The sequence below is a fragment of the Zootoca vivipara genome, chromosome 1 (genome assembly GCF_965207765.1).
Source record: "Zootoca vivipara chromosome 1, rZooViv2.hap1.1, whole genome shotgun sequence".
Lineage (NCBI taxonomy): Eukaryota > Metazoa > Chordata > Lepidosauria > Squamata > Lacertidae > Zootoca > Zootoca vivipara.
In genome coordinates this window covers 123167390-123310420 of record NC_142582.1, presented here as the reverse complement: position 1 = coordinate 123310420, position 143031 = coordinate 123167390, and the positions used below count along the sequence as shown (strand labels likewise).

At 45.5% G+C, this 143031-nt stretch overlaps 2 protein-coding genes across 6 annotated transcripts; one reads left to right on the top strand and one right to left on the bottom strand.

Moving 5' to 3' along the window:
• Positions 1 to 85905: 85905 nt before the first annotated feature.
• TMEM179 (transmembrane protein 179) lies at positions 85906 to 97401 on the top strand. Its single transcript, XM_035116858.3, has 4 exons — positions 85906 to 86927; positions 92959 to 93096; positions 96152 to 96230; positions 97131 to 97401. The coding sequence occupies exons 1-4, from the start codon at positions 86626 to 86628 to the stop codon at positions 97308 to 97310; spliced, it is 699 nt and encodes a 232-aa protein (XP_034972749.1). The 5' UTR covers positions 85906 to 86625; the 3' UTR covers positions 97311 to 97401.
• Positions 97360 to 136005, bottom strand: C1H14orf180 (chromosome 1 C14orf180 homolog). 5 transcript variants are annotated; one of them, XR_009557130.2, is made up of 8 exons: positions 135873 to 136005; positions 132697 to 132875; positions 128691 to 128769; positions 127695 to 127802; positions 125128 to 125260; positions 116117 to 116143; positions 106385 to 107214; positions 101915 to 102037 (listed from the first exon to the last, which is right to left on the bottom strand). XR_009557130.2 is itself a non-coding variant. In XM_088673528.1 (7 exons), exons 4-7 carry the CDS (start codon positions 127710 to 127712, stop codon positions 107012 to 107014), a joined length of 381 nt encoding a protein of 126 aa, XP_088529654.1. In that variant the 5' UTR covers positions 127713 to 127802; positions 128691 to 128769; positions 132697 to 132875; positions 135873 to 136005; the 3' UTR covers positions 97360 to 107011. The 5 variants fall into 5 exon arrangements, 4 of the variants coding, with proteins under 4 accessions (XP_088529654.1, XP_088529667.1, XP_088529670.1 ...); XM_088673528.1 differs by having other exon boundaries at positions 97360 to 107214; XM_088673541.1 differs by having other exon boundaries at positions 97360 to 107214; positions 132697 to 132825.
• Between the last annotated feature and the right edge of the window lie 7026 nt (positions 136006 to 143031).

The window sequence follows — 143031 nt, the reverse complement described above, 5'->3', positions numbered from 1 at the left end:
ACACAACCATAAAGCCTACCATGCTGTTGGCATCTGTATGTCTTGAAGGGTGTACCTCCAGGCGTGAAGTCAAACCACTGTGCAAGCAGCACTGAAGTGATCTTCCTGCGGTGCAAATCTGGGCAGTGTTTATGGAGGTCCTGGGCTGCCCAGACGACAGGACCCCCCCCCCTCGTCCTGGCTGATATGGTCCAAAGGAAAGCAGAGCAATATGTTTGGCACCAGCTTGGCTGCCTGCAGGAGTTGCCGGAGGGAGGCGTACAAGGCACCAGCCAACCACCTTAGGGCCCCCACTCCAGATTTTTGTAGGGTTGACTCCTTAGCATTTTCTTCTCCCAAAGATTAGGGTTAGGGACTCATCCACTCAATCTGCTGCAGCCTGTCTTCGCACGTAGGGAAAGTCCCTAACCCACCAAGGGTTTGAGACCCATCGGCTGTCCTCACCTGGTTCAGCCAGCCAGTCAAAGCTGTTTCCTGGGGTGTAGCTGCCCGCTGTCGCATGCTGACGCTGTATTATTATCACCACACAACATTGTTTGATTTGGTGGGAGCACTGTTTTACTGCTTGTTTACTGTGAGGGTTGCCATTGGGACTGGAGGTTTCCATTCCGGGATTTCATTAGGATTCAGCCCTGGAAAATGTTTTTGGGTAAATGCAAGGGCTTGGGTGAGGTTTGGGGTGGGAAACCTGTTGCCCTTCAGATCTTGCGGGACTCCAACTCCCATTAGCTGGCATGGCCAGAGGTCAGGGGTGATGGAGGCCATAGTCCAATAAGATCGAGGGGGCCGCAAATCTCCATTCTCTCCCCCCCCCAGTGGAGATGCTGCAAGCATTTCTGTACTCCTGGAGTTCCTTTATTGTTCCCCTGAATGAGCCTAAATGGCTTTTAACCACAGAACAATGGATTGTAGGAGAAAATCATAGAATCGTAGACTTGTAGAGTTGGAAGGGGCCGAAAGGGTCATCTAGTCCAAACTCCTTCAGCACAGGGAAAGTAAGAAAGTTTAGAGGTGCTGCATAGGAGTTTTGAACCACACATGATCGGGGAGAGGGGAGAATGAAAGCCCGTCCAGTTCCTGCACAGCATAACCACCCCACTGCCAGTGATGCCCTTTGCACCACTACAGAATAAGGCCGTCTTAGCTGAACCTATATCAGGCTCTCTGCCTTGCCTTGCCATTCTTCCTCCTATGGAACTCTCTGCCACTAGATATGTCCTTAAAAGGGGACTGGACCAATTTGTGGTCTACATGGGAGAACATTTCACAATAGTACTTCTCACCTCCTTTCCGAATTGTCTGCAGTCTACTGCGTGTCTGCGAAGTGTCTGCAGTTTGACTTTACCATCCAAGTCACGTCATCTTCTTCCCTTGTTATCTGATTCAGAGATACACCATTTCTCCCTGCTCCCTCTAATTAGCCGAACGTGGCCGAACCCTTTTTGTTGGCATTCTTAAAGCTGCATGCAGCTGCACCATCCCACACCCTGTCCCCGTGTCTGCAACAAAACTCCTGCCCAAAAGGAAGCACATTTAAACTTGCTTGGCTTTCCTTTCCAGCGTGTCCATGGTGGCGGTCCATGATATGTCAACAGGCCAGGCGCGTGTTTGAATACACCGCACGTGGTTGTCAAATCCAGTTTGAGTCTAGGATGAGTCATCATTGCGTCCTTTAAATGTGGGGTACTGTGCCTTGAATGCTAATTGTAGCTGCCCCCTTGGCGTTCTTCTGCTTGAGGCAGCCCTGTGAACGAAGGGGGTGGGGTGGGGGAGGAATAAGACATATGAAACTCAGGAAAGCTGAAGGGAGAGGGAGAATTGTGCTCTGCTGGTGATTTCCTTTAGAAGCCTCCAGCCCTGTCCTTCGTGTGGGCAGACACACACCTCCCCTTTACGTTCTTGATGCTTTTCAAGGCTCCTGTCTTCTAATCCACAATTGAAATCTGGCAAAAAAGAGAGAAAAGGCAATAATAAAGGGGCCAGGAACTATTCAGAGTCACCATGCTCCCCAGGCATTCTTAATAAGAACAAGCAGGAGCCTAATTTACAATAATAATCAATGCTATGGAGCTCCATCTATCATTTTATATGCACAACTTCAAGTTCCCTTTTTTAAAAAAAGCGTTAAACTGAACATCTGCCTCCATGACTTAGGAACCTAATGATTAAGCCTTCTTTTCAAGTAGTAAAGAAGCTGAGGTATTAAAGTGGATTAATCCGTTCCAGTCAGGTCCACGGAGTACTTAAACTGAAAATACTCAAACCGAGGCGTACTTAAACCAAGGTATGACCGTACTGAATATGGATGAAATAGGTTTGGCCTGGGCATGGGAACAATCTAAATTGACGCATGGTCAATCCAGGCAGGGGTTCCGAAGACTTACATCAAATAGGGTGACCCAAGCAGGAACCGCTGTCTGGGGTGTGTGTGTGCCTTCAGCCCTGCCCCCCCCCGGGCATGTGGACATGGCCACTCCCTTTTAACGGGATACCCTAGTGTTTGGAGGGGCAAGCGGAGACTACAACCTCCTCTCCCTCCAAAACAAAGGATTGCCCCAATGCCCAACCAGTTGTGACGATTGCTATGAGGTAGGCAAAACTACCGGGTCAGTGCCAGTTAGCCCGGTGGGCAAATTCCTACCCGGCCCCATAAAGAACAGTGACCACTGTAGCCACAGCAAAGTCAATGACTATCAGTGTAAACGGTGGGCGGGCGGGCGGGGAAACCTGGCGTAGAAATAAACAGGCTGTGCCCCAGGTGTAGGCTGCTTAAATGGGCAAGGGGTGAATCCGAGGGAAGCCCACCGTCGGCGGCATCGGCCCTGCCCCCTGGCACAGCCCAAGCCGCAGCCTGGAGCCCCATTTGCCAAAGCAGGGTGGAGGCTAGGATCTGGTTCCTGATAGGCACTAAGGCAACCAGTGTTTGCATGAATACTCAGAGTTCCCCTGAGTCATTGCCTTTGAAAGGGTGAGGAATCACCATAGCTTCTCCCAGGGTATTTTTTTCCCCAGCAGGAATAGCTGAAGTGAGACTCCAAAAAGGCGATGTTACAGACTTCATCTGTAATGCAACGCATGATGAGTTCTGTGGCTAACCAAACCTTTTGACATTAGATGGAGGTCACACAATCCGCATTAACAGGGGTCAGAAGTGTGCTGTTCCTGTGATGCTGCAAAACCCTTTTGTGGGGTAATTTGATCAACTTGGCTCTGCATTTTAAGAGCATAAGGAGAGGTGGATCGGACCAAAGGTCCTTCCAGTCCAGCATCGTTTTTCCGACAGCGGCTACTGAGATGCTTCTGGGAATCTCATAAGCAGAAAATGAAGGCAGCACCTCATCTCTATTAGCTGTTATGGCCAATAGATCTGGCTTCCTTGGGAACTGGCGTGGCCTAATGGCCAAGGCACTGAGCTGTGAATCAAAAAGTCCTTGGTTCAAATCACACCTCTGCCACAAATTCATTAGCTCAGAGGGTGAGAAATTATTTTTCTCACAACAACCACATTCTCTCCAGGACAACCTTATTTATAGGAACCATATGTCTGTGATGGGTGGGAGCTGAGGCATAAGTGGACAGAACAAGCAAGTAATTTTACCTTTATACCATAAGCTGGTTTCTACATGCATAAGAAGAACTTTTTGACAGTAGGAGGTGTTTGACAGTGGAACAGACTTCCGCAGGAGGTGGGGGACTGTCTTTCTTTCCTTGGAGGTTTTTAAGCAGAGCTTGGATGGCCATCTGTCACGTTTGATATAGTCAAGAGATTCCTGCATTGTAGGGGGTGGGACTAGATGACCCTTGGGTCCCCTCCAACTCTACAGTTCTCTGATTCTACTGCTCCCTAGCTTCCATCCAGGCAAGCAAGCAAGTGCCCTTATCAGGCTCCAAGGACACATTCCATACAGGCAAAAAACACGCGGGGAGGATGCAGGGGTGCAGTTGCAGAGGGTGTTGTCAGGGGCTGGATGGAGGAGGAATGGTGGAGGAGAAGGAGAAGGAGAAGGAGGAGGAGGAGGAGGAGGAGGAGGAGGAGGAGGAGGAGGAGGAGGAGGAGAAGAAGAAGAAGAAGAAGAAGAAGAAGAAGAAGAAGAAGAAGAAGAAGAAGAAGAAGAAGAAGAAGAAGAAGAAGAAGAGTTGTTTGGACTTGATATCCCGCTGTCAGGGGATTGTTGCAGCTACTCTCAAGTAAAGACGCTCCAGTCTGATCTGTCTTTTAAGGTTTTATTGTGCATTCTATTTACAGTGCAGAGATAGCAGAATCCGGCAATGGCGCCCTTCTGCTTCAGGGCCAGCATAATAGCTTGGGGACCCCGAAACACCGTCCCTAAACCTGTGTTTGGGCGTGCGCCTCAATTCAGGCGCCAGAAGCGGCTGCGCTCCCTCTTCCACCTGTTGGCTAGGGCAGTGCAAGGGCTCGGATGCCTCACTGAGCCCTGCCTCCCTCCACTCCATTCCTCATTCCCCCCCGCCTGACCCGCTGCTACCGCTGTCGCTGGGCGAAGTGCTGGTCAGGATGACAGGGGAAGGCTCCCTGTTGGGAGTCTCCCTGACACCCGCCTTTCACTCCCCTTCAGGAATCTCAAAGCGGCTAACAATCTCCTTTCCCTTCCTCCCCCACAACAAACACTCTGTGAGGTGAGTGAGGCTGAGAGACATTAGAGAAGTATGACTAGCCCAAGGTCACCCAGCAGCTGCATGTGGAGGAGCGGGGAAGCGAACCTGGTTCACCAGATTATGAGTCCACCGCTCTTAACCACTACACTCTCTGTTGCCCCTTCAGTTTCCGACACTTCCTCCCCCCAGTCTGCTCCCTCTTCTCCCTCTGACCATTCATCGTCGCCCCACCACCAATCCCCAGGCTCTGAACCCTCTTCCCTCCTCTACTCTCTCTAAGCCTCAGTTTCCCCATTCCCAATACGGCGGTGGGTAACAATAGTGACTTACCTGACAGGGTTGCTGTAAAAACTACAGCTAGATAATGGCTGTGAAGAGATACTTATTGTGAATTTGTCTGAATCCTTTTAAAGTCATTTGGACATTCAAAAGATGCCCAGAGGGCTAGGGTGACCAGTTACCAAACTGGGTCTCTAACAGTATATGTCCCTATCAGAGTAAAGTCTCATGGAGTTCATTGAGTTTAGGTAAACAGGTATAGAATATCAGCTTGAATTTTCCTTTGTATTTTTCATTGTATTTCATTCCAGAAACAACCAGGACTTTGTTTTTCTTTAAATTTAGCTCTCCTCCCATGCCTCTGGTTACCAAGAGGGTGTGTGGACTCTGCAGTAATTTTCCATGCAGTTGTTTATGATGTATGTACATATTCTAAATCTCAGATTGGCGGAGCCATTTGAGTACAGGGTGTGTTGCCTCCCATCAGCCTTTTGCTGCTGCCCGCTCACAGAAAATATCAAAGGTGAATTGTACGGCATTGTTCCCGTACAATGTACAGTGAGATTGTAAGGTGCTCCAGCTGCTGACTATGGACCATGGGGAAAACTAACATGAAGCAGGAAAGGGCCACGGGCTACTGAGAGCCAGTGTGGTGCAGTGTTGGATGTGTTGGATGAGGACCTGGGAGACTTGGGTTCGAATCCCCACTCAACCATGAAGCTTGCTGGCTGATCATGGCCAGATGGTCTATTCCAAGAATCCCCAAACTTCGGCCCTCCAGATGTTTTGGACGGCAATTCCCATCTTCCCCAACCATTGGTCCTGTTAGCTAGGGATCATGGGAGTTGTAGGCCAAAACATCTGGAGGGCCGCAGTTTGGGGATGCCTATTCAGAACCTTCATATGGAGAAGTGTTCAGCTGCAGGAGTCCCCACCTGCATTGTAAAATGGTACAGCTAGTGGTGGACCTACATTTTGGGGGGTCTTGATGCTTAAACTGTCATAGGGGCCGCTTCACAACCAGCAACCAGGTCTGGGTCACCACTGCTATCTTCTTCATTGCGGTTGTTTCACGACAGATCACCAAATCTTTACGTCTGTGCTACGGACTCTCAAACTTTGGGATTGTTGAAATATATTGTTGAAATTAATCAGTTTGAGTTGGGCCACTCATATTGGGTCTACTAGACCCCAATATTTTAAGCAATGTGGACTAAAGTTGATTCTGGAGCCCCTCCAGGATTTGGGGTCCTGAAGCTTAAGCTCCATTAGTTTCACAGGAGATCTGCCCCTGGGTACACCCCAAACCCAGTTTTTCCTACTTCAATGAGAGGTAGGCCTTGTCCTTACTAAAAGGCTGCGCATTTTAGGGGCATTTTTACCATAACAGTGGCCAAATGTCCTATTCCACAGAGGACAGTCCTCTATTTCAAGCAATCCTCTGTTGGTAGGGCTGCCTGGTCTAAGACCAGTTTAAAGATACATAAGAAGAGAATTTGAAGTTGTCCGTCAACAGCATCTAGACATCTTGTATTGCAGAGGGTTGGACACAATGGCCCTTGGGGTTTCCACCACTCTATGATTCTATGAGACTGAGGCCCCATCTGTGTTGTATATTCAAAGAAGTATCATGGTGCTTTAAAACAGTCATGACTCCCCCACAAGGAACCCTGGGAAATGTAGTTTGTTAAAGTTTGTTTGGTGAGAGTCATTATGCGACCCCTGTTCCTCTCATGGAGGTACAGTTTCCAGACTTCCTAGGGAAAGGGAAAGGGATTGACTGTTAAACCCCTCTGGAATTTTTTGCTCCTTGAGGGAGATAGGGATAGGGATGCGGGTGGCGCTGTGGGTTAAACCACAGAGCCTAGGGCTTGCCGATCAGAAGGTTGGCGGTTCGAATCCCCGCAACGGGGGGAGCTCCTGTTGCTTGGTCCCAGCTCCTGCCAACCTAGCAGTTTGAAAGCACATCAAAGTGCAAGTAGATAAATAGGTACCACTCCGGCAGGAAGGTAAATGGCATTTCCGTGTGCTGCTCTGGTTCGCCAGAAGCGGCTTTGTCATGCTGGCCACATGACCTGGAAGCTGTACGCCGGCTCCCTCGGCCAATAACACGAGATGAGTGCCGCAACGCCAGAGTCAGTCACGACTGGACCTAATGGTCAGGGGTCCCTTTACCTTTAACAACTCTCAACACCATGAAGAAGATACAGTTCCCAAAATTCTTTGGGGGAAGCCATGACTTTTTAAAGTGGTATGATCCTGCTTTAAATGTATAGTGCAAATGGAATTTGAGCAGGCACACGGCAAATCACCTAGTCACAGTCTTCTCCATTGTGATGTATGGTATTTCTAACTGAATGATCGTTGATGTTCCCCAAAGCCTGCAGACAAATAAATTACATGCACACCAAATCGGAATGGGGGAGGCAGAAAAAAATAATCAGCGAGATTTTTGCATTTCTAGTAATGGACGTCTGTGCATCTGTGAAGCCCCCTGAGCCACAGGGCTCACATATGATCTAAACCAACCTTCCTCAACCTGGTGTCCTCCTGATGTTGCTGGACTGCAACTCCCATAATCTCTGACCCTTGGCTGCCTGGGACTACAGTAGAACAACTGAGCCTGGGTTGGTTAGAATGTGGTGCTGATAATTAGAGCCAGTTAGTTAGAATGTGGTGCTGATAATGCCAAGGTTGCAGGTTCAATCCCCATATGGGACAACTGCATATTCATGCATTGCAGAGGGTTGGACTACATCAGTGTTTCCCAACCTTGGTCTCCAGCTGGTTTCAGACTACAACTCCCATCATCCCTAGCTAGCAGGACCAGTGGTGACCAGGACCAGATGGGAATTGTAGTCCAAAACTGGCTGGAGACCCAAGTTTGGGAAACACTGGACTAGATGATCCCCAGGGTCCTTTCCAACTCTATGAAACTTTGGAGGGCTGATGCTGGAACGAGTCTGTGGGTATAGCAATACTGGTTCAAAATCCTTGCTAATATATAAGCCCTGAACAAGTTTATAGGGAAACTGTAGGGAGGAGGGTATGTGGGACCCAGCATAACCATTCTGTTTTACAAATCAGCTTTGTTCAAAAATAATACCATCAGTAGTGTTTGGTTATGCACTTCAAACTTGAAGGCAGATCAAAAGGCAAAATCTTGGAGAGCCTTTGACTCTTGGGACTTCGTTAATTAGTTTGCATTCGGAGGAAGTTCGGAGTCTCCACACCACACTTGGCTCCGCGAATTGGGTTTTTCTAGCGCTTGTTGGATGACTCATGTTTTATGTCCCTTTCCCTATAATATTACGGTGTGCTCATCAAGCCCAGGTTCCGTCTGAAGTGAAGAGCTGAGTAATCGTACAATAGCACTTCTGAAACGCAGATTTATAGCATAATCCACTTGTAAATGTTCTTTGGCACAAAGGCCAGGAGGCTGGGAGCAAATGCTTCTTAGCTTGGAGATGCGAAGCTCTTGCCAAGATTTCATTTCCTGTAACAGAGAATCTAAAGGTGACAGACAGAGATTCAGATACAGCTTCCTTCCGGTTATTAGGGCTTCTTCCTCTTTATGCGCCATCTGCACTCCCACAGGATTAAATAACATCTGCTGGGCATAATTAATAAACCTGCATTTTAAGATGCTGATGCTACCAGTAGCGTAGAGCAGTACCCTCTATTTTATGAGGGTTTTTTGGGGGTGGTGGTGGTTTGCAAGCAGGTGAAGGCACACCAGCAGATGAAAAATGAGTACTCCATGCTCCTTGTGCTGGGATGGCCTGTGTATACAAATACAATTCTACACCTGGAAGAAGTTGCGAATATACCGGTAGGATGTAATCAGTGCTTTAGCTGGGGAAGAAGACAAAAAGGAGTTCTCCAGGCCTCTCTGCTGGCCCTTGCAACTGTTCCTTGGCCGCCACCCCCCTCTTTAGCCACCCCCTCTCTTTCCAGGCCACCCCCTTCACTGGCCTTGCATCACATCCTCTTTAAGTGTTTTTGCCTGCCTGCAATGTGTCCTTGACCTCTGATAATGCTTCTCCACCCCATTCCATCGCATTCACATGCCACTAATATTGCTTTAAAAGAGTAAGCAAAACACACACAGGTCCCATCGGTTTTTTTTAAAAAAAGGTTCTTTACAGTTGTACTTTGGATCCCGAACACCTTGCGAGTCAAACGTTTTGGCTCCCGAACACCGCAAGTGAGTGTTCCTGTTTGCAAGCGTTCTTTGGAACCTGAACGTCTGACACAGATTCTGATTGGCTGCAGAAGCCATGCTTTGGTTTCCAAACGTTTTGGAAGTCGAACGGGCTTCCGGAACGGATTCTGTTCGACTTCCGAGGTACCACTGTCCTTCCAATTTCTATGCATATGCAAAGATGTCTTTGGAATCAAACCTACATGGTGGAGCTAGTTTCTTATGATTGCCCCTGCAGGAGAGAGGGAGGGAGAGGGAGAGCAGGAAAAGAAGGGGAAGAGCTTGACGGTTTTGGGGAAACCACAAAGTGTGTTTTCCCTGATAATCTGTTAGTTTCAGCCTTGCCCTTTGCTGATTGGAGGCATGCGATATACCTTATACCCAATATCTCCTGGCAGGGGCCTAGCGAGGCGCTTCAACACCCGGAGCAGCAAATTACCATGCCCCCGGGGGGTGCTACGTAACGACGTATGCATCACTACGTAGAGGGGGACCGCACCCCCCGTGATTTCAAAATGGAGCCTAAACGGAGCGCCCAGGCTCCAGGTAGATAGCCCACTGGCGCGGTGCACCCGCCGCACCAGTGGACTATCTGCCTGGAGTCTGGGTGCTCCGTTTAGGCTCCATTTTGAAGTCGCGGGGGGTGCGATCCCCTCTACATTGTACACATGTGCAGCACCACGCTGCGAGTGCCACCCGAGTGCCACCCCCCCTCCAGCAGGCAACCGCGCGGCGCCCAATCGCTCGGCCGGCGCACCTGCAGCTTCTCTCCCCCCCCGAGGCTGCTGTGCAGAGGTGACGGGTGGGGGTGCGGCCCCGAGTGACACCCCCTCCAGGGTGGTACCCGGGGCGGAGCACCCCCCACCCCCGCTTGCTCCACCCGTCTCCTGGATGCAGTGGCAAGGGTGGGGGGGTGGGGATAGATCGTATAGCAAGTGTGGCTTGTCATACAAACTACGCCCACAGAAATTCCCTGCTCCCTTTTCCACCCGTGCAGCTGAGATGCCCAGATTTCTTCTTTCTTGCCTGATGTGATTGCAGAAACATGGAATAAAACACCCGGCCTGCTACAGAATTACATGCCGGGAGGAGCTGCAGCTCGGCCTTCGCCTCCACAGTACCAAGAGCTTTTGCCAAACATTCCTGTTTGATGCCCATTTGTGAATAAATGGTGCTGAAAACATGGACCTGATGGCTGGGAATTCTCTCTTCAGAAAAGTTCCGTTGTCATTCAGATGACTGGGGGAGGCGGGTTAGTTTACAAGGAAAATGCAATTCTGCTGTGTTTGCATAAAAAGAAAAGAAAGAAACTCTAGGTTGGATGCAGTATCAAATTATGCCTCAATGGCATTTGTGCAGTGTCTCCTGCACATAAGTTTCAAAGTGCACTCTTATACATAAGGTACCTAATAAAAAGTATGCCCCAATGTGTTTGATGTCACTTGCTCCCAGTTAAGTGCCATATTTCCACAATGGACTGCATTTTTTAAAAAGCATCTTGAAAATTAACCAGTGTATTAATGTTCATTTCTCACAATTTACATATTTTTGTCTGCAATTCTGCCCAATGTAGTAGTAGTAGTAGCAGTAGTAGTAGTAGTAGAACAACAACAACAACAACAACAACAACAACAACAACAACAACAACAACAACAACAACAACAACAACAACATCATTTATACTCTGCCCATCTCGCTGGGTTTTCCCATCCACTCTGTACACATTTTTAGAAGCAGCTTTCCTTAGAACAATGTATTTTTGTATGTTATTTACACTAAGATTTATCAATCGGCTTCCACACATGTCTCCAGGCGATGTACAGAATGCAATAAAAACATCTAAAAACCCCCACTAGTTTAAAACAAGACAGAAAATAGCAGCAGATAAAAACAAACCAATGCCAAGTATATATCCATGATAGCGACACTTGGGAAGGTCTGTCAGAGCAGAAACACCTTGTGTTGTTTCCAGAAACTATAGTGCCTGTCATAACAGCTTGACGGAACAAGGGAAGTGGCACCAAAAAACCTTACTCCACATTAGTGGTGGCTCCAAGATATTTGGAATTTGCAGAAGAAGCTCTCCCGCAGACAGCAGTGAACTCCTGATAAATGCAATGACAGCAAAGCTGCACACTCACATGATTACCCCTCTGATGATTTCTGAGCATTTTCTACATCCAGGAAAGGACGTTTGTTCATGACACTGAATGAGGGTCTGTTGCATGCCAAGGCACACAGTTCCCTGTTGATTCATTGTTGTTGTTGTTTAGTCGTTTAGTCGTGTCCGACTCTTCGTGACCCCATGGACCAGAGCACGCCAGGCACTCCTGTCTTGCACTGCCTCCCACAGTTTGGTCGAACTCATGTTCGTAGCTTCAAGAACACTGTCCAACCATCTCATCCTCTGTCGTCCCCTTCTCCTAGTGCCCTCAATCTTTCCCAACATCAGGGTCTTTTCCAGGGAGTCTTCTCTTCTCATGAGGTGGCCAAAGTACTGGAGCCTCAGCTTCACGATCTGTCCTTCCAGTGAGCACTCAGGGCTGATTTCCTTAAGAATGGATAGGTTTGATCTTCTTGCAGTCCATGGGACTCTCAAGAGTCTCCTCCAGCACCATAATTCAAAAGCATCAATTCTTCAGCGATCAGCCTTCTTTATGGTCCAGCTCTCACTTCCATACATCACTACTGGGAAAACCAAAGCTTTAACTATACAGACCTTTGTCGGCAAGGTGATGTCTCTGCTTTTTAAGATGCTGTCTAGGTTTGTCATCGCTTTTCTCCCAAGAAGCAGGTGTCTTTTAATTTCGTGACTGCTGTCACCATCTGCAGTGATCAAGGAGCCCAAGAAAGTAAAATCTCTCACTGCCTCCATTTCTTCCCCTTCTATTTGCCAGGAGGTGATGGGACCAGTGGCCATGATCTTGGTTTTTTGGATGTTGAGCTTCAGACCATATTTTGCGCTCTCCTCTTTCACCCTCATTAAAAGGTTCTTTAATTCCTCCTCACTTTCTGCCATCAAGGTTGTGTCATCTGCATATCTGAGGTTGTTGATATTTCTTCCGGAAATCTTAATTCCGGTTTGGGATTCATCTAGTCCAGCCTTTCGCATGATGAATTCTGCATATAAGTTAAATAAGCAGGGAGACAATATACAACCTTGTCGTACTCCTTTCCCAATTTGTTGATTCATAAATACAGTCAAACCTCGGATCCTGAATGCCTCCGTTTTGGAATGTTTCGGCTCCCAAATGTCGAAAGCCCAGAAGTAAATGGCCTGGTTTTCGAATGTTTTTCGGAAGCTGAACGTCCGAAGCTCCTGCAACCAATTGGACGCTGCGCCTCGGTTGCCGAACATTTCGGAAGGCGAACAGGCTTCTGGAATGGATTACGTTTGACGACCGAGGTTTGACTGTACACAGACATGAGTATTTAGATTTATAGGCTAAAACTGGCCACAACTTTATTGATTACAGATGTGAGCAGTTTGGCTTAGGCACTGGGTGAAGCTGGGCTATATCTTGACTCCTGCCTGTCTGCAGAGAGTAAGGGTAAACCACCAAAGTTGGGAGCCCTATGACTTACATCCAATAGGGGCACCCAAGGGGTCCCTGTTGGGGTCATGGCATGGCCCTAGCCCACGTTCGGGCTTTGGACAGGATCCACACCCCAGGATCCCTTTAACAGGATACCCTTATCAAGGGGGGCAGGCAGAGGCTACAACCTCCCCTCCCTTAAACAAAGGTTTACCCAATGCCTAACCTTACAAAGTTGTGACGATTGCTACAAGGTAGGCAGAAACCAAATGGCAGGGGCCAATTTGCCAAGTGGAAAAATTCCAACCCAGCCCCAACAATAAGGTGGCTGACATTTGCCCATAGCCAGGTGAAGTCATACCAAAGCTTTAAAAGAGGGTGAGTGGGTTGGGAGATCCAGCAAGGAGGCGAGAGAGGAAAGCCCCCTGGCCAGCATTGATTGGCCAGGTGGGTGTGACATGCCCGGGGGTTGGTGTGAAGGGGACATCAATCCCCCACCCCCGAGCCAGATCACCGCAAGGGCCCAAATGCCCGGCTGCAATGCCACCCACCATGAAAGATGAGCGGTCTTCCCAAACTCTCCAGGCAGAGTCTGGGTGTCTGATATCCTCTCGTCCCCAAGGCCCAGCCTGCTTTCATTTCCTCTATGCTTCTATCCCTTCTCACCAATCTCTCTCTTTCTGCCCGAACTGGAGTAGAGGCAACTGGCCCTGAACTCTAGGCTGCCAATCCTTTGCGTCACTTTGTCCCTTTGCCAGCTTTTCCTAAAAGAAGCCAGCGTTTGGTGTAAGCACACCAGACAGTTCTCCTTTGTGAGTGGGATTCAAACCGAATGTGTGGCTTCCAGGGAGGGGTTACACAGCGGGGCAGGGGTGGGGGAAAGAGAGAGAGAGAGGTGGGTGTGTCAAAAGGTCTTCAGTGTTAGGCGGGAGCAGATGTACACAACAGGCCTCTTCTGTAGACAAGGCAAGCCTTTTAATGCGCTGGGCCCTCCGTTTGCCCAAGGGCTGCCTCTGCTTGTCAGCTGGAAAGTCAACAAAAGGGCAGAAGGCTTATGAATTATGCCTGTTCTGGAAAGAGAGAGAGAGAGACGTCATGTTTGATTGTAAACAAAAAGGGTGACGTCTGAGCAGCTAAGATGAGCTTATTAGCCTTCTCAAAAAAGGAAGATGCTCTGTGCTTCGTTATCGAGGCTTTATTTGCTATCCAAACATAATAAGAAAAGATGCAGAAATGGGTGCCGTCTGACTCTGGAAAGTGACCGTGTGGCTCAATCATCGTGGACCACAGTTTGTGCTCTGCAGAGATTTATAATCGGGAGCTTTCTCAGATGCTTTTCAAAGGTTATCATAGAATCATAGAACTATAGAATGGGAAGGGACCTAGGGATCATCTAGTCCAACCCCCTGCAAAGCTGGAATATGTGGGTGGCCCGTAAGGGGATCGAACCCGCGACCTTGGTGTTAGCAGCACTGTGCTCTAGCCCACTGAGCTAACTGGAAAGAGTCATCGTGGCCATTTCCTTGGAGAAGGGCCGTAGCTCAGCGGAAGAGCATCTGCTTTGTATGCAGAAAGTCACAGGTTTAAGCCTCATCATCTCTAAGTAGGGCTGGGAAAGAGGCCCCTGTCTATAACCTTGGAGAGCAGCTGCCAGTAAGTGTAGAGAGTACAAAATATTTTTGAATATTTTTTGAATATTTAATAAAATATCAAAGTTGTTCTGTTTGGTGTTTAAAATATTTATTTCTTAATTTTGGGCTCAAAAAATAGGGGTTGACTTATACAGTCATACCTCGGTTTAAGTACGCTTCGGTTTGAGTACTTTCAGTTTAAGTACTCCACGGACCTGTCTGGAACGGATTAATCCACTTTCCATTACTTTCAATGGGAAAGTTCGCTTCAGGTTAAGTATGGACTTCCAGAACCAATTACACTCATACTTCGGGTTAAGTATGCTTCAGGTTGAGTACTCTGCGGACCCGTCTGGAACGGATTAATCCACTTTCCATTACTTTCAATGGGAAAGTTCGCTTCAGGTTAAGTACAGACTTTCGGAACCAATTGTGTACTTAAACTGAGGTACCACTGTACATGGGGACATCTTCTAAACAAAAATACGGTATTTTAAGATTCTGCTGTCTTTCAGTGAATTTAACAGCAACAGCAACAGCAATAGCAATAGCAATAGCAGTAACCCCCAGTTCACTTGCCTGTGTATTGTTCTCACTACTACCGGTAGGCCCAGCCTATGGGGTGTATCTTAATCCCTCCCCACAGTGCTTTAAGAATGAAAATGTGGGCACACTTTTTATCATGTGAAAGTTTGATTGGGCATCCGGTGGCCAAATGAAACAGAACTATCTATCTGCCCAATTTCTTTTTGGTTGTGGAGGTGGGGGAGAGAGAGAAAAAAGGGAAATGAGAACAAATAGTTTTAGTGACTAAACATGTAAGTTTATGTGGAAATGATGATCTCACTGCTTAGCTGGGATTAGGCAAGACTCGTGCAGTAAGTGCGACAGCTGTTGGCACGGGTGCGAGAATCCTGTGACTCATGGCTTCCACCCAACTTGAGGGCAATTTCTTCATCCACGAGTTGAGGAAAGAGAAGGGGCTGAAAAAAACTACTATTATTGTTACAAGAAATTTTATAAGGAGGTATTTACAAATTATTGTGAAAAGGACTAAGATTAGTTAATGTAAGGTTGGATTTATAGCAATAAGCATAGTAATAAAATGAAAAACCAGAAAGAAATTTAGAAAACCATTAGAAGGGGTTGAAGGAAGTCTTAGGCTGTGGTAGCCAAAGATTTGTTATGTTGCTTTGGAGTCTTTATGTTGGAAAAATTGTGCAAAAATAAATAAAAATTATATTAAAAGGAAAGGAAAGGAAAAACTGCTACAGTGGAACTGTGGTGTTAGAGACATGGGAAAATGCATTATATGGAGCCCAACAGTATAAATGCAGATTGGCATTGGCTATATACAGGTGAAACTCAGAAAATTAGAATATCGTCGAAAAGTGCATTTATTTCAGTAATGCAACTTATTATTTTTTCTTTTTCTTTAAATTTTTACAAATGCTTTCTTTTGGAAATTCCACAGTAATAAAACAAATAGTTACAATAATACAAAAATAAACAAAAATAAACATCGCTATTACATTTCATTATTGACATTCCATTTATAATTGACCTGCCTAACGACAAATAATTACAATTACAACAAATAAAGGCTTGACATGTCTTCCTTTGCATGCCATGCATCTATCTCATAGATTGGTTTCATCTTTTAAGCTGCATTACCGAAATAAATGCACTTTTCGACGATATTCTAATTTTCTGAGTTTCACTTGTACATGCACATGCATGCCTACCCACACATGGTTGAAGGGCAGGGGTGGTGGTGAGTAGTAGGGTTGGAGAAATGAAGTGTAGAAATAACAGACTGTGATAAATATGTGAAAGAAGTTGTTTTTTGCAACTCACACCAACTCCAGGAACCCAGCTAACAGCATTTTAACAAGTATCCCAAAACGAAAAAAAACCCATAGATTTAGGTACAAATAGGGGCATCATTTAGCAGGGATACAGGGGACCAAATGGCTGCTGTCAAACTTGGGTCCTCGACTGCTGTTGGACTACAACTCCCACCATCCCTGACCACTGGCCCTGCTAGTTAGGGATGATGGGAGTTGTAGTCCAACAACAGTTAGGGAACCAAGCTTGAGAAACACTGCTGTGCATGCTTACCTGGGTGTGAGCCCCATCAGCAAGCCCTAGGCTCTGTGGTTTAGACCACAGCGCCACCCGTGCCCCTATCTTTACCTTTAGTACCTGCCAATAGATGGTAAGGGTAGGTAGAATGCAGGGCCTCCAATCCACACACAGTGAACCGGCCCCAGGAAATCCTGTTTGCTCCCCTGCTTTCCGATTCCATGAGACCTTGGGTGTTTATGCTGCAAAAGACTAACATGGCTACTCCTCTGGAAGTAAATTAATGGTGACCTTAAGGTTGCCAGCTTTAACCCACTCTCCCGCCAACCTCCGACACGGCTGCTGTGCCTTTGACAACAGGGACGCAAGTAGCAGCTGGACATATACCTTGTACAAGCAAAGCTTCATGAAAAGGGCAGAAACATCATTAACCAAAGTACGTTACACTGAATGTACCCGGGGAGGGGAGAGGGGGTTTGCAGCAATCAGGGCCGGTGCTAGGGTTTTTTGCGCCTTAGGAGAGATCATCTTCTGGCGGCCCCCTAGGGGGTGAGAGGGAAATAGAGAGAGAGAGAGAGAGAGAGAGAGAAAGGGAGGGAGGGAGAGAAGAGAGAGAGAAGGAAGGAAGGAAGGAAGGGGTGGGTAAGAGAGAGAGAGAGAGAGAGAGAGAGAGGGAGGGAGAGAAAGAAAGAAAGAAAGAAGGGAGAGAGAAAAAGAGAGGGGGGGGGAGGAAGCCTGCTTTTGCGAGAGGCGGCGGTGGGATGAGTGCCCAGAAAGGAGCGCTTTCGGGGCGCTGATCCTGTTGCCACCTCTCGTAGGGGCGGCCGCGTCTCCCTTCTCCCCGGCTCACTGTGGGGCGGAGGGAGGGAAAGTGGCCCAGATGGAGCCCTCCCTCGCCGCCCGCTTGCTTTGGGGCAAGAGCAGGCTTCCTTCTCCTCCCCCCGGCAGGCTGGCCAGCACCCCCTCCATTTCGGCACCCTAGGCAACTGCCTAGTTCGCCTAAATGGACGCACCGGCCCTGGCAGCAATCCTCCTCAGTCCCACTGATTTGTCAAAGAGGCTGTGCCTGTGCAGAACTTCAGCATCCCTTCTGCTTTACTGAGCTAATGGCAACTTATGGGGGAGGCAGGGAGAGGGATTTAGAGCTGGAAAAATGCAAAGCAAGAACATTTTAAACACCCTCTCCCACAACGCCTCTCCTGCAACCTTCGAAGCAGCCCTGTGAGTCTGCAAACGGCTATTGAACTGAAAACCTGCAGAGCTCCTGATCTCTAACCTCCAGCCCTGCATCTAAGTTTGCTCTGAATAGGGGCACCCCAGGCCTATCAGCCTGTCTGGCGGCCCCAGCCCAGGCAAACAAATCCTTTATGGGTTGGGACAAAGAGATAAGGCATGTGAAATATACTCGGAGTCGAGAGTGAATTTCATGCTCTTTATTCAGCTCATAGTCATCAAGGAGGAGAAGAGAAGACGAATGGCTCTTTTCCCAAAACCATCTGCTTATATACATTATTTACACAATGGGCCTTGCGTGATTGGCTACTTCAGGGCTACACCTGTGGGCCAATTATATTGTGGATTGACTTCTGCCTGCAGCCTGATTGGCTGCTCCTACAGGCCAATCAGGTAGCAGATTCACTTCTGCCAGCCACCTGATTGGCTGCTCCAGCAGGCCAATCAGGTTGCGGATTCACTTCCACCTGGAGTTGGATTGGGTAGCTCCCGCTGATTCTGAATCCTATTGTTCTAGGATTCAGCTCAGTACATAACACCATGGAAATGACACATTCCAGTACAGAGCAAAGAGAGCTGGAAACAAGAGCTGGGATTGTGAATTTGGGTGCAAACAGAGATGCGTCAGTGGCACCACCCCAGGATCAGGCCGGCTATGACGGTGACTCAGCAAGGATGCTTGAGTCATGGTTCCTGTTTGGTGTGGGGAACTAGAAAAGCAGTAGGTAAGCGGTTCGCGGAAAAATTCGTTGCATTAGAGGGGTTCCCCCCCCCTCCTCTTTGGTTTAATTTCAAACTGGGGTCTCCTCCAGATTGTCAAGTCTTTTGCAGGAGGGATCCAGTCGCATACAGGAAATATAGGCTTGCACAGTGAAAGTGGATTAAAGCACTCAGGCGCAACAAACCCGCTTCAAAAGATGGTAAAAACCATGATACGTTTTGCAGAGTGAAAAGGAAATGCACTAAAAAGTGTGGGATTAACCCAGGGGTAGGCAACCGCAGAAGGAATGTAGTTGGTCAAGGGAGGCGTGGACTCAAAAAGGTTGAAAACTTCTGCATTGTGTGGTAAGGTTCTAAGTCAAATACAGCTTTAAAAAAATCATCTTTTTGCCTGTGCCGAGGAGAGTGGGTGGCGTTTACCTTATTGTGCTGAAGATTAACCAGAATAATCTGTGTAGTAGAAACAGCAGCATTTGCGTGTGGAGACCTTTTAACCACCCCCCGAAATGAATTCAGACGACTCAAATTTTTGGTTTGGTTTTTGGCAGAATTTAGGCCACACCTTTATTGATTACAATCAAGTGGGTGGTTGCATAGGCTATGGTTCGACTAGCGCCCTAGTTCCGATGCTCTGAGCCCCAAAGAGGAAGCTCAGGGACATGCTTGTTGTTGTTTAGTCGTTTAGTCGTGTCCGACTCTTCGTGACCCCATGGACCAGAGCACGCCAGGCACTCCTGTCTTGCACTGCCTCCCGCAGTTTGGTCAAACTCATGTTCGTAGCTTCGAGAACACTGTCCAACCACCTTGTCCTCTGACGTCCCCTTCTCCTAGTGCCCTCAATCTTTCCCAACATCAGGGTCTTTTCCAAGGATTCTTCTCTTCTCATGAGGTGGCCAAAGTATTGGAGCCTCAGCTTCACGATCTGTCCTTCCAGGGAGCACTCAGGGCTGATTTCCTTAAGAATGGATAGGTTTGATCTTCTTGCAGTCCATGCACATGGGCTTAAATAGGGGTCCCTTGATCACTTTGACTGGCGTCCCTCTGGCCCAATTGCACCCAGGATCGAGGGTGTTGTGACTATCCAAACATTCCCACCCACAACACAGGGTCTGGTTGCCAGGTCCCACCACAACATGTGCCCTCTTGTTAGGGAGGACCCGATTTGCCATCTTACTTTCTGACTGAACTGCAAAATAGAATCACCCTTCAGGGAGACATTTCTTGTTGTGCCCCAAGATGTCTTGCATGAGGTTTCATAAGGACATGGTTTTCGTAATGAGATGTGAACCTACGCACACATGCTCTGAGCAAAGATCCACAAAGCAAACAGCTCAACGAGGCCCGTCTCGTTCTGCTGCTCCAGTTATTCTTAGCTCGCGGGGTCACTGGAATCTAAAACTAAACAAAAAAGGTTGTGCTCATTTCCTAGGGGAAACCACACGGAGATGACAGCCTCTCTTATCCTCCTTGAGTAAGTGATAGAGGAGCTGCAGTTACCAGGAATAATAAATTCACAGGAAGCAATTCTAGGCTGTTTCCCAGGACTCTCAACTGATCTGCCTGCCTGGTTTGGGTAGGGATAGGGAGAAATCCAATTCAAATTGGCTGTAAAGGCAAAATGATCAAACTGAAAGCTGTCATTCAAAATTTTCACTTTTCTGAATTCATTCTGCAATGCAATTCCCTAGCCGTGTAATGTGTACAAAAATGACTATACCGGGGTAAAGCATACCTAAAAGTTCGTATATTCATGTAAATAGCACCCGAAACATGGGTATGTTAGGCAAAACTGCACACAAACCTGTGTATGTTGGGTTGAAATCAAAACCAATATGTTTAAGTCAGGGGAGGGTAGATTTTGGTTGAATATTAGGAGAAACCAAATATTAGTAGAATTTCCTCTTGCAGCTGATATTCTGTGAAACCCTTTACAGTGGTACCTTGGGTTACAAACGCTTCAGGTTACAAACTCCACTCACCCAGAAATCGTACCTCGGGTTAAGAACTTTGCTTCTGGATGAGAACAGAAATCGTGCTCCGGCAGCAGGAGGCCCCATTAGCTAAAGTGGTGCTTCAGGTTAAGAACAGTTTCAGGTTAAGAACGGACCTCCGTAACGAATTAAGTTCTTAACCAGAGGTACCACTGTATCAGTGAGGCCAGTGTCCCTGTGTAAGAGTGAGACCTGGTAGAGTGAGAAAGGTGCAAGGAGGTCTCTGCATGCATGGAAAAAATCTGGGTTGAGTAAGTGCCTTCAAGGACTATGGTTAGATGAGAGATGGTGAGGTATTGGGCTGACAGATGGTTGTAGAAAGTGGTTGGCTAAATATTGGCTAAGTATATTTCCTACTTTGGCCACCTCATGAGAAGAGAAGAATCCTTGGAAAAAACCCTGATGTTGGGAAAGATTGAGGGCACTAGGAGAAGGGGACGTCAGAGGACAAGGTGGTTGGACAGTGTTCTTGAAGCTACGAACATGAGTTTGACCAAACTGCGGGAGGCAGTGCAAGACAGGAGTGCCTGGCATGCTATGGTCCATGGGGTCACGAAGAGTCGGACACGACTAAACGACTAAACAACAACAACATGTATATTTCCTATAGAGGGTGTGTTCTAATGGAAATGCTCTCACAAACATAATAATAATAATAATAATAATAATTTATTATTTATACCCCGCCCATCTGGCCGGGTTCCCCCAGCCACTCTGGGCGGCTTCCAACAAAACAGAAATTCTAAAATACAGAGATCCATCAAACATTAAAATACAGAAATCCATCAAACATTAAAAGCTTCCCTAAACAGGGCTGCCTTGAGATGCCTTCTAAAGGTCTGGTAATTGTTGTTCTCTTTGACCTCTAGTGGGAGGGCATTCCACAGGGTGGGTGCCACTACCGAGAAGGCCCTCTGCCTGGTTCCCTGTAACTTGGCTTCTCGTAGTGAGGGAACCGCCAGAAGGCCCTCGGAGCTGGACCTCAGTGTCCGGGCAGAACGATGGGGGTGGAGACGCTCCTTCAGGTATACCGGACCGAGGCCGTTTAGGGCTTTAAAGGTCAACACCAACACTTTGAATTGTGCTCGGAAACGTACTGGGAGCCAATGTAGGTCTTTCAGGACCGGTGTTATGTGGTCTCGGCGGCCGCTCCCAGTCACCAGTCTAGCTGCCGCATTCTGGATTAGTTGTAGTTTCCGGGTCACCTTCAAAGGTAGCCCCACGTAGAGCGCATTGCAGTAGTCCAAGCGAGAGATAACTAGAGCATGCACCACTCTGGAGAGACAGTCAGTGGGCAGGTAGGGACTCAGCCTGCGTACCAGATGGAGCTGATAAACAGCTGTCTTGGACACAGAGTTGACCTGTGCCTCCATGGACAGCTGTGAGTCTAAGATGACTCCCAGGCTGCGCACCTGGTCTTTCAGGGGCACAGTTACCCCATTCAGGACCAGGGAGTCCTCCACACCCGCCCGCCTCCTGTCCCCCACAAACAGTACTTCTGTCTTGTCAGGATTCAATCTCAATCTGTTAGCCGCCATCCATCCTCCAACCGCCTCCAAGCACTCACACAGGACCTTCACCGCCTTCACTGGTTCTGATTTAAAAGAGAGGTAGAGCTGGGTATCATCAGCATACTGATGGACACCCAGCCCAAACCCCCTGATGATCTCTCCCAGCGGCTGCATATAGATGTTAAAAAGCATGGGGGAGAGGACAGAACCCTGAGGCACCCCACAAGTGAGAGCCCAGGGGTCTGAACACTCATCCCCCACCACCACTTTCTGAACACGGCCCAGGAGGAAGGAGCGGAACCACTGCATGACAGTGCCCCCAGCTCCCAAACCCTCTAGACGATCCAGAAGGATGTTATGGTCGATGGTGTCAAAAGCCGCTGAGAGATCCAGCAGAACAAGGAAACAGCTCTTACCTTTGTCCCTAGCCCGCCGGAGATCATCGACCAGTGCGACCAAGGCAGTTTCAGTCCCATGGTGAGGCCTGAATCCTGACTGGAAGGGATCCAAATGGTCCGCTTCTTCCAGGCGTGCCTGAAGTTGTTCAGCAACCACTCGCTCAATCACCTTGCCCAAGAATGGAAGATTTGAGACTGGGCGATAGTTGGCCATATTGGCCGGATCTAAAGATGGTTTTTTAAGAAGCGGTTTAATAACCGCCTCTTTCAGCGGGTCTGGGAAGGCTCCTTCATGGAGAGAAGCATTTACCAACCCGCGAAGCCCATCGCCCAGCCCTTCCTGGCTAGCTTTTATAAGCCAGGATGGGCAAGGATCAAGGAGACAGGTGGTTGGTTTCACTCGTCGAAGCAGCCTGTCCACATCCTCGGAGGTAACAGATTGAAATTGATCCCACAAAACTTGACTAGACAGGACTCTAGCACTCCCCCGCCCCGGCCCTGCTCCCACGGTGGAGTCTACCTCTTCCCGAATCTGAGCGACTTTATCTGCAAAAAACTTTGCAAAATCATTGCAGGAGATCATGTGGCCCGTACTGGGCCCGGATGGAGCAGGTGGTTCCGCTAAATTGCGAACCACCTGGAAGAGTCTCCTGCTGCTGTTTTCTGCAGATGCGATGGAGACTGTGAAGAAGGTCCTCTTCGCTGTCGCCATTGCCACTTGGTAGGCTCGAAGTTGAGCTCTAGCCCGTGTCCGGTCTGATTCAAAATGAGTTTTCCGCCACCGGCGCTCTAGCCGTCTCAACGACTGTTTCATCGCCCTCAGCGCCGGGGAAAACCACGGGGCTGTCCGGGCTCCATGCAATCTGAGAGGGCGCTTCGGAGCCAGACAGTCAATAGCGCTGGTTAACTCCGCATTCCAGCGGGCCACCAGGGAATCAGCTGAAAGGCCATCGACATGGGATAAAACATCCCCTACCACTCTCTGGAAGCCAATTGGATCCATTAAGTAGCGGGGGCGGACCATCCGAATCGGTCCCACCTCCCTGCAGAGGGGAAGGGTTGAGGAGAAGTCCAGTTGCACCAGAAAGTGATCTGACCATGGCACTTCTTTTGTTTCGCTTTTACTTAATGTCAGATCACCAACATCCATAGAGGTGAACACCAAGTCCAAGGCATGTCCGCGGCTATGAGTTGGGCCAGACTTATTCAGGGACAGCCCCATGGTGGCCATGCTTTCCACGAAGTCCCGAGCGGCTCCTTGTAAGGTCGTGTCGGCATGGATGTTAAAATCCCCTAAGACAACCAAGCTAGGTGTCTCCAGGAGCACATCCGACACGACCTGAAGCAGCTCGGGCAGGGAATCCTTGGTGCAGCGGGGAGGTCGGTACACCAAAAGGAATCCTGTACTGCCCCTATTGCCCAACTTCCAGAACATGCACTCAGAAAACTCCGTCTTACCAATAGGACGCCTGGTGCAAACTAATGACTTCCTAAAAATCACTGCAACCCCCCCTCCCCGCCCAGATGGCCTGGGTTGCTGTGCATAAGAGAAACCTGGTGGACAAGCAGCGCCAAGAACGGGCCCATCGGCTTCATCCAACCAGGTCTCTGTCACACATGCCAGGTCAAATCCTCCATCCACAATCAGGTCGTGAATGGCAGTGGTCTTATTCATCATCGACCTGGCATTGCACAGCAGCACCTTCAGGTCATGTGGGTATCCCTTGCTGATTCCAATATCCGTCCGGTCAGGACCAGACCCGGTCTGGAATCATAGAATCATAGAAGGGAACATGAGGGTCACGTAGTCCAGCCCTCTGCAACACTGGAATCTTTTTGCAGTGGGACTTTCCCCTCCGTTTACTTATGTTGCAATAAAGTAAGGTTGGGTTTGAAGGCTCAGCAATGTGTTGTTTTCTCCCCGTCCTCCACCCAGCACAAGAAAGTGGCCACCCCGGGGAGAAGGAACTGGGAACCGGGAAACAATGTCAAGCGTTGTTCGTCATGAATTTGTTTCCTCGTTCAGAGTTCCTTCAAAGTAGCCTGAATAAGCAATTGAAGGCTACATCCCCTGGCGCCAGCAAATGATTATGCCCCTCTGTGGCTGCCCCATTCGAACCATCCCAGAATTCTCTCCGGCCGCAGGTATTGCGTTTCTGGTTAAAATGTTAAAATTCTCTGGTTCAAAAGTTAAGCCTGTCCATTGAGCTGACAACATCCATTAAGCTTAAGGTCCATGAATAACCATAGTTTAGAGGTCCCCGGGCCCTAAGGAAGTCAGACTATCCTCCCCCAGGGCCCAGGGCCTTTTCAGTGATGGCTCCGACCTGGTGGAATGCTCTGTCCCATGAGACTAGGGCCCTATAGGATTTAACCCCCTTCCGCAGGGCCTGTAAGACAGAGCTATTCCACCTGGCCTTCAGTTTGAATTTAGCCTGATCTTTTATTCCCCTTCTCTTCCCTCCCCCTCCCCTCTTTATGAAGATTACCTGCTCTGGGACCCCACAGCTAACTCTCCTCTGGCCTCCTCACTGGCCCAAGTAGGACTAATTTAGCCAGCTAGCCCTGGTGACCATCTAATGATTCTTGGATGGATTTCCCCCAAATTGATTTTTGATCTTTGAATTTTATTGTTATTCATGTGTTTATACTGTATTTTGTTGGGAAAGATTGAGGGCACTAGGAGAAGAGGACGACAGAGGACGAGATGGTTGGACAGTGTTCTCGAAGCTACGAACATGAGTTTGACCAAACTGCGGGAGGCAGTGGAAGACAGGAGTGCCTGGCGTGCTCTGGTCCATGGGGTCACGAAGAGTTGGACACGACTAAACGACTAAACAACAACACTGTATTTTATACTGTTTTTATGTTTTATCATAATTAAGTGTTTTAAATTTGTTAGCCGCCCTGAGCCTGAGTTTCTGAACCGGGAAGGGTGAGGTATAAATAAAATTTTATTATTATATTTATTATTTATTATTACCTATTAATTATATACAGTGGTACCTTGGGTTGAGTACCCAATCCGTTCCGGGGTGCCATTTGCACCCCGAAAAGTACTAAACCCGAGCGGTGCTTTAGCGCATGCGCGAAGCACGCAAAATGCTTTTGCGCATGCGCGCGTAGCGGAACCCGGAAGTAAACACTTCCGGGTCCGCCAAGTACGCAACCCACAGCGTACTCAACCCAAGGTATGACTGTAATAAAATTTATATCCTGCCCATCTGGCTGCTTAGGGAAGATGAAGTGTCAATGGTCTGCCAGACTAGGCAGTGTCTGAGGGCCACAGCAGCATTGAAGAACCCCTTGCCAGTAGTAGAATCATAGAATCAAAGAACTGTAGAGTTGGAAGGGACCCCAAGGGTCATCCAGTCCAACCCCCTGCGCTTCAAGAATCCTGCCCACAACCAACTGGTTAACAGCCAGATGCACTGACCTCTTGTGCCACAAGCTTGAGAGCAATTTGTCCAAAAGAATCACTTGGAAGGGAGACAATGCGGGAGACATCTCATGGGGCACAACCTCCCAATGACGTGGGTCTGTGATCTGAGGTGACCCAAAGCTTATTTTAGGTTACAAATGCACAGTTCCTTATTTCTAAGTGCAACCTGGGGGCAACATGTGTGAATGCCTGCTGCACAAAAAGAATAATTTGGGCTGAAGAGACCGCGGACGTCATGGAGGGTGTATGACCTGGAGTAGCCCACAGGTTGCTTTGTGGTTCAGGCATAGGTGCCAAGTTCCGGATTGAAAAATCCGGGATCAGCAGCACAGTGGCACCGGGAGTCGCTTCTACACACTTCCGGACATGCGTAGAAGTGACTTCCGATGCCGCTGTGCCCATTTCCAAAATGTCCGCAGTGCCAGAAGTCGCTTCTACGCATGTCCGGAAGTGCATAGAAGTGACTTCCAGTGCCGGCGTGGCACCAGAAGAACATGGCTGCCGGCAGGAGCTCCGTAATCCGGGGGAATACGGGGTATTTTGCCATTTGGGACACCTGCGGGAAATGGTAAGAGAATACGGGGGTTTCCCGGGGGAAACGGGGTTCTTGGCAGCTATGGGTTCAGGGCATGCAAACTTCACCTCTGTGTTGAAGAAGGAACCAGCATCTAGGAATAAGGAAGTGGGATCTAGAAACCAGACACTGCAGCAACTTGGGTTTGTTTGCCGCCTCTGCATCTCACTGCCAACTGTTCGGCAGCCAATTGGACTCACAGGTGTAGTTTCATTGTTATGTTGGGGGGCGGTCGGGACAAACACCCTTTGGTCACAAGACGTGTGGAAGCAGCACGTGACTGAGGCAAGGCCCCCCTCAAAGACTGACCACAGAAGGCAGCCTTCTCCAACCTGAGATGGAATTTCATTATGTATATTGATCAGGGGCACCAACTTGAATAAGTTATTCGGGGGTGGGTGGGCAGGTAAGCCCCACCCCACATAATCAATCAAATGACGCGGTGCACACACACTATTTGAATGGCAATGCCCATCAACTTAAGGGGTGCCCGGCTCCCTCAAATATTATATTGGGGGAGCTGAAGGGACGTCGGTCCCTAGGAGATGGCTCCTATGGTTTTAAACAGCTGATCTTACATCTATTTTCTTTTGATGTTTGATATACGGCCCATCATCTCACATCACATCATCCAACATCACAATGACATTAGGGGGCTTGCAATGTGAATCCCTTTGGCCTCGCTGTGTCTTCACGTGCCCTACACCTGACATGGGCATGGTTTGACCGAAACTGGGTCCCCTGGTTGACCTCATTAGGCCCCCGGGCCAGAGTTTTGCCTCCGCAGTATAATAAAGAAAAGCCAAGCAGATGGGCAGAAGCAAGGGAAGAATGAATGCCTATGCAACTTTGCCTCATCTATGAAATTGCGTAGTTTGCTAGTTTTGCATAAATCACTGTCACAGCCCAGCAAACAGCATGTTGAATGAATGTGAGGCATCTGGGTTCAAATCCTATCATTAGTAACGTGACACAAAGGCCTATCTTCCCCCCATCTTTCCGTTTCGCTTGTGAGATCTAGAAATTATTATATTGGCTGGCCAGCTATTACCATCACAGCTGGGTCTTAAAGATAGCACTTGGGAGGGGAAAAACTTTTGTACACTCAAAACCAGGCATACCCAAACTGCTGCCCTCCAGATGTTTTGGCCTACAACTCCCATGATCCCTAGCTAACAGGACCAGTGGTCGGGGAAGATGGGTCGGGGAAGATGGGAATTGTAGTCCAAAACATCTGGAGGGCCGAGGTTTGGGGACATACCTACCAAGTTCCTGTGGGAGAAATAAGGGACCGGACCGGAAGTAGCAGACCGGAAGTAGCACTGCCGCCATTTTGGAACTGGGCGGAGCATGCTCAGAAGCGACTTTTGATGCTGCTTTGCCCAGTTCCAAAATGGCCTCCGCGCCAGAATAAACCGGGAAAAAACAAAAATCCGTTTTTTCCAGCTGAGAACAGCTAGAAAAACGGGGGTTTCCCGGGGAATACGGGAGACTTGGCAGCTATGTTTGGGGATGCGTGCTCAAAACGCTCTCTATAGATGACTCATCGCCACAATTCTGGTGGCTCTGCCAGCCTCTCTCATTGATGAGCACTGCCTTGATTTAAAAAGTTTTTCCTCTAGGCTAATACTTCGTCAGCCACCTGGGATCTCAGCTGTGCGCTGCTGCATCAAATACATCTGGGATCCAGGGTTTTCTGAACGGATTAATCCCCACTTACACAGTACAGATGACAGCTGAGCTAGGCACTTTCCCATCCCGCGGTGTAAATTAGAGGCCAATTTGCAACGCACAAGCCAGCAGTTTCACAGCTGCAGCTGGTAAGCCCTTTCCAGGATCAGAATCTGGCCTCTTGACACGAGGCAGCTGTCGGTTGCCATTTTCTGGTTCCGCCAACCAGATTTGGACATAATTGAATCATTCCACAGAATAAAAAATGTTAATGGGGAACAGCTTTTGAATTTCCTTTGCCGGTTGGCAGATTCCCAGGGACACTATACACAAATACCAATGTTCCAGACACAACCTGTTTCTACCCCCAGAAAAGATAGCATTTATTCTTTCTTTCTTTTTTAACGGACTCCCACTTTGCGAGAGTTAGAACAATGTCGTCCTTAAGAAAGGCTGGCCGGGGCCAGCCCAAGATATTTTGGCGACTGAGGCGAACCACAAAATGGCGCCCCTTCCCAGCCAGGGAAGAAGGGGTGGTACAAGATCTACATCAGGAACAAGGGAGGGAATAAACATTGTAAGGATGAAATGGGAAGGAGGAGAACCATGGGAAACCACTTTGAGCTCCTTGGAAGGAAAGGTGGTACATAAATGTGATTAAAAATAAAATAAATAGTGGGAAGTGAGCAAAACCAACACACACAACACACACAAACATTTAAACACACACAACACACACAAACATTTAAACACACACAAACACATACACACAGTCATACATTTAAAGGGCTATGAGAGCACTTCAGTCATGGCTTCCCCCAAAGAATTCTGGGAGATGTAGTTTGTCAAGGTTGCTGAGAGGTGTTAAAGGTAAAGGTACCCCTGACCATTAGGTCCAGTCGTGGACGACTCTGGGGTTGTGGCACTCATCTTGCTCTATAGGCCAAGGGAGCTGGTGTTTGTCCGCAGACAGCTTCCGGGTCATGTGGCCAGCATGACTAAGCTGCTTCTGGCAAACCAGACCAGCGCACGGAAACGCCGTTTACCTTCCTGCTGTAGGTATCTACTTGCACATTGATGTGTTTTCGAACTGCTAGGTGGGCAGGAGCCGGGACCGAGCAACGGGAGCTCATCCCGTCATGGGGATTCAAACTGCCCTAGGCCAGGCATCCCCAAACTGTGGCCCTCCAGATGTTTTGGCCTACAACTCCCATGATCCCTAGCTAACAGGACCAGTTGTTGGGGAAGATGGGAATTGTAGTCCCAAAACATCTGGAGGGCCAAAGTTTGGGGATGCCTGCCCTAGGCTCTGTGGTTTAGACCACAGTGCCACCTGCTGAGAGGTGTTAGGAGGCCGCTATTCCCCTCCCGCTATTCCCGTGATATTTCCACAGCTGCTTAACCATAATTCCCTCTTCCCAGAAAACATTGGAATCATAGCTCTGGGAGGGGAATAGGGGTCTCCCCACAGCTCCCACCAGCAGACTCACAAGTCTGTTCTTCAGTGTCTGGCTCCTACTCCAGCAAAGATTATTTTAAGGACCCTGTGAATTTTGTTTCCTTCTGGTGCTACCTAGTGGCTACTGCAATGTATAGCATTTGGCTTTCTTCAAATTTCACTCGTATAAAGCCCGTGCTGCTGCTGCTACCGCCTTCCAAAAGTCCAAAACACTGCTCTTGGGATATATGAAAGATTAAGTTGCAAATAATAATAATAATAATAATAATAATAATAATAATAATAATAATAATAATTTATTATTTATACCCCGCCCATCTGGCTGGGTTTCCCCAGCCACTCTGGGCGGCTTCCAACAGAAAAATAAAACACAGTGATCTATTAAACATTAAAAGCCTCCCTAAACAGGACTGCCTTCAGATGTCTTCTAAAAGTCTGGTAGTTGTTTTTCTCTTTGACATCTGATGGGAGGGCGTTCCACAGGGCAGGCGCCACCACCGAGAAGGCCCTCTGTCTAGTTCCCTGCAACTTGGCTTCTCGCAATGAGGGAACCGCCAGAAGGCCCTCGGTACTGGACCTCAGTGTCCGGGCAGAACGATGGAGGTGGAGATGCTCCTTCAGGTATATTGGACCGAGGCCATTTAGGGCTTTAAAGGTTAGCACCAACACTTTGAACTGTGCTCGGAAACGTACTGGGAGCCAATGTAGATCTTTCAAGACCGGTGTTATGTGGTCTCGGCGTCCTCTCCCAGTCACCAGTCTAGCTGCCGCATTCTGGATTAGTTGTAGTTTCCGAGTCACCTTCAAAGGTAGCCCCACGTAGAGTGCATTGCAGTAGTCCAAGCGAGAGATAACTAGAGCATGTAGCACTCTGGCGAGACAGTCTGCAGGCAGGTAGGGTCTCAGCCTGCGTACCAGATGGAGCTGATGGACAGCTGCCCTGGACACAGAATTGACCTGCGCCTCCATGGACAGCTGTGAGTCCAGAATGACTCCCAGGCTGCGCACCTGGTCCTTCAGGGGCACAGTTACCCCATTCAGGACCAGGGAGTCCTCCACACCTGCCCGCCTCCTGACAATAACCACCCAAACCCATTGTATTTAAGAGCACTTGTTAAGAGTACAGTCATACCTCGGTTTACATACGCCTCGGTTTGAGTATTTTCAGTTTAAGTACTCTGCGGACTCACCTGGAACGGATTAATCCACTTTCCATTACTTTCAATGGGAAAGTTCGCTTCAGGTTAAGTACGCTTCAGGTTAAGTACGGACTATTGGAACCAATTACACTCATACCTCGGGTTAAGTACGCTTCCGGTTGAGTACTCTGCAGACCCATCTGGAATGGATTAATTCACTTTCCATTACTTTCAATGGGAAAGTTTGCTTCAGGTTAAGTACGCTTCAGGTTAAGTACAGACTCCCGGAACCAATTGTGTTTGTAAACCGAGGTACCACTGTACTTGATAGGGCCACATTCACACCCTACATTTAAAGCACTTTAAACAGTTACGGCTTCCCCCAAAGAGTTCTGGGAGCTGTAGTTTCTCGAGGGTGCTGAGAAATGTTAGGAGATACCTATTGCCCCAACAGAGCTGTACTTTACAGAGTTCCCAGTAAAAAGAAGTTTTCTGTTACGACTGTTATATCCAGTGCTTTTTTCCGGGGGTACGCATATCCCTAAACATTTTGTGAATCTAAGTTTGGCCTCATCAAGGGGAAGTGATCTCACAGAGTTCTCTCTAGCAAATTTTATAGGAAAGCTCTGTGAGCCTCAGCACCTTCATGTGCATATCTGGCAAAATAATGAATTGTTGGTTTAACTGTAATAATGTCTCACATGATCATAGTTCAAGGACACATTCCTGCAAGGTAAAAGCACTCAAGGAGCAGGTGGAGCAGGACCAAAGATGGGCTGCAGCCTGGGGTCCACCCTGGGGAGTCTTCCAAGGGCCAGGTAGGGAGACTTGGAGGACCAACTACAATCGGTCCATAGACTTGATGGTTCCAGATTCCTGGTCTAGCTAGACCACAATCAACGAGTTAACATATGAATCTAAACATGAGTTAAACATGTAGTTATTTGCAGGTAGGTAGCTGTGTTGCTCTGAGTCGAAGCAAAATAAAAAACTTCCTTCAGTAGCACCTTAAAGACCAACTAAGTTTTTATTTTGGTATGAGCTTTCATGTGCGTGCACACTTCTTCAGATACACTTGAAACAGAAGAGTCAGACCCTTATGTATATACAGAGGGCGGTGGGGGTGGGTGGGAATGGGTGATGGGCTGATGGGAGTGGTAAACCTGTTGATGGCTGTTGACAACTGCTGATGACTGCAATTGGTCCTGCGGGGGAAAAGCAAGGGCTGAGGTGCTAAAGAAAGCTTGATCATGCATAATGAGATAAGAATCCAATGTCTTTGTTCATCCCAGGTGGCTCAGTCATCAGCAGTCATCAACAGCCATCAACAGGTTTACCACTCCTATCAGCCCATCACCCATTCCCACCCACCCCCACCACCCTCTGTATATACATAAGGGTCTGACTCTTCTGTTTCAAGTGTATCTGAAGAAGTGTGCATGCACATGAAAGCTCATACCAAAATAAAAACTTAGTTGGTCTTTAAGGTGCTACTGAAGGAATTGTTTAATGTAGTCAGTTGGACAATCAGCAGTGGAACAGGGAGAAAGCCGGCCCTCTTGAATTACCTTTTTAGAAGCTGCATATATATATATATATATATATATATATATATATATATATATATATATATAACCTTTAGCAGTCAGTACACTTTAAAGTAGTCGCGGAATGGGTGTCTTATGTTATGACTATATATACCTTGAATATGTGGGAGGAGAAACTGAAAGGTCCTCTTCTTTGATGATAGTTATGGGGGACATGGTTAGGGTGATAAATTAGGTATACAGAGCAGCTAATGATGGAATTAAATGGCATAATGAATATGGATTAGGCATCTCTCCCAAGGTCAGAGATATGTTATAATAGCAGATAGCTGCCACTCATTGACATTCAGGGCTGCCTGCTACAGGGGAAGCAGAAAGGACGTTGTAGTGTGACTGAGAGAAGATGTTAGGAAAATGGAAAAGTTGTGGGTTCTAAAACTTCCATTCCTTTGGCCCAGTTCCATCCATGGTTGCAGCCAGGGTGAGGAACCTAAGCACATGCATCCCTCAGGTTAATTTCATGCAGCCTTGGTGTTATTTCATGTGGAGAGAGGGGGGGGGCATTGAATTAAGTGACAGACAGAAAAAAATGACAGCCCACACCCACTTTTGGCTCTTGTCCTGCCCACTGCTGGCTCCTGTTCCACCCACTGCCAGCGTAGGGTTGCAATAAATTACCTAAAAAGGTAATGCAACCTTCTATAGGGAAAAAAGGTCACCTATAGAGTTGCCAGACTCAATAGAGGACAGGACTTCTGTGCCTTTAATTGCCCTGCTCTCTTTTGAGTCTGGAAACCTTAAAGAGAAACCAGCAGACCCTTTGCTTGGAAATTAAACAAAGGTTCTGCTGGTTTCTCTTTAAGGTTTCCAGACTCAAAAGAGAGTAGGGCAATTAAAGGCACAGAAGTCCTGTCCTCTATTGAGTCTGGCAACCCTTGTCACCTATCCCATCATTTGTAGGAATGCTATGTTTGTACTATGAATCCAAACTGCATAAGTAGAGAATGAGGTGAGAATCAGGCCACTATGCAGCTTTTAAAGAGCACTAAGCACTGGGCCACGGGTGGCGCTGTGGGTTAAACCACTGAGCCTAGGGCTTGCCGGTCAGAAGGTCGGCGGTTCGAATCCCCGCGACGGGGTGAGCTCCCGTTGCTCGGTCCTTGCTCCTGCCAACCTAGCAGTTCGAAAGCACGTCAAAGTGCAAGTAGATAAATAGGTACTGCTCTGGCGGGAAGGTAAACAGCGTTTCCATGTGCTGCTCTGGTTCGCCAGAAGCGGCTTAGTCATGCTGGCCACATGACCCGGAAGCTGTACGCCGGCTCCCTCGGCCAGTAAAGTGAGATGAACGCCACAACCCCAGAGTCTTCCAGGACTGGACCTAATGGTCAGGCGTCCCTTTACCTTTAAGCACTGGGATGGGCTCAGAGGTTGGCATTGCCAGACTTCTTCCAAGGTTTGCTTGTCAGCAGGGGCCCCACTGTCCCCCTGGAATCTCCTGGTCTTGATTTCCATCCTTGCTGTCACTCATGTGCCCCAACTCCATGGAGCTGAGGCCTCTACAACCCCCCAATGTCCTCTGGGACAGGGCTCAGTCCTCCCCCCCCATCTTGAGGGGGCAGAGGAGGCCTGGCAGGATGTTGGCATGGGCCGTGCAGGACTGGTGGGCCTGGTGGGCAAAGGTTACATTGGGAAGAGGCCTCGTCAGCTTCCCCCAATGCGGCAGTCATTACCACGCAACGCATGAAGTTACAGGTAGGTAGCCGTGTTGGTCTGACGTAGTCGAAACAAAAAATAATTTTAAAAAATTCCTTCCAGTAGCACCTTAGAGACCAACTAAGTTCATTGGTATGAGCTTTCATGTGCATGCACACTTCTGAAGAAGTATCTGAAGAAGTGTGCATGCACACGAAAGCTCATACCAATGACAAACTTAGTTGGTCTCTAAGATGCTACTGGAAGGAATTTTTTAAAATTATTTTTTGTTTCAGCAACACATGAAGTGCATGATGTACTTGACATCATGCGCATCGCGCGTGACAACAGCTCCCGCCCCCATGTCGGGCGCAACTCAGCACCTGTACTGTCAATTGTCTGTTTGACCCCTCTAAGCCAGTCGGATGTGACAGAAGAAGGGAGAAAGACCAGAGATGCATGTCTGACCGAGCAGCAGCATGACTTGAGCTGTTCAACAGTGGAACGGGCTCCCTCAGGAGTTTGTGGACTCTCCTTCCTTGGAGGGTTTTAAGCAGAAGTTGGATGGCTCTCTGCTATGGCTGCTTTAGTTGTGATTCCTGCACTGCAGGGGGGTCTGAGTTGATGGTCCCTTCCAACTCTACAATTCTATGACTTCTGTTCCGCTGAAAAGGATTGTACTGCTGCCTATCTGACGCAAGAGGGAGACAAAGACCCACCCACGAACTTACCAGTGGAAACCTCAGCAGAAAAGGGACATGTTACTGTATTTGGGAAATTCCACAGAAAGGAAACCTTAAATATTGAAAAGAAGTGATTGATGAAGTGGAGCTCGCTGTCTTTAGAGGGCTGGAGAACTTGGCTTCGTATGTCGTTGCCTGAAGTTTCATCCATGAATCAAAAGGCTGCTCTCTCACATTCTATTATTGGACGCACTGCGTGCTTTTTAGAGTGAAATTTGGGTAGAAATACTCTCCGTTGCAAAGTTTCCACCTTTGGAAGGTGGATACAGCTTGATGGAACAGCCCTTGCTGTTCCATGTAGAAGGTTCAATCCTCTACATTTCCAAGCAGGTGAAAGGCTCTTGCCTGAAATTCTGAAGAGCCTTGACCAATCAGAGTACAGTGGTGCCTCGCTAGATGAATTTAATTCGTTCCACAGGTCTTTTCTTATAACGAAAAATTCGTCTAGCGAATCCCATAGGAATGCATTGAATTTTTTTTTGAATTTTTTTTTGCCCATAGGAACGCATTAATTGAATTTCAATGCATTCCTATGGGAAACCGCGATTCACTAGACGAATTTTTCGTAAAACGCATTTGTCTAGGGAGGCAACCTCCGCTAGAAAAAACCTTTCGTTAAGCAGAAATTTCGTTAAGCAGGGCATTCGTTAAGCGAGGCACCACTGTAGACAATACACTTAGTTAGAAGAAAAGACAAGCAGAACCATCAACAGGATGGAGCAACTCCCCTATAGCGAAAGGTAACAACATTTAGCGCTTCTGCATTTATGGCAAGAAAGGGGAATATGATGAACATGTGTAAAATGATGCACAGTGCTGAAAAAATAGGTAGCGCCATCTCATAATGCGGAAACTACAACTAATCCAGAATGCGGCAACTAGACTGGTGACTGGGAGTGGCCGCCCAGACCATATAACACAGTTCCGAAAGGATCTTCACTGGCTCCCGGTACGCTTCTCAGCACAATTCAAAATGTTGGTGCTGAGCTTTAAAGCCCTAAACGGCCTTGTCCCAGTATACCTGAAGGAGCGTCTCCACCCCCATCGTTCAGCACACACATGGATGTCCAGCTCCAAGGGCCTTCTGGCGGTCCCCTCACTGCAAGAAGTGAAGTTACAGGGAACCAGGCAGAGGGCTTTCTTGGCAGTGGTGACCACATTGTGAAACACCCTCCCATCAGATGTCAAGAAAATAAACAACTATCTGATTTTTAGAAGACATCTGAAGGCAGCCCTGTTTAGGGACGTTTTAATGTTTGATGATTTATTGTGCTTTTAATTCTGTTGGGAGCCACCCAGAGTGGCTGGGGAAACCCAGCCAGATGGGTGGGCTATAAATAATAAATTATTATTATTATTATTATTATTATTATTATTATTATTATTATTATTATTACTATCGTGGACACCTGATGAAGCTGAATGTTGGAGGACTCAGGACCAATGAAGAAATCACTTCATCACACAGTGCAGAGTTAAAGTACAGTGGTACCTTGGTTCTCAAACGCTTTGGTATTCAAACAACTTGGTACCCAAACACTCCAAACCCGAAAGTAAGTGTTCTAGTTTGAGAACTTTTTTCAGAGGCCGAATGTGCTCCGTTTTGAGAGTTACACTTTAGTTTCGAGTGCCACACTTCCGTTTTGAGTGTTACGCTGAGGTCTGTCTGTTTTTGCTATTTATTTTGCATCTTTTTTTGTTTTTGCGGCCCTTTTTGTTTTGTTTTTATAACTGCGTGGAACCCAGTTCAGCTACTGATTGAATGACTGTGTGAGTGCAGTACATTGTTCATTGCTTTCATTTTATGGACCCATGGTCTCATTAGATAGTAAAAATCATGTTAAATTGCTGTTTGAGGGGTTGTTTTTAGAAGTCTGGAACGGATTCATCCATTTTGCATTAGTTTTGATGGGAAAGCACGCCTTGGTTTTGGAACGCTTTGGTTTTGGAACGGACTTCTGGAACAGATTAAGTTTGAGAACCAAGGTAAAAACAACAAAGACAAAAACAAAGAATAACCACATATGGTTCATCTGTAGCCCTGTTTGACAAACGCCTCATGCCCTATTCTGGGTCAGGCCATTGGCCTGTCTAGCTCAGTATCGTCCACACTGACCGGCACAGGTTAGGACAGGGAGCATTCCCAGCCCTACCTAAAGATGCTGGAGATTGAACTTGCATTCAAAGCAGGAGCTCTATCCCTGAGCTGCAGCCCTTCTTAAAGACACTGGAATGGGTTCCCTAGCCTGTCCTCTCCTGTGTGCACAGAATGCAGAAAATAGTGTAATTGGCATGCAAGAGTGTGGCTCAACCTTGCTAGACTGGGGATTCAGAGCTTTATATTTTATGTCATATGTTCCTCCATAAATTACAATTCCTTATAACAGCTGAATTTTTTAGCCCCCCCTCCCCTTAAAATACCCACCCACTATGGTTTATGTCTCTGTGAATAAGGCATTGTGAAGAATATTGTACATTATCTCCTGGAATGTCTCTATTTATAGGAGATAAGAACTAAATGGATTTCTCCTTTGTGCTCAGGCAAACAATACCTGCACTTTTTCTTCCCTTAATGCCTAGATTCCCCTCCGTCCAACTCGGAATAAAAATAGAGAAAACATTATTTATGCTGTCATGCCGTTTTCTTGCTGGTCCCACAGAAGCTCATGCGTTTATTGGTATTCTGTAGACTGCAAAACAATTAAAGGCTTTTTTGCTAGCAGTGAATGGTGTTGACTGTATACAAAACGCTTTTGTTTTCTGGGATTTGCATGCTGCTCATTCGATATACTTGCTTGGGATCTGTTGCAGCGGGCAAAAATTCTGCCCTTTTGCGGACATGCTTTATTCTTATACAGTCGTACTTGGGTTGTCGAATGCCCTGGAACTCTTAAGTTTTGTCTCCCGAATGTTCCAGTTAGCGAACGTTCTTTAGGAACCTGAATGTCCGACAGGGCTTCTGTGGCTTCTGATTGGCTGCAGGAGCTTCCTGTAGCCAATCAGAAGCTGCAATTTGGTTTTGGAAGTTGAATGGACTTCCGGAACGGATTCCGTTCGACTTCCAAGGTCCGACCGTATTGAAATCAGTGCAAGTGAAAAATGCCCAACTATGGTTGGCTTTGTATTATTATGAACATAATAAGAGCCTGCTAGATCCAGCCAATGGGCTTTCTAGTCCTGCCTCCTCTTCTTACAGTGGCCAACCAGATGCCCATGGGAAGCTTGCAAGCAAGACCTAAGTACATCAGCACTATGCCAAATTCAAAGCCCAGCAGCTGGTTTACAGAGGCATAATTGCTCTGGTAGGCATTTTCGGAGCCGAAATTCAGGGCATCATCTTCCCAGATGCCATCTTCCCATTTTTTTATTGCGAGAGCGCGGCACAAAATACTACATGAACCGCTGCTGTCATTGCTCACAAAGAGCATACTCGTCGAATGTATTCTGCTCTGGTCAGACCTCACCTGGAGTACTGTGTCCAGTTCTGGGCACCACAGTTCAAGAAGGATACTGACAAGCTGGAACGTGTCCAGAAGAGGGCAACCAAAATGGTCAAAGGCCTGGGAACGATGCCTTATGAGGAACGGCTTAGGGAGCTGGGTATGTTTAGCCTGGAGAAGAGAAGGTTAAGGGGTGATATGATAGCCATGTTCAAATATATTAAAGGATGTCATATAGAGGAGGGAGAAAGGTTGTTTTCTGCTGCTCCAGAGAAGCGGACACGGAGCAATGGATTCAAGCTACAAGAAAGAAAATTCCACCTAAACATTAGGAAGAACTTCCTGACAGTAAGAGCTGTTCGACAGTGAAATTTGCTGCCAAGGAGTGTGGTGGAGTCTCCTTCTTTGGAGGTCTTTAAGCAGAGGCTTGACAGCCATATGTCAAGAATGCTTTGATGGTGTTTCCTGCTTGGCAGGGGGTTGGACTGGATGGCCCTTGTGGTCTCTTCCAACTCTAAGATTCTATGATTCTACTGACATCCATTGGTACCATTTTAGGCACCCGTGCACAACAACTCTGAAAGGTTAGTTGGGCTGAGAGACAGCATTGTGCCGAAAGGGACCCAGGGAATGACACGGCTGAGAGGATATTTCATCTCATTGCTCACAGGCCCACTCAAGATCCTACATATGAGCTCTAAATTGAACTTTCATGCAGACTCTCTCTCTCTTTATTGATGTTCAATATTGGGGAAACTTTGCAAACACCCCACCTTTAACCTCCCCGCATCTGTACACGCATATTTCTCTATAGGTTTTAGATATTTCCTCTGACATCTCTCTCTGATGCTGTTGTTTGAAAGCCCGTTTGCATTTTTATCTCGGCGCAGCTTTGATCTAGCTGTCTGAGAGGTATGTGGAATACAAAGTAAATAGCTTAGTCCTATCAGTGAAGTTCAGGTAGGGCAAGAGGAAAATGGAACGGCTGAGAACTGTTTCCCATGCATCGCTGCTCCTAATGAAATAGGATGGAATGTATGTGTATATATATATATATATATATATATATATATATATATATATATATATATATTAAAAGACCCCTTTACATGGACTATTTATGACATCACTCCTTTACCTACTTACCTGGCAGTAAGCCCCACGGAATCCAAGGAAGTCTGCTTTCATGTAGATATATATAGTCTGCTTAGTCTGGTTGTAAGTTGAAGTGTAGGTGGGTTCCCACAAGGCAGGACACAGTGATAACAACAAGAACTTTATTGAACTAATGGAACTGGACAACAGAGACAAAGCAATTGCTTATACAGTCATACCTTGGTTTAAGTACGCCTCGGTTTGAGTATTTTCAGTTTAAGTACTCCATGGACCTGTCTGGAACAGATTAATCCACTTTCCATTACTTTCAATGGGAAAGTTCGCTTCAGGTTAAGTACAGACTTCCAGAACCAATTGTGTTTGTAAACCGAGGTACCACTGTACACATTTCTGGAGGCCTGGGCCACTCCCAACATGATTGGCTGTCTGAACTTCCAAGCTGCGAATCGTGACTCAGAGTTTAAGGGCCAATGGCAGAGGCCCAAATCCTGAAATGTTTTGTGATTGGATAGCATGTATCAAATCAGAACACAGGGGCTCAGAATCCTTAGTCCAGACTCAAGCTCAGGCAAACATAGAACACAGAATACATATCATAAGTCACTTTGTGTTGCCTTGGGCAAGATAAAAAAAGGTAAAGGTAAAGGACCCCTGACAATTACTTTCAGTCACAGACAACTCTGGGGTTGCGGCGCTCATCTCGCTTTACAGGCTGAGGGAGCTGACGTTTGTCTGCAGACAGTTTTTCCGGGTCATGTGGCCAGCATGACTAAGCTGCTTCTGGCGCAACGGAACACAGAAACCAGAGCAGTGCAAGGAAACGCCGTTTACCTTCCCGCCGGAGCGGTACCTATTTATCTACTTGCACTTTGACATGCTTTCAAACTGCTAGGTGGGTAGGAGCTGGGACCGAGCAATGGGAGCTCACCCCGTCACAGGGGTTCGAACCGCCGACCTTCTGATTGGCAAGATCTAGGCTCTGTGGTTTAACCCACAGCGCCACCCATGTCCCACCAGAACAAGATAAAGCAACTAACAAATTATTTATGTATTCAATTTATATTCCACCCCATACCCAGAGGTCTCTGGGCAGCTCACAAAACAATATTCATCCTAATAATATAGTGTTGCACTATAAGATCATAGAAGCAAAGAATCATAGAGTTGGAAGGGACCCCAAGTGTCATCAATCAAACCCCCTGCAATGCAGGAATCACAGCTACAGAATTCCTGGCAGATGGCCATCCAACCTCTGTTTAAAACCTCTGCATTAAAAGAGCTAGCAGTGCAACCCTATGTCTACTCAGAAGTGAGTCCTACTGAATCCAGTGGGGCTTACTCCCAGGTAAGTAGGGTTAGAATTGCAATCCAAAACAACAATGGTCCAGTTCTGTGCATATATCTACTCAGAAACAAGTCCCACTGAGCTCAACGTATTTCCCTAACACAATGCATGTTATTTTCACCAGTTGTTTGGTTGGAGAACGGCAGTGCAAGATTCAGAGAAAGGCGGATTTGAAAGATAGCTCCTTTTCAGCTTGGATTTTGGTCAGAGAAGTGCAAATTAGGTAGTTTCTCATTAAAATGCAAACAAAAGTGAATTTCTCCCCCAACCCCCAACTGTGAATTAACGCTAAAGGGATTCGTTTCTGGAGAATTCTCCACTGTGGGCTCTGTTGGAGAGCTTTTATTCGACAGGTTTCATTGATAGCAAAGTAAATGGTGTTGCCCGCCTGGAAGGATATAAATATCCTGGAAGTTTATGTGTGATTTTTTCAGGCTGCTGAGCTGGCGAGAAATGAATTGATAGTACACAAGAGAAGAGGGGAAAAACAGATAATGAATGGTAATGGAATGTGGTCTGCATTTATGGATTATGTCATGAACTAAATAGAAATGAGAATTTTATGTATGTAAGGTTTATATATTATTAAATTGGGATATGCATGTTGGGGGATGCATTCAGCAGCAATGATTAGTATTATGGGGTTTTGGTTTGGATTTTATGGAGTTACAGTGTTGACAAGTGGACTCCGTATGAGAGTTTTGAAATAAAATTAAAAATGACAGCAGTAGCAAAGCCCTTTGACATTGCTCCCACGATAATGGAGGGAAATAATGCCAGGAATGTGCCTGTTATTTAAAATTTAAACTCCACAGTTATCTTCAGGATTGATAAAGAGGGCACAAATTTTGGGTTTCTACAGCTGCAGTTTCCCGAAACTTCTCCTCCTGCTACCTTTATACCAGAACTGGGTGATCTATCTCAGTCCAAGGCCCACTTTGTCTCATGGGCAACTTTCCAGGGGCCACATACCAATACTGGCCAGGGCCAGTGGAAAAGTAGTTGGAGAAGCAGGTGTGGCTTGGGCTATTGTTCAATAGTTCACATTCCAGCCACTGTCCTCCATCCCGGCAAGGAGGAAGCACTTCACTTCCACAGTCCAAGGAACACATTTCAGCTCGGCAAAAGCACTTGAAGAGGATGAAGAACAACTGTGGAGGTGAGGGGCTTGGGGAGAATCCTGGCGGTTTGGCAGACAGGCCTGGAGGGTTATATTTAGTTTCTGGGCCCGAGGTTCCTCATATCTGATTTGCAGGTTCAAAGCAGGGAGAGCAGAAATGTGCTTCTGCCAGCATAGACAATAAATAATGTTGGGAGTTGGGAGTCCTACAGCGTCTGGTTCAAGCTTGGTTCAAAGCCTGTCAGATAAATGATGTCATAGCATACAACCCTACAAGTTAGGTTTGTATTTTTTTTAATCTGTCCTGAATCTTCCAATGTTTGGCTTTGTTGTATGTCCCTGAGATGTACTCCTATGAGAGAGGAAGAACAATTTCCGTCTATCCACTTTCTCTATGCAATGCATAAACTAATGAGAACTGGAGTCCCAACAGCATCATGGGATAGCTCATTCAGTAGAACACAATACTTTTAATCTCAGGGTCATGGGTTCGTGTCCAACGTTGGACAAAATTTTTCTGTAGTGCAGAGGGTTGGAATAGATGACCCTCGGGGTCTCTTCCAACTCTACCATTCTACGATTTATCTATGGATGGCCAAAGGTTCTTTGCCCTGCCTTGAGGTGAGGGATCATAGCCCACTGGCTGAGCACACACAGGAGGGCTCAGGTGTGGTCTCTAGCTTGGACAGGTAGGGTCAGGGAGCTAATGATGGGGGAAATATTTCTCTCTGCCTGAGATGCCATCAGAGCTGAGAATGCTGAACTTGATGGACAGATAGTCATATATGACAGCTTCCCACATCCCATTTCTGTGGCCTGGTGGACCTAAGTTGCACACCTGGCTCGTGATCGCTTTAGAACTTTGAAAAACACGTTTATTTCATTGATAGAAAATGAAGCAAGAACAACAATTATGGCTGGGGTATCAATCCCAAGCGACGTCTCCATGCATCCTCTGTCTGGAATAAAGAGGAACGAGAAATTATACATGAATAGATGAATAATAGATAGTTCTTACCAAAATTTATTAAGATGTATTTCCATCCGCCCAGATTATTTTTGGGTGGGTGGGTGATATTTTATACTTAAATATATGGCAAACCCATACAAGTGCTTCATCAATATGAATGACTAATTAAACCTTAATTCAAAGTCAAGTCTTGTCTTTATTTGCTTTGGGGGAGATGATACATAAGAAAAATTGTTTTCATTTCATGCAGTGGTGACGGATAGCACGAGATAGGATGATTAGTGCTTTAGAATGGGATTATTTTGGAAGAGCCTTGATTTAGAGTAGCCTTCCCCATCTTGTTGCCTTGGTAAGGCAGTGGAACGGTCTCCCACAGAGAGTGGTGGACTCTCCATTGGAGGTTTCCAAGCAGAGGTTGGATGGCCACCTGTGGTGGGTGTTTTAGTTGAGATTCCTGCATTAAAGGGGTTTGGACTAGACAAGTTTCGGGGTCCCATCTAACTCTACAGTTCTATGATTCTGTAAGTCCCATCAGCCCCAGTCAGCATGTTCAGTCATTGGGGATGATGGGAGTTTGGTCCCAAAGATCTGGAAGGTACTAAGTTGTGGAAGGCTGGTTCAGAAGAGCGGCTATCTTCCTGAAACTGTTGGGTACTGAGAAAGGAACCCTGCCCACCTGACTGATCCTTTTATTTTTTGAGCCCTAATTTGCTGGCAATTTGGTACATGGGAGGGTGTTAATTATGGTGCAGGCACGATGGGGCAGTGCCAACGAGGTGTCACCTTGATGGAGTGGCACCAAAGGGATTTTATCCTCTGTTGTCTCCCCTTCTGGGTTTCCACGGGGTGATGAAGAACTGCACTCACATGAACGCTGCAGGCAGATGGAGGAAAGAAGCTCGAATGAGAGACAGGGAAGTGGAAATTTCCCAGGGTGAAATACTAGGAGAAGAAAGAAAATCTCCCAGACGAGAGCTAGGAAGGTCTGTCATTTTCTGGGCTGCTGGTGGTTAAGAGCTACTTTTGCACAGAGAGAAGATTATTCAGTTTCCATACTTCAGATTCGCTGATTTCTCCCTCCTTATTTCTTTTTTCGATTCTGGCTATTACATATGTTTTACAGTTGTACCTGACATAAGTAGGTAATCACTTACATTACGAGACTCTGTGTTTTATTATGCATTTCTTATTATTATAGTTTTATGTATATACTAGTATCATGAAGCCCGTTAAAATAACAGGTGCTAGAGCAGACCTGTTGCTCTAGCAACCTCGGGGACATGCGCAGAGCTGATGAAGCGGTGTGTCTGCGCTCCAAGTCCCAACGGATAGAACTGACCCGATGGGGTAGGAGTTAGGAGAAGGCCTCGCTTTCTTTCCTCCTCCACCGAGGCCAGCAAGCGGCCCTACGAATTCCCTTCCCGGACCTCCTACCTCAGCCCGACTCGAGCGCTGCAGCGGCCTGCCTACCTCATTCTCTCTCCCGCCGGTGTCGCTCCTCGCGTGGATGAGCCGGGCCCGCCTCTCCCGTCAGGGCCTACAAAGAAGCAGCAGCAGCGCCCGGCAAAAGGGAGTGGGCGGTCCTCGTGCCCGCCTCGCCGCCTCAGCCTGGCTTGTCTCCCTGCCGGGCCGAGTGGGCTCCAAGCTCCCCTCTCCGAAGTGTCTCTGCGCTCCAAGTTCCAACAGCTGTCCGTGGGGCACATGCGCAGTAGCGCAATCCCACGGACACAGGGACTGGACGCAGAGACACTTGGATATTATTATATAGGATCTGCTTTATTTTTATTTTTATTTTGCATTGCATCTATTGCTGATTATGTTCCATGTCGTAAACCGCCTGGTGGTCTTTTTTTTATATATATAAAGGGCTGTCTATAAACTGTTTAAAACATTCAATAAATACTTAATATAACTGATAAGCTAAAAACCAGATTAAAAAACACATGTCAACATTTTACATGTCTGGATAGGCTCGCCTGAGCAAAATTGTTTTTTAGCAGGTGCTGCAAAGAGTACAGGGAAGTTGCCTGCCTGATATTAATCAGCAGGGAGTTCCAAACGGTGGAAGTAAAATTGAAGGGGAAGTTCTTAGAATGCCAGTTTTCCTAGTATAGGATTGGATGAAACACTTTTTTTGGGGGGGGAGGGCACCCTAAATGGCTTTTCTGTGCGCTCTGGTTTCCATCACGGTGTTCTGTTGCACCAGAAGCGGTTTTCTCATGCTGGCCACATGACCTAGAAAGCTGTCTGTGGACAAACGCCGGCTCCCTTGGCCTGAAAGCGAGATGAGTGCCTCAACCTCATAGTTGCCTTTGACCAGTGCTTTTTTTGTGGGAGGACGCAGGGCTACGCATACCCCTAAACATTTTGTGAATCTAACGGGAGAAGAAACTAAAAATGTTAAAAAAATTAGTTTCTTCTCTAGCACAGTGAATTGTCAGTTCCGTTGCTACCCCCAATGGTGGCCTCATTTCCTGTCATGGTGTTTCCTGAGCTTCAGACGGAAGCGAGCATTTAATGAGAGTACCCCTAAACATTTTTTTAAAAAGAAAAAAAAGCATTGTGTTTGACTAGACTTAACCGTCCCAGGGGTCCTTTACCTTTACGCATAGCTGCCAAGTCTCCTGTTTTTCGCGGGAACCCCCCGGATTTTAATCCATTTCCCGCTGTTCTCCCGAATGGAAAAAAACCCCGGAAATCCCCCTGGATTTCCTACCTGCCAGAGGCTCCATTTTGGGTGCCGGCGCCGCCCGATTTCTGGTGCCCAGACATGGGTAGTGCAGCACCGGAAGTCGCTTCTACATGCGTAGAAGCGACTTCCGGTGCCGCGCTACCCATGTCTGGGCACCGGAAATCAGGCGGTGCCGGCACCGGAAGTTGCTTCTATGCAATTCTGGTGCCATGCCGCTGCTGATCCCGGATTTTTAAGCAGGAGATTTGGCAGCTATGCCTTTACGTTTTTTACCTTGCAATGCCCATGGGTTCAGTGGTGTTTTTGAGGTCTTCCTTTTGTTGCCCATGAAACATCTGGGCAAAAAGTCCATGACATAATGAAGTTAGTTACATTTTTTTCTTCCTTGAAAAGTACATAGAGCTAGAGGAGGAAGTTGGATGAGTGGCTAGAGGGGATGGTGGGCATTTGCTCAAAAATCCAAATGTGCCCACAGGCTCAAAATGGTTTGTTATTAAGGATTGTTGCACAAGACTTCCCAATCGACTTTAGTTGTGCAGCCGGAATTTGTTGCTATGTGATTGAATCCCCCAAACAGTGACAGCCTGAAAGTACCAGTGCGAGACAAATTTTTTGGTTCCAGTCTCCACAGTTTAGTCTTACTGATGAAAAGGGTTGGTGGATTGATAAGACTGTTTAATTATTCAGTGATTTAAATGAGATAGGCAAAAGGATCTTTTTTATTGATTTCCATATAAAAGTTATGAAACCCAATATAATATAGGAACACAGACAAATTAGTAGGCTGTTAAAAAACATGAGTGAATCATGGTTTTATTAAAGCGGCAAGATAACAGGCTGCACCCCATCTGAAAATAAAAGGTCAAAGGAAAAAAAAATCAGCCTACAGCGCATTAATGGACTAGGGAATGGGGCTTCGCTAATAACTCCCAAGCATAAAAATTTATATTTTTCAACATAGCAATCATTTCTTTTACCCTATTGGGTGTTTTAAAAGTGCTCTTGTGTATATAATATTAATTTCGCCATAAAATAAGGGGCAGTAATTCAGTAGAGCAGCCCATGTGAGCTATTAAGTTTAAAAGAACCATGCGAAGTATTTGTGGTTATGGTCTTTCTGCAATTCAGGGTATGGCGAAAATGCAATCCACTTAGGGCACATCCAGAAATGTTTGTCTTTTCAAAAAGAGGGCCTCCTGCAGCTACTATCACATCAGAAGGTCCATCAAGGGAAGTAATAGTACCACCAGGGCCGGTGCTAGGGTTTTTTGCGCCCTAGGCGAGATCCCCTTCTGGCGCCCCCCCCCATTTCCCAGAGTTGTTGACATTTTTTTTTAGAAAAAATAAAAGTGGAATAAAATAAATAAATAAATAATAAAAATAGATAAAATAAAAAATAAAAATAGGAAATAGAAAAAAATAAAAAGTAGAAAAAATTAAAATTAAAACTATAAAGAGAGTTCCTTGGTTGTTGGTGAGGGGAAGGGGTAAAAAGCAGTCTCAGCTAGCGGCCTTCCCTGTTTCTGACGCGGCCTTCCCCTGCTTCCTCTGGAATCTGCTGGAGGGGTAGGCCCAACTCGAGTGAGCGAGCAGAGAGGGCGCCTCCAGGGCTGTCCCTAGGCCCGGGCTGTGTGGCGCAAGGTGCCAGGGTGCCTGGCCATCAGGGGCGCAGAAGGGGCACCGAACTCAGCGGAGGCAGTCCCAGGCTCCCGCTCCCCGCACGAAGCTCCGGAGGCGCGCGGGGACCTGCTATCACAGTTGCTTCCCAGAGCCTCACCCGTGGTCCCATCACCTCTGTTTAGGAAGGGAATCTGCAAAAGAGGAATTAATGGCTGCTATGTCCCACTGCCATGCGTGCACTCAGTAATCTCCCAGTTGGGTAATCGGGGTGTGTCCAGAGACCTTGGAATGGTTCTGAATTAAAACTCTGCAAATTTGGAGCATCTTTGAATCCTCCAACTTTACAGTATGTGTTTGTGTGTGTATCTCACGTATTCCACAAAGTTAACTTCATATACAGTTCAGGCTTGACCACTCCTGCAGGCGGGGAACTGGAATAGATGAACTGCATTTTAAATAGTCTTCCCGCAGATGATGAAGGTGGCGGCAGCAGCAGCAGCGGCGGTTGTGGCCTCCCTACCTGAACAAGCAGAAATACATCTTGATTGCCACAGCCTCTCTAGCAGACAGGCTGACTGTGAGGCAAACTTGTTTCATGTCGAGGCTTACCAGGCATGAAGTATTCACATGCGTCTGTGCCAAAAAGCCTCGAAGACAATCTCCCAGGCACCCAAACAAATGGAAATAAGTAAAATAGGGCTTAATGAAATCCCTGCTGTGACTGGACCGAATATTTGCTTATGTCTTCCCTGGGAAATGAGGTTTGACTTTGCAGATTCCAGATCTGCTGCTCTGTTTGCAATTTCATTGCTTGAGTCTTTGTATCCCGATGTCTCACTTGATCAGATCCTATTTTCAAGGTAGCTCTTTCAGAAACACCCTTTGGTGGTGTAATGTCACTCTGACACCGAACACTTTACAACCTGATGCTTGCAAACCAGGGTTGTGCATCTTAATTTTTCGTGCAGTTTGCAACTGAGCTGATGAATGAAACGTTTTAGTGCTTGAAAAACATGGATCCCATACTGAGTCTCCATCCCATGGCGGTACAGTCATACCTCATGTTGCGTCCACTGCGAGTTGCGTTTTTTCGTATTACGAACGCGGCGGACCCGAAAGTGTTTACTTCTGGGTTTCATCGCGCGTGCATGCGCAGAAGCATTCTATGCATTTTGCACATGCGCAGAAGCGTTCTGGGCACTTCGTGCATGCACAGAAACGCTCTATCGCACTTTCGCACATGTGCAAAAGTGCCGCTCGGGTTGTGGACTTTTTGGGGTGTGAATAGCACCCCAGAACGGATCGGGTCCTCAACCCAAGGTACCACTTTCCCAGACACTGGGGTAAAGCATGGAGGAATTCTAGCATAGGCTCATCCCAAACGATCTGGGTTTTGCCCCATATTATCTCATAGGTACAGGAAGAAGCCATGCTACAGCTCTTTTTTACATCAGCATTACCCATCTGACTGGGTTGCCCCAGCCACTCTGGGTGGCTTCCAACATATATAAAAAAACATAATAAAACATAAAACATTAAAATACTTCCCTATGCACGGCTGCCTTCAGATGTCTTCTAAAGATTTTATAGTTATTTCCTTGGCTCAGGGGTCGCATAACTCCATAGCCTCCAACATTTCTCCGATGAAAATTGGGGTGTCCTAAGGAAAAGCGGGACATTCCGGGATCAAATTAGAAACCAGGACGACTTCTGTAAATTTGGGACTGTCCCTGGAAAACAGGGACACTTGGAGGATCTCATCCCTGTGGGATGTAATCCATTGGTGCAGTCAAACGCAACATTCCTTATTCTCCTAGAGTGGGCACAGACGGCGGTGTTACTTCCTGTCTGGAATGGATTAATCCACTTTCCATTACTTTCAATGGGAAAGTTTGCTTCAGGTTAAGTACGCTTCAGTTTAAGTACTCCACGGACCATCTGGAATGGATTACTGTAATCCACTTTCTATTACTTTCAATTGGAAAGTTCGTTTCAGGTTAAGTACGCTTCAGGTTAAGTACAGACTTCCGGAACCAATTGTGTTTGTAAACCGAGGTACCACTGTACTGCTGTTGTCTTGTTCTTATCTTTTGCTGCCATGCTGCTCTCCTGCAGCCATTTTGTTATCTTAATGTAATTTTGCTGTCTGCTGGCTCTCAGCCAGCAGCACATGAGTTCAGTCTCCACATGAGATGAACTCACAGTTTCTTCAGGTATCTGAAGAAGTGTGCATGCACACGAAAGCTCATACCAATGACAAACTTAGTTGGTCTCTAAGGTGCCACTGGAAGGAATTTTTTTATTTTGTTTCGACTACGACAGACCAACACGGCTACCTACCTGTCACAGTTTCTTTGTGTAATTACCAAGTAAAGCCTGCCTTTCAGGGATCATATCAGGAACTTTTTGTTACTTGACTCAGAAAGACTCTTTATTCTTTTAAGAGGGATCAAAGGGGGACACCAAGAAATCATCTTGACTGAGAGATTGAAACGAATCTGCAAACTAGCTTCCAGCTATATTGAGGGGAATCTGCTCTGCTACACCACTTACTAGCGTAAGTGAAGGATCATAATTATTGAATACATCCTTTCCTACTATCCTTAACATTCCCACAATCCACCCACCCACCATACCTCCATTTCCCCAGGATTCAGAGTCAGCTGGTTGGCTCCCATCTAGCCCACCACTGAGTTTGGCTATTGATCCATGATTCTTCCAGGTGGGGGCAGAATGTGCTTTAAATGTACAGTGTTACCTCGCAAGATGAATGCCCTGCGAGACAATTTTTTTGCAAGACGAAAGCATCTTGCGATCTGATGGTGACTTGCAAGACGAATTCGTTTTGTGAAAAATTTGTCTTGCGAATTGCGGTTTCCCATAGGAATGCATTGAAATTTAAGCAATGCGTTCCTATGGGCAAAAAAAGAAATTTCGATGCATTCCTATGGGAAACCGTGATCCGCAAGACAAATTTTTCACAAAACAAATTGACTCGCGGAATGAATTAAATTCATCTTGCGAGGCACCACTGTAAAGTGCATACACAGCCTAAATCTCTCCCCACAAGGGAACTGATGTTCCAAAAGGCTCTGGAGAAGGAGCAAGCTCCAATGGCCCATAGGACTGGTGCTGTGGCATGAAGCGGGAATCCTCCGTCTATTGCAGTCATAAAGGCACACCACATTCCTTCCGAGCTGCATGTGGCAAATCAATCACTTCCAAAGGCACCATTTTCCTATCTTTTAATGCAAAAGTGGGGGGTGGGGGTGGCCCCACTGCCAGTCAGCACGAAGCTTCACAGCCCCTTTAGGCAACTTAAACAGCCATTAATCACCCCAAAGCTCCTCCCTCTTTTGCGCCATTAATGCTGCTGTTAGGTTGGAGGCAGGATAATTTATTGCCTTTCTTGATGCAGTTAGCCGGACTCTCTGATTAATTTTTGCTCTGGGATTAAATCAGCTAACAAAATTTGACTTCCATGAGCAAATGATATATATCCCTTTGCCCCCTTTGGAGGAAGCAGGACTATCTCTTCAGACTTTTTATTTTTTAAAAAATCATATCTTCAAATATAACCAGAAGAGGGCACCATGTACTAATGGCTTATCGCTTGCTGTTTGGACTTCTAACTGATCCTCAAGCTCAGGATGTGGCTGCCTTCTTGGTTCTGACACAGGAGGGAAAACAAGTGGATTTGGGGAACATTTCAGATGCCTTCCTCTGCCCCAGCTGCAACAAAACATGTCTCTTCTACACCAGTCTCTACAGCCACAGCAGGCGCTGCGACTCTCCAATGGATTGACTTTACCCCCAAAGGTGCACTCCTTCATTGTCTCCTGAGACAGACGGACACCAACCAATATTCTATTAGCTGAGGGTTGAGGGGATCCCTTTTCTTATCCTCTGGACCCCCTTGGAAATTCAGCAAACCTGCTGCACCTGGAACTGGGTGTGGAGGGGGCAGCCGAGTGGGACACAGCTACGGGCACCCACCTTTGGCCTGAATATATGGGGTGGTGGTGGTGGAATTGTGTACATTTTTAAACTCTGGTAGCATTAAGAAACGTTCAACGGTGTAAACAGGTTTTGATGGATGTAACAATGAGCGCTCACACCTTCCTTGTGGGCGCCTTTTGCGTGGCCGTGCACAGCACCCCAGCCACTAGGACCCACCAGCCCCCCGGCAACAGCGATTACAGAGTTCCCTCTTAAAGGGGTTTTGCTGTGCACCCTCCCATATCCCAATTCACCCTGAGGAACCCCAGTTCCCCCGGCTGGGAGGCTGGGAGGGATACCGGGCCGGGGGGTCTCTGCCTGGGCACGCAATGAAATACTGAATGGTTTAGTTCATGGGTAGGCAAACTAAAGCCCAGGGGCTGGCTCCGGCCCAATCTCCTTCTAAATCCGGCCAGCAGACAGTCCAGGAATCTGCAGGTTTTTACATGAGTAGATTGCCCTTTTAGTTAAAATGCATCTCTGGGTTATTTGTGGGGCATAGGAATTCGTTCATCCCCCCCCCCAAAAAAAGTCCGACCCCCCACAAGGTCGAAGGGACAGTAGACTGGCCCTGTGCTGAAAAAGTTTGCTGATGCCTGGTTTAGTTCATGTAAAATCAAAGTCATTGATTACAGGTTGTCTAAATGAATATTTTGAAATTAATAAAAATTACATATATATAAAAAATCGCACAGTGGCCAACCAGATGCCTATGAGAACGAATTCTTAATACAGCTCAATTTTTGAAGGAAGGACAGTGGGTTGTGATGGACCTCATTTCAGTTCATTTTTTTTTTGCCCTGAAATCTTACTTTGGGAGGCCCTGTCAGGGGCCGGGCACAGCTATTTCATTCTCTGAAAAAAGCATGTGTGTGTGTGTGTGTGTGTGTTTGTAATTCATTGCACATTCATGAAGCTTTGTGCTCATGGTGGCTATCTGGGTGGTTTATTTTGGGAGCCCACTCTCACGACTGTGTGCACATGCAAATGTTTCAGGGTGGGCATGCCACAAGGCCCATGTAAGATGGAGCAATATTGTTTTGTGCCACTGCAGAGGACAGGAGACGAACCAATGGATTCAAATTATAAGCAAGCGGGTCCCGACTAAATGTTAGGAAGAACTTTCTGATGGTATGAGCCGCTTGACAGTGTTATGGACTACTTTGGAAGGTGGTGAACTCTCATTCATTGGAGGTTTTTAAGCAGGGGTTGGATGGCCATCTATCAAGGATCATAGCTGCCAAGTTATCCCTTTTTTTAAGGGTTTTTCCCTTATGCTGAATAGGCTTCCTCGCGAGAAAAGGGAAAACTTGGCAGCTATGTCAAGGATGCCTTAGGTGAGATTCCTGTATTGCAGGGGGTTGGACTAGATGACCCTTGGGGTCCCTTCCAACTCTGTGATTCTGTGATTCTATGATGCTACTTCCTTTCCAATCAGTGCATTGCCCATAGCTCCCCTCTGAAAAACTGCAACCTTTTATACCACCAATTCATTTCTTCGCTTCACTTTTGCTGTGCTCTGGTGCAAGCCTCCCCTCCACCAATAGCAATAATGCTAATGTAACTGGGGAAGCGTCACAGAACAACTAATAAAGCAGAAAAATGTGGGGACAGCCCAAGATAAATCTACCACCAATGCACTATTATTGCATCAACGACATGTTGAAGAATATAGCAGTGGGGAAGGAGGGGGAAAAACATCCCAACTTGGCTTTCATCCTGTCCCGTTCTTCTGATTCAAAAATTGTCATCAGGGTTCTGACAGCAGGACCTTTATTACCAGTGATAAGTGACACATTGATTTCTGCTTTCGTACTTCAGGTTACATCTACAGCAGCACTGACAGGTTTCCCCCCCCCCCTTTTTCCCTTTTCCAGAGGGAAACATGTCTCGACTTGCAACACAGTTATATAAATCTTTGATGGTCACCACTGTGGCAGCACTTTCGTGCTGAAAGCATTTGGGCCGTGGAGAAATTACCGAGTAAGAAAAGAATTGCTGAGGAACCCGTTCTTAATTCCGGCAGATCTGGCAGCCTGGAAAATGAACAGTTTGCAGAGATACGTTTTGCTGCATTTAAATGTTCAGATTCAAAGCGTGCGCTCTTTCAGACTGGGGTTGATTCCTTTTACGTACAGTTAAGGGGAAGGGACATAGCTCAGTGCTGCAGCATCTGTATCTTAAAGGGGCATAGGATGTCAATCAAATCAACCAAAGGCCTGGTTAAAAAGGAATGTTTTTGCCTGGCACCTAAAGATGTATATGTTGGGAGAGCACTCCGGGCTACATGCAGACCCCCCCGAATCTCTGAGCGTCCTCTGGTGAGCATAGCTCTGGGAAAGGCATCCCCTTCTCCTCCAGGGCTTTCCAGCGACATAAACAAACTTGGTTTATGCACACTAGCCTTCTCCCTCGACACAACAAAAACTGAAATAATGGGCTAATGCTGCCAATTTCTTCAAAAGTCCAATACAATACAAGCAGCACGCAAGGGCACAAGATTCAATCAAGTTTCAATCAAGTATTATTAGTACAAAAAGAAAACAATAAGAGAACCATATACAAGTGCTGACACAGAAGCCAAAACCAAGCGTCAAGCAGATAGCATATACAAATAAATACCGAAAGGCAAACCAGTCTTTATGGTCTTTGAGGCTATTTAGCGGTCAGCAAAGTGGCAGCAGGTCAAACAAAGTGTCAATGATAGACAGGCTGTCGGCGTTTTTCGCCTGTTTCGCCCATATGACGGGCTTCTTCAGTAGTTTCTCCTTCTGCTTTCAGTTATGTTTAATGCATTCACTGGTGGTATAAACCAGGTCTTATTAGTATTCAAACTAAATTAGTAATATACATCTAAACAAACAAATATCAAAGGCAGTACTTACAATTCGTATGAAACCACTTATCTTGGCTTAGGCCACAATGCTCAAGTTCTTATTTCAAAAGGTTCTCTCATGCAGCTTTGATACATTTACATATTTACTGGTGACATAAATCAAATTCTAATTATTATTTAGACTAATACAGTAGTACAATTTCTAAAATACATGTACATATAAAGAAATACCTACATTTCTTATATTCAGAGTTTTCTTAGTTTGAGCATGTATTGACTAAGCAAAAATCCTGTGTTTGGAGCACACTTATATACAAAAGGTTGGTTCACAGGTGATAGTAATTAGGGATGACAATTAGGGGGGGCAGAAGAATGTGAGTACTGATAACACTTACAGTATCTCTATAATTTCTGTATGTTATACTGCTGGTGTGTTAGTTTAAATGAATACAGAAAGGTCAAGATCTCAGTTTAAACCGTCCAGTTGTAATGTCTTAAACATAAAAACCAATTTAGTTTCTTGTTGTCTCAATATTTTTGAGATGTCCTGCTTGTGGTATTTCTTGGGTGTATACTGCCAAACAAAAAGAACAGCATAAAAGTGAAAGTATAGTTCCACAGACTCATACCGGAAGAGAGATAAGACAGACGTCCCTTCTCACGCTCCATTCAGACAGGCGTGTGAAATATACCAATCATAAAATCAGCATCGGGGAGCATGAAATCCTAACAGTATAATGAAGGCTTCAGTTGAACTTCCCATTCCACAGGTGGGGAGCCACTGCAGAGAAGGCCCGTTTTCGTGTTGCCACCCTCTGGACCTCTTGAGGAGGAGACACATGAAGAAGGATGATCTCAGGGTCCAGGTAGGTTCATATGGAAAGAGGCGGTCCTTGAGGTATTGCGGTTCTGAACCATTTAAGGCTTTATAGGTCAAAGCCAGCACTTTGAATTGGGCTTGGAAACTAACTGGTAGCCAGCGCAATCGGACCAGGATGGGTATAATATGCTCAAACCGTCTTTGCTCTGGTGAACAACTTGGCCGGTGAATTCTGAAGTTTCCGAACCATCTTCAGAGGCAGTGCAGACAGTACTGAATCATAGAGTTGGAAGAGACCACAAGGGCCATCCAGTCCAACCCCCTGCCAAGCAGGAAACACCATCAAAGCATTCTTGACATATGCCTGTCAAGCCTCCACGTAAAGACCTCCAAAGAAGAAGACTCCACCACACTCCTTGGTAGCAAATTCCACTGCCAAACAGCTCTTACTGTCAGGAAGTTCTTCCTAATGTTTAGGTGGAATTTTCTTTCTTGTAGCTTGAATCCATTGCTCCGTGTCCGCTTCTCTGGAGCAGCAGAAAACAACCTTTCTCCCTCCTCTATATGACATCCTTTTATATATTTGAACATGGCTATCATATCACCCCTTAACCTTCTCTTCTCCAGGCTAAACATACCCAGCTCCCTAAGCCGTTCCTCATAAGGCATCGTTTCCAGGCCTTTGACCATTTTGGTTGCCCTCTTCTGGACATGTTCCAGCTTGTCAGTATCCTTCTTGAACTGTGGTGCCCAGAGCTACATGGAGCATTGGTTTGACTCCATATAAAGCAGCTTTGTATGATCCTAATAATACTTGGTAATAATGAATGTATTTTTCATTATTATCATCACATTTACATTACAAATCTGTGCTAGCCTTAATATGGGGTGTAGTCATTAGGGAGACCAGGGTTCAAATCCCCACTGGGCCATGAAGCTCACTGGGTGACCATGGGGCAGTCCCTCTTGGACTAACCTACCTCACAGGATTGTTGTAGGGATTGAATGGGAAGGGGGGAAATTTTGTACACCACCTTGAACTCGGATAAAAGTTATTCTTAAGTTCTTAAGCTCTGTTCTTCTGTCAGACCTTCCCTTTGCTTTCACGTTCTTCAAATGACAGACATACCATCAGTGTTGGGTGTCAAAAGAGCTCAGGGTGCTTTCTCAGAAGTATCCTTCACGCTTGCTCCAGGCCAAACAAATCTTGAAGCAACACACCCCCCCCACTTCCACTGGGCATGAGTAACACCCATGCACAGTTACGTTGTAGAACATCACTCAGCGGTGTATACAAAGTGACTGAGAAAAATTTACAATGGTGATTTTTCAACTGACGGGGAAATTAATGCACTCTATTATGGGCATTTAATCAGTGCCAGCTTCTAAACACATCACAGAGATAGAAGATGGATTGCCCCGAATATATCATCTCTATAAAACAGGAATGCTAACAGGAATAACAACCCCAGTGACGTCTTGGTTTTCAACAAAGGAGACTCTGGAGCAATGTGAATTGGTAGTGTGTGTATTTTGATTTAATTTAATTTTTGTTATGTTACATATTGTGTGTTTTGATGCTGTGTGTTATCTTGTAAACTGCCCTGTGATCTTCGGATGAAGGGAGGTATATAAATGTAAACAACAACAACGTTGTATTCGTGTGTCTGTGGAATTGCCACAGTTGTGATCAGTAGGGCAAAATGAAGAGTGTGGGGTTGGGGAAGCAAAGGCCAACATTTCCCACCACTTTGTGCAAATAAAATAAATAAATAGCTTTATTATAGCTAGCCATGACAAATGGAAAAGCAGAAAACAAAATTGGGGTGGGGTGGGAAACAGCAGATGTTATATACAACTAGGGCCATCAAGGCATAAGATGGATGAAAATACAGTGGCACCTCGCTAGACGAATGCCCTGCTAGACTAATTTTTCGCTAGACGAATGGGTTTTGCGATCGGAGGTTGCCTCGCAATACGAATTCGTTTTGTGAAAAATTCGTCTAGCGAATCGCGGTTTCCCATAGGAATGCATTGAAATTCAATTAATGCGTTCCTATGGGCAAAAATAAAACAAAATTCAATGCATTCCTATGGGATTCGCAAGATGAATTTTTCGCAAAACGAATTGACTCACAGAACGAATTAAATTCGTCTTGCGAGGCACCACTGTACATGCCTAGGAGATTCTGCAGAACAGTTCCTGTTTAGATCTCAGTGTCCCCTTTTGTCCAGGATCTTCTCATTGATCTTTCTGGCTGCCAGTGCAAAACAAGCAACATTTCGAGTCACTAAGCATTGGCATCACTAAGCAGCCATAGGACCCTCTCTGCTGGAGAGAAATATATTTCCTGGGTAAACGACACTTCTTGAACTTTTGACTAAGATCAAGTGTAGTATCCCACTTCCTCAACACCCCCTATAACCCCCCCGAAAAGCATATTACCTCCTGTGTACTGGGGGAGGGGGATGCAAGAAGGTACGCAGGTGGCTTCTGTAACCAAACTGGTTTCTGGGAAGAAGCAACTGCGCTCTTGGCAGTTGCTAATGGTTGGTCCCACCTCCAAGGAACTGTCGGAACATTTCTCCTCTCCCTGGAAAAAATCAGGGTGCATTCAGAAATGGAGAATATTGTGTTAGTTTTCCTGATGAGAACACTAGCACTTCTGTGCTGTTTTCTAATGTTCCTTTCGCACTGCAGTACCTGTTAAATTGTGGAACTGTGGCTTTTTGACCAGCATGCCATGCTAATTTCATTCACACAAGTGGGTGTGGTATGACACAAATATGAATGCCATTACACCCTTTTGGCACATGTGTGCTTCTGACGGTTTCCTCACTGTGAGAAGCGAAGTACAGGGAACCAGACAGAGGGCCTTCTCGGCAGTGGCACCCTCCCTGTGGAACGCCCTCCCAGCAGATGTCAAAGAGATAAAGAACTACGCAATTTATAGAAGACACCTGAAGGCAGCCCTGTATTGGGAAGTTTTTACTGTCTGATGTTTTATTATGTTTTTATATTGGAATCCGCCCAAAGTGGCTGGGGAAACCCAGCCTGATGGGTGGGGTATAAATAATAATAATAATAATAATAATAATAATAATAATAATAATAATAATATAAAAAACTTCTGTGCCCCTGTTAAAGCAGCAGGAAAAGACTGTATAAGGGTATACAGCTCCAATTTTTTGCATCTTTACTCTCGTGATTTTCCAAGTTAAGGGGGCTGTAAATGGATTCTGCTCCCTGTCCTGGAACCAAGGAACACAGAGATGAGCATTAATATGCTGTTAGTTTTCCAGAAATGGCTTTTTATGTCATGTGAAAGCTCAAATCTAATGTGGAAATTCACAGCTAGGGAAACCTCTGGGAAATGGAACAAAGTGCTGTGCGAATGCAACTTTAGCGGAATGGTTCTCTTCCTGAATCCTGCCCCCAAATCAGGTGCAGAATTTTGAGGAGCCGTTTCTGCACAGCTCCGCTCACAAGCTGGTTATACAACAGTGTTGAGCTCAAGCTGGCAGAACATCAGTGCAGAGCGATGCCCGCGGTGCCGGAATCCATTGCTTTTTGAACACGGGGTTGCTTTCCCCCAAACAAGGCTCACGAGGGCCTCCTTTATGGCGCAGTAAATCCAGGGTCTCAGTGTACTTGGCCTTCAGACTGGCGCTTAACAGCACACAAGGCGTGACTCTCCGCAGCCATTACTCATGCCCCGTCACAGCTTCTGGCTTAATTACAAAGCACTAAAACATGAAATAACAAAAATAACGATGGGAATAAAAACGGGCGAAATAAAATATGTATAGCTAAATTGGGGGTGGGGAGGGAAGGAAGCTCCCCAAGTGCCCGGTGGTCTCAAACATTAACCCATCTTCTTGTTGGGATTCCACATAAATGTCATATTTATCTGCCTTTGGGTTACAGGACTGGGTGGGAAAACTGCTTGGAATGAACTAGGTTGGTCTAACGAAGTTTGCAGAACCATAGCTGCCAAGTTATCCCTTTTTAAAAGGGATTTTCCCTTATGCTGAATAGGCTTCCTCGCGAGAAAAGGGAAAACTTGGCAGCTATGCAGAACTAAGCCTGGAAGAGGGTTTCCATCATTGCCGAGTGGACCGAACGTCAGTTAACTTTGTTTTGGGGTAGAACTTTGAATGATTTCTAATGCACTCTCTACGCTTTGGAATCTTTGGATGTTTAGACATCTTAATTTGGGGGAGAAATAAACGAAAGAATTCACAGTGCAATAAGACCTGCACCTGCAGCTGGTCCTTAGACTGGCCCTTATTGGCCTCCCCAACATTTGCCTTTTGCTGCTGTCAGCTTCCTCTGGAGTAAGGATACAGGAGCCAGCTGCAAGTCATCTAGCCGGGTGAGAGGTACCCTCAACTCTGAACTGTGTTTAAGCCACATTATTTGGAGTATAGAATCATAGAATCATAGAGTTGGAAGAGACCACAAGGGCCATCCAGTCCAACCCCCTGCCAAGCAGGAAACACCATCAAAGCATTCTTGACATATGCCTGTCAAGCCTCTGCTTAAAGACCTCCAAAGAAGGAGACTCCACCACACTCCTTGGCAGCAAATTCCACTGCCGAACAGCTCTTACTGTCAGGAAGTTCTTTCCAATGTTTAGGTGGAATCTTCTTTCTTGTAGTTTGAATCCATTGCTCCGTGTCCACTTCTCTGGAGCAGCAGAAAACAACCTTTCTCCCTCCTCTATATGACATCCTTTTATATATTTGAACATGGCTATCATGTCACCCCTTAACCTTCTCTTCTCCAGGCTAAACATACCCAGCTCCCTAAGCCATTCCTCATAAGGCATTGTTTCCAGGCCTTTGACCATTTTGGTTGCCCTCTTCTGGACACCTTCCAGTTTGTCAGTATCCTTCTTGAACTGTGGTGCCCAGAACTGGACACAGTACTCCAGGTGAGGTCTGACCAGAGCGGAATACAGTGGTACTATTACTTCCCTTGATCTAGATGCTATACTCCCATTGATGCAGCCCAGAATTGCATTGGATTTTTTTAGCTGCTGCATCACACTGTTGACTGTGGCCTACCAAGACTCCTAGAACCTTTTCACATGTACTGCTCTCAGGCCAGGTGTCACCCATCCTGTATTTGTGCCTTTCATTTTTTTTTTGCTCAAGTGTAGTACTTTACATTTCTCCCTGTTAAAATTCATCATGTTTGCTTTGGCCCAGTTCACTTACAGGAAGTGAGACTCCATCTGGTCCTGTGCCTTCTGGTTCTTGGCTTGCCCTGGATGACTGCCCACAGCCAGGCCATGACATCATACAGAGGCTGAGGGCAGGGTCAATGGGTACCATGCCCCTCCCCCCAAACTCAGTAATCAAATATGTTATCCAATGAGGTCTAATGCTGGGAAAAGAACGTTTGAATGTTATTCTCCTAACATAGGGGTTGCTGACCATTTTTGACCAATGGGCACATTTGGAATTTTGAGAAAGTGCCATGGGCACCACTCACAAAATGGCTGCCATGTCTCCCCAACCACCCCACCCATCTCTGGTGGTGGGTTGACATCTATATCATCCTTCTTCTTCTTTGGCGAACACTCATCACCGAGTAAGATTGTCTTCCATGAACATGGTCTTAACAGTGAGTCTGTAAGTGACTGTGGAAGCCAGTTCTGGATCCACACGTCCTCCCACAGTGGGGACATAGGTTTCTGGGCGGGAGTTGATCATGGTGAGGGTTTGCCAAGCATGCCTTCCTCTTAGCATGTTTCTCCCTTTCGTCCTGAGTTTGAGCGTCTTCAAAGTCCATGACACCTTTGGCTGTTCTCCAATTGGAGCACTTGCAGGCCAGTGTTTCCCAGTTGTCAGTGTTTCTACTACAATTTTTTAAAGATTTGCCTTGAGAGAGTTTTTCAACCTCTTTTGTTGACCACCAGCATTATGCTTTCCATTTTGAAGTTTGGAATAGAGTAGTTGCTTTGGAAGATGATAACCAGGCATCTGCACAACATGACTCGTCAACGAAGCTGATGTTGAAGAATCATTGCTTTGACAATGGTAATCTTTGCTTCTTCCAGTACACTGGTATTATTTCACCTGTCTTCCCAAGTGATGTGTAAAATTTTTCGGAGACACCATTGATGGAATCTTTCGAGGAGTTGGAGATGGCGTTTATAAGTGGTCCATGTTTCACAAGCATTCAATAAAGTTGGTAGTACAATAGCTTTGCAAACAAGCATTTTTGTTTCCCTGCGAATGTCCCGGTCCTCATATCATCCATCGCCACACTTGCTCACTTGTAGAAAGTTCTTTGAGCTCTGTTCAGAAAGGAAGGGAGCGTCTCTATCCAGGCCTGGCGTTCAATGAAATGTGGACATATTTAAGGGTGCACACTCAATTTAGAAGAGACCAAGTCAGTGCCTACAGAAACTGAGCAGGAGAAGCACAGTCCCTTGTACCTGATGGGGATATTTTTTGAGGGGATATCAACTGATTCCTTTTGTGGGCACCATATTGGCAGGCATTCTGGAGGGACACGGGTGGCGCTGTGGTCTAAACCACTGAGCCTCATGGGTTTGCCGATCCAGAAGGTCGGAGGTTCAAATCACTGCAACGCGGTGAGCTCCCGTTGCTCTGTCCCAGCTCCTGCCAACCTAGCAGTTTGAAAGCATACCAGTGGAGTAGATAAATAGGTACCACTATTTTGGGAGTTTCCGTGCGCTCTGGTTTCCGTCACGGTGTACTGTTGCACCAGAAGCGGTTTAGTCATGCTGGCCACATGACCCGCAATGCTGTCTGTGGGCAAATGTTGACTCCCTTGGTCTGAAAGCCACAACCCTTCGACTGAACTTAACCGTCCAGGCGTCCTTTACCTTTTACCTTCCCTTAGGCACTATGGATCCTGGAGACCCCTGCCTGACATCTTGAAGTGCCAGACCAGACCCCCGCCCCCTTTTTTTTAAAAAAAGAAAACGAACTCCTGGTGTTCTCATTGCAAAGCCCAGCTATTGGGAGGAGACATGTGCACACATCTTGAAGTTTCTCCCTCGTGCAATTTGCTCAATAGCACAGGAAAGATCTTGTCAATGCTCCAGAATGTTTGATAGGATGCAGCAAGGTTTTTATTGTATTCTTGGAGAAGGTTGAAGCTACTCTAGGGAGGAAGAGGTGGAAGCCTGGAACAATATCTCTCTGATTTTCAAGAGAGGTGAAAAGGAAATGAAACAATAATAGCGTTTGAGGCCAACGATTCACAGGTAAAAGAGCACATTGAAAAGCTAATTTGGGGCTGGTGGGAACTTTTTCTCATATTATATTGTGCAACCTACTTAATGATACCTTTAACTTCAAAATTTGGCATGCACGGCTTTCAGAACGAACCCCCGGAGGGTTGCGGGACTAAGCACGGAAGTGAAATGCGTGGCTTCAGGTTTGCGTTCTTTGTTTTTCGTTCAAAATGTAACTCACATATTGAAAGCTACTCCCTAGGCAGGAGAAGAAAAGCGCTTTTTAAAAAAGCTTTCATATTTAATTAGTTTTTGTGTCATAAAAACCTCCTGTGTTCCCCTCCCCCTTTTTTGGCACAGTTTGCTCCAGTGAGGGTGGGGAGGGCTGGCAGCTAGATTTGAAATGTGGAAGAACTGTGGCTTAGCATGTGAAGTTTTTTTCAGAATCTCTGCACAACAGGCTGTAATTAATGGCACATGAGCCACACCAGCAAAAAACGGAATCATATGACTGATTTATATCCCATCCTTTTCACCCAGGACTGCATGCATAGTTATCCCCATGTGAGGTAGGTTAGGCTGAGAGGCAGTGATTGGCCCAAGGTAACCTAGTGAGTTTCATGGCCATCTGAACCATATTCTCTCTGACCCTAGTCTTACATTCTTACCACTATACCAGGCACGTCCAACTCTGTAGAGACTGCGATCTACTCCCCGTATAATAAAACTAGGAGTGGTCTACCCATTGTCATTGCACATAGTTGTTGAGCTTTTTTGGGGGGGGGACCTTTAATTAAATAGCTCACCCTGCAGTCCGCAGCTCTCAGTCCTTTACGCACTTTCCCGCAGGGAAATAAGGAATAAACAAAAGCACTGGCAGCAGAGAGGGGAAATAGCAATGGGTGTGGAGCACGTCGTGATCGATCAGGGTCATGCAATCGACTGGGATCGACCGCGAACACCCCACGATCGACCGGTAGATCGTGATTGACTGGTTGGACGTGCCTGCATTATACCATACTGGCTGTTGTGAAGCAACCTCAGTTTCCCTTGCACTCAGCAGCCAATGCAAGGGACGGCTCTACCATTAGACAGAGGGATATTATGAAAGGACACCAAATGGTCAACCTATTATTTCTGAATTTGTACTGCTAGTGAAAGGCACATTTCTTTCGCCCTAGGTGCCAATCAGTTTGGCCAGCCTTGGGATGCAATGTGCTTTGAACTTGCGGGTGGATGGTGCATTCAATACTTTGCCTCAGGCAGCAAAATGTCTTGGACTGGCCCTGGGCAATGCACTGGCACCCGTGAGGCCACATGGGGAACTTTTGCTGCCTAAAAACTGCCTAATTCCTAATGGCTAGGCCAGTTCTGCTAACTCCTGTTCAGAATGCCTTGTTCTAGGATGATATAAACTAGAGACCTATCCATTTTGGTTTCTTATTTGCCAACCTTACGCTCAGTTCGCCACATTTCTCCACTAGTTGGCATTTTTTTGATTTTTTTTTTAAAGGTCTCACCAAACCTGTCAACATTGTGCAGTGAAGACAACACTCTTCTTCTTTCCCCCCTTACCTTGTCTTTCTTAGGGTTGAGATTTATTTTACTTTTAAAACACATCTGCACCGTAGCCTTCATGGAACAGAGTTTTCTGTCAATCAATCAGAGGCACAGACATACTCGGGCTATTATTCATTCTGGAAAGTTATTCTCTCCCCTTGGATCACTGGCCTAACATTTCCTCCTTAAATTTACATTTGTAACTGTACTTAAGACAGGATATGTTTTATTTCACGTGGGTCGGATCATTTGTTGTCCCTGCTGATCAGGCATGCATGATTACCCCACAGATTAAAATGAAGGAATTAATTGTCATCTTAATTGCTTGCAACTTTTAATTAATACCCACAAGGGCAAAAAAGGTTCCAGGATGCAAAATATGATCATACTTGCAGGGAGTGGGGGAAAATAAGTGATAATCCTGGGTTAAGAGCCATGAATATAACAGAAATTTCAGCTGGTTCTGATAAATATATCCTTGAACTGAATGCAAAAAATATGGTTCATTCTTGTCAGTCAGCAGAAGCTGATCTTGCATGAACTGTAGGAGCGGAATGTGTATCATAGAATCATAGAGTTGTAAGGGACCCCAGGGATCATCAAGTCCAACCCCCTGTTATGCAGGGATCTCATTCGTTCATTAGATTTGTATACCATTTCCTGGATAATAATCACCCTGAGCATTTGAAAGGAAGGAAAAAACCTTCCCTTTAGGCAGAACCTTGCTGCTTGCTACCTGCTGATTTCAGGACTGCAAATCACCAAATCTACTGATGTCATTTGTGACATTGATTGATTGACAAGTAGGCAGCCCTGTCAAATTTGCCCTGCAAGGCAGTTCCTGATCTGGCCTTTGGAGGCGAAAAGGTTTCCCACCCCCTAATGCAGAACTCTACCCCCTCTTTTTGCAGACCATGTCCACCTCCTCTTACAAGCCAAGGAGTCACAAATGCAGTGTAGGCTGTTTTGAGCAGGAGAGAGTCAACAGAATCAGAGGCAAACAGAAAAGTGTGAGCCTTGCATTGTCCTTCCTTATTTAACATGCCAAGCAATGGCTGAGAGGCTATAAAGCTTGCCCTAGACTTCCCTTCATTGCTGTGAAATATACAGCCTCTTGAGATAGCAATGAAAGATTATTTGGTTTATGCACTTGCAGGGACAGAGGGAGGGGTGATGGTGGCAGAGGGAAGGGCAAGCAGCTCTCCATCCTCCTCATGGTTAAACATTTAGTTTCCTGTGTTTATTAGGGCAATTTGACAAGAGGACATGGTTATAGCTCTGAAGTTTGCAGAGACTGTGACAGGCGGGTGCTGCAGCCTGTGAGGCCAGGCAGGTGGAAAAGATATGTGAGCCCTTGATGTGGCTGTGAAGTTGATGGCTTGTAAAAGGTGGAACAGTTATTTCTCATGAGCAGATCTTCGTGAGTTTCTCCTCAGACCACCCTCTCTATCCTTCATCCAGACAAGCAAGAGGCATTTTCAGAGGTCCAGGGCATGTTCCAGTCAGGCAAAAACACCGTTGAGGGGCATAACATGGGATGTGGGAGTATGGAGCAGGTTAGGAAAGAGTCCCAAGGGCCAAGCAGAGAGGCTGGAGAAAGGCATTTGGCCCCTGGGCCTTGTGGGAAGCCAAGGCCCAAGTTTGGGGAGAGTACTCTTGGGTGAGAAAACCCCAGCAGAGATTTAACATCACGAGACATGCGGCAAAAAAGAAGAAGCATGGAAATGTAGGCTCTAAAATGTGTCCTTCAGGTGAGTCCCAAAATCACCTGCTTTTAAAAGCTCTTTCCAAGCTATTCCACTCCCCTAGCACAGAAATAGACCACACTCTTGGTAAACCATAAAATGGTTTACTTACAAAACTCCTCAAATGTCAGATTCGTGTGCATTTACATGCAGCCGTCAGAAAAGATGCCCAGGCAGCTAAGCCATGATAAAACGGCACCATAGTGCTTTAAATGCATGGCACAAAACACTGGACTGTCAAAATGGTGCCTCAAATGGCATTTGAGGAGACAGTCTGGTGCACTTGGGAGAGCAATATTTTCTGATGCAGTCAGTTTGAAGACTGATCGATTGGTAGAGCAAGGAAGTGTTCAACAGAAGGAGGAGGATCTGGCTGGCTACTTTCTCCATGGCTAATCTCCAAGAGGAATGAGAGGAAAACAAAACAACAGTGGCTTTCTAAGGGGACAATATTGCGAAGTATCCAAGACTCGGGAGAATAAATTAGATAAAAGCTGGAGGTAACGAACCTGCAGAATTCACTTAACCTGTGTTTGATGGGCTGGAAAGGAAGAAATTAAAAGGCTAGAAGGAAAAGGTGGAGGCACCAGAATGTGAAAGTAATTAAAGAGACCACTTCGCTTTAAAAATGAATCACGCCGGAGAGTGCTCTAGAAGTCGAAAATTAACGTGCAGCGCATATCTGGGATGAGCAATGGTGGGGAAATGGATACAGTTAATATGGGTTAACAAGCATGGTGCCCTGGCACAAAAGGCAAATGGCATTCTAAACAATTCTTTTAAAAAATGAAACAACCTTCCCGTCTATTGCTCTTCTTCTATGAAACCTTTAGGTTGCAGTCCTACATCCTCTTACCAGTGAACTCAGCAGGACTTCCATCTGGATAGATATGTATAAGATTGCACTGCTAGCCTCCTAACAACCTTGCAAGGTAGGCTGAGCTCAGAGATAGGGACTTGCTGAAATATGTGGCGGGCTTCATGAGTGAGTAAACTGAGCCTGGGTTTGGGAACAGATAGGAACACGGGAAGTTCCCTTCCCTGCTTGCTTTTATATCCCACCTTTCTCCCAAGCTGGGATTCAAGGCGGCTTACAACATTCAAAAGCATTCAAAAGCAACATGATAAAATACAAAGTAATAAAAAAAGCTATCTGAAACTATTAATCAAAATTTCGCTGTTAAATCTAGATTATAAATTGTTCACGGATATCTTGGCAAGTAGATTAAAATTGTATTGAATGAGAAGATCCACAAGCTCATAATTACCATGCTAATTATGAATCGAGCAACAGGGAGTTTGCCCAACACTAGGAGGTTGTATCTTGGCCATACTCTTAACGCAAAGAAAGAGAGCCATGTAATTGTGGAGCTCATAATCACCAAGGATTGGTAGCCAAGTAGGACTATGTGCCTTATTCCATCAAGATTTCTGCTTGTGCAGTGGAACTTTCCCACCACCTTCCTCTGCATCCTCTCTAAATCTGTTCTAGCATTCCCCTGCCCCCCACAACCCTACGGAGCAGATTGGGTGAGGTCAAGAGGGAAATGCAGAAGGAGGAGAGTGGCTAAGTTCCTTGCACTTGTGGAGCCAGTACAGTACCTCCCCAAGCTCATAAATACCAACCCAACTCTGAATCAGGCCACAGAGAGTCTGCCCATCGCTAGAAGTGTGTATCTTGGCCATGCTCTTGACAGAGAGAAGAAGAAGAGGAAGAAAGAGCTGTGACTCTCTGAAGTTCCCCAGGTAGGTAGTTCTCTCTGAAGGTAGAGCTAGCCCTTGCTTAGCTGCTCGGCTGAAGAGATGAATCATACAGCTGCAGGAAAGCACTCAGAATATCAATGTCACTCAGAGAGGAAGGATTTGACATTGCATCCCATGGGCATGGTCAGCGTGTCCATGGAGTGCCAATAATAGAACATGAAACTAGAAAGGGTAATGCAGGACATATGGGCAATGTCAGGAGTGCTCAGCATGTGCTTGCCTCCAGCCAGCAATGGAGACGGTTCCGAGTTATCTGCAAAGTGAGAAGGACCAAGAGCAGGGTTAAACGGCTCTGAAAGAGACCAGCCAGGTGGTACGTTTCTGTCAAACGCAGTAAAAAATAAGGAATGGCTGTTAGCCTGGTTGGTTGCATTCTCCCCAGTTGCTGGGAGATTTAGGTGGGGGGGGGGGAATGGTGTTCAGGTTCTGCTTGTGAGTTTCCAGCGGTGGCATGCGGTCCTGGAAAGTCCCCTGCAAGGGGAATCGTAGACAACTGCCAGGTTGGAAGGGGCCTGAAGGGTTATCAGGTCCAACCCCCTGCAATGTAGGAATCACAGCTAAAGAATTCCTGACAGATAAAGGTGTGGCACTTGTGCTGGAACTTCTAGGTTATATTACTGCAATGTATTAGGGGGCTGACTGAGGTCTGGTAGGATGCTTTAGGCTAAAGGCAAGCAAGCAATGAAGAGAATGCGCTTTGACTCGACTGGTCTTGACTCCACAGTCAGATGCAGCGATGCTTCTGAATAGGTAAAGGTAAAGGGACCCCTGACCATTAGGTCCAGTCGAGACCGACTCTGGGGTTGTGCGCTCATCTCACATTATTGGCCGAGGGAGCCGGCGTATAGCTTCCAGGTAATGTGGCCAGCATGACAAAGCCGCTTCTGGTAAACCAGAGCAGCACATGGAAACGCCGTTTACCTTCCCGCTGTAGCGGATCCTATTTATCTACTTGCATTTTTGACGTGCTTTCTAACTGCTAGGTTGGTAGGAGCTGGGATCAAGCAACTGGAGCTCACCCCGTCATAGGGATTCGAACCGCCGATCTTCTGATCAGCAAGCCCTAGGCTCAGTGGTTTAACCACAGCGCCACCTGGGTCTGAATACCAGGCTGTAAACCACAGGAGTGGAGAGTGGTCTTATGCTCAGGTCCTGTTTGTGGGTTTTCTGCAAACATCTTGGTAGCCCGCCGTCGTGTGCACATCATTCTTTTATTTGACTTTTGCTTCTGGTCAAACAGTGTTTGCAGCTTGTCTAAACAGCAGCAAAACCTGCCAAACAGAGGCTGAAGTGGAATGAATAAGCATACACACAGCAAGTAATGTAGTGTGTATTTATTTCAGAAAATAAATTACTATATGCCTATGAATAAATTTGGCTAGGTATTTACAGTTTTAATTTTGGCTTTATTTAGCAGTATTGCTCATGGTTTTTTGGTTTTTTTGTTTTGCTTCTATTTTAAATTGCAACCCACCCAAGATCTGTAGGATAAAAAAATGCAATCAATTAATCAATTAAAAAGAAAACATTTTGTGAGTACATTATCTGCAAGAGGAATGCCACTTCTTGCAATCAACCTAAGCTTTCATCCACTCTGCTAACAACCAACAATTTCTGAAGTACAGAACGCGTAAATCTCTCCTCCATCAACCTGGTGGAAGTGGTCATTTGCATAAATATTGTTTGCAAAGAGCAATTAGCACTTCATTTACATGTAGGAAAGTAGTCATTTACACATTTCCCTCTCTCTCCCCAAAACAATTTCTTCACCCATGTGCAGAAGCCTGACGTGTTGTGTTTGACATGCTAATAAAAAGATGCTAATAGATCATTTGAAAAGCTGGTGTCAGAGTTTGCTGAAATATTGATTCAGCCAACTGATGTTTTGATTCTGCATTGCTTGAAAGCAAAAAACAAAACAAAACCAGCATAATAATTTTAAAAAGCTGCTTCCTTTAAAAAGAATAAAAATAAAATGCCAGTGTTTGTATTGGATGAGTACAGAACATTTGCCTTCTAAGTGGGGCTTTAATGGATGGTTTTGCCAGAAAGATAATAAATGTCATTACTAAAGCAAACACCCGAGAACATTTCAATTCTACCACTCGTGTGATAGGTGCTGATTATTGCAGCTATTAATATGTTATATTTCTGAGTGTTCAAAGTTTACAGACATTGTCTCAGGAAATACTGATAGCAGAAACATACACACACACACACACACACACACACACACACAATAATTGCAAGGATTGGTGTTCCCAACACATTTCAACAATATCTTTATCAAGGTAAAATAATCTTCTGTAAAACCAATTAGAACAAGATTGCTCATCCCACGCTCAGAATCATTTACATGCAATCGGAGATCCTCCATGAGTTATGAAGCCTAGGAACACTGAAAACAAATGCCCCATTTGCAATGAACAGTTTGCAAAACTTGGTAGGAGGCAAAAACTCTTAAAAGCCCTGCAGGGTAGGCTAGAATTGAGGTGTTCCATGGATTAGATGGGGGATTAGATATCCAACCCTGATATCTGCTGACTAGATGTGAGAGGGTAGCACTTTGCATTTATTAGTTGCATGCTTTCCCACATATAAAATGTGGGTGCCGGGGTGCTGGAGTTTTCTCCCCCCCCCAATAAATAAATGAAGGCTGCAGTCTGTACTGGACACTGCGAATATGTCAGCTGGTGTCTGCTGAATCTAGTTATTGGTAATCAACTGGAAATTGGAGAGCCCTATTGGCTTTCAAATCAATATGCTAGGGGGCCTTTCTGAAAATCAGCTGATTCCCTAATGACTCGCGTCATTATTCTGGATACAGCACCACTGACCAATGCTTCCCATTGTCTCACATTATTAACAAATATAGTATTGCTTTTCCAGGCATTTGCTAGAAGGGGGAGAATGCATTGTTTGGTGGCAGGTGGCCACTATGTGCCCATCAGACAGTGCTTCTTGGCAGAGAAGAAGTGAGAATGGCTCTGAGAGCGCTGAGATGCTGCAAGGTGGTCCCGCGGTCCCGCACACCAGCTCAATATCTGAGCGGCACAAGATTTCAGGGGTTCCAGGTGCTAACTTAGGGTTCGTGTTTCCTTTCAGAATGAGGCATAGCAGAGACTATGGTGTCTTTATGCTTTATGGTTTATGTACACACATAAATAATCTGAGCCTACAATGGAGGAGTTCACAGCATTAACACCACGGAACGGTCTTGTTTCTCCCATAGCCGCAGCCTTGGATTCAAACAGAAATCCAACGTTGCTCTGAAACATTGCTCTGACTCTCTCTCCATCCTGCTGCATTACCTCTAGGTCACATCGGTACCACTTTCACCTCTAAACTCAGGCTTTGTTCTTCTAACTATCTCTGAATTGAGGGACGAACCTCACCCATCCTTTGTTCTATTAATGGCTCATCACCCATGCAATCACCTAGGCAATCAGCTAAACACAGGAAGCTAGCCTGGCTTATATTTTAACACTTGCTAGATTTAGGGGTTAAAAGGATCTCACATGCATCCTACTTCCTCTCCCACAACTCATAACATACTATAGAATTTCCTGACAGTGCCTAGGATGGGGGATAGGGAATGGATTTGGAATCTGCCCTTAAGATAACTGGGACGTGGGTGGTGCTGTGGGTTAAACCACTGAGCCTAGGGCTTGCTGATCACAAGGTTGGCGGTTCGAATCCCCACGATGGGGTGAGCTCCCATTGCTTAGTCCCTGCTCCTGCCAACCTAGCAGTTTGAAAGCATATCAAAGTGCAAGTAGATAAATAGGTACCACTCCGGCGGGAAGGTAAATGGCGTTTCCGTGCGCTGTTCTGGCTCGCCAGAAGCAGCTTAGTCATGCTGGCCACATGACCCGGAAGCTGTACGCCGGCTCCCTCGGCCAGTAAAGCGAGATGAGCGCTGCAACCCCAGAGTCATCCCTTTACCTTTTACCTTAAGATAACTAGAGATGCTCCGAAGGGCTGTAGTTCAGTGGAAGAGCCTCTGATTTGCTTGCAAAAGGTTCCATCTCTTGTGTAGGGTTGGGCATTTGAGCCAAGTCGAAAAAGGGGCGTGCAAGTCAGGTTTCCTCCAGGAGAAAGTTGCACAAACGAGGCACCAGCATGGTGAACAACCTACCTTGAGCTGCTCTTTGCACACAATTCCTGCTGTTGGGAGTACAAGCAGGGCATTTCCTGCTGATCACAACACCCAGGTGAGATGGTATATGGGGAGATGCGCCTTTCAGTACCTGGGTATCCAAGCCAATTAGGACTTTATCTTGCTTTATATTTAAGGAAAGCCCCATAGCTCAGAGATGGAGTATCTCCTTTGCATGCAAATGGTCTGAAGCTCAATCCCCAGTGCCTCCAGATAAGGTTGGGAAGTCCCAGAGAGCCACTGCCAGTCATTGTAGACAATACTGAGCAAGACAGACCAATTTTAAGGCAGCTTCTTCTGTTCTTAGGATCGAACATGGAGCATAATGCATACAAAGCATGTCATTTATCGCTGAGCTGTGCCCGGCTTCACCTTAAAAATGTCACCTCAAGTTGCAGCTGGAAACACTGGCACTGCACTGTAGTGCTGAACATCAGTCCAGTGCAAAAATACACAAAATTACTCCAAATTGTTGAGATTATGATGATGATGTCTGCAACCATATTGACTTGCGTCCTTTGGCAGGAGGGAGGCTTAGTTTAAATTTCACCAGGTGGCTGTGTCTCCTCTTTCTAGCTTTGTGCCTTTTTAAATTTGTAAGTGAGAGCCGTTGCTTCCAGCATAAAAGCTATGAAGATCAGCTCAGTGTTAATAATTGCCAGGGGAGGGAAAAAATGCACGAAGAGGCTGTTTCTCACATCGGACTTCTCACCCTGCATGACAAATGCTAGCCTGGGCAGATTAAAAATCAATGCGCGGTACAATATGTCATACATAAAAGCAAGTACATGCAGTTAATTGGCAGGTCATCCATTAGTTGCTATTAGTGTGGTTGTCTATTGCTGTAGTACAGAAAGCCATTGAGATAGGGAAGGAGACAGATTATTGGCTGGCGTAAATCAACAGAGATCTATCGAGCCCAATTGAGTCCCAAGGATTTAGGGCAGTTCCACACCAGCATCTGTTTGCATGAGTTGCTCTGTTATGTACTGCTAGTACCCAGCATGGCTGACATCTAACACCATATTGTTTCTGATTTGCAGCTTTTTTCTCTTTTTAACAAATTGGAACTTCTTGCAACAGGGAGTCAGGAACTAACTCTGGAACATAGATGGACCGATGTCATCAACATGGTGTTATAGTTTTTTTTGGGGGGGGGAGTGGATCCCCCTGAGCCCTAGAGATTAATAAATGCTATGATTTTGATCATGAGGACTGTGAAGGGAGAAATATAAGCTGCAGAGAGCCAGTGTGGTGTAGTGGTTAAGAGGAGTGGACTTGTAATCTGATGAACTGGGTTTGATTCCCTGCTCCTCCACATGCAGCTGCTGGGTGACCTTGGGCTAGTCACACTTCTCTGAAGTCTCTCAGCCTCACTCACTTCACAGAGTGTTTGTTGTGGGGGAACAAAATTAAAAAATTCCTTACAGAAGTACCTCAGAGACCAACTAAGTTTGTCATTGGTATGAGCTTTCGTGTGCATGCACACTTCTTCAGATACACTGAAGTTGTGGGGGAAGAAGGGAAAGGAGATTGTTGGCCGCTTTGAGACTCCTCAGGGTAGTGATAAAGCGGGATATCAAATCCAAACTCTTCTTCTTCTTCTACCTGGGCTGGCTTAGGCAAACCAACTTGGCCGACCTATGGCTATCAAAAGAACAATAGAGGGCCATTAACAATACAAGAGAACTATTTTCCCTTCGCCATGTGGTGTGAACAGAGACAGGGGTTTAACAACAACAACAACAAGTTTTGGGACTACAATTTCCAGCATCCCTGACCACTGGATGATGGGAGTTGTAGTCCCAAAACAACTGGAGGGCCAAGTTTGGCCATGCCTGGGACTCCAGAGGCTGCATCTGGCACAAAATGCAGCAACCAGAACGTTAATGATGGCCTTTGCACAGGACCATTTAATGGTGATAATCAAATAGCTGTATTGCAGAGGGTTGGACCAAATGACTCTTTAGGGGTCCCAACTCTACAATTCTATGAAGAGCTGTACTGGCTGCCTATTTGTCACTGGAACCCATTCAAGGCTCCGGGTTTGAGGATTAGGACCCACTCAGCTGAATTCCAGTCTTGAGCCTGACACCTACTTGATAATCAGCCTCACCAAGTGTTCCCAACCTCTGTCAACCCAAACCTGAAAGACCAGAAACTACCTGTGTGTTGCTTCTTCTTACAACATCTGAACCTCCTCTTAGGAGACTGGCCTTGCCTTTGTTCCTTTTGCTTGGAAGTGTACATTTTCTAATCCTGCTGAGCCGCCTCTGCTTCTAACCTCCCCCCACCCACCCCGCTCCCTTGGCCTCCCCATTTCCAGTACTGTTTACTAGCTTGTGAAATCTAATGAAATGTCACTGAGTTCATGAATCTTTCTGTCCCAGGCTTGTGAGTTACTACCTGAATTATGGGTCAGTTTCAATCATCTGGGAGAGCTGATCTCTCCGGTTTCTCAGAGGGCTATGCTTTGTGTTGCTCAAATAACTGGAAAGCTGCTTTAAACAGACAACTGGGAATTCCCCGTCATTCACGCAAAACCCAGGAGCAGAGCAAAACTGGCAGAGTTACTACTGATGCCAATATTTAACATTTATGTAGTGCCAGCGGTGCAAAAAAATAAATAAAATAAAATAAAGGCTTTGTGCAGGACTCAGAAGTGACATGATCGTTGCTGAGAGGTCTTGCTTTATGGCACACCTTTGGTTTTCATAGTTATATTAGAGTTAGAAGATCTCTTGGAGGTCATCCAGCTCAACCCCATGTTCCATTATTATTATTATTATTATTATTATTATTATTATTATTATTATTTTATTTAAACCCCGTCCATCTGGCTGGGTTTCCCTAGCCACTCTGGGGAACAACAAAAGATTAAAAATACATTAAAACATCAGTCATTAAAAACTTCCCTAAACGGGGCCACCTTTAGATGTATTCTAAATGTCAGATAGATGCTAATTTCCTTGACATCTGATGGGAGGGCGTTCCACAGGGCAGGCGCCACTACCGAGAAGGCCCTCTGCCTGGTTCCCTGTAACTTGGCTTCTCGCAGCGAGGGAACCGCCAGAAGGCCCTCGGCACTGGACCTCAGTGTTCGGGCAGAACGATGGGGGTGGAGACGCTCCTTCAAGTATATTGGCCCGAGGCCGTTTAGGGCTTTAAAGGTCAGCACCAACACTTTGAATTGTGCTTGGAAATGTACTGGGAGCCAATGTAGATCTTTCAAGACCGGTGTTATGTGGTTATGTGAAGGAATCTTGCAAGTACAGCACCCTGTCTCAGTCTCTGCTTTAATCCCTCCAATGTAGGAGAAGCTCTGACTTTCCAAGGGCTCCTCCAGGTCACCTGTTGATTGATCATTCCTCCTGATTTGCTTGCACAAAGCTTAAATGATATCTGGTCCTTTATTGTACGTTTGCTATGATTTGTTTGCAAAGAGGGGCCATAGCTCAGTGGGGGAACATTTGCTTTGTGTGTAGAGGGTCCTGGGTTTAATCTCCAGCAACTCTTGTGTTCTTATGTTTCCTGGATTATACGACAAGAAGCATTCATTGCGCAGTCAGGCGGAGTCCCCCCAGCCCCCCAGGGCAGCCCCGAGTGGAATAATGACACAGGACCACGTATTTATGGGATTAAAAATTGGCCACAACTTTATTAAAATTCAGATGTAGGAAGACCTTGGCGCAGGCATTGGGCGTATATCCCTCCCAGCCCCCCGCAGGGGGTGGGGTGATCTTCAGGGTTGTCCAGCATGAGTGGGGGTTGGGCTAACTCTGGAGAACATATGTTCAAGCAGATAGCCCGCCCCCCGGATCACCGCCGCTGGAGGGGGAGGGCAATAACCAGCCAAGTGGCATCGCCAAATGCCCCCCCCTTGATGCCCGATTACGGGAACCCTGTTATCGCCGCTGCAATAGGGCGGGGGGTCACCGCCCCCACGCCCCTCCCCTTTGTGTAAATGACTAAAGGATTCCGCCCAAGGCCTGCATCCGCCAAAGTTGTGACGAATTGCTACGGGAAAGGCGAAACCTGCCAATGCAGGGAAAGTCCTTTCCAGCCCTTTAACAGCGACCGGTCGTAGCAGCGCCTGCGTGCGTGTACGCCTGTGGAAGAAAAACCTGAAAAGCAAGAGGCCTGTGGAAGAAAACCTGAAAAGCAAGAAGCCTGTGGAAGTAAATATTTTTTAATTTTTAATTTTTATTTTATTTTTATTGTCTTTTTATTTATTTTATCCTTCTATGGACCTGTAAAGCAAGCACAAGGTTAGGGAGTGGAGGGTGGGAAAGCTCTGAATCCGTCGGCTGCTTCCCAAGAATGGCTCCTCTTCTTTGTGTGCAGGTAAGCCTACCTGATCCTACCTGGCCAATCCCCCTGGCACGCCCCCTTCGGCCGGATTGGTCGGCTGATGGAGTGGGCGGTGACTCCAGCCTCCAGCCTCAGGTAGGCAGTGCCAGCCTCCAAACTTCCAGGTCTGCCCTAGGGTTCTCAAGGGGGGGCTGCGCGCGACTGCGCAAAATGCGCCTCCCCTTTATGTTGGGGAAGCGGTCATTCTGATTTGCTTGTGCAGTGGTTATATGCCTCCCCCTTAATCAGTTGTTTATGCCACACTTTTTTTTTAGTGCATTTCCCCATCTTTCTTTCTCTTTCTTTCTTTCTTTCTTTCTTTCTTTCTTTGGATTTGTTGTGCCGAGAGAGCTTTGATTCATGTTCATTTTGCAAATCTAAATCTCCAGTACACAATCGAATCCCTCTGGCAAAACATCGATAAGGATTAAGACTGAGCTGCAAAGTACTACTACTACTACTACTACTACTACTACTACTACACTTGCCTCCTTGACCACCATCTCAAGGTGATTTACACATAAGAGCATTAAAAACAGTCAATAGCACAAAAGCAACAAATACATTTAAAACAAGACTAAAACACTGACAAGTGGACATGGTAAAGATCCAGCTGGGAAAACCAAAAATGTCTCCAGCTGTTTCCGAAAAGGGCAGATAGTGCACACCTGCCTGAATCGGGAGACCCCTGGTTCAAATCTTGCCTTTGCTAATGAAATCAGTTTGTGATCTTAAGGCTCACCCAGAATTGCTTTTGTGCTGCATTTCATGGCACGGGTCCATGCTTTAAAGCAGTGTTTCTCAACCTTTTTTGGGCCAAGGCACACTTATTCCATGAAAAAAATCACGAGGCACACGACCATTAAAAAAGTTAAAAAATTTAACTCTGTGCCGCCCTATATTGACTATATAATTATGACTGTAAGAAACACTTGCCAATTGCTGTGTTGGTTGCAATCTCCTGTAATAAGGCTTCACAAGCCGCTGATTTCTCTGCCAGCACAATCCTTTGCTCAGCAAGTTTCAGGTTGAGCTCATCCAGCCAGCTTCTTTAAGTTTGTCTAAAACCACCCTCCCCTGGTGGTGGCTGTTGAGAGCTGCGTTCGCCCCGCGTCGTGACCCGGCCGGATTCCTTTCCAGCGTTTTAGTGCTGGTTATTGGCAGCCGCCAGGCACGTGACAATGCAAATCGCCCTTCTCGTCGCCGCACGTCGCGGCACACCAGCCAGCGTCTCGCGGCACACTAGTGTGCCGCGGAACAGCGGTTGAGAAACGCTGCTTTAAAGCTCCCTGTCCAAGCACTCCTTTTTGTGTTTTTCTTTGCTCCAGTGCTTTCCCTAGAAAAACCTGCTCTTTATTGCTGAATCAGAGCAATTGGCGATCCACAGAAAACCTGAACTGCCATTTGTTCCAAATCAGCATTAAAGAGTGAGTATTCCTGGAGAAAGCAGCTGGGGGGGGTGATGCTCGGACCTGTGCCTTGAAAGTGTGTGGGGAAAGGTAAGTGTGGATGAGCCCTTATAGAAGCTCCCCCTCACTCTTCCCCCCCCCTTCCCCATAGTATCGGTAGAGAGGAGTTTGTGGGGAAAGGCTAAAACCAACAGTTGACAGCATTTCTGGTAGCAGAATGCTGCCCTTAAGCATTCCTGCTTTGTTTGACGAATGATAGATACAGCAGACATGGCAATATATACAGTAGACAAGGCAGCCACTTGAGGAATTTATCTACCGGCTGTGTGTGCGCGACTGTGTAAGGGATTTCACATAAGCCAAATATTTTTTTCCCCTCTCCCTGAATGGCAAAGCTACTATTTGTTTTCGCTCTGGTTTTACGCCTTCTAATTGTGACAGCAATACATCAGAGGAGTTCTGTTTGCTTACAATTATTTAGAATCCCAGGACTCGGCAGGCATATCTGTATCTGTTTGAATAAATTAGGGAATCATCTTTTGACATCAAGGCTTTTGGAATAGAGGGTAGTATTTTGGGGAGGCTGGGGTGGGCGGGGACGGGGGGCAGGGAATGGGCTAGAGCAACCATCTATCCTGGGGAAACGATGCTCTTGAAACAAAATTGATGGCTGATTAATCAGCAAATTTCCTCCTAATAAAACATGTCCTAATGAGCTCTTTGGAGGAGAAGGAATCTATCATTTTGTTGTACAACAATCAACTGGAGAGCCTTGCTTATGTCAGACAGAATAATTAATGGCCTGAGAGGGATCAGGAAGCAACAGCTAGAAATGTGCTCGCCCATCAGTCATTCTGTGCAAAAAAACCGAGAGATACAGTTTTGCTTGCCCTGTGGGGGATTTGGGAGAGGCGGGTAGACAGAGATACGAGGGGAGAGGGAATAACTTCAAAGCCTGCATATCATGCCTATCAAGATTTATCCGTGTTGTTTGCTGCACATCCTATAAGTCAGGAATGGTTGGAGTTTTTTTTACACTTGGGGGCCACTCCCGGTTCCTGATAGCCGTCCCAAGAATGGAGGGATAGCTTGCCATATACACTGAAGCTGCCCAAAGCAACTGAAATATATGAGAAGGCCGAGATCATCTTCTTGACCTTTCCTCAGAGCAAGGCAGAATGGAGGCAGAGTGTCCTGGTGAAGACTCCAAGAATCTGGGCTGCTTCCAGCAGTGGGTTTAGTAGAATCATAGAATCATAGAGTTGGAAGAGACCACAAGGGCGATCCAGTCCAACCCCCTGCCAAGCAGGAAACACCATCAAAGCATTCTTGACATATGGCTGTCAAGCCTCTGCTTAAAAACCTCCAAAGAAGGAGACTCCACCACACTCCTTGGTAGCAAATTCCACTGCCGAACAGCTCTTACTGTCAGGAAGTTCTTCCTAATGTTTAGGTGGAATCTTCTTTCTTATACAGTAGCTTGAATCCATTGCTCCGTGTCCACTTCCCTGGAGCAGCAGAAAACAACCTTTCTCCCTCCTCTATAGGACATCCTTTTATATATTTGAACATGGCTATCATATCACCCCTTAACCTTCTCTTCTCCAGGCTAAACATACCCAGCTCCCTAAGCCATTCCTCATAAGGCATTGTTTCCAGGCCTTTGACCATTTTGGTTGCCCTCTTCTGGACACGTTCCAGCTTGTCAGTATCCTTCTTGAACTGTGGTGCCCAGAACTGGACACAGCACTCCAGGTGAGGTCTGACCAGAGCAGAATACAGTGGTACTATTACTTCCCTTGATCTAGATGCTATACTCCTATTGATGCAGCCCGGAATTGCATTGGCTTTTTTAGCTGCTGCATCACACTGCTGACTCATGTCAAGTTTAACTCCTATCAAACTTTTAGGGCCAGTGGTTAAGTAGGTGGGGTATTGGGGTCACCAATTTGTTGCTTCCCTGCACCCCACAACAAAGTTGATTTTCTTAGGTTGCCTCATCATAGTGCTAGCCCTGGTTCCATGAAAGAAGGTTCCATGGTAGAACAATGGTAGGATATAAATGCACTAATTAAAATAAATATTGGTACTGATACCTGCGGGTATAAGACGATATGCATAATAATAATAATAATAATAATAATAATAATAATAATAATATGACATTGTGTGCCCACTACCAAACCTAGTCCAATGCTACATACCATTTCATGTTGTGCATTAAAAGCACTGCACAAATTGGAGTTCTTGGTAAGTAAGAGAAACAAAATGCGAAAAATTCCAAGAGCTCGGGCCAAAAAGATGATTAGCTATTCAGTCTTTAAACGATTTTATTTCTTTATGTTAAGGATAAGTTCCAGTTGAATAAACTCCAGGACAAGGCCCTGTTTCGTAATTCTTCGTCAGCTGGAATATTAAGAGACCCTACGTTAGACATATATTGCACAACAATTACTAGTATATCTATACGTTTTTTACATTTTCTAAATAAACAGTTTGTATATGGTTTACAACAAACAAATAATTCTTACCTAGGTTTTCACAGTCAATGTGTACCAATTCTGTGTTAGCCTAACTGGCTCAATCTGTTTGTAGACTATATATGGAAAGTAAGGTGTGGTCTACTGAGCATTTAAAAGAACAGTGCTACATCTAAGGTTACTATACTATACAGAAGCAATTTAAAGTTACAGTGCCACAGACAAAGCAGTACTACATCTAAGGTTACTACACTGTACAGGGGCAATTTAAAGTTACAGTGCCACATACAAACCGCAAACTATGCTGAATCATGGTAATAATCATAAAAATGCAGTAAAGTCCAGGTAATTATTCAAACCCCACAGATGTACTGTGTTGAAGAGATGAATAAACTTGGACTCTTGTTGTAGAAGAAGTCTATCCTTGTTCTTTCGATGGTAATGAGCTTGGGGTAGCTTCCATAGTACAAAAAATAGAAAATCATCTTCTGTATGTCTATATTTAGTATAATGTTCAACAAGTGGCGCCTCCATAATTTGCATTTTTATTTTTAAGCTGCCTTTAGGTCGATTGTCTCATGGAAAGGTAGGAGATAAGTGTTCAAAAGGTGAACACACTGCAAAATACTGGAATATAATACAGATATCAAATCGTTGGCAGGTCTGTAATCATTATTTGAATAATCCATGGCTATCTGAAGGACAGTCCACAGCGAAATGCACACAGGGCAGTTTGGGGGCATTGGAGATCAACAGTGTGAGGAACCTCCCTCAGCATGGTACTGTACTTTGTCAAGATTACTGCAAAATATTGCAAGCATTCTACTGATTTCCCCCAATTGCAACTGTTTTCCTGCCTGCTCCTGTCATCTTTGACACGAAGTACAGTTTTATTAGAGCTGGAAAGGTCACAGCAAAAGGTGAACACCAGAGGCTGCACAGCCTCGCGCAGAGAAGCTTGTGTCAGCAGGACTGCAGAATATGCGATAGCATCTTGAGAAGCAGAAACAGTTGAAATGAAATAAAAGCAAAAAGCCTTCTCAGTTTCTATTGCCTGAGTGCAGGCAATCTCCTTGAGCTTAGCAGCGTGGCAGAAAAGGTCAGCCTGACCAGAACTGAAAAAACCAGCCTCCTGGGAAAGCAAGGAATATTCTCTTGCACGAGATCTCTTGACCCCTGTCTTTATAGGAGAAAGAAAGTGCTTTAAAATAATGCTGTATCTGCCGACACTAGGGCTGGTGGCCAAATGCACAGGAGTGAAGGAGATTTTTGGTGCATATTGCGCAAGGGAGAGAAAAGTTGCCATTGCTGAAATCCCCCCTTTTAACCACCTTCTGAATTAAGGTATAGGAACACGGTCTCTTTGCTTCTCCTCACCAGATGGGAAAGTTTTGATTAAGAGTGCCATTTTTGTGGACCTGTGAGAGAGCACTGGGGGCGGGGTGGGGCAGGGCGGGGCAGGGGGAGGTAAGTGTGGCTAAACCCTGAGTCAGACCATTGGTCTACCAAGTTCAGCATTGTCTACAATGACTTGCAGTGGCTCCTCCAGGTTTCAGAGGTCTCTCCAAAGCTTACCTGGAGATGGAGGCAATTGATGCTGGGAATGTATGCATGGCTATTCCCTTGCTACTAGCCATGTTAGCTATCTTCTGCCTCCACTGTCAGAGGCAGTATGACTCTGGATACCAGTTACAGGGGCTCATCTTCCAGCATCATAACTTTTATATGCCTGTTGTCTTTGTCCATGGAGTTTTCTTGGCAGGGATACTGGAGTGGCTTGCCAGTTCCTTCTCCAGGTGGATCACGTTTAGTCAAAACTCTCCACTATGACCTGTCCATCTTGGGTGGCCCTGCATGGCATAGCTCATAGCTTCTCTGAGTTATTCAAGCCCCTTCGCCACGAAAAGGCATTGATCCATGAAGGGAAATCAGCCCTGAGCGCTCACTGGAAGGACAGATCGTGAAGCTGAGGCTCCAATACTTTGGCCACCTCATGAGAAGAGAAGACTCCCTGAAAAGACCCTGATGTTGGGAAAGTTTGAGGGCACTGGGAGAAGGGGACGACAGAGGATGAGATGGTTGGACAGTGTTCTCGAAGCTACGAACATGAGTTTGACCAAACTGCGGGAGGCAGTGGAAGACAGGAGTGCCTGGCGTGCTCTGGTCAATGGGGTCACGAAGAGTCGGACACGACTAAACGACTAAACAACAACAACACCAGTTACAGAGTGCTGTTGCACTCATGACAAGCTTGCAGGCTTCCCACAGACAATGTGAGGATGCTGGTCTATATGGGCCACTGGCCTGATCCAGCAGGCTCTTCTTAAGGTCATATTTGTTGGGCAAGGCTCATGGAAAGCACCATCACTTGGTGACCACAGAGTCTGTTGCTCCTTCCCTAGTTTTTCCTCTTTCTGCCACCCCATTTACTTCCATTCTTTCTGCCACCACTTCTCTCTCTCTCTCTCTCTCTCTCTCTCTCTCTCTCTCTCTCTCTCTCTCCCTCCCTCCCTCCCTCCCCCCCTCTCTCCCCCTCCTAACCAACCATTTGAAATTAAAGTCTCCTTTATATCTACCAAAAGAAGAACGTCTGCTTAGGAGAGCTTTAAGCATGATGCTGGCCACAAGCAAAACTCTGTCCCATGTCATAATTCCACAGGGTTTATTTCAAAGATTTTTACCATATGCATATGCATCATAGAGCGGTATATAAATGTTAATGAAATGATGATGATGATGTTCATATTGTGGCTTTAAAAAAAACCCCACAAAACTTTTTTAAGTTGCAAAACTTAACACATAACACCGGTCTTGAAAGAGTTGCAGGGAACCAGGCAGAGGGCCTTCTCGGTGGTGGTGCCCACCCTGTGGAACGCCCTCCCATCAGATGTCAAAGAAAAAAACAGCTACCAGATTTTTAGAATACATCTGAAGGCAGCCCTTGTTTAGGGAGGCTTTTAATGTTTAATAGATTATTTTATTTCATTTTTCTGTTGTAAGCCACCCAGAGTGGCTGGGGAAACCCAGCCAGATGGGCGGGGTATAAATAATAAATTATTATTATTATTTTTATAAACTGATCAGAGCATAGAGGTGAGAAGACAGGGTGGTGACCTCAAGGTCACTAGTCAATCCATGCTGTGCAGAAGCTGTTTCTACTTCCAGTCCTCAGAACCAATTCCTCCTGCATTGGTTCCTGAAAGGGAATAGGTACACCTGAGAACAATATGGTGGGCACCCTTTTACAGTACAGTAACCCATGTTTTTGGGATGCTGGTGACTCTGTGGTCGAAACCACAAAGCCTAGGGCTTGCCGATCAGAAGTTTGGTGGTTCGAATCGCCGCGACAGGGTGAGCTCCCGGTTTTCGGTCCCAGCTCCTAGCAGTTCAAAAGCATGTCAAGTGCAAGTAGATAAATAGGTACCACTCCAGCGGGAAGGTAAATGGTGTTTCCCTTGTGCTGCTCTGGTTTCCCAGAAGCGACTTAGTCATGCTGGCCACATGACCCGGAAGCTGTATGCCAGCTCCCTCGGCCAATAAAGTGAGATGAACGCTGCAACCCCAGAGTTGTCCGCGACTGGACCTAATGGTCAGGGGTCCCTTTACCTTTACCTTTACCCCATGTTTTTAGGATCATATGTCTGTATCCTCCCCTGCTTCTTTACAGGAAATCAAGTTTGATCTCTGGAGAGGAAACTGGAATGATTGTACTGGTCCTAAGAGGCTTGAAGACCACAGCCTAAGAGTAAAATTCTGCTCCACAACAGCACATAGCAGAAAAAGTCTCAGTGACATCAACTGAGCCAGGTTTTCATTCTACATCTCCAGTATCCCCTACAGTCAGCAACAAATTGGGCTCCGTGTCTAGATCGATCCCTATCTTGCTTTTAGAAAATACCTAGGAGACATAAAGCATTAGATTTCAAAGGAAAGAATTTGCCACCATTTTACAGGTTTAGTTTCTCTCTCTCCCCTCTTCAACCTTCCAGGTAGTATAAAACCTCTGGGAACCTGATGCAAAGGCAGCTTCCCTCCACATTTCTCCTCACACGTAAAGCCCTGAATTATCAGCAAAATTGCTTTGCCCAGGGCACAATTTTGTGACTTTTTCATTCTCTGAGGAACTGCTGGATGGGCCTTTTCAGAAGTTCAATCAGGTTCTCAGCAGTGGAAATGAAATTTCCCACCAACTATTGAGAGTATAGCACGACACCTGTGATAAAACTGCAGCTTCTGGAGACAAAAGTGTCTCTTCTAAAAAGGAGAACATTTGATAAGGTAAGATATCTTTATTGTCATTGTCCTCTTGCGGGAACAACGAAATTACTCGGTTGCTACATCCACTCAGATAAAGCATTCTGCATAATCCAAAATTACAAAACCTAATTAAAAACAGTAAATATAATACAAATAACAAGTAAAATAAGATGACTTCAAAGTCCAGGCTTTCCATTTAAGGCCAAAATCGCTCTAGAGAAGAAACTGTTCCTGAGACGGCTCGTTCTTGCCTGCATAGTTCTATATCTCCATCCCGATGGCAGGAGCTGAAAGAAATGGTGACCAGGATGCGTTGGATCTCTTGATATGTCTAGTGCTTTTCTATGGCAAAGCAATGATTTCTTAAATAATGATTTGTCTTTGGGGAGGAGTTATTCCCACTGTGTCTGCAGAAGGCCCTGGAAGGGCAGCTGCAGCAGTAGAAAGTTCAGAGAACTGGGGAAATGTTAGTCTTGCTCTCATCTGGACTTGATGAGGAGAAGCCCTCTCCTAGATGACATCTGGTGCTTGACAAGACACTTCTATCCTTTGTACGTATGTGTGGTTTTCCATGGGACTTCTAAGAACACTGTAAGGCAGGCTTGGGACAGTTGTGTCTCCCCAGATGTTGTTGGACTTCAACCCCCGTCTGCTCCAGTCAGCATGGCCATTGGTCAAGGATATTGGGAATTATACTCCAACAACATTTGGAGGGCTGCAGGTTCTTCAACCCTGTTGTAAGGAAAAGATGGGGTGAAGTTCTGGCCCTGGAATACAACTCCTGGTCTGTGCTGGAGGAGGCAGTCTGCTAAGTCTCCCTGTCTCAAGTTCTGTAGGGCATTCAGTGTCAACAACAGAACCTTAAACCTGGCTTGGTAGCTGATAAGCAGCCAGTACAGATTGAATTAACATCATCATCATCATTATTAATATAATCACTTTATATAAAAGCAGTGAAGTGACTTCACAGGATAAAATATAAAGAGATAAAAACAACAGAAAATCAGAAAAAGAAGAAAAAGAAAAACTAAACAATACAATTATATAAATTAATAATGAGAAAAACAGGGGAGGGTGTCATTCGGCAGGCAGGATTTCAGCTTTCCTTTCTTTAATAGCAGTTGCATGCAGAATTCAGAACCGTGGACAGCGGTCTAAAGAGAGGCAGCTTCCTTCCCAGAGGCAATCTGAATGGCTGAGCTGTCCATGGTGCTGATTAATGCAGTCAACTACCTACCGTATATTTCTGATTCTGTTTAAAATAGCGAAGTGGGCCATGGTTATTACGTTAGGATTTGCCAAGAATGACTAATTATCTTTAGAAAGCACTGGAACCCCTGAGATCTAGCAAGAGGCAGTTCTCCTTCCTTCTGCTTTCTTGCAGAAGCACACAATGCAAAATGCTGGACCCAGAATGCAATAGATCTCTTCTGCTGCTTGGTGTGCCAGGAATAGGTGTGTCCATTCTCACTGCAGCATGCGTGTATGTATGTATGTATGTATGTGTGAACTCACACTGTAGGCTTCTTACCATATATTGTATTTGCACCACATCTGCATGAGACTTTCAAACTGGAATTAGAGCCATGTCATGAGCGTATCTGATTCTTATAGATTAACAAGCACCTTGGACTTAATTTACAATGGTCAACAATCATTTACAAAAAGTATGCATAACATGAGGGCAGTGGATAGGGAAATGGTCTTCTCCCCCTCTCATAATGCTAGAACTTGTGGAGATCCAATGAAGCTAAGTGTCAGAAGATTCAAGACAGATAAAAACTATGCAGAGCATAGTTAAACTATGGAGGGAGGCAGTGATGGATGGCTTTAAAAGAGGATTAGACAAATTCATGGAGGACAAGGCTATCAAAAGGCTATTATTCATGGTGGCTATGTTCCACCTCCACTGTTGGGGGCAGTATGCCTCTGAATGCTAGTTCCTGGGAATTGCAGGTAGGCAGAGTGCTGTTGCACTCAAGCCCTGCTTGCAGGTTTCCCATAGACATCTGCTTGGCCACTATGAGTACAGGATGCTGGATGGATTAGATGGGCCATTGGCCTCTTCTTATCTTCTTATCTCCACATGCTGAAAACATGGAAACTGAGGATTCATTTGCACCTTCAAATCGAAGAGGGACCAGGAAGCAACTCAAACCTTCTTAGGAGCGGAGGAGCCAGCTTTTGGTCTGGAACAATGCATGGGAGAAATGTGAGCAGCAAAAAGGATCTGAGAAAAGCATTATTGCTAAAAAGAAAATCCAGCAACCACAATTGTGACTTGAAATGTATGGCTGTCTATCATTCATTCATTCATTTTTAAGCTGCTCTTCAGTCTAGCTCAGCCTTTCTCAACATTGGGTTGACAGATGTTGTTGGACTACGACCCCCGAAACTTACCTGGAAAATAAGAAATCAAGATAACAAATCTCTTTTTTTAATAAAAGAATGGATATTGTTTATTGAATATTTACAAATAAACTGTAAACAGAGACGCTGCAGTTTTATAAGAGTATATATTTAAAGTAGATGAATAAACGAGCAAATTAAGTTAATTTGGATATGCAGAAAACTTTAAAAAGAAATTTAAGGAACCGCAGAAAGAGGGGGAACGAAGTCGAGTTTTGAAATGTTAAAATGATTGTAAAACTATTGAAATGAATAAAACTAAATACTACGACTCCCATCATACCTGACTATATATGTAATGGAATTGCAGAGTTGGAAGGGACCGCGAGAGTCATCTATCTGGTCCACCCCCTGTCTTTTGCCCAACAGAGGGCACAAACTCACAACCCTGAGATTAAGAGTCTCATGTTCTACAGAGTTAGCTAATTGGTTATAAATAAAATAAAATAAAATAAAACCTACCCACTGTCTTCACACCATGCATCATTCTGTGTGGGCCCATCCCCTGCCCTCTTGCCCTTCCCTGCCTTGCTAACATCTGAAGTGAAAGGCATATCCACGCAAGAAGGCAGCTCCACGTGTTCACAAAAGCGGTGCGGGGGTCTAAACCTCCCGACGGGCCCCGCCCCGTCTTGCCCTTGAGCTCCTCTACCTATCCATCCAGCCAGCCAGCCAGCCAGCCATCCTTGCTGGGTCTGCGCGGGCGGCGCTGGAGGGAGGCGCGCTCGCCATTGCGCATCCTCCTCTCGCTCCTCGGGCTGCTGCGGCGCTGCCTTCCTCCTCCTCCTCCTCTCTCCTCGGCTGGCGGCGGCAGGCAGGCAGGCAGGCAGCAAAGGCTGGCGACCATGGCGCTGAGCAACTTCCTCTTCGCGCAGTGCACCTGCTACTTCCTCGCCTTCCTCTTCAGCTTCATCGTGGTGGTGCCGCTGTCGGAGAACAGCAACGACTTCCACGGCCGCTGCCTGCTCTTCACCGAGGGCATGTGGCTCAACGCCAACCTGACGGCCGAGCGGCAGCGCTTCACCGTGCAGGAGTGGGGGCCCGAGTCCGCCTGCCGATTCAGCCTCTTCGCCGGCCTCCTCTCGCTGCTGCTCGCCGCAGTGCAGGCCTGGAGGACGCTCTTCTTCCTCTGCAAAGGCCACGAGGAGTAAGTGGCGGTCGGGGAGGGAGGGAGGGGAGAGAAGGGGGAGGGAGGGAGCTGGCTTAATGGGAGGGGTCGTCCTTCCCCTAGAAACGGAGGCTCCCCGTCGCCCACCAGATGCCAAACTCCAGGCGAAAAGGCAGGATGAGCTGGGGTCGCCATTCAGTCCGGTTACCTCCTACGCTTGCCTGTTCTGAAATAGAGCCCCGCTGGTCGACCCCTGTTAGGACAGGATGCTGGAGTAGATGGGCCTTTGGCCTGATCCAGCAGGGCTCTCCCTCTTAGACTCTGGTTTTGGCTCCCGTTGAGGAAGGGTTCCCAGAACTGCAGCTCAGCATAGGGGGTTGGACTGCACACAAACACAATGACCATTTAAAACACGCACACGATATTAAGGAGGATTTAATGCATACCTTTTGGAGTTGCGAAAAATGAATACCACTGGATATTATGTGAATATGTACAGGCTGTGATTTCCCAGGATACCCTAAACACTCCCCTATTGATACTCTATCCTGAAACCATTAATACTGATTTACAGCTGATCGCTACCCCGCTAACCACAGCAAAATTGCACAAAAAATGGGAAGACATCCCCCTACCATAACTGTTTGGTTAGGGGAAACTATCTTAATGATAAAGCTTACATATGAGAGAAACACAATGCTTAATAATAAAACAGAACAAATTTATTGAGAGGTGGGCATTTTTACCTTTCTGGAATGACAACATAAATGACATTTTTCCTTTTAATTTTATCAAGATATTACAGAGTTTTGTTATGCTGCCCCCCCTTTTATCTGTCATTTCCCACTTTATTCCCCTCCTTCCTCTTTTTTTAAAAAATCCATTTGTTTTCTTCTTATTGCAAGGGTGTTTGATGTTCAATGGTTTCTGCTACATATCGTTACAAAATAAGAGTAATAACATTAAAATAACAACAAACAAACACGTGCACAACCGATGCCGATATTGTGGGTGGCAGCAGCTGCTTCCATTTATGGTGCTTCTCATCCCAAGAGCTGAAAGGCAGGCATGGTCCTACAAAAGTTTTCTGCTACATTGAGTGAATCCCACCTTCTCCTGGCTCACCCACCTCCTCTAGGCCCCCTAAAGCCAATTTTGATTCTTTTTTAATGGTCTCAGTACCACAACTAGCTCTTTGAGTGGTACCCAACATGGTGCCTTCCTATTTTTTGGGGCTACAGCTCCCATCATCCCTGACTGTCAGCCATATTGGCCAGGACTGGTGAGAGCTGGACTCTTACCACTTCCGGGGTGCCACCAAATTAGCTATCTCTGAGATATTCCATTTCTATGCTTCTTTTGGAAAAGTGGGAGAGCTAGCTATTATTGCTGAGAGCCAGTGTGGTTAGAGAGATGGACTAGGACCTGGGTAGACCAGGGTTCAAATCCCCACTCAGCTCTGAAGGCCACTTGATGACTTTGGGGGCAGTCAATGCATCTCAGCCTAACCTACCTCACAGGATAAAATGTGAAGATAAAATGGAAAGGGGGGGGGAGATGTGTGTACCCCACCTTGAGGTCTTTGGAGAAAAGGTGGGATATACATGTATAATAATAATAAACAGATTATTTATGGTGAGATCTTTTCTCTCCAAATGTTTACAAGCAACCAGGAGGATCTGGGAGCCTCATCTCCATTAGGCAAATTTCTGCTTTCTTAAGATCAATATCCCTCCCATCCCCAGTTAGTCCCAAGCAGAATGACAACAAGAAGATAAAAAGCAGGCAACATGTTCTGTTACAGTGTCTGCAGAGCAGACAGTTCCAGAGGCTTTGGGCAAGTGATCCAAGCCACAGGCTTATAATAGAATGTACCATTGATCTCCATGGTGATGTGTGCCTGCAGCACTGGTAATATTTTATACACTGCATGCAGTTGGCTTTCGAGATCTCTTTGGGATGCTGCAATTTAGCTCAAAGTACCACAAACTATGAAGAGGCCTTTGCCTGTCCATGTGTTCACCTGTGATAACATGAACTGCTCAAGGCTGGTAGAATGGGCAGAGGGTGGTTGGTGATGAAGCTTTCCATAAACTAGATATGGTTCACCAGCTGCCTTCCTGACATTGCTGAACTCTGGCTCTCATCAGCTCCAGCTGCCATGGCCAATGTTCAGGGATGATAGGCTTTGTTGTCCGACAACATCAGGTGGCACACAAGCCTTGTCTTAAACTCACAAAGAGGCTTGGTGGGTGATTTTGTCCATGGGTGTCTAACTAGCAGATCGGAGGGAAGGCTGTCAGAATGGAAAGGTGTGGTTGCCAAATTATGGTGAGCTTCTACGGAACATAGTTTTGGATTACTGATTTCTTGCCTGCAGTTTGATATGCTACCATAGCTGCCAAGTTTTCCCTTTTCTCGCGAGGAAGCCTATTCAGCATAAGGGAAAATCCCTTTAAAAAAGGGATAACTTGGCAGCTATGTATGCTACCGTTTTATTCTGTGTTAGACATTATTCTCTGTCCTGTTTGGGTTGAAGCTCCTAAATTAGGTTAGTTTACTCGTATTGCTTTACAAAAGAGAGCTCATGATAATTCTTATTATTTTCTTAGTATGTTTTTTTGGATTGTTACATTTATTGCAGTTAGTTTGATATGCTGCGAGTCACGCTTTGCAGAAAAGTGGCTTACAAATAAACTGGTGGTGCTTACGATGGCAGGCATCCAATTTGTAATATTCTGGGCCACAGATCTAAGTGTTTAAACTAGAAAGCTGTCCTGCAACCTGGATACATAAAGGACCACTTGCTATGGCATGAAGCTGTTTAGATTTTAAGATCAGCCTCAAGGGGCCTTGCTCCAAGTCTAGCCACCTTCTGAAGAAAGGTGGAGGAAGGTAGAACATCTGCAAAACATTCCCAACTTCTCCAACCTTTCATAATAGGATTTGTTTTCCATACCACTGGCTATCTAGGTTGAAGAAACTGGTGTGTTTTTTTTGCCTGGCAAAAAGCAGACTGAGCGGGTGTGTTACTGGGCTAAGTTCAAGGTGCTGGTTTGGGTGCATATAGTTGTATACAGCTTGAGAGATGGATACCTGGAGGATTGTCTCACCCCTTCTATGACCAATTGATCACTGCTCTGCAGGTGAGGGCCTTCTGCAGAGACCATCTTATCAGGAGGTCCATTCCACACAAACTAGGAATCAGGCTTTTAGTGGTGTGGCCCCTGCCCTTTGGAATACTTTCCCCATGCATATCAGACAGGTGCAGTCTCTGTTGTCCTTTTGGCATCTGGTCAGCAGACCTTTTAAACTGAGATCTCTCCCATTCTGCATCTGCAGCAGAACATTTTTAAAGTTGTTGCTTACCATCCTTGCCTACTTTGGGAAGAAGGGTGGGATATGCATTTAATGAATGAATGAATGAATGAATAACAGTCTCTCTCAATTTTTCCAACATTCAGCTACATTGAATGGGCCTGAATTCTACTAGTATGGTAATGGAAACAACCTCTCCCTACCTTGCACTGGATAAATCCTCTCCTACACTGTGTTCTCAATCTGGGTCCATCTGCCCTCCCCTAGTTGCTGTTTATTTGTGAAATAGAAAGCAGCTACACAATATTAAATTCTGACAAACCTCACATGTTCTTTAGTGCTGATTTGTTTGCAAGTCAGAGCATGGACAAAGTATAAGCTAGCCTCCCCCAACCTAGTGCTCTTCATATGGTTTGACTAATAATTCAGCCCAGTTGTGGTGGCCTAGGCTAAAAGGAAATGTTTGAGATCTGCCACCAAAAATACATAGGAGTGAGGAAGGAGATTGCGGGATAGGCTTCTTAAACCCAGATCTGTCAGTATCAATCTGTCAAAAGGCAAAGGAGTGCATCGTCTGGATTTTGCTGCCTTGGCACTGAGAAAACAGTTAGCTTTCCAAACATATCTGAACTGGTGATCTGGTGCTGTAAACACAGAGTTGCGGGATTCACTCCCACAAGAGGCAGCCATTGGTGGCTAGCAGTTTCAATGGCTTTGAAAGAGGATCTGACAAATTGATTTATAAAATTATAAAATGATGCGTGGCATGGAGAAGGCAGATAGAGAGAGAAAAAATCTCCCTCTCTCATAGCACTAGAACTTGGAGACATCCAATGAAGCTGAATGCTGGAAGAGTTAGGATAGGTAAAAGAAAGTGCACGAACTATGGAACTCCCTGACACAGGAGGCAGTGATGGCCACCAACCCAGATGGCTTTAAAAGAGTATTGCAATAATTCATGGAGGAGAGGGCTGTTGATGTCTACTGGCCATGACGCCTATGTTCTCCCTCCACAGTGGTAGGCAGTAATGCTTCTGAATAGCAGTAGCTGGAAATCCCTAGTGGGGCGAATGCTGTTGCACTCAGGACTTGCTTGTTAGCTTCCTGGAAGCAGCTGGCCAGCCACTGTGAGATAACAAGAAGCTGCATTGGTATAATAATAATAATAATAATAATAATAATAATAATAATAATAATAATTTATCAGGGTGGATTTGATTTAAATCAAACTGATTTAAATCACGATTTAAATCACTAGTCAGTAAGGCTGGATTTAAATCATAGTTTTCTACATAAAGACTAATTCTTGCTGGTATAACTTTAATATGCAAGTAGATGAAGATTTTTAGAATAACAACTTTTCATATTAGTTTTTTATCCCCAGTTTAATAGGTTAATCATTCATATTTGGACAACTTTACTGTTGTACTTAGGAAGGAGAATAATAATCATTACCTTAATAATAACAATTTAAATAGATTTATTCAACTGAAACAATAACATTACAGCATATGTTATTTGCTTAAACAAACATCCATTAGTTAACAATTTAGCTAAACAAAAACAAAATATATATATTTTAAGAAACTTAGACTGTCAGCCCAGCCTACACATGAAAAACTTAAATACTGTCCACTCCAAACAATCAGAAAAAATATTGTTTCTATTCTATTCACTGAACTTCTTGAAACTTAGCACTGAAGGGGTTGTTTCTGTATTCATAGGTTTGTAGAACAATAGGATTAAGGTCTTTTTCTCAACTCTGTTCATGTTATAACATTTTTGCTGTGAAGAAGAGGCATGTGATCTCTGTTGAGTCAAATTCAGTTTTGAGAACTGCAAAAGTAAACCAAGCACCTGTGATAATATCTTGTAGGCAGAGAAACTGCTCAATAATCTTACAAAAACCTCTGGAAGAGCATGACATTGTGAATGGATTAATGGAATTTATTTACCCCCAAAATGAAACATATACAACCTTATTCTACATAATTAAAAAACTAATCTTTATTTCATGATGGAATAACCTTTGGGTGGTAATATATTTTCCCCAAAAAGCATTTTATTTTCAAAAAAATCCAATTTAAATAAAAAAAATCGATTTAAATAAAAAAAATCCGATTTAAATAAAAAAAATCCGATTTTTTTGATTTTTTTTTTTAAATCATTGATTTTTATCCACCCTGTTATTTATACCCCTCCCATCTGGCTGGGTTTCCCCAGCCACTCCGGGTGGCTTCCAACAGAATATTAAAAACAATACAGCAGGCACCCCCAAACTGCAGCCCTCCAGATGTTTTGGCCTACAACTCCCATGATCCCTAGCTAACAGGACCAGTGGTCAGGGATGATGGGAATTGTAGTCCAAAACATCTGGAGGTCCGAAGTTTAGGGATACCTGCAATACAGCATCAGACATTAAATAACCCACTCATCTGGCTGGGTTTCCTCAGCCACTCTGGGCGGCTTCCAACAGAAATATTAAAATACATTATTATTGCCTTGACATCTGCTGGGAGGGCATTCCACAGGGCGGGCGCCACTACCGAGAAGGCCCTCTGTCTGGTTCCCTGCAACCTCACTTCTCGCAGCGAGGGAACAGCCAGAAGGCCCTCGGTGCTGGACCTCAGTGTCTGGGCTGGACGATGGGGGTGGAGACACTCCTTCAGGTATACAGGATGTCCTGACATTGCTTGCGAGTTATAATTCCCTTTTCTTCTCTCCCTCCCCACCTCCCACTTTCCCCTCACAGCTCTTTCTTTTACGCCTTCCTGAATCTGCTCATCAGCGCTTTTGTGGTTTTTGTCATCTTTATCGCCAGCACGATCGTAAGCGTCGGCTTTAACATGTGGTGCGACGCCATCACCGAGAAAGGAAGCATGCCCAACAGGTGAGTGTGGCAGGGGAAGGTCCTTCCCATTGATGCATGCAGGCAGATAGATGGAGGCAATAAGCAAAGGGCAGGTATGGAAGCAAGGGAAAAGGCAAAAAGAGGTGTGAGCTGGAAATAATCTCCTAATGGTACGATGGGTAGCTACAGCGAGGCCCAACGGAAGGAGAAATTGCCCCTTCTTTGGCTTACGTTGTCAGATGCAACACAGGACAGAGATCCAGTGCCTTTAAGAATTATCTAGCAGCATTGCAATGGGAGAAGTAAACTTCCCCCTTTTCTGTGATTTGAGAAAAAAAGAAGAAGACTACTACTGGAGGCCAGTCCTGTATTGAATGTGGCAGTTTGGACCTTGAAACTGCAGCACCCTTCGTCAAACAAAGGGAAGGAAGAGAAGGAAGAATGGTTAAGCACTTCCTGTACCACACGGGAAGTGAAAATTTGGATGTGCAGAGCATTTGATTACTACTTTTATATTCCTTGTCCCTCAAAATCCAGGACGTGATGTGTATCCTAAAAGAGTTTAGCTAATTTAGGGATGGGGAACCTCGGGCAAGGGGATCCTAGGCTTCTCTATGTGGCCCTTGGAACTGCCCTCAGACCATAGCCATGTCCCCCCATCTCCAGGTCACAGCCTTCACCCAGCCCATCGCTCCACTCTCCTTGAGTGGTTTTGCCTGGCTGGAATGTGCTGTTGAACCCCAATAGCGCTTTTTTTGCTGGAGGATAGAGAGAGACGCGTGAGTGTGCTTATAAAGTAGCCTACGAAGGTGAATTTCACGCTTTTTACTCCACCCACTTTTCCCTCTGGCCCCGCCCATCCATGACTCCCAGAAGGTTGCCCAGAATGGCATGTGGCCCCCAGATTGAAAAAAGGTTCTTCGCCCCTGAGCCTATCTAAAAAATCTGAAAAATACGCACCTATTCCATTCTGGATAAATGAAAATGGGACATAATTTGCTTCATAATAAAGGGCAGTAATCTACATTAACATGGTTGGTTGGGGGAAATGCTGTTGTTCCTTTACACTACTAAATTAGCTTGGCAAGGGATGGGGGTGGGAGTTGATTTTCAGAAGCAACTAGGAATGTGCATCTAAAATGCTTCCAGGCTGCAATTTAAATTCATTATTGTTGTATTATTGGAGTATTAAAGCCCAGCAATATTGTACAATTGAGAAATTATCCAGCATATTGAACCAATCTGCGTGTTTGGTACTAGAAATTTTTTTAATATTATTGAGAGTCTAAATTTCTTTCCCTTCATGTTTTTTTTTAAATAAAAAAAATCCACTGGCTCATAAAGTAGAAGATAAAATGGTGACATTTTATGTCATATGATACAGATAAACTGCATTGCTAAAGCATTTACTTTGTTTCACCTTGTCATATGTTGTAAAATGCCATTAGTGAATGTTCTGTTTAGGGCTGCAACGGTTATTCGAATATTCCGTTAAAAGGGGAGGTTTTTTTTTAAAACAAAAAAAAATCTCTGGACTAATAGAATATTTGGATAAGCATCCAAGATGGCTGACAACACTGGAAAGGAAAGAAAGAAAAAGAGAGAGAGAGAGACAGACAGAGAAAGAAAGAGAAGAGGCCTTCTGAAACCTCAGAACCCCGGGGAATTGTTCACAGCACCAAGTAGAAATCCAAGTTACCTGTAAACAAACCAACCCAAAACCACCCATAGGCAGACTCTATCTGACCAACTCTTTGCTCTGGAGCATCTGAAACAAACAAAACAAAAACCACACACACACCCAAACACTCCCTTCTTCTGAAGTCTTCTCAAAAGGTAATGGAGGCTCATAACTCAGTTTCATTGTGGGCTGATGCCAAAGTGTGGGTTGTCTGTGTGGGTGGTGGAGTTGGTGGGGCAAAATCAAAGAGCTTCAGGCTTTTCAAATGCTGGTTTTAGGTAAGATGGAGGACTTCCCCTGCACATTTTTGCTTCATTTGCATTGCATGCCTTTTCGTTTCTCATCCCCAGTAGTCATTGTCAGTCTGCGGGGCACCGCCAGTGTTTCTCTCTTTGTGTGTGTGTGTGTGTTTTTTTAAATGTACGGTGCTTACGGGTCTAAAGGTCTCTTCCAGTTTGGCATGATGATTCTTGAACTCAAGGATAGTTTGTGAACTCTGTGATGGGATACCATCGGACAAGATGGTGGACCCAACCTTTCTAAACTGCACTGTAACCCAATTTTGCACGATGGTTCCTGAAATCAAGAAGCCGATCATCACCAAATTTGGCCTGATGGTTCATGAGATCAAGGAGCAGGTACGAGGTAGGCTAGGCTGAGAGAATCTTGACGGGCCCAAGTTCACTTCATGAGCTTCATGGCTAAGCAGGAATTTGAACCTGATTCTCCCAAGTCACTGTCAAAGCTCTAACCACTACACCACACTGTCCAGAGGTCAATTCAGTCTGATACAAGAAGGTTCTTCTTACCTTCTTATGCCAAGGCTGGTATGTTGTGCTAATTGTGATTGTAAACTCCCTTGTGTATCCATTTCACATTAACTGTGCAATGGCCAAAATGCATGCCGGTCCCCTATTTTATTTTTTATTTTTTTACGATTCCGTGGAAAGGTCCTGCCAGATTAGAGACCCAGTTTAGTTTCAGAATGCAGACACGGATGAAACATTCATACGGCTTCTCTCTTTCTCTTAATCTGCAGGAAATTGATCAAAGTGGGAACAGTTGGCAAAGTATTTGAAGGGACGTTGACATTTTGGCCTTTGCTCCATTATTTCTGGTTGAGATCAAACGGCAATAAACTCTGACTGGTTCAGTGGCATGCACTGAGAGACAGAGGCTGCGATATGAAAGTTTATCTGTGTTTCAAGGATAGCAGGATGATTGTTTTATAATGAAGATGTTGTCATCCAGTTGTTATATATGGCAGTGGGCTATTGCTTCTTGGGAATGGAGTTTTATTGGACAGGATTTAGAGGTCTGATTCAGCTGGAGCTCAGAAAAGGTCATTTGGAATTGCTGAAATGATTTTCATTTCTTCCCCTCCCCCTCACCCAAAATGTCTTCTCCCTCTAGCTGTGAAGAATTGCAGGATATAGATCTTGAGCTGAATTTAGAAAACTCAGCATTCTATGACCAGTTTGCCATCACACAGGTAAGTCAAGTGATCTCCCCCAAAGTCTTTTAGTTTGTCCATAGAGCTGATAAGTTGCGGCTCTGGAAAGGAATACTGATTATTGGCTGTAATAAAGAGATTGACTAATTGATTGATCGATCTCTGGAAAGGTTCTCAGGGTCATCTTGTCTTCTCTGGGAATCAGAAGTAGCATCCCTGATGAGGATGGGGTAAGATCCAATTCAGTATGCATTTAAAGGAGGATCTATCAAAATCGCACTTTCTGGGGCATCGTGAGAAGCAAAAGATGGTCAGCCTTCAGATAAATTTGCATTGATCTAAACTTTGCAGATCTGAACTTTGAAACCAGCCATTGTTTTTTTTTAAAAATGCATGTATTAGGAGAAAGGTCACCCAGTGAGCTTCATGGCCAGGTGGGGATTTGAATTCTGCCCATCCAGGTCCAACACTCTAGCCACTACACCACACTGCCTCTCAGTTGGAGTTGGAGTCAAATACCACCTGGAAGGCACCATGTTGGCCACCTCTGTATAATTCAGTCAAAAACTTCCCTGTATAAACAGACTTGCATATACAGTGGTACCTTGGTTTACGAACTTAGTCCGTTCCGGAAGTCCATTCTTAAACTGAAATGTTCTTAAACCAAGGTGCACTTTCCCATAGTAGCGGGGGACTCAATTTACAAATGGAACACACTCAACAGGAAGCAAAACAAAAACATGTTCTTATTCCAAGGCAAAGTTCACAAACCAAAACACCTACTTCTGGGTTTGCAGCGTTCTTAATCCAAGTTGTTCATAAACTAAGCTGTTCTTAAACCAAGGTACCACTGTAAACAAATTGGTACAGTATTAGGAATTGCTTGACCTTGTTACACTCTCTCTCTCTCTCTCTCTCTCTCTCTCTCTCTCTCTCTAGTTTGGCCTCTGGGCTGCCTGGCTCACTTGGCTCGGAATTACCATTTTGGCCTTTCTGAAAGTTTACCATAACTACCGGCAGGAGGACCTTGTGGAAAGCCTGATTCATGAGAAGGAGCTCTTGCTAGGAAGATCCTCATCACAAACTTCTTTCCAAGAGGAGAAAAGTGGCATGATCTAGTGGGCAGACAAGCCCGTCTACCTAGCAGGTTGTAGGGTTTTTTAAAAAAAATAAATAAAAATAATTATAATAATTTGGCAGTTCTAGGTGGAGTTCAAGAAAATGGTACTGGTTTTAAGAAAGGAAAGTGAATCTGGATCCTGTTAAGGAGACGGTGTCTGTAGACACATCCCCATTAGCATTGACACATAGGACTGGTTCACACGGGCATGCCCATCCCTCTCTCATCAGCTGACCTTGAGGAATCTCAGCCAAATGTACAAACTCACTTGAAAAGAATTGGGTTATATTGAAGGTCCATCCCTGGGGATTCATTTAGGATGGCCCATTCGCACACATGCAAACCATCCTTTGATGCCTGCATGAACCAATCCACAGACAGCAAGCTGTGTGCCACCACTTTGAAATAGATTCTCTTTCTTGGCTGTCATGTTCCCTCTCCAGATGTTTGACGAGATAAGCCTGAGTCATACACTCCTCCGCTCCATCACAAATATAACGTCATGCATGATGTGGGCTCTCAATGCTGATGTCCAGTTACCTTGGATGCCCAGTTATTCTTCCCCCTCAAAGAGGAGGAATGAGGGTGAGAATTATCCAAACTGAGCACCCATGGGATTGGGGAATCTGCATTTAGTGCCTGCATCATATGTGTGATGTTATCTTTTTGTTGAGTTTCTCCTCTCCCACCTGACGGCTCTTTCTGACCCAGTGAGTGGGTGGTCTGCAGTTTGCAACACTTGCAAACTCATGCTCAAAATGAACTGTTTTGTGACTCAGTTTCTGGATGTGACCACCAGTGCTACCTTTTGGTAGACCCCACTGATAAGCCTTAGATCAGTGTCCTCTCCGGGCATTGACGCACCCTTGTTGTGTGTGCCAAGTAGCCCAGCCATGCGCCCTTGAATGAAGAGTGCAACTGAATCTTCGTAATACCGCAGAACAGTGGTACCTTGGTTCGCAAATGTAATCCATTCCGGAAGTCTGTTCAACTTCCGAAAACATTCGAAAACCAAGACGCAGCTTCCAGTTGGCCGCAGGAGCTTCCTGCACTCACTCGGAAGCCGCGGAAGCTGCGTTGGACGTTCGGCTTCAAAAAAACTTTTGCAAAGAGGAACACTCACTTCTGGGCTTGTGACGTTCGGGAGCCAAAACGTATGAGTACCAAGGTGTTTGAGAACCAAGGTATGACTGTACATGCAAAAGCTTCCTTGAAATCCAAATGCCCTGATTCTGCAGAGTTCTGGTTTACATTGGAAGCCTTCTTGCATGCAGCTGAAGGCACAGAAACTCATTACAGGCAGTCACACTCTTTGCACAAAGACTAGTGGGCAGAGTTACTTGTTATTACTCCCCTGTTGATAAACACAGGAGCATTAACACCCAAACAGGACTTATTACATCCTTGGCACAAGCTCCATTCAAATGCAGAGGGGTTGTGTAGGAGCTTTGCCCAGAAGACTTAAAAACCCTATGTTCTATTTACCCTACGTCTGACATCTGTGGGTCAAATCACAGAACTTTCATACATTGGGGAAGGGAGGGTTTTTGTAAATTCAGCCATGATGCACAGGATTTATCAGTCAGCTGTTTAGATGTGTGTTGAAAGTGTTGTGCATTGGGTCATATGCACATAATGTAGGCCCTGGGAACAGGCATGGTGATGATTTCAAAGTGTATTTCCAGCTTCACACACCCAAGCCTTTTCTAAGTATCACCATCATCATACTGATTTATTTACAAAATGATATGTTTGAAAAGAAACTCAAATGCTTGCAGCAATGAGTATTGCTTATAGCAAAACCAGATACTGGTTCTTTCATGGATGTTGCCCAGTGTGAAATAGGTGCATAAGTGCCACATGAACACATTTACTGAAACATTTACTGAAGCAAAGTTGCACATTCATGAATGAATGAATGAAAGAATTCCAGATTGGAGTTCCTGATTCCAAAATGTTGAAAACCAAGGGGTTAAAAACCACGAGTATTTATGCAAAGTTTGAGATGCCCCCCTCAAAAATCCTTGAATCACCACTTTAAAAAGATTTTTTAAAATCCGAAGCATCATTTTACCAAATTTAATTTGTGGCAAACAGCAGCCAAGCTGAAAATCTGCAGATTGGAATTTTGCTTTAAAATTTGTTTCAGTTCCATTAAAAAAAAAATCTGCTCCTGGATTCAGTTGAGAAGATATGGAGCAGCGTGGCTTGTTAGACACTTGTTTGGATTTTGATAAAGATGTGTATTTGGAATGGGGTGGGGGGGAAACTCATTGCATTATATTAGCTGCTCTCCGTAGATCTTCCCAGGAGATTACGGAGGGCACTTTTGCTTAGCTTCGAGGTTGGCATGCAAAATATATTATTATTGCTTAGTAAAATGTAGTGAAATGGGCTATAGGCAACAGCTTGCCTTGTAAAGTGATTGATATATAATGCTTGCTTCTTCATATATACAAGTACTGTAGAATCTTAATGACATATTCTAATGTAGTAATGCTCATCTGCAATCTTGCCTTCATACAGTGTGTGGAATTATTCTAAGATACAAAGTACAGTTATCTGCGTAAACAACTACTTAGGCAGGCTGTTCGTGGTTGAATTGGGGGACTCTCCCCCTTTCAGCAAACTGCTTCAGATGGAAGTTGCAATTTGGAATTATGGGATTAGGATTGGATTCATGATTTGTTTTTAGGATCAGGCAAACCTGAGGAGGTTTATCACTAACCAAAGCTTGTTACTCTGGCTGTTGCTGTCGTCTGCTCTTATGGGTAAGCGGGGTGGGTGGGTGGGGCGCAAGGCAATGCATTAGTTACCCACCCTTTACCCTAAGGTCCAAGGGTTGCAGCAATGGGAACCACAGTTATAAAAGGAAATAAAACAGTTACAACTACAGAATTGTAGAATTGTAGAGTTGGAAGGGACCTCAGGGGCCATCTAGTCTAACTCCCTGCAATGCAGGAATCACAGCTAAAGAATTGGTAAGAGGATATAGAATTCTGTTTAATCCTCTAGAGACCCCACATGTGTGGGTTAGCAGCAAAGGAAAATGGCTGCAAGGCTGTTTTCAAAGTGTGAGGCTTGCACACAGAGAGTCTCCAGGATTTAAGAGCTATTACCTTTTATAAGCCATGGGGCCACTTCCACAAGGCCTCCCAAATGCCAAAACATAATTCTGCTCCTTTTTTTATAATGTCTCCTGTAGTGTTTACTTATGTATTTTATTCTGTGCTCTCCTTTCTTCCTAGCACAGGATTCAAGGCAACCCACAACATGCATTAAAAACAGATACAGCTAAAACACCCACCCACGTCAATTTCATAGCCTGCAAAGTGCTTGATTGCACTTCCATTGTAGATTTTCAGACCCAATGCTTATCTTTCTTTCCAAACCAAAGAACTCATTGTGCAGAGCCTTGCTTCCGAGAAGTTTCTCTCTCTCAATCTGCACCATCATTTTTGTTTGTTTCTGGTCCCTGCAGATGGATACGATCAGCAAACTGTTTTCTCCCTGGCCATGAGTCTTGACTTGCGTTTCCTCTGGTACACAGAAACAGAGCCAGCCCAAGATATTTTGCTGCCTGAGGCAAAGGGAAAGATGGCACCCTCCCCTTTTCCTATGTATAACAGAAGCTACCGTACTTGGAGTGGCAGCTGATACTTGCTTCAGTACTGTTAAACAGCCTGAGGGCTGCCCCTGTTGCCTTCCAGCATTCTCTGCTGGAGGTGGTTTGTTCACTCTTCCTAATGGTAGGGCCATTTTTGCTTAATTAAAAAGGTAAGGCATGTGGGTGGCGCTGTGGTCCAAACCACTGAGCCTCTTGGACTTGCTGATTGAAAGGTCAAATGATCACCTGTTGCTCTGTCCCAGCTCCTGCCAATCTAGCAGTTGAAAGCATACCAGTGCAAGTAGATAAATAGGTATTGCTGTGACAGGAAGGTAAACCACATTTCTGTGCACTCTGGCACTCGTCATGGTCCTCCCTGTGCCAGTAGCGGTTTAGTCATGTTGGCCACATGACCCGGAAAGCTGTCTGTGGACAAACGCCAGCTCTCTCGGCCTGAAAGTGAGATGAGCAGCGCAAGCCAAAGTCACCTTTGACTGGACTTAACCACCCCGGGGTCCTTTACCTTTACCCTACTTAAAGGGGTCGCCAAATAGCCCATACATAGGGTTGCCATACGTCCTCTTTTTCAGGGGTAGAATTTATGTCCTGGAGGATTTTTTGAATTTGCCAAAATGTCCTTGTTCTCCCCCTTTGGTACCCAGGGAGCATGCACACACTCGGGAACTGCTGTTCCGGGAGTGTTGAAATTGGACAAGAGCTAATTCAGACATCCTTTACTTATTTTCAACATCTGTCTCCTTCTTTCCCATGAAAGAAAAATAAATCAAAGCAGCAAACAACGTGATAGGAGAATAAAATGATATCAAACAATAACATGCATGCAAAACAGGCTAAAACAGGCATCCCCAAACTTCGGCCCTCCAGATGTTTTGGACTACAATTCCCATCATCCCTGACCACTGGTCCTCTTAGCTAGGGATCATGGGAGTTGTAGGCTAAAACATCTGGAGGGCTGCACTTGGGGATGTCTGGGCTAAAACAACAATAAAACTCGAAGTCAATATGTTGGAGGAGGAACCTGTTCATCCAAGGGAGTGCTTTCATGAGGCTGAACTTCCTTTCTTGTCAACATCAGAAAGCCCCCATCCTGTGGCTCACCTACCTTAATATGGAGGGGGAACAAGGTCTTAGAGGATTGTCTCAATAATTGAGCTGAGAGCCAACATGACACAGTGGTTAGAGTTTCTAGGCTGAGCCCATAGGGTCATAACAAGGATCCTGCAGGATCAAACCATAGGGCTATGTAGGCCAGCATCTTCTCTCCCGCACCTCCTTCACCACCCCACCCCACCCCAGGCACTGGCAAATGTGTCCTCTTTTTTGCTCTTCAACATATGACAACCTTACCCATGCACTCAGAAAAGAGGGCCACCCATCAAGGCAACTTTAAGGGCATGGAAGATGTCACCTTCTATCTGCAAGCATGCAGCCACCCATGTTTCTGCCATTTCTAGCGAGAAAGCAAAAACCTTTGCTTGTCAGTGGTTATGTTTCAATGTCAGATGTGAGAGTTTCGAAATGTAGCTTTAAAGGAAAAACGTCATCTGAGATTTTCAGATTTCTTTCCTTCAGCCCAGCTCCACCATTTAATGTTCTGTTGAGTTGAAGATGCTGCGGAGGAGCCAACGGATGGAACCCTCGACCTTTTGAGTGCATAACACATTCCCTACAACTCGGCTCAACCTTCCTTTCCTGCAATGCCCAGTAGTGAAAAAGCAAATTTAGTGTACATTTAATAACTTTCTACTAGTAGATGTTTGAACTTTTATTGTACATTTGTGTACATAAAGGAGGGGATGAATGCTTCTGTTTTTGAATCGATGCCCTGTGATGTGTGTGTTTGTGTATGTGTGTGCATTCCCTAGCTCAAACTTGAACTTCTTCTGGATTCAGGAGCAAAGCACCAAACTAGGCATAATATCAGGTGGTCCACATGTGGTTTTAAGAAAGATCTCTTAAGTCACCTTCTGGGAGAGGGGCTCAAAATGCAGTTGTGTGTATGTATCACATCCACCAACTTTTATGTCCTAAGATTTAGAACCTGACCTTCTGAACAGATTTACTATTGCACGATGCATAACTGTCAAATTCAAAATAGTTAAGAAATTGGGGCTGGAATCACGATGGTAAATGAGCGTTTGCACTCACAATCTGCATTGTCTTTTTTGCTGTCTAGTTGGGCATGGATTGCATGCAAAGTGCAGGGAAACCATTGAGCTTGGAAATGCAAAGTGCTGTTTGTTTTATACAAAACTGAACAGGGAGTAGGTTTTTTTTAATTAAAAAAAAGATGTACCCCAAACCACCATTGATGACCTTCTGTTGTAATACTTTGTATACATCAAGCAAATCTGAGATTCCAAGGCCCATTCTCCTTGCTGGAACCAACGTTTGAGTTTCCATTGTCTTTGGTGGGGACAGGGTTGCCTAAAACAGGAAATTATTGTTTGATATCAATTGTTTGCCCACTACCCCTTCTGGAGAGCGTATTGGGCTTCTGATCTGGTGCCATATAAAAATAAATTGTCTGAAAATTTAATGCGTTTTGGTGTTTTATTTAAACACAATCAGAATACTAGTTACAGGTAGGTAGCCGTGTTGGTCTGGCGTAGTCGAAACAAAATAAAAAAATTCCTTCCAGTAGCACCTTAGAGACCAACTAAGTTTGTCATTGGTATGAGCTTTCGTGTGCATGCACACTTCTTCCAAAGCTCGTACCAATGACAAACTTAGTTGGTCTCTAAGGTGCTACTGGAAGGAATTCTTTTATTTTGTTTTGACAATCAGAATAATTAGATTTTTTAGCACAAGACGTATGAAGCAACTGATGGTTGGGAACTGAATGGTGTGCCTCCCTTATAGGCTATACGAGTCTTGCTGGCAAGTATTGTGCAGATCTAGGAATCTAACAAGGATATAATTCATTTTTTAAAATGAAAATAAAACCTTTTCTTGTGTGTCTAACCTCATTTTTCAGATTTTTTTCTTGCACAGTTCTATAGAAGCTGGGAGGGCTGTTCCCCATTTTCCAGCTGCTGACATGTATTAAATGGCAGCTAAAATAAACTCCTTTTCATGTATATATTTTTTATTTTTGCTATGTAAACAAGAACTGTTTGTCGCAGCAGGGATAATGCCTGAATACGAAGAGAAGTCAAATATAGTTCACATAATCGGGGCAGGCAGGTGGTCTCAATTATGGTGCAGAATCCACACCAGGAAGAACATTGCCTACGTCGACGTTTAATGCACCCATACAAGTGGGTCAGTGTGTATTTTAAAAGGTTCCCAGCAAAACATCATCCATTAATGCCACCCTCCAAGGCAAGTGTTATAAATATGGTCAGAATAATTCCTTTTAATGCTCTTCATTTTTTTTTCTGTGTGGGATGTTTCCATCTGAAAACAAAAATGGTAACCTGCAAATGAGTTTCTGTCTTCAGTCAATGCCTATTCAACACTTTTTTATTTGCCATGTAATGTTCCTTCTGTACTTGCAATGAATCAACCCTTCAGTGTGGTAGCAACCATAAGGACATAAGTGGAGCCTGTTGCATCAGGCCAACGCCCCTCAGTCCAGCATCCTGTTCTCATAGTGGCCAATCAGATAATAGAGTTATAAGACTATACAGTTGGAAGAGATCATCTGGTCCAAAACCCTGCAATGCAGATACCTGTGGGAAACCAGCAAGCAGGGTTCAAGTTCTCTCCCATCCTGCGGTTTAATTCCTGCCTCTGACTGTGGAGCCAAAGCATAGCCATCGTGCCTAGTAGTGATCAATAGCCTTGTCCTCCATGAATTTGCCAAAATCTCTTTTAAAGCGCTCACCACCGACTCCTGTGGGTGTGAGATCCACAGTTTTAACTACCCACTTTCTCAATGCCACGCATAATCTTAGTAAGTTTCTGTCCTGACTTTTCAGCAGAGGCTGGTCCATTAGGGCAAATAGGGCAGTGGCTCACTGGCTTCATTCTGCCCTCAGCCAACCCATACCTGCCTCCTGTCAGGATGCTGTCAGAGGCTCCCGGCTGGTTGCCCAGGAAAGTCTAAAGACAAGGTAAAGTTTCTTACAGTCCATTTTTATTTCAAACTTTATAGAGAGAGGCTATAGAACCCAGCCTCTTGGGTAATGGTGTTGTCCCAAGTGAATCTCCACCCCTCCCTTTCCTCATTCGTCATCACCATCACTTCCTCTATAGGTGCCACTAAGTGCCCTCTGTCTTTGAGCTCTTTGCTCTCCTACTTTTAAGGCTCGCCGGGTTCTGGGAGATGGAGGGGTTGGAATGCTTTCTACTGACAACGTGTCAGCCACCTGTTGCTCTGGCTCTCCCATGGTTTCCCAACTTTACCCCTCATCTGCCTCTGAGCTGTGACCTCCCCCAAACCCCTGTTGTAAATCTAGACTGTCCTCCTCCTCCTCCTCCTCCTCCTCCTCCCTGGAAGGGTCAGGATGGGCAGGCGGTTTCCACCATTCCTGTCCCTGACATCTCCCTTCTTAAAGCTAATTTGGGGTGTGTGTGTGTGATGCTGGCTGTCAACTTCCTCCTCAGTTTGTTTTGCCCTTGTATAACTCAGCAGGGAGGCAGTGAATAGGAACAAATCTAGAATTGGTTGGCCCCAGCAACTCTTGGCCTCTTCACCTTCCATTGCACCAGTCCTGCCAGTTCCATTCCACCAGCAGTGCCTACTCTTTGGAACTCCCTGTCCATTGATTTTAGGCAGGTGTCTTCACTGCTTTGTTTTCAGCATCTGCTAAACAACCCCCCCCCCCTGGATTTTAACATGCCATTGTTCATACACAATATTATTGTGTATAATTTTTTAAAAAGTTGCTGGTTTTATTTATGTTTTGCTAAGATTGTATGCCAGCCTCGTTTGAACATTTGCTTTTATTGGCATTGTTAGACTAATCTTTTATATAGTTCTTTATAGACCTTTCAGAGGCAGGGACCTTAAATGTATAGTGCAGACAGGACCACAATGTGTGACAAGGAGATTTAGTAACTGTTACCAGCATTTATTCATTCTTAATCATAATTTTACAATACAGAAGGCATTTTTGCATTGTGTTCATTTTTTAAAGAGTCTTGGTGTGATTCCAGTAAGCTAAAAATGGCATCAATGTCTTAAAAAACACCTTTTTATAACCAACTTGTATTAGTACTGTATATACAATATTTTATTAAACTATCAACCAATGATAGTGGAGACTGCAGCATTCCTGTAATTTTTAATTGTGTGGTTAGACACTTGGTCACCTATCTTTTGAAAGCTGGCAGCAACTATATAGAATAGATTTCAAACCATGCAATGGATAAAATGTGATATTTATATACACCACTCACATTGCTTAACCCTCGCCTCAAAATATACAAAGGGGCTTGACTCAGCTCCAGCTAAACACTTTTACTCCCCATTGATTCCAGTGGGAGAGAGTAAAATACAGCTACTCTCAGTTTCATCCAAGCCAAAATTTGAGTTGAATTCAAAGGCTCCCTCCTGAAGAAACTGCTGGGGAATTTCAAAGGAAGCAAGTTTTGATAAGGTTATACACCCTGTCTGTCCACACATTCCTCTGTAAGCAACACCCAACATTTATCATTTAAAAATAAGTCATTTTTGAAGACTAGTCCTTTGTATGGTCTAGCTCATGGGTTTATTATTATTATTATTATTATTATTATTATTATTATTATTATTTTAAGACGTTTGATTGGCAATACTTTGAAATCCTGTTTGCAGCTCCCACACATCCCCAGGTTGGAAATAAAGAATATTATCAATGCTTCAAGGCTCTTACACAATGGGCCTCTAATTGCAATTGAGATTGCTAGGAGACGATAATGGCATTATGAAAAGAAATGCAGAACCCAAATGACGCCGATAAGAAAGGAAAAAATGCCCGCCGTGGGTAGCGTCGTAATTTTGCAAGAAGACAGCTGCTTCATTTCCCGTTTGATTTTTTTCTTAAATAAAGAGGCTCTTTTACTCTCTCAGACACATTGGGACGGCATCCCAGAGGAAGCGAGCCATTGCTCCCAGCCCTGCATGGCTCCCTGTGGGAGGCTTTCCTACAGCCTCATAAACCAGGCCCAACATTTCACAGCAACGTGCCTGATCTGAAGGACGGCGATAACAAGCTGGGTGTGAAACTCTTCCAAGACTTTGAAATCTCGCCTCACGCTGCCGTAGTAGAGACTTAAAGCCAAAAGCAGGAGCGCACAAAGGAAAATTCCCAGGAACAAAGGCAGTACGCTTGCAGGCCTCTTGTGCGCTGGGATGGAGTGGAGGAGAATAGAAAGAAGCGAGGTTAAAATTAGGTCCTCCCCTGTCATATTGAAACATCCCCCACCTCCCCTTTCGCTGGAGAAATCTTACTTTCAGTGTCATATCACAGACCCTCCAAGTGTCCTGATTCCAACACCCCCCCCCCCAAATGAGGTGGGGGAGGCTGAGAGGTTGCAGTTGTCTCAAGGTGACCGATGTAGATGTGCAGGGCTGTCTTGAGGTCATCGGGCGCCCTGGTGCGGGGATCCCTTGGGCGCCCCCACTCTTACCTGGCTTGCCGGGCGGCGGGGGCAGGGGGAGCCTCATGGTGGCCCCCGCGCCTCACAGTGGGGCCGCGCTGTGCCAGAGGCCGCCTGCCTGCCCGCCCGATGCCGGATTGAGTGGGGGAGGGGGCACTGCTGCTCCGCGCGGCCTTCCTCCCTTCTCCCAGCGGGCCGGGGTGCCTGGGCAGGCCGGGCCACACCAGGGCCTTCCCGGCCGTCTCCCGCCACTCCGGCACTTCCTGGGTCCAGGGCCGTTTCCTTCCCGCCAACAGGGTGCTGCGTTTCATTGGTAGAGGTGCTGCCATGTGGCGTCGCCTCTACCAATGAAACGCAGCGCCCTCGCTTACCTCCCTGCTCTCCTGGTGCGGCTGGTAGAGGGAAAAGGGAGGATGCCGCGCAGCTCCCCCATTTGCTGGGGCGCCCCTCCGCGCCCCCTGATCGCCCAGGCGCCCTGGCGCAACGCACCACTAGAGTCAATGGGCGGGCCGGGGCTGTAGATGTGGATATGACGTCTTTGCATGCAGGAGATCCGGCGCAGGAGAAGCTTCCTGATGTAGATAGACTGTCCCTATTTTCATCTCGGAAATGTTGGAAGGTGTGATATCACTATCCATTTCTTTTTATTTGGGGGGCGTTTAAGCATGCTGCTCTCCGAGGATCTCCCTCTGAGGATACTGCTGCCGCCTCCTTGTGGGAATGTTGTGGGTAGTAGGAGAGGATATATTGATTAAATATTATCCTTCCTCACGCATGCTAGCGAGCTGCTAGCAGAGTACATACCCCTGTATATTGCAGGAAGCTAGTTGATAGATTCGTTTGAATCTCTTGAGTTAGGCAATCCAGCCTGGCTTGTCCAGATTGGATTGGCAAATCCCCTTTGTTCCCTCTTAAAAGGAATAAAGACACAACAGTCTTCTCTTAAAAGTAATAAGAAGTTTACTTACATTCAGTTCACAGTATGATCCTGAATGTAAGTAGTTTGTAGTTACAGAAGAGAGTGTGGGTTCATCCCATATGGGGATTGAGCCCATGTGCTGCTGGCTGAGAGCCAGCAGACAGCAAAAGCATCAAGATGGAATAAAGTGAAGAAGAAGGGTCAAGAGAAAAGGGAAGATCTTTCAGTTGGAAAAATCAAAATTGGAGACGGAACTGTTAGAATCTAAAACAAAGAATCTTTCCAAAATGTTTAATTTATTGTTGGAATGGCATACAAAAGATGAACAAGTGAAATCTGTAATGATTGACTGGGCAAAAAATGTGGGGCATAATATCATGATGGAGGATTGGGAAAGGTTGTGGAAGAAGAACATTAAGTTCACAGCATGTAATGTGTTGAGAGAAAACATGATGAAAATGATGTATAGATGGTACTTAACGCTGGTAAAATTAGCTAAGATTTATCATACACATGATAATAAATGTTGGGAATGTAAGAATGTGGTAGAATTCTACGCCATTTGGTGGGATTTTATTTGTTGTGTGTCGAATTCAGATATACCAAACTCTTATCCCACCAAATCAAAATCTGGCTGTCGTGATGTGTTTTGTTATTTTACAACATTACCAGCTCTCTATTTATTTGTAAAATACAACCTCTGTAGTTCTCCTTAGGATGAATGATTGAGGGAGCTGGGTATGTTTAGCCTGGATAAGATGAGAGCAATTTTCAAATATCTCAAGGGCTTTCACATGAAAGATGGAGCATTTTGCTTTCTTTCTTTTTTTTTACTGCTCTGGAGGCTAGGACCTGAATGAATGGCTTCAAGTCACAAGAAAGGAGATTCCAACTAAGTATCAGGCAGAACTTTCTGAAAGTAAGAGCAGTTTGACAGAGGAACGGACTCCCTCTGGAGGTTCTGGACTGTCCTTCCTTGGAAGTTTTTAAGCAGAGATTGGATGGCCATCTGTCATGGATGCCTTAGTTGAGATTCCACTGTACTGTAGTTGAGTACAACTTAGTTGAGTACCACTGTATTCTGCTCTGGTCAGACCTCACCTGGAGTACTGTGTCCAGTTCTGGGCACCACAGTTCAAGAAGGATACTGACAAGCTGGAACGTGTCCAGAAGAGGGCAACCAAAATGGTCAAAGGCCTGGAAACGATGCCTTATGAGGAACGGCTTAGGGAGCTGGGTATGTTTAGCCTGGAGAAGAGAAGGTTAAGGGGTGATATGATAGCCATGTTCAAATATATGAAAGGATGTCATATAGAGGAGGGAGAAAGGTTGTTTTCTCCTTCTCCAGAGAAGCGGACACGGAGCAATGGATTCAAACTACAAGAAAGAAGATTCCACCTAAACATTAGGAAGAACTTCCTGACAGTAAGAGCTGTTCGGCAGTGGAATTTGCTACCAAGGAGTATGGTGGAGTCTCCTTCTTTGGAGGTCTTTAAGCAGAGGCTTGACAGGCATATGTCAGGAATGCTTTGATGGTGTTTCCTGCTCGGCAGGGGGTTGGACTGGATGGCCCTTGTGGTCTCTTCCAACTCTACGATTCTATGATTCCTGCATTGCAGGGGGTTGGGTTCCATTTTAGCTCTTACGATTCCTTTATTTTGTAACTTTTATTATATTCTTCCCTCTTTGTACCTTTGGTTTTACGTTAATACAAACCCAAAACTGAAGGGGGGGGGGGGAGAAGAGAAATTGAGAGAGGCCAAAATTGACAGATTCACCCATGATAAGACTCTAAGAAGAACCTGATGGGATCAGGCCAATGGCCCATCCAGTCTAGCATCCTGTTCTCACGGAAGCCAACCAGACGGCCGTTGGAAACCCACAAGCAGGCTCTGAGCACAAGAGGACTCTCTTCTTCTGCGATTTCTAGCAGCTGGCATTCAGAAGCAATAAAGGCAACACAGGAAGCCGGATAGAGAGGAGGAGAATTGATCTGCACATAGAAATGTGACTCACCCCCCCCCACCTCCTGTGCTTGCCCAGGATTTGCTATAAAGCAGCCCTTGCTCTGCCTCTTTGCAGCTGTGTGGCAGCAATTCCCAGGCCTGGCTCTGCCCACTGCATGTGTTCCTCTGGCCTCCTGCCCTCGAATACAGCTCTTTGGCACGCCTAGCTGAAATAGCAACAACACACACCTCCCTCCGAAAGGAGACTGAATAACAATGATGAAATCTAATGGAGCGTTGAAAGGATTTGATTATATACAACAAGAACAGGATTACCATAATTAATGCATGCACTTGGATACCCTCGCTGCCATCTTTTTTTTAAAAAAAAACCTTTCAGCAAAACGTGAGCACTTAAATACTTCTGAACGCTAGGCAGCTCTGGCAAATTATTTAATGCTCATTGGCAGCTTATAAAGAAACGAGATTCTGTGCCTTCTGACTGTAACAGGAGCCTTTTATATCCAGTCCTTTCAAATTGGAAAAAAAGAGTTAGTTGCGTACTCAGTGCGGCATAAAATACAAGCAGGCTTAAAATGATCATCCGAGTAAACATTTGACATGTTTTAATTTTCACAGGCTGATCTAGGAAGGCCTTTTCTTTTAATGAAATGCCTGTGTGTGTGTTGTAAGCATTCATCTTAATTTGTATTAATTTTGGTATTTAATGGCATTTACAATGTTTTCATTTGCATTCCTATTTTTATTTAAGTTTTCTGTGAAGCCTTTGGGGAGGATACCACTAGTCTCAATACTCTCGCAGAATCATAGAATTGTAGAGTTGAAAGGGATCCTGAGGGTCATCTAGTCCAACCCCCTGCAATGCAGGGATCTCAACCACCCCTGACACATGGCCATCCAGCCTCTGCTTATAAACCTCCAAGGGTGGAGAGTCCATCACCTCCTAAGGGAGTCTGTTCCACTATTGAACAGCTCTTACCCTCAGAAAGTTCTTCCTCACGTTTAGCCGGAATCTCCTTTCTTGCAACTTGAATTCATTGGATCGAGTCTTACCCTCTGGAGAAGGAGAAAACAAGCTTATTGTTCCCTCTTCCATGTGACAGCCCTTGAGATACTAGAAGGTGACCGTCATATCTCCTCTTGGTCTCGTCTTCTCCTGGCTAAACCTACCCAACTCCCTCAACCGTTCTTCATATGGCATGGTTTCCAGATCCTTGACCCCTGTTGTAGGGACAGCCAATTCTGATGCTCGCCTTCCAGATGATGATTGACTCCAGGTCCTTTCAGCCCTACCCAGCTAGTGAAGTTTGGAATCTAGCAGAAGCAGCTGTCAGAAAAGTCTCTTTGTTGGGTCTTAGCTGGCTGGTGAAGTGCTCTCATCAGCACCTCAAAGGGTGAGCTACGTTTCCATAGAGAAAAATAGGCGGACCTTTTGCCACCTCACCTGGCTGGGTGCCATGTCATCCTGTCATGCAGAGCAATAGGCCAAGGGCGTGTGAGTGGGTGTGGGGTGACGCTGGAAGCCGGAGAGACAGAGACATGCCTTGCTCTGTGCTGGATCCAAAACTGTGACCTGGGGCTTCCCTGGAGACCTAAGGGGGAAGCAAGATCTTTGGGGGTGTTGATGCTGTGAGCCCCTTTGCCCTCTGCTTAGGTTGCATATACAGTGGTGCCTCGACTTACGAATTTAATCCGTTCTGAAGGCAGCTTCGTAGGTCGAAAAATTTGTAAGTCGAAAAGCGCCATTGGAAACGCGATTTCCCATAGGAATGCATTGGAAATGGAAAAATCCGTAAGTCGAAGCAACACCATCTAAAAATTCGTAAGTTGAAAAAAACCCTATCTAAAACCACCGCGGTTTCCGTTCGGATGTCAAGAAATTCGTAAGCGTGCGGCCATTTGCCCCATTCGTAAGTCAAAAAATTCGGTTGTCGAGTTGTTCGTAAGTCGAGGTACCACTGTATGTGTAAATAAAACCATATATCCCAAGGACACCACAATCTCTGTTGACCTTCATTAAGTGCATTCATTATTATTTGCTGATTTAAATTTATTATTTACTATTATATTCTAATGGATTATTGAAAATTGCTTGATTTGCGATACACTGTTCATTTCAAAGTTATGTTTTTATTGTGACATTTTTGTATTGGATCAGATGGTTATTAGGCATGTGATCTTTGCTATCTATTTTGTTGTTTCTTCAGTTTGTAAACCGCCTTGCGTGTAGTGATTTAGAAAGGTGGTATCATACCCCCAACATTTATCCAGTGAACATAGGGATGTCCCATTCAATAAGGATAATTTTACTATTTATACCCCACACATCTTACTGGCTTACCCCAGCCACTCTGGGCAGCTTCAGACATATATAAAAACATAATAAAACATTAAACTTAGCTATACAGGATTGCCTTCAGATGGCTTGGGGGTTCAAATAACTGCATACCCTCCAACATTTCTCCAATGAAAATAGAGACATCCTAAGGAAAAGCGGGACATTCTGGGATCAAATAAGAAACCGGGATGGCTTCTCTAGATCAGGGAAGTCCTTGGAAAATAGGGACACTTGGAGGGTCTGTGGTATGCAAATACTGCAAAAAGTGAAATGAAAAAATGAAAATAAAATGAAATGGTGTTAAAGGCACAGGAAGGGGCAGAGCTCAAGGGCAGATCACGTGCTTTGCAGAGAGTTGGTCCTTGGCTCAACCTCTGGCATTTTCAGTAAGGCCAAGTTGCTGGTTCTTATACTTGTGTCTTGCTTGGTATCTTCCTATGGCCATTGTGAGAACAGGTTGATGGACTAGATGGGCCATTGGTCTGATCCACTAGACTAGTCTCTTCTTATGTTCTACAATTCTGGAAAAGCACGGCCAGTCAGTGTAAAAAAAAGAGTAAAGGTAAAGGACCCTTGAATGGCCAGTCAAAGGCAATTAAGGGATTGAGGCGCTTATCTCGCTTTCAGGCCACCATGACTAAACTGTTTCTGGCACAACGGGACACCGTGATGGAAACCAGAGCGCACAGAAACGCTGTTTACCTTCCCGCCGCAGTGGTACCTATTTATCTATTTGCACTGGTGTGCTTTCGAACTGCTAGGTTGGTAGGAGCTGGGACTGAGCAATGGGAGCTCACCCCGTTGCAGGGATTTGAACTGCCGACCTTCTGATTGGCAAGCCCAAGAGGCTCCGTGATTTAGACCACAGCGCCACCCGCGTCTCCAGTCAGTGTAGACTGAGCTCAGTGACTTGGCAGAAGGCAGCTCCCCCTGTTCTTATATGCCCTGTTGATGATCCTGTGTGAGACACACTGTCACACCAATATCTACTGACAAGCTGCTGAGTGAGACAGAACATCGCTCTGACCCAGCGTGGCAATTTTTATGTACGGCAAGTTTCATTGCCATTATTTTACAACAACAACCTTCTTTTATAAAGCAGCTTGGATATGGAAAGCACTACTAAACACCCGATCTATGCATCAGATAATAACCTTTTTTTTTGAAAAAGAAATACTATACAGAATATAACCATTTGCCTGCTATACGAGCGCACCCAGTATGGGTAAGATTAAAAATATACATACAGTATAAACGCCGTTGTGGTCTGTATCGTTATGGGTAAAGGTCCACTGTTCGCTCTGGCCTATTTAAATTAGCTGCTATTACTAGTCTTAGAATTCATGGTAAACAATTAAGCTGTCATGCTGAGGTACAGGGAGGAAAGTAGAAGTCATAAAGGCAGGCAACCCAACCCATAATAATGTATCAAAAAGTGTGTGTGTTTGGGGGGAAGGCGGAATGCTAAGAGCAAATCATTTTAAAGAACCCGAGAAAGCGAATCAATGTTCTCTAATAGAGTCGGGGGAAACTATTTGCAGCAAATGATTTATTCATCTCGAACGAAGCCCTCCTTTCCGCTTGCAAATTATCTCTGAACAGGCTTCCATTTTCTTTGTTAAATCGATTGCTATTTAAAATTACTCTCTTTGTGCTTTCTGTGAATAAATGTCAGCCTGTGGCTCGCTCGCTAACTCCTTCCTGTGAGGGACTGATTCAAATGTTATTGCACTTGTAGACTGAATATATATATATATATATATATATATATATATATATATATCACATGCACTGTAGTAGATAGCATCTGAAACATACAGTGTGAAATTGCTTTTGGACACAGAAAACTGCTCCATTCTCAATGCTGGAGCTGGGGTTGCTCAAACTGTGTCCTGGGGAACAGTTATTTTGAAGCTTATCAGGGTGGTAAATGATGAACTCTAAAAAAAACTAGGGTGCCCAGCATGACCAACTGTCCCTTAAGATGCAAAGCTATGGGGAAATGCTATAGGGCACATGACGACTTGGGTAGCCAATGAAGTGTTGCTGAACTACAACTCCCATCCCTTCCATCTAGCATGACTGTCATGAACTAGTTGGACGCAGAGGAATGGTGGAAGGAACCAGCCAAGGGAAGAAGGCTCAGAGCCTGGAGATTGGTGGTGCAATGACGGTGAGTGGTCAGAGGGAGAAAAGGGAGAAGACTGGGAGGAGAAGGTGAAGAGGGCTTAGTGAACTGGGAGAGGCCATGGCAGAGAGAAGTCCAGAATCAGAGGCAGAAGCTGAAGCATGAAAGTAGGAGGAAGGGCAAGAGGCAGAGTTGAGCTGGTGAAGAGTCACGAGGGTCTCCCCCTCCTGCTGCAACAAGCTCCCCTTCCAGCTTGTCTCCCAGAACCAGAAGAGGCGTGAAAAGGACGGAGGAGAGGCTGGTTCACATAGGCATAGTCTCTGATTGCTTGGGAAAAACCCTGGAGAGGCAGGGACTTTCAGTCTCGGCAACTGATCTGTGGGGCAAGACCTACTGGGGGTGAACTGTTGTGTTCATTGGGCCCGGCACTCTGCCAAGTGTGTGCATATCATGTTCTTGCTAATAAAGACTTAACTTCTACTTGCACGGTGTGATTTACTGCTGGCTCGCTGCTGAACATGACCAGCAGACAGGGATGATGGGAGTTGTAGTCCAGCAACATCTGGAGAGCACCAGAAGTGATGTCAGCTGCTTGACAGGTGGTTGTGTTTGGGGGGGGGGAATGACCTCATGGGCCAAATTAGACCAACCCAGTGCGGCCTGAGATTAGCCTGCTGTCTGGAGGTTAAAAACTTAAAATGAGCCTGTTGAATTAGTCCATCTAGTCCAGCATCCTGTTCTCACAGTGGCCAAACAGAAGCTCATGGAAAACTTACAATGAGCACAAGTTCATTCTCCCCTCCTGTGGTTTCCAGCAACTGACTTTGGAGGCAGAGCTCAGACAGTGTTGTTGTTTAGTCGTTTAGTCGTTTCCTACTCTTTGTGGCCCCATGGACCAGAGCACGCCAGGCACTACTGTCTTCCACTGCCTCCCGCAATTTGGTCAGACTCATGTTTGTAGCTTCGAGAACACTGTCCAACCATCTCGTCCTCTGTCGTCCCCTTCATTGCTAGTAGCCATTGATAACTCTCTCCTCCCCAATTTTGTCCAGTCCTCTTTTAAAGCAACCCACCCCTAGCTAAGTGTATTTTTTAGAATAGCAGTGTAAAGTATCTCACTATTATCACCCCCATATTGTAGGTGAAGTATGTCGAAGGAGACCTAATGTGAATTGCTACTCTCAGCTAATGTTTTATTCCTTTTGCAAACCTAGGCTATTAATAATCCAAGCAGCAAGCCATCATCAGTCAGTTCCACAAATGGCCCACGGTGAACATGTTAGAGATTTCAACTTACCAACTATGTAGTCACAGCAGGAAATGTCTAGATAGGAAACAGAATGAAAGGGATGTATTATTAGCACTGCAAAGAAGGAACCTCTTTGGACTAATAAAAAAAGGGCAAATTCGGTAGAGGACCTAGCTGCAGGTTGGCAATTGCTCAGTTAAAAGGCAAGTGCAGATTTTACATGGTTCACTTGCAAAAATAATGAGCTGGATTTTCACTGAGAAAATAATTAACACTTGGTTCAGCTGATTCCACTTTCTTCCTATACATCAGGTTAGGTAGGGCTGTCATAGGTCCGAAATTTTTTCCAGGCATAGCTGGGATTCGTCTGTCCAAAATGGTGTCTGGGTGGAATTTTTGGGGCCAGAGTCATAAGTGGGTGGAGCAACACATGCAATTATTATTATTATTATCATTATTATCATTATTATCATCATTATTATCATTATTATTACTATTACTATTATTATTGTGTTTGCATACTGCCCTTTGCCTGAAGGTCACAGGGTGATTTACAGCACAAAGATAGAAAATGAGAACACAAAATACAAAAACAAACCAATAACCCCCCTCCCAGTGTGCCCAGTGTGGTGTAGTGGTTAAGAGCAGTAGACTCGTAATCTGGGGAACCGGGTTCGCGTCTCCGCTCCTCCACATGCCGCTGCTGGGTGACCTTGGGCTAGTCACACTTCTCTGAAGTCTCTCGGCCCCACTCACCTCACAGAGTGTTTGTTCTGGGGGAGGAAGGGAAAGGAGATTGTTGGCCGCTTTGAGACTCCTTCAGGTAGTGATAAAGTGGGATAGCAAATCCAAACTCTTCTTCTTCTTCTTCTTCCCCCCCAAACACATTTAAAAGGCCATAGCTTTAGCTGCTTTAGCTAAGATTCCTGCATTGCATGGGGTTGGACTAGATGCAGACCCTCCAAGTGTCCCTATTTTCTAGGGACAGCCACGGATTTACAGAAGATATCCTGGTTTATGGTTTGATCCTGGAATGTCCTGCTTCTCCTTAGGATGTCCCTATTTTCATCGGAGAACATTCTTGCCTGGTGCCTAAAGATATATAATAAAGGTGACAGGCGAGCCTCCCTGGGGAGAGCATTCAACAACGGGGGAGCCACCACAGAAAAGGCCCGTTCTCCTGCAAATGAAAGACTGTGCTTTCAATGAAGAAAGAAGAGTGTATTTTCAGTTGAGAAGAAAAGAAGAATGGGCAAGGGAAAAAGGAAGGGGAGCTGTCAGGAGTGGGGTGGAAAGAATAGAGGTTTGGCAGGGGAGGTGGCGGCGGGGGGAGAACAGGAATGAGGGGGAGGGGAGACAATGGAGAATGTGAGTGGGGTGAAATTTGTGAATAATAATGTGTTAATTGGGAGAAAGTAATTTGTAGTTATGAAGAGGATGGATAAAATTGGAAATAGTCTGAAGAGAATTTAATTGTATATATATATATTAAAATTTAGTGAATATGAAAGAAATTTGGAAGAGATATATAGGCTAAAGGAAGAAAATATTTTAAGATTGCGTAAATGAAAAGGAAAAATATGTAATGAATTAGAATAGATTAATTATGGTATTAAGGAATAATGGCTAATAGGAATAAAAGGCTAATAGAGTTCTGTCAAGAGAACAAGCTGGTCATCACAAACACTCTATTCCAACAACACAAGAATTATACCAGAAAGATATGGAGGTCTCGTACACCTCAGGTAGTGTGGTTGCTGGCCTTGAGCCAGACATCTTGGAGAGTGAAGTCAAATGGGCCTTAGAAAGCATTGCTAATAACAAGGCCAGTGGAAGTGATGATATTCCAGCTGAACTGTTTAAAATTTTAAAAGATGATGCTGTTAAGGTGCTACACCCAATATGCCAGCAAGTTTGGAAAACTCAGCAATGGCCAGAGGATTGGAGAAGATCAGTCTACATCCCGATTCCAAAGAAGGGCAGTGCCAAAGAATGCTCCAACTACCGCACAATTGCGCTCATTTCACACGCTAGCAAGGTTATGCTTAAAATTCTACAAGGCAGGCTTAGGCAGTATGTGGACCGAGAACTCCCAGAAGTGCAAGCTGGATTTCGAAGGGGCAGAGGAACCAGAGACCAAATAGCAAACATGCGCTGGATTATGGAGAAAGCTAGAGAGTTCCAGAAAAACGTCTACTTCTGCTTCATTGACTATGCAAAAGCCTTTGACTGTGTCGACCACAGCAAACTATGGCAAGTTCTTAAAGAAATGGGAGTGCCTGATCACCTCATCTGTCTCCTGAGAAATCTCTATGTGGGACAAGAAGCTACAGTTAGAACTGGATATGGAACAACTGATTGGTTCAAAATTGGGAAAGGAGTACGACAAGGTTGTATATTGTCTCCCTGCTTATTTAACTTATATGCAGAATTCATCATGCGAAAGGCTGGACTAGATGAATCCCAAACCGGAATTAAGATTGCTGGAAGAAATATCAACAACCTCAGATATGCAGATGACACAACCTTGATGGCAGAAAGCGAGGAGGAATTAAAGAACCTTTTAATGAGGGTGAAAGAGGAGAGCGCAAAATATGGTCTGAAGCTCAACATCAAAAAAACCAAGATCATGGCCACTGGTCCCATGACCTCCTGGCAAATAGAAGGGGAAGAAATGGAGGCAGTGAGAGATTTTACTTTCTTGGGCTCCTTGATCACTGCAGATGGTGACAGCAGTCACGAAATTAAAAGACGCCTGCTTCTTGGGAGAAAAGCAATGACAAACCTAGACAGCATCTTAAAAAGCAGAGACATCACCTTGCCGACAAAGGTCCATATAGTTAAAGCTATGGTTTTCCCAGTAGTGATGTATGGAAGTGAGAGTTGGACCATAAAGAAGGCTGATCGCCGAAGAATTGATGCTTTTGAATTATGGTGCTGGAGGAGACTCTTGAGAGTCCCATGGACTGCAAGAAGATCAAACCTATCCATTCTTAAGGAAATCAGCCCTGAGTGCTCCCTGGAAGGACATATCGTGAAGCTGAGGCTCCAATACTTTGGCCACCTCATGAGAAGAGAAGAATCCTTGGAAAAGACCCTGATGTTGGGAAAGATTGAGGGCACTAGGAGAAGGGGACAACAGAGGACAAGATGGTTGGACAGTGTTCTCGAAGCTACGAACATGAGTTTGACCAAACTGCGGGAGGCAGTGGAAGACAGGAGTGCCTGGCGTGCTATGGTCCATGGGGTCACGAAGAGTCGGACACGACTAAACGACTAAACAACAACAACAACAACAACAAGGAATAATGGAGTTCCCCTGTGCCCCTGCTCTTCACCTCTCATCTTGGACCTTCTGGTGACGGGGGGGGGGTTGCTGGGATGAGGGATGAGATGGGGTGGGGGGCTTCAATGAGAAAAAGGTCTGCCTCCTCCGTTCTACTACACATGAGGATTCCTTGGTGGCAGGGGTATCTTTGGGAAGGGGGAGGGGAGGGGGACAGTATAATATATGTATGAAAAGTTGAGTTAAGGATTGGAAAATTATGATAAAGGATATTGCTAAAGAAGGTTATAAATTAAAAATAAGAAAGGGGGGCATAGCTGCCAAGTTCTCCCTTTTTTAAAGGGAAATTCCCTTATGCTGAATAGGCTTCCTTGCGAGAAAAGGGAAAACTTGGCAGCTATGAAGGGGGGGGGAGGGAAAGTCTATAAGATAATGATTTGAAAAATTGATGTTTTAAAGTTAGTTAGTTTGTTTGTTTTTATTTTTTCTTTTATTCTATGTATGTGTTTGTTGGTGTATTTGTTATATTGTATGTTTCAAAAATCCAATAAAAATTAGTATATATATATATATATATATATATATATATATATATATATATTAAAGGCCCGTTCTCATGTTGCAGCCCTCCAGACTTCTCATGGAGGGGGCACACAAATAAGGGCCTTAGATGATATTGCAGGGTCTGGGTCAGTTCTTATGAGGAGAAGCAATCCTTGAGTTATTGCAGCCCTGAGCTGTTTAGAGCTTAATAGATCAAAGACAGCACTTTGAATTGGGCCCAGAAACTAATTGGCAGCCAGTGCAGTGAGGCCAGGATTGGTGTAAGATGCTCAAACCGTTTCACCCTGGTGAGCAACCTGGCCACCCAATTATGCACCAACCGAAGTTTCTGGACAATCTTCTGAGGCAGCCCCACATATAATACGTTGCAGTCATCTAGCCTTGAGGTTACCAGAGCAGAGACAACAGATGTTAGGCCCTCCTTGTCCAGATAGGGGCGTCACTGGACCACCAGCCAAAGCTGATGGAAGGCAATCTGCGGTACGCAGGCTACCTGAGCCTCAAGCGGCAACAAGCGGCTATAAGTTTAATTTACACAAAATATTATTTTTAATTGCATTGTCTATAAGTTGTTGTAAAAGAAAGCTTTAGGCATAGAGCCATTACTTTTCCATAACGGCCTCGGTCCAGTATACCTGAAGGAGCGTCTCCACCCCCATCGTTCTGCCCGGACACTGAGGTCCAGCGCCGAGGGCCTTCTGGCGGTTCCCTCGTTGCGAGATGCCAAGTTGCAGGGAACCAGGCAGAGGGCCTTCTCGGTAGTGGCACCCGCCCTGTGGAACGCCCTCCCACCAGAGGTCAAAGAGAATAACAATTACCAGACCTTTAGAAGGCATCTCAAGGCAGCCCTGTTTAGGGAAGCTTTTAATGCTTGATGGATTTCTGTATTTTAATATTTTGTTGGAAGCCGCTCAGAGTGGCTGGGGGAACCCGGCCAGGTAGGCGGGGTATAAATAATAAATTATTATTATTATTATTATTATTATTATTATTATTATCATCATCATCATCATCATCATCATAGGGTATATTAAGTCAGCTCGGGACTCCTCTCTTGACGTCGTCACGAGTTAAACCTTAAAACAGTGGGAAGAGATGTAATCTGAGTGCCTCGCCAGTGTTTATAAATGTAAATGAGGTTGCTTGCAACACAGAGCTGTACATAGTTGTACACAGTCTGGAGAAAAGAGACAGTTCAGTTGTACCTTAGATCCCTAACTCCTTGATACTCGGACATTTTGGCTCCTGAACTCTGCAAACCCAGAAGTGAGCGTTCCAGTTTGAGAATGTTCTTTGGAACCTGAACGTCCAATGTGGTTTCTGCGGCTTCTGATTTGTTGCAGGAGCTTCCTGCAGCCAATCAGAAGCTGAGCTTTGGTTTCCGAACGTTTTGGAAGTCAAACGGACTTCCGGAACGGATTCCGTTCGACTTCCGAGGTACCGCTGTATGCGATTTTCAGCAGAGAAGCTACATTTCAGTAAATATGTTTAGAACCTCACCCTGGTATCAGTTTGTAAAACTGAAACCAATTGCTTTCCTCTTCTTCCTTTCTTTTGTGTGTGTGCAATGTATCAAATTATCCCTAGCCAAAATTGGGGCTCCCTGGGAAGAAAACATAGTCTTGCAAGAGGAGAATAGATGGGTGTAGGAAGGATTAAGCCCAGAAGTGCCAGCTTGGCCTCCACAACCATGGATTCCCAAGGCCATGGATGCCATGCAGCATGCATGGCCCTGGCACCAAAACTTGTCCCTTCATGGGGAATTTTGTGGGTGTTCAGATGCCCAGGGCCCCAGGGAGTTGGCACCTGTTATTAAACCTCTTCTCTTCCCACCACCATTCTCCCTTTTCCTGTCTTCTTCTGCCTCCGCCGTCTCCATCATTAACTCAGCAGCTGTGGGATTCAGACTGTGATTTGCTGAGTTAACATGCAGCTTGTCCCTGATGACAATCAGCAGATGTGCCGCTAAATGGAACAGTCTGTTGTGAAAGGGGAAATTCCAACACGCGTGTTGGGATCTGTTCTCAGATAAACATTCTCCTGTCACTGTTGAAGCTTTGTGATGTGACAGAACACACACACACACACACACACACACACACACACACACACACACACACACGAGCCATGACAGGTGAAACAAGGAAATGGAACTTTCTGAAAACATTACAGGGAGCAGATAATAATGTCATAGTATTTATAGCTGCAAATGGAAAGCATTCTGAGAGTTTATAGGGGTGAGAGGGCTCTTTGGCTCTGTAGGGAAGCTGAAATGTTCTTTTTCATTCGAACATCTCGCACAAACAACCACAGGTCTTTGCAAAGCATCATTTTTTTTGGGGGGGGGAACCATCCCAATTGTGTCCATCATATCAAAGTGTTTAGATACGTGCCATGTAGGATAGGACTGACTGCAAGTTCATGGGAGTCCAGGAGTATCAAGCTGTAAAAAGTGCCCCCCTGCCCCCACTGCAACCGATTAAAAAAGTGGCCATTTGTAACCCACTTTGGCCTATTCTCTCCCTCCCTCTGTGCTCCCAGCACCATTTTTATAGCATTTTCTTGCCTATGCAAACCTCCCCCCATGCTAAAAGACCAACAGCAGCTGCAATTGGAAATGCAGGAAAACATGAATTGAAAATTTTGCAAGGATATTGACATTCAGAAAATTGAGAATCCCCTCCCTTTCCCCTCCAAAGAGATTACATGATTTAATTCCTCAGACCCTAGATTATGCATTTGTGGTAGTTATCTTTAAGCTCTATTTCACGATTTTAAAACATAATCATACCCGGCGATTGGAAAGATAGGGGTTTTATTGAATGTCTTGAGCAGATAATACTTTGGGTGAATGTTCATTTCTTCTCAAAGATGAAAGGCAATGTGGATGGCTTTGCTCCTGTTGCAGAAATATAGCCCATTGCAAGAAAACAAGGATTTTGTAACCAGTCCTCTGTACTATTTCCCAAAAGAAAATGTAACACAATAATAAAATGCTAGGGTGTGGGTGGGAGTGAGGGGAATAAGCTTTTCTTTTTTTAAAAAAAAAGCGACTCTTATTACATTCTGGATCTATCATCCAACAGTGTTTTGGAATGACATTTGTTGATAAAAAATAAAAAAAGCACACCCACACAAGTTGAGATTTAGGAAGAAATGTACTGCAAATGGAAAAATGTCTTTGGTGCCAGAAAGCTTTCATTTCCCAATCCGTAGCTCAGCCTTATTGATGGCGTGTGTGTTGACGCACAGCAAAATCACATTTGTCAGAGACTGTTTATGTTGAAGCACACAAGTGCTGGAGCTGGCAGCCAAAACATGAGGATCCCTCACCCTGTTCCCTGCTCCCCTCCCTGTCTTACCAAAATATTTCAGGTGTGAGTTTTCCATTTTGGACTTAGGGTTCCAGATAACTCTATAACAGCTGGTGTAAATTATAGAAGGCAGAATGTGGGTTGAAAAGCTGCAGTCCTAAGCGTGATGACTGCCACTGGGAACTACTGAACTCAGCTCTCTCACTACATAGGAAGCTGCCTTACCAAGTCAGTCCCGTTAGTCCACCCACCTGAGTATTGTCTACACTGACTGGCAGTGGCTTTCCAGGGTCCCAGGCAGCAGTCATTCCCAGCCCCACCTGGAGATTCTGGGGATTGAGCTTACGACCTTCAGCATGCAAGTCAGATGTTCTATCACTGAGCTATGGCCCTTCCCTGTTGTAATGTTGAGGTGTGATAGTGCTTAGCTGACTGTATGCTTGTGAAACATGGAATAATAATAATAATAATAATAATAATAATAATAATAATAATATATTTATACCCCGCCCATCTGGCCAGGTTCCCCCAGCCACTCTGGGCAGCTTCCAACAAAATATTAAAATACAGAAATCCATCAAACATTAAAAGCTTCCCTAAACACCATCTCCTCGAAAGATTCCATCAACGGTGTCTCTGAAAATTATTACACATCACTTGGGAAGACAGGCAAACTAATGTCAGTGTACTGGGAGAAGCAAAGATCACCAGTGTCGAAGCAATGACTCTTCAACATCAACTTCGTTGGACATGTTGTGCGGATGCCTGATTACCGTCTTCCAAAGCAACTATTCTATTCCCAACTTAAAAATGGAACGCGTCATGCTGGTGGTCAACAAATGAGGTTTAAAGACTCTCTCAAGGCAAATCTTTTAAAAAATGTAGTATAAACACCGACAACTGGGAAACACTGGCCTGCAAGTGCCCCAACTGGAGAACAGCCTTTACCAAAGTGTCATGGACGTTAAAGATGCTCAAACTCAAGATGAAAGGGAGAAACATGCTAAGAGGAAGGCACGTTTGGCAAACCCTCACTGTGACCAACTCCCCCCCCCCCGGAAACCTATGTCCAGGGCCGGCTCTAGGTAAGGCCCCGGTGGCGCGGCGTGCCAGGGCGCCGGGCCGGGAGGTGGGGCGCTGCGCGACAAAGCCGTGCGGAAGCCGGGCAGGACACTGCGAGGGCGGGGGCGCCGGAGCGATCTCCGTGCCTCAGCGCCAGGGCGCCCGACCTGCTGCAGACTGCCCTGCCTATGTCCCCACTGTGGAAGGACATGTGGATCCAGAATTGGCTTCCACAGTCAAATACTGTTAAAACCGAGTTTATGGAAGACAATCTTACTTGGCTATGAGTGATCGCCAAAGAGAGAGAGAGAGTACTTAGCATCATCTCTATCAGGCAAATTGTCATACTAGCTTCCTTGGACTGGATGACACCAAGGTTCCTTCCCAAGACTATGGTTCCATGGCTAGAAGCACACTCCTGCAGATTCTGTCTCTGTGCATTTCACTCCTAACTCTGGCAGCATAAACAGAAGAATATGAAACCAGGTCAATATTTGTGAAATTAGAGCAGGCTTTTTGGGTTTGTGTGGCCTCCACACAAGCCAATGAAGCCTTGATGTGCATCTGCCTTCCCAGAGTGCTCTTCTTCTCGGCCTCTATTTATGCCTTGTCCAATCCAGCAACTGATTTCTTATATGTAATTAGTTTCTATGTCAGTCAACCATGCCTCTAGAAGTCCCCAGAGGGTCTTCAACGTGGCTCCAGGTACAATGAAAGGGCCTCAGTGACAGTTCTAGGGTAAACAGATGGTTGGAGCTCGCAAATAAAACCTCAAAGGGATAGGGTATGAGAGAGACCAACTCTGAGCTGTTAGTGTCATATATCAAGCATACCATGAGCACGCCCAATAATTTCTTCTGGTTCCTGGAAACGAACTCTTCTCCCTACTTTTTGCTTCTGACTGAGAGCTTTGTTCACGGATGATCTTTTCCTCAATATGGAAGGAGGGCTTTTGGTGTAGTGAGTCTAAAAAGAAAAAACAATATCTACATCACACAGACGACGACCAGAGCTGCATTGAATTATTGAACCCATCTTTTTACTGGGGCAAAATGTCTGTTTTTGAGAGGGCAGCACTCCTCAACTTACCATTTATGGGAAAGGTTTTGTGATTATTTAGGTATGCTGCTTCAACACCAATCCACCCTCTTACAATCACAGAATTGCAGAGTTGGAAGGGACCTTGAGGATCATCTAGTCCAGGCATGGCCAAAGTTGGCCCTCCAGCTGTTTTGGGACTACAATTCCCATCATCCCTGACCACTGGTCCTGTTAGCTAGGGATGATGGGAATTGTAGTCCCAAAACAGCTGGAGGGCCAACTTTGGCCATGCCTGATCTAGTCCAGCTGAATATGCAGCTGTCCCATACAGGGATTCTCTCTCTCTCTCTCTTTCTGAATGGTTGCCCTCATTCCTTTGCCCTCGTTTTTCTCTAGGAATTAAAAACAGTCCATAGCTGCCATACTTCTAGATTTCAAAGGCGGAATTGACGTCCGGGGGAATTTCCGAAAGGTGGTGCCTTGTCCTGGATCTTAGACAAGTCAAATCATGGTGGTTTTTTTTTTTTGCATTTTCGTAAAATCCCAACAACTTTCGGGGTGCCCTGGTTTTTACTTTTTGAAATAAAGCAACCCTAAAATAGCCAGAAAACAACCTAGCTAGGAAGGGATTGTATATCTCTCCCATGCCAATATCGTTAAGGCCACATTTTTATCTGTTTTACAAATTAGATCCATTATTACAGTAATAAAGCAGGATTTGAACATTAGGGCTTCCTACAGATATTTCAGTAAAACTATTGATGGAATTTTAGTTGGGAAGAGACATGATATACTGTTGCAGAGGATTTGCTTTTAAAAGTCCTTGGTAAAACTCTGGGATCTGCCATCATTAAACGTACATCGTTCAGTCAAGATGGCTCTGCGATGATTGCTGAAATATAGTTTTTTTATTATTATTATTGTTCCTGCCACATCAATAGCACATGCAAGAGCTGATTCTTTTCTTTTCCTAGGGCTATTTGTCGACCCCGTTGCCTTTGTCTTCTTCCTAAGACCAGGACGAAAGCCCTATAAAAGCCTTTCAGATACGAAGCCTCTTTACTGCTGGGTGAGATGCAGAAGTCTAATGCTGCTTTCGATTACCATAAAACTGCCAAGTTATGAATGCCTCAGGCATAGCTACATGGACAAAGTTGTTACTGGGTCACTATAAGCTGCACAACAATGGAAGCTTTGTCTGTCATTTGGGAAGTTCTGTAAGGATGTCCATGACATCCTGGTTTTTATCGCGGGAGAACAGCGGCCATTTTGGTTGATGTGATCTCGTGTGATTTCGTAGCATGACCCCCCCCCAAAAGCAGGTTTTTTTGGGGGCGCGGCACAACGTGAAATCTTGCAAAATCGCAGCAACCAAAATGGCTGCCAAGGTCATGCAATTATAAAGGGGGGGGGAGACGGCATCCAGAAAGATGGCACCCTGGATTTTGACTTCAAAGTGTTGGAGACTATGAGAAGGTTACTGAAATTTCACATTTCTTCCCTACACCGTGAGGTCCCGGGGTAAGTTACAACAATTTAAAACTAAAAATTAAAAACAATGCAAAACTAGTCCATGGTTTGTTACCATTACTAGCACTTTGGACTCAGTTACAGGTGGCTCTGTGGGTTAAACCACAGAGCCTATGGCTTGCTGATCAGAAGGTTGGTGGTTCGAATCCCCGTGATGGGGTGAGCTCCCGTTGCTGGGTCCCAGCTCTTGCCAACCTAGCAGTTCAAAAGCACGTCAAAGTGCAAGTAGATAAATAGGTACCACTCCAAGCGGGAAGGTAAATGGTGTTTCTGTGCGCTGCTCTGGTTCGCCAGAAGCGGCTTTGTCATGCTGGCCACACTGACCTGGAAGCTGTACGCCGGCTCCCTCGGCCAATAACATGAGATGAGTGCCACAGCCCCAGAGTCGGTCACGACTGGACCTAACGGTCAGGTGTCCCTTTACCTTTACCTTAGTCAAAAAACAGTGTTTTGGATGCGTTATAAACATGCAACACCAGATGGTGGTGGAGAGTAAAAAAACCCCTATGCAATTTTACATAGTGTTTTTTTGTTATAATGATTTGATTTCTGACTCATAGAGTGTTTGTTTTTTGCTGTGTGTAGATCCACCCCCACATTAAAAAAACAGTTTATGTAACTTGAAAGTACAAATAAGAGGTTCTCCAAATCCCTAACTCTAGAGCCCCACATCACGGCAACTGAGCCAATCTCAGCCAATTCCTGCCCATGGGCATAGTGATAGCAGCACAGGTCCATCTCTTGTCACCAGAGACTGCTCAGTGCTTCTGTGGGCTGTGAACACACTGGTAGCAACAGCTTGGAGAAGTATTCCAAGAATCCACCTTACCTTTCCTTCACAGTGCATTGGAGAATCTGCAGGAATGCCTTCATGCTGCAAAAAATGGACATCTGCGGAACTTCTGAAAGTCTTGGGAACTTTGCTGGCTCATGGCTTCTGCAAGGATCACATAACTCAGTTAGCACAGGTTGACCAAGTCACTAGGATCATAGAATCATAGAGTTGGAAGAGACCACAAGGGCCATCCAGTCCAACCCCCTGCCAAGCAGGAAACACCATCAAAGCATTCCTGACACTAGCAGCAGGCTCTTCTGCATAAGACCCACCGAAATGAATGGGAGCTGCACAGATGTTGAGCATCTGTAGAATGAGATGCTTTGGGTGGGTTGTGCACACAAGGTGTCCAGGGGAAGCCCTGTAGCTCAGTGGCAGAGCATGTGCACTGCATCTGAATGGTCCCAGGTTCAATCTCCAGAATCTCAAATATGTCTGGGAAAGACTTCCATATGAAGTCCTGGGAAACCACTGCCAATCAGTATAGACAATACTGAGTGAGATAGACCGAGGCAGACTCTCTATCAGGCAGTTTCCTCGGTCCTTAGTCAGAACTGGCTTTATGTGGTCCTTGACAAGGTGGTCTCTGTTGGGCCCTCTCCTACATCAGCAGGATGATGCCACAGGGGCATTCTGGGAAATTAAAAATGGGAGCTTGCAGAATTAGACATTCAGCACTGCCAATATGCATGTCACAGGGCAGGCATAGCAGGCCCTGTTTTTGTTATATCCCACCTTCCTTAAAGGAGCTGAAGGTGTTCATGGTTCTTCCCCTCCCCTTGAGATCCTCACCACAACCTTCTCAGGTAGGGTTCTTCTGCATATAGACTCTATATGCCAACAATACCGAACTAGATAGACTAATGATCCTATGCTCATAAATCCTAGTCCAACCCTTTAACCACTGCAACCATGGGCTATCTAAAACTGTTGGGTACCAGGCCTGCCCAAAGTGTGATTACATGCGATTACAGAGTTGGCAGCAGTTACCTGGGCACTTATGTCCTCAAAAACATGCAGCTTCCTCACAGCCACTGCCCCATGGTCACGGAGATGCTCTCAAGCAGACCTGAAGGGGGAGTAAGCCATGACAATCAAAAACATTGATGATGGGTATGAAAACCATTAGAGCTCAGCTCCTGGCCCAAGACATTTTGCTGCCATTGGCCAAGACAATGACAGTTTCTCTACGACCACCGCATTCCATGTAGGAAAGTCGATCAGCCTGGCAGCTGACTCTTACTTTGATGTGGACAACAGAACAAAAGAAGACCAGCAGAGGCTGCTGGACCAAAGGATCATCTAGTCTAAGAAAGTGCTGGGTGAGGCTTTCTTCATATTTCATGTTTAGAGAGGCACGGAAAAGACTATGAAGAGGGTACCAGTTTGATACGTAACATGGGGGAAATTTGTAGGGTAGGTGCCTGGTTTCGACATCATGTGGAATGGGGCTCCTGATCAGATGGTACTGTATCTGCATGTTGCTCTCTCCTGCAGAATGCACCGATCCGTTGGGTATATAAGGTCAAGATAATATTTTTGATACAAGCGGTATACTGTATATGTATGTTGACTGTTTAAATGAATAGTTCTGCAAACCACTTTGCAAGTTTTCGAGTGAGTGAGAGGTCTTCTCGATCACTGCCAAGTCTTCTAAAGAAGAATGTGAATCAACAGAAGTTCACAGTTCCTCTCTTGCCCTTTCCAAGGAAGGAAATGGGAAGTCTAACAGTAGACATTGTGTGTGTGTGTGTGTGTGTGTGTGTGTGTGTGTGTGTGTGTGTGCATGGATAGACAGACAGACAGATAGATAGATGATAGATAGATGATACATAGATACGGTAGATAGATAGATAGATAGATATAGACAGAGTATGCACATAGGAAAACAGCATAAACAATATGAACTCTTCTCCCCCCCCCCTTTCCTTCTGCAGGAATAAATACTTGAGACAAGCAAAGTACTTTGTAAATGATGCATTTGTACGGGTTCATGCAGCCTGGTTCAATTATTCCAAAACCCAGCAATTTTCTCATATCATTGAATCTGGTTTTATTGCAAATAGGGTCATAGAAATAGTCATTCCCAGTGATAATGGACTTAGTTTATCTTAACTATTAACACTTCCAGAGGCTGTGTGCTCCGGCACAGATACAACATTTATGTATATATATGTGTGCGGTTGTGCATATATTAATAATGAAGTAACCTTATCTCGTACAATCTGAAAACAAAATTGTGTAATAGCAGGCAGCAAAGTGTGCTGGTGTAACTGGAAGCTGGTGTATCAGGCTCACCAAACGGGCTGATAATGAATTAATCAGGGAGGATGCTTCCACTGTTCCTCTAGCTTCCCACGCGTCAACCGATCCTCCGTTCAGCGTTCCAGCTCTAATGTTCTGGACGCATTCGGTAAATAATAGGGTATAGCCTCCTTTCACAGCAAGAGCGAAGGATGGGGTTCCCCTTTGTCAGGTGCAATTATCCAGAGCCGTGTAAAACAACCACAAACATCATGTCCCGTTGCAACCTGATTAAGAACATAAGAAGGCCCTGCTGGGTCAGGCCAATGGCCCATTTGGTGCAGCATCCTGTTCTCACAGTGGCTGAACAATTGCCTGTGGGAAACCAGCAAGCAGGATTTGAACGCAAGAGCACTCTCTCCTCCTGTGGTTTCCAGCAAATGGTATTCAGAAGCATTGCTGCCTCCCACTGGCAGAGGGCCTTCTCAGTAGTGGCGCCCATCGGATGTCAAGGAAACAAAAAACTATCTGACTTTTAGAAGACATCTGAAGGCAGCCCTGTTTGGGGAAGTTTTTAATGTTTGATGTTTTATCATGTTTCTAGTATTCTGATGGGAGCCCTCTTCTCAATGAATTTGCCTAATCCTTTTTTAAGGCCACCCAGGTTAGTAGCCATTACTGTCTCCTGTGGCAGGAAGTTCCATAGTTTAACTCTGTGTTGTGTGAAGAAGCACTTCCTTTTATCTGTCCACGAGTTCTAGTGTTATGAGAGAAGGAGAAAAAACTTTTCTCTGTCCACTTTTCCCATGCCACATATAATTTTATAGATTTCTACAATGTCACCTCTTATATGCCTTTTCTCTGAACTTAAAAATCCCAAATGTTGCAACCTTCCTTCATAGGGGAGTTACTACATCTCCTTGATCATTTCGGTTGCCATAATAATAATAATAATAATAATAATAATAATAATAATAATAATAATAATATATTTATATGCTGCTGCTGATCTGACTGGGTAGCCCCAGCCACTCTGGGTGACTTCCAATAAATTATGGAACCATATTTAAGCATCAAACATTTAAAATGTTCCTATACAGGGCTGCCTTTGGATGTCTGATCTACTTGACATCTGATGGGAGGGCGTTCCACAGGGCAGGCGCCAATACCGAGAAGGCCCTCTGCCTGGTTCCCTGCAACCTCACTTCTTGTAGTGAGGGAACCACCAGGCCATCAGAGCTGGACCTCAGTGCCTGGGCTGAACAATGGGGGGTAAAGATGCAGGGCCGTCTTAAGCATATCTGGCACCCTGGCGCCGTGGTGCGAAGATCCCTCTGGTGCCCCACCCCACCCCGTTTCCCAACATGGCTGTCTGGCGGGCACAGCACAAAGTGCGGCTGCTGCAGGCGCAGCAGCGTGGCACCCCCCCCCCGGCGCCCTGGCGCCCTGGCACATTGCGCCACCCAGCCTTGCCTTAGGGCTGGCCCTGTAAAGATGCTTCTCCAAGTATATAGGGCTGAGGCCATTTAGGGCTTTAAAGGTCAGCACCAACACTTTGAATTGTGCTCGGAAACATACTGGCAGCCAATGTAGATATTGTCCAACTCATTAATACCCTATTTGAAGTGAGCTGGACAGAACTGTACACAATATTAGCGGGCTGCTACAAAGTTAGTGGTTTGGGCTGTGTGGGAACATCTCTCCAAAGGCAGATATGCAATTAGTTCAGGCATCCCCAAACTGTGGCCCTCCAGATGTTTGGCCTACAACTCCCACGATCCCTATCTAACAGGACCAGTGGTCGGGGAAGATGGGAATTGTAGTCCAAAACATCTGGAGGGCCGAAGTTTGGGGATGCCTGAATTAGTTGAACACCTATGGAAGCTGATACAGAAGGGAGGTCCCCCCCCCCCGGCCACTGCTGATGCTGCTTTTCATGCAAGGCGATACGGTATATTCTTAAGGCTATGTGAGTGATCTATTCAACTGTACCACATTTCCTTCACAATATGGGATCCTTCTTAAAAAGCACTGGGGGAAAATGGGGTTGCATCCAATGCCGTGAAATTGTTGTGAGATCTGACAATGAAGGGTTGTATACAAATTTAATAAATAATAATAATAAATTAATTTTAGTGCTAAGTGAAAGTCACTAAGTGGGACATTTGTTGCACCGACAGGATGTTGTTGCAGACGGGAATTTACAAGTATGGTACTGGCAGTTGTGTAACAGTTGCACAAGAATGAACCGTTGAGAAACCAGCATCTGCTTAACAGCTGTTTGTTATTGGAGGGAGAGGTTTTTTTTTTAAAAAAAACAACAACCAGCAGGATGGCTGGCTTTCAAAGGACCCCCCCCCCAAAAAAAATGTGTTTTGTATTTAAAAGTAAAATACAAAACGGACCTCCTCCGCTAAAGCATTCCAAGAGACTTGAGACAACCAGCTTAAAGCTTCTGCTTTTCTCTCCATTGCAAGACTTTGTTTCAAGGACGAAGCTGAAAGATTGTATGGCGAAGGGCTGTACCTCTGCTTTGCTTGCAGAAGGTCCCTAATTCAATTCCCGACATCTCTGGGTAGAACTGAGAGATCCTCCGTGTGAAGCCCTGGAGAACTGCTGCCAGTCAGTGCAGCCAATATTGAGCTAGATGGACCAATGTTCAGCCTGAATATAAGGCAGTTTCTTATTTTACCAAAAAACAAAACGGAACACACACACACAGAGAGAGAGAGGGGGGGGCTGAGGTTTGTACCTGTTCCTTGCAGGGCAAGGTGTACTCTGAAGTCTCCGGCAGGTGCATCGAAACTTGGGAATCCTGGCTCCCAAACCTTCACGGGAGCCACTGCTGTTCTCCTTTCCCCTTCTGCAAACTCCTTTAAAGCTGTCAAAGATGTAATCAGACGAGGTGATCAAACCCAGTCCTCTCGAGACCTGGAAACAAGATCCAGAGAGGAGCCGTTCAGCTGCAGACTGGCCAGGGCTGAAAACACTAAAGTTTCCATTGAAATTTAAATGAAGGGACTTGAATTGCTCAGAAAGGGAGAAGGCGAAGCTTCTGCGAAGGCTGGCAGGCCAAAAGCACTGGGCCGCCTCTCAGACCAATGAGGGATCTATGCAGCTCATAACGGAATCCGAAAGCAGAACCAAACACTTTGCTGTTGAAGCAGACTTTGCCAACAGAGCGTTTAGCTGTGCAATTTTCCCAGATATTTTTTTACTCCTACGGCTGAGTAGTTTTATTGCTGGATCAAATTAAAAGAAGAGGAGGAGGAGGAGGAAGGGCATAAAGTCACAGAGAAATTGATTCTTCTTTTGCTTCATGATGTCTGCAAACACGAAAGCCACAGAAAGCTGCGGTGTGGGTTTTGCATGAAAAATGTTGCGTCCCTTTTACTTTCCGCAGGGAAAGGAGGACTTAGGATATGAGATCTTAAGGACCTAGAAGAGGCTGTACTTTCCTCAGCTGCATTGGCGTGAGCTAGATAGAGCCCTCTTTTTTGGCTTGGGCACAAATAATAGATGTCATTTGGTATTGCAAGGGGTTGAATCAGATGACTCTCGCGGTCCCTTCCAACTCTACAATTCTATGATGGGCAATAAAGAGTTCTGTTCAGGCATTGACAGGGCATGTGGAGGAATCAAGTGTGGACTGGGCATGGCATGTACAGCCCTGCCCTATCTCAGAGCTGGCCCAAGACTTTTTGCTGCCTGAGGCAAAGGACAAGATGGCTCCCCTTCCCATGTCCAGAAAGTGAATGGACTGAGGGCTGAGTCAAACTCTGGCAACAAGCTATCAGCATCCGTCAGCACCCTAAGAGCTGCTGGCTAGTTTATGTCACTCTCTTGCTTCTACCCTCCAACAGAGGGCAAGATCCAAGGAGGTGCTGCAACCCCAGAGGTGGTTGTCTCCCTCTGCCCAATGGTTGCGCCGGACCTGCCCACCCCAATATCCCTGTTCCCACCACAGTGATTTCCCCCCCCCCACTTGGATGGCTTGAAAAGAGGGTTAAACAAGTTCAGGGAGGTAAAGACTGTGTTCTGCCTCCACAGTCGGATGCAGCAATGCTTCTGAACACCAGTTTCTGGAGACCCCAGGAGGGGAGAGTGCTGCTCTTTGACATGGCGTTTGAAAGCTTCCTCCGTTCCCAGGATGGAGGCTGAAATCAGCTTTCAGCCTGGGCGGATGTACACAGCAAAAGAGACTGTTTGCATTTGGCCAGGGGAATTTCAATTTGGCCAGGGAAATTAATTTCAGGTTCTGCATCTCGTTGTCAATGAGCAGCTGTTTCTTTGAGAAGGGGTGGATGTTGTTTCAGGAACTGTGGGCCTGCTACTTCTCTGCTCAGCCTGTACATTTTGGTGACGGAGAAGGCAGTTGCTCTGATCTGGTGGCACCATCAAAGTAGGTCTTTGGGACAGAAGCCCAGGGCCCTGCGCAGCCACAGGAGCAGGAAAAGCCCAGATGCAGCAGCTCTGGCTTACCAGGTTTTTAAGTATGTAAAGCAATATCATCTAAAAAAAGGGACTCCACCACAAGACCATTAAGCCCAGAGTCTCAAATTACAACTGGATGTGCGGAATATCTTTCCATCAGTAGGCTAGTTTTCACACACATTCACCTCTGCCCTCTAGCCTCCAACCTGGTGACAGCAGGCTGATTGGCGCTGTGGTCTAAACCATGGAGCCTCTTGAGTTTGCTGATCGGAAGGTCGGTGGTTCGAATCCCCACGACGGAGTGAGCTCCCATTGCTCTGTCCCAGCTCCTGCCAACCTAGCAGTTCGAAAGCACGCAGCACAAGTAGATAAATAGGTACCACTGTGGCGGGAAGGTAAACAGCATTTCCGTGCACTCTGGTTTCCATCACGGTGTTCCATTGTGCCAGAAGCGGTTTAGTCATGCTGGCCACATGGCCCAGAAAGCTGTCTGTGGACAAACACCAGCTCCCTTGGCCTGAAAGTGAGAGGAGCCCCACAACCCTGGACTTAACTGTCCAGGGGTCCTTTACCTTTTTCTTTTTTTTCTTTTTTACCTTGGCACAAGTAGCTGGACCACAACTATCTTGCCCTTGAAACATCTCCAGCTGGTCCTGTCTTGGACTGCCCAGGTGTGCGCAGGGCTGCAAGGATGGACCATGGAGGAGATTTTGACCTTGCAGAAAAATACTTCCCAAGGTTGCAACACTGCAACCTTCTCGCACAAGACGCTGCCTTCAACCCCCGCATCACTTGGTACTAGGCCAAGAACTTGAACTCTAACCCCTCTCTCCTTAAGACCAATATTCAACTTGGATTGAAAGAGGGTTTGTTGTTTTTTGCCACCAACATACTCAATCAACATAATATTCTGTTTTCAACTCTACTCAGGGAAGGGCTGCAGCCCAGCAGCAAGGGATCTGTGCTTCATACAGAAGGTCTCACTTTTAATCCCCAGCATCTCCAGGTAAGTCTGGGAGAGACAACTTTCCTGCAACTCTGGAGAGCCATTGCCAGTTAGCACACACAATATTGAGCTAGGTGGACCAATGATCTGACCCAGGATAAGGTTGCTTCCTGTGTTCCTAGATCCTAATGGAAAATTCAGAACAAATTTCATCGAAAGGAGAACCCCCTCAGTGCATATCTCTAGCATATTTTTTTTAACGTTCAGCACAGCAGAAACATAAGGAGAGGAAAATTAAAAAATTCCTTCAGTAGCACCTTAAAGACCAACTAAGTTTTTATTTTGGTATGAGCTTTCGTGTGCATGCACACTTCTTCAGATACCAGAAGTGTGCATGCACACGAAAGCTCATACCAAAATAAAAACTTAGTTGGTCTTTAAGGTGCTACTGAAGGAATTTTTTTATTTTACTTCGACCCAGACCAACACGGCTACCTACCTGTAACCATAAGGAGAGGAGTCAGATTATTGTGCATTTCTAGACTTACTTTCCGGAGCTTTCGTGGATGATGGTGCTGCTTGCCAGGAGCTCCATCTGCAAATGAGCTATATACAGAGTTTCTCCGCCTGTGTATATTGGTGCAGCATGTTTAACACTCCTGTCATTTGTCCGAAGATCAAGTGAGGGGAAATGTCAGTGCCAAGAAGCAGCAGCAGAAAAGCTACAGCTTGCAGAATAAATACAGGCTCCTCTTGGCCTATGAAAGCTTTCGTTTGTATCTCTGTCTCCACTTCCTCCTGTTGCTCTTGAAAACTGAAACTCTTAAAAACTTGAACTCGAAGCTCTTGCGCCTCAAAAGGTTTTCCTTTTATTTGTTTGCACAGTCGAAAAGGCAGCTCTTGGTCAGCTTTAAGGATGCTTTTTCTTCTGGGTCATAAATAAACTAAAAAGGCATCAAGCTGAACGCAAGGGTTGAACTGATATTCAGAAAAAAATTGTGGTTTCCCCCAAATTATTACAAAAACACGTATAAATTGAGGACACTTCCAGACTGGCTATGTACACAGTATAAATTTAATGCACACACACACACACACACACACACACGAATTCTGGAAACTGTAGCTTGTTAAGGGTGGTTGGAATTGTAGCTCTGTGAGGGTTAAACTACATTTCCCAGGATTCTTTGGAGTGGGGAATGTGCTTTACATGTATGGCGTGTTTGCAACCTAAATCATTGTTTTGCAGGTAGGAGTCAATCTCAAACTGACAAAGTCACATGGTGAAATTAAAAGGGCTTTTTGGCACTATTGCACAACAAGCCCATGTCAAAAAAAGGAGAGAGGAAAAGCATTTCTACGGTAAGGAAAATGATGGGGAAATGCACTACAGAGCATGGGATAGTGCCTTAAACAACATTGTAAACAACATTTATGCAGCAGCTAAAAAGCCAATGCAATTCTGGGCTGCATCAATAGGAGTATAGCATCTAGATCAAGGGAAGTAATAGTACCACTGTATTCTGCTCTGGTCAGACCTCACCTGGAGTACTGTGTCCAGTTCTGGGCACCAAGGTTCAAGAAGGATACTGACTAGCTGGAACGTGTCCAAAAGAGGGCAACCAAAATGCTCAAAGGCCTGGAAATGATGCCTTATGAGGAACGGCTTAGGGAGCTGGGTATGTTTAGCCTGGAGAAGAGAAGGTTAAGGGGCGATATGTTAGCCATGTTCAAATATATGAAAGGATGTCATATGGAGGAGGGAGAAAGATTGTTTTCTGCTGCTCCAGAGAAGCGGACACAGAGCAATGGATTCAAACTTCAAGAAAGAAGATTCCACCTAAACATTAGGAAGAACTTCCTGACAGTAAGAGCTGTTCGGCAGTGGAATTTGCTGCCAAGGAGTGTGGTGGAGTCTCCTTCTTTGGAGGTTTTTAAGCAGAGGCTTGACAGCCATCTGTCAGGAATGCTTTGATGGTGTTTCCTGCTTGGCAGGGGGTTGGACTGGATTACCCTTGTGGTCTCTTCCAACTCTATGATTCTATGAAACCCCCACCCCCCAAACAAATCAGAATAGATACTTAATAAACAGCTGGTGTTTTGTAAATTCGCTGCAAGCAAATCAGGATGAGTGCTTGATAAATAAGCAGTCTGGAAGCGACTTTGCTCCCCAGCCCCCAAAAGCCAGGGGCGAATACTATGTACAGTTTCTGGAAGAACCAGAGCTATTGTCTCAGCTTCTGCAGTGCTCTGGCACGTTTATGAACATTCCAGCTGCTCAGCTTTTTCGTTTAAGAAGTCTACAGATGAGGCTTAGGAATAAATGAAGATCAGGGCTAATTCCCTAAAAGGAAAACCACTGCTGGGCTCCTGGGGAAAACATCACCATGGTTTATCTAAAGTCAAGTACTTCTTTCTAAGCTGCAGTGAACTAGGCTAGAACGACAGAAGGATGAATGCTGCAACCAGAATGGCCCCGCAGAATGGGCACTCAGTGGTATATAATACAGTAAAGGTAAAGGTAAAGGGACCCCTGACCATTAGGTGCAGTCGTGACCGACTCTGGGGTTGCGCACTCATCTCGCATTATTGGCCGAGGGAGCCGGCGTATAGCTTCCAGGTCATGTGGCCAGCATGACAAAGCCGCTTCTGGCAAACCAGAGCAGCACATGGAAACGCCGTTTACCTTCCCGCTGTAGCGGTTCCTATTTATCTACTTGCATTTTGACGTGCTTTCGAACTGCTAGGTTGGCAGGAGCTGGGACCAAGCAACGGGAGCTCACCCCGTCACAGGGATTCGAACCGCCGACCTTCTGATCAGCAAGCCCTAGGCTTAGTGGTTTAACCACAGCACCACGTGGTATATAATACAGTAGTATTTCTTAAAATAAATTAGAAATATCTCATCATTTTTTTTCCAGGTTAGACAAAACCAGCAACCTCTCCATTGGCACTGAACTGGACAAGCAAATTGGCAAGGCAGCTACAGCAATGACTTCTCCAAAAGGATGTGGGAGAATGTGATGCTCACATCTAATACCAAGATGAAGGTCCACCAGGCTTGCGTGTTGATCACACTGCCGAGTGGTGGGCAACTTGCCGCCAGGAGCAATGCCTCAACGCCTTCCACATGCACTGCATCAGGAAGATTTTGGGCATCACATGGCAAGACAGTGTTTCAAACAAAGATGTGCTCTCCCAAGCCCACATTCCCAGCATGTTCACACTCCTGTCTCAGCAACGTTTAGGCTGGCTTGGTCATGTCCACAGAATGGAAGATGACAGGATCCCCAAAGGATGTGCTCAATGGCTTTGTAGCATGTTGGACGCCTTCCGACCTGAGGGGCTCATCTTCCAGCGTCATAACTTTTATATGCTTGTTGTCTTTGTCCATGGAGTTTTCTTGGCAGGGATACTGGAGTGGCTTGCCAGTTCCTTCTCCAGGTGGATCACGTTTAGTCAAAACTCTCCACTATGACCTGTCCATCTTGGGTGGCCCTGCATGGCATAGCTCATAGCTTCCCTGAGTTATACAAGCCCCTTCGCCACGACAAGGCATTGATCCATGAAAGGGGCATAAATTTGCTGGTTCCAGCCTATTTTTTGTTGGTGGGCAAGTGAGATGGCAACACTGGTCCTGAACATAACAGGCACCCTCTGCTGGTTCAGGCCAATGGTCCATCTGGTCCACCATTCTGTTCTCGCAGTGGCCAACCAGATCATGCATACGGGAAACCCACAAGCATGTTTAGGAAGCCTCCCACCCACACTTGAACTTCCTGTCAGGCGCCTCTGCACATCACAGTTCCTCCATCTCATGCGCACGTTTTGCAAATTGATGTTCCGGTGCTTATTTGGAAGACAATCCCATCCAATCAACCTTTTGACAGCTGAAGTAGGTACTGATGGGTAATCAGGAGTCTCCAGCTCGCTTGGCATCTTCCCAGGGCAGTGGGCACCTGCTGATTTCGTCAGAAGTACACCAGTCCTGGTGGCAATTTGCCCATGTTTTTTTCTCAGTTAATAAACACGAAACAGCAGGGGGCCAGGGGGCTGCGAGCAGAGATAGTGGCGTGCTTAACGTAGGGGGTCCGTTCCTATTGTTCATTGGGCGAAATGGAAGCTCAAATTCTATCAGACCCAGGCAGAAGAAACAGATTAAAAAAACAGATTTTTAAAAAGCAGATTCCGTGCAGGTCTTCTCTGTGTAGTGTAAATTGTACTGTGCTGCTGTTTGTTGATATGGAGCATATGATGAGTATTGTGGGAATCTGCCTGGTAGAGAGTAGCTATTTATGTGAACAGCAGGACGGGAAATTAGAAGGGCATATCGGAACCTCAAAAACAGAGTGTGTCCATTAGGATGAGCATTTGGCTTTTCTTTCCTTGGACATCTCTCCATTCCCTCACCTTATGCACGGAAAACAGTAAAAGTGTCTAAGAGTCCACACCAACACTGGACTGGTCCAGTTCAGTTCTCTCCATTTCTCTTTTTTCCCCAAGCTCAAATTCAGTTTTCAACATTTACACAGCAAAATCTTCATGAAAATGCACCAGCATTTTAATGTGAATTTCTCCTAATAAACACACCTTTGCATGCAGTTTCAAATAATGAACACAGTTATTTGTTTTGCACGTTATTTTCACTAACATATTCATTTCTAGGCACACTTTCTCTCGTGCATTTTTGTAAACATTGCTTGGCTGGAGAACCACATTACAAAATTTGGGTAGGTGCAAATTTTGACAAACAGAAGCGTTTCGTTTCACCTATTGTGGAAAGTGTGGATTTAATGGACTTCTCTTTTAAATGCAAACTGAATCCAGCTCATCATTTATCTCGACCACTTGCTCAACAGCATGCAGATGTGCTAACATTATGAACTGTAGAAGAACTTGGGGAGTGGGCAGACACAAATCTGAGCGTTCCTTAAGTTGGGGGCAGATATTCTTCCTCTCTCATAAAATGAGAACTTGATGACACCCAACGAAGCTGAACAATGGAATAATAGAATCATAGAATCATAGAGTTGGAAGAGACCACAAGGGCCATCCAGTCCAACCCCCTGCCAAGCAGGAAACACCATCAAAGCATTCTTGACATATGCCTGTCAAGCCTCTGCTTAAAGACCTCCAAAGAAGGAGACTCCACCACACTTCTTGGCAGCAAATTCCACTGTCGAACAGCTCTTACTGCCAGGAAGTTCTTCCTAATGTTTAGGTGGGATCTTCTTTCTTGTAGTTTGAATCCATTGCTCCATGTCCGCTTCTCTGGAGCAGCAGAAAACAACCTTTCTCCCTCCTCTATATGGCATGGAAGATTAAGGATTGACAAAACGAAGCTAATCTTCATGTAACAAATTCATGATTGAGTCTGTTTGGTTATGTGGCGGCACTCACTTCTGAACATCGGAAATAGAGGAAGTGATTATTCCACTGCAGATTGTTTAACTGCAAATCATATCCAGGCACTTGTAGAAACACAATAATGATGTCTTGGCCTCCGTGTTCCCTGGTCTGGGCACCAGGGAGAACATTTGTTATTCCCCCTCCCCGGGTGGACATCCCCACTTTCCGTGCCACAGAGATTCAGGGCTCCCATAAACCTATGAGCTCTGTGGCATTTACTGGAAAATAAAATCCACTGGAAGATGGTTAATTTTTTATGGCAATTGCTTGGGCCTCTAAGGCTTCCGCCGTATATATTTTCCTGTCAGGGTTTAGGAGTTTAATGACCATCTTTGCTGGGGTGTTTGAGCCATGAGCGGTCCCCGGGGTCACTGCGCCTTGCTGGCTGTGACCATCACGCATTGCAATGACTTATAAAAGTCCCTTTCCACCCAGCCTGTCCCTTTGATTGCTTTCCCTATCTAAGTAATTTCTGCGCCTGCCATGCACTACTAATGGGTAGGGGGGAGGTCCGTGACTGTGATGGGAGGCAGAGTTGTCCATTAGAGGCAACTTGTCTGTTAAGATCTGTCACTCAGGTGGAAAAGGGCAGGAGACCCCTGACTTCCAAAACACGCTTCATTTGCTTGGCTTCAAAACAGAGAAAGCAGGACCTAATGATCGCAGTGGCAGAAATACCCCCCTTTCTCTCACTCTCTCCGCTTCACCTCTTGGACAGAGAGATGCTGCTTGACTGACCGTGCAGAGAAGATGTCTTTGTGTATCCAACAGTGTTTGATTTCTGACTTTTGTTTTCAAAAGGATGGCTGTTGATGTGACCTTGTCAAAAGCGGTTTGCGAAGCCAAGGAAGACGCGAAGCCTCAACTCCCCTTACTGGGGGCTGATTGTAACTGCAACGATGTGACTTACCTGTTTTGGGTGGATATGATTTCGAAGCCGTGCGAGTCTAAATTTGGAAATGTCAGCAACATGGCTAGGGATGGGGGAGGGGGAGAGGAATTTGATTCGGTTTATGTTTAAAGGCGCGTCTGCATAATTTGCACTTTGCAACACTGTGCACAATCTGAAACACAGCCATCCTTCAAAATGTGAATCTCGCAATGCTGTTCTTCAACAAACTAATGTGCACAACATTGCATATAATAGTGTGCATACAAATTTGTGTATGGTGAAAACTATACAAAACTGCATTATATTGGGGAAGTTAACTTTTCAAAATGCACGTATATTAGGCAATATTGCATGCCAATGTGTATATTAGGAGAGATCTGCACTAAAATGCTTGTGAATTTTTCATGAAGCCACTCTCATAGAATCATAGAGTAATTCGAAGGACCCACAAGGATCATCTAGTTCAATCTCCTGCAATGCAGGAATATTTCGCCCCAAGTGGGGCTTGAACTCATGACCCTCAGATTAAGAGCTCTATCATGCTCTACCAGCTGAGCAATCCACAGAGCTATCCCTAGCTCCCTCTATGAACTCGTCTAGGTTTGCAAGATAGGACTTGCCTTCTGTGAGATAAATTTGGTGAATCACCATATGAAGCCACTACAGGATTTCCATGTTAGACTAGAGTCACTGGAATTCTGCTACCCTAGGAAACTGCCTAGATCATTGGTTCTCCAGGCCTTGGTGCTCTGCAACCCTGGTGATGGAGAGGCAGGAAGGAGGGGAAATGAAAACCTTCCCCCTCTCTCTGTGCGGTTGGTGCTTCTACTTCAGCAGCTATCCCACTACCCAGCTATCCCACTACCCTCCACATGTTGAGGGCTGAATGTCTGCAGTTGCTCCACTGAGTGGGCCCTCCACTCAGCCCCCCATGGAGGATGGTGACAAGGCAGAGAGAGGCATTTTCAGTGGTGGCCCCTCATTCGTGGAAAGCTCTCCCCAAGAAGACTCACCTGGCACTAACACTAACATCTTTCCAGCCCTTGGCAAAGGCTTCCCCTTTCTCCCAGGCAATGTTCTGGCTAGTCTCGGAGGCAAATTTAGGGGCGTGTGACCAATTCAGTCACACTAGGCATGGAGCCTCAGGGGCACTGCCAGCGACACCACAACCTGCCCGCGGACTGTCTCGCCAGAGTAGTGCATGCTCTAGTTATCTCTCGCTTGGACTACTGCAATGCGCTCTATGTGGGGCTACCTTTGAAGGTGACCCGGAAACTACAATTAATCCAGAATGTGGCAGCTAGACTGGTGATTGGGAGCAGCCGCCGAGACCACATAACACTGGTCTTGAAAGACCTACATTGGCTCCCAGTACGTTTCCGAGCACAATTCAAAGTGTTGGTGCT

Excerpts from the sequence above, each read along its gene's own strand:
- C1H14orf180 (XM_088673528.1), bottom strand. Across the intron at positions 116,144-125,127 it reads AATTATTGGGCGTGCTCATG|ACATTTCCTGCTGTGACTAC; the intron begins GTATGCTTGATA and ends TTTCCTATCTAG. Across the intron at positions 107,215-116,116 it reads CTGCTGTGACTACATAGTTG|CGCACAAGAGGCCTGCAAGC; the intron begins GTAAGTTGAAAT and ends ACTCCATCCCAG.
- TMEM179 (XM_035116858.3), top strand. The coding sequence starts at position 86,626 with ATGGCGCTGAGCAACTTCCTCTTCGCGCAGTGCACCTGCTACTTCCTC. Across the intron at positions 86,928-92,958 it reads CTCTGCAAAGGCCACGAGGA|CTCTTTCTTTTACGCCTTCC; the intron begins GTAAGTGGCGGT and ends TTCCCCTCACAG. Across the intron at positions 96,231-97,130 it reads ACCAGTTTGCCATCACACAG|TTTGGCCTCTGGGCTGCCTG; the intron begins GTAAGTCAAGTG and ends CTCTCTCTCTAG.